General features: G+C 32.0%; 5 protein-coding genes across 6 annotated transcripts; 2 read left to right on the top strand and 3 right to left on the bottom strand.

Annotated features, from left to right (window-relative positions):
* Positions 1-696: 696 nt before the first annotated feature.
* On the top strand, positions 697-2,924 carry LOC131846590 (uncharacterized). The gene is made up of 2 exons (XM_059195929.1): positions 697-1,092; positions 1,652-2,924. The coding sequence occupies exons 1-2, from the start codon at positions 917-919 to the stop codon at positions 2,919-2,921; spliced, it is 1,446 nt and encodes a 481-aa protein (XP_059051912.1). The 5' UTR covers positions 697-916; the 3' UTR covers positions 2,922-2,924.
* A 1,749-nt stretch (positions 2,925-4,673) lies between these two features.
* On the bottom strand, positions 4,674-11,693 carry LOC131844102 (histone deacetylase 3). Its single transcript, XM_059192887.1, has 7 exons — positions 11,340-11,693; positions 10,702-10,890; positions 9,683-9,957; positions 8,735-8,922; positions 7,670-7,810; positions 7,355-7,464; positions 4,674-6,784 (listed from the first exon to the last, which is right to left on the bottom strand). Exons 1-7 carry the CDS (start codon positions 11,578-11,580, stop codon positions 6,624-6,626), a joined length of 1,305 nt encoding a protein of 434 aa, XP_059048870.1. The 5' UTR covers positions 11,581-11,693; the 3' UTR covers positions 4,674-6,623.
* Positions 11,694-13,058: 1,365 nt separating this feature from the next.
* LOC131845574 (X-ray repair cross-complementing protein 5-like) lies at positions 13,059-17,670 on the bottom strand. Of its 2 annotated transcripts, none has more exons than XM_059194658.1 (4): positions 17,359-17,670; positions 16,893-17,196; positions 15,348-15,503; positions 13,059-14,751 (listed from the first exon to the last, which is right to left on the bottom strand). In XM_059194658.1, exons 2-4 carry the CDS (start codon positions 17,184-17,186, stop codon positions 13,090-13,092), a joined length of 2,112 nt encoding a protein of 703 aa, XP_059050641.1. In that variant the 5' UTR covers positions 17,187-17,196; positions 17,359-17,670; the 3' UTR covers positions 13,059-13,089. The 2 variants fall into 2 exon arrangements, with proteins under 2 accessions (XP_059050641.1, XP_059050649.1); XM_059194666.1 differs by lacking the exon at positions 17,359-17,670 and adding an exon at positions 17,268-17,355.
* Positions 17,671-21,463: 3,793 nt separating this feature from the next.
* On the top strand, positions 21,464-29,299 carry LOC131844045 (protein D2-like). The gene is made up of 4 exons (XM_059192832.1): positions 21,464-21,731; positions 26,611-26,734; positions 27,706-27,919; positions 28,739-29,299. The coding sequence occupies exons 1-4, from the start codon at positions 21,561-21,563 to the stop codon at positions 28,875-28,877; spliced, it is 648 nt and encodes a 215-aa protein (XP_059048815.1). The 5' UTR covers positions 21,464-21,560; the 3' UTR covers positions 28,878-29,299.
* A 2,831-nt stretch (positions 29,300-32,130) lies between these two features.
* LOC131845213 (uncharacterized) lies at positions 32,131-96,345 on the bottom strand. The gene is made up of 4 exons (XM_059194260.1): positions 96,327-96,345; positions 68,150-68,194; positions 46,602-47,578; positions 32,131-33,064 (listed from the first exon to the last, which is right to left on the bottom strand). The coding sequence occupies exons 3-4, from the start codon at positions 47,569-47,571 to the stop codon at positions 32,466-32,468; spliced, it is 1,569 nt and encodes a 522-aa protein (XP_059050243.1). The 5' UTR covers positions 47,572-47,578; positions 68,150-68,194; positions 96,327-96,345; the 3' UTR covers positions 32,131-32,465.
* Between the last annotated feature and the right edge of the window lie 25,551 nt (positions 96,346-121,896).

Genomic DNA, 121,896 nt, shown 5'->3' with positions numbered 1-121,896 from the left:
ACTCTAGTGAGATAGTGATCTACTAATCGATCATGACGAATGTAATATTTTTAATTTATCATAATTTAGTTCTAGGTGTAAAATAATACCGAGAAAATAAAATTCATTAAATAAAATGCTTATCATTTTTATTTATCCTTTCCAACCTGTTCTTATGCTTAATATATACTGCATATCAACCTGTGAAATCTTACTAACACATATCCAATTCCCAGTCGATTAGGTATATATATTTTTTATATGGAGGATGACCGTGAACCCATCTACGCTAACAATTTACTCTAACGGGGCATCGTTCATAGGGAATTTCAATTAAATTATCTTTTAAAAAAAAGGAAACTAGACAATATAAGTGACAACAAAACCTACTACTAATCATATCATATACCAACACAAAGTAGATGGTAACAACAATAAGTCTTATACATGGCAATTCATCAGCTAAATGATATATATTCTTTTTTTTTAAGTAATTTGAATAGCAAACAAATTAATGGTGTGATTGTAGTGGACAGTCGTCTATATATGTGAAGTGTGAACAGCACTACGGATATCATGTATAAAAAAATAGTAAAAATATTTTTGTTGTTTAGTATCAGTCAATGTCATTATTATTGTCAAAATTTGTGTCCATTTTGTACTCTTTCTGGTCTGTACTGCGTACTGTGCTCGTTCATAGGTCTGTGCAACAAATGAACAATAACAGATGTCATTTTTCATTAATAATTTCTTTGTTGTCATTCCTTCGAGTATTTAATTACATAGAAAATATTAAACAAACATGTTGATGTAAAAAATAACAAGTATTATAAAATTATCAAACCAAAAACCTTGCCGACCCTTATTTCTTCATTGCAGCATAACTATAACTAGTAATTGAAATTGATTAGGTTTGTCGCTCCGCGAGCGGGGCAAAATGTCGCCTCGAAAACAACCAAATAGTTTATTTAAAATATGCGTTAAAAGTTGCATTACTCTGATAAATTCTGCTTGTTGTGTTATTGAAAAAAGTTATCCCGAAAATATGTTTCATGAGTGTGAGAGGCAGGCGTTTCAATTGAAGTGCCACTTGATGTCAATGCTGCCAGTCAGGTACATGTATGAACAAAATGTTTAATAACCATCATATTATTACAAATTACTTCACAGAATTTAACCTTATTTATTCTGTGAAGTAATTTCTAAAGTAAAGTAAACAAAACATTAAAGTCACCAACACTAAACGAATATATAAATATGACATTATAAATATGACACCCTGGCCAGACCTGAAAAATAATAACATACTATACAATGGTCTTACAAAATTCCACATGTACTCATAAGTAAACCACAATCAATTCATATTGCATGATAATAATGTGATCTAGTCATAAAATATGCTTCAAGTGTAATAATTTGCACAATTTACATTTATTATGTTTGGTAAGTTAGATTGTATAATTTTGTGTCGATTAATAAAGGCTTTGAATTTGAATTTGAATAAATAAATTAAAACTCTATTAAGTGTTTCTTTGTAAAGAAAATAATGTTAGAATATTTATTTATTTTATTTATTTATAATTCTCTATTGCACCAATATTAAAAATAATTACATAAAAAGAAAGTTATTCATTTGGATTGTATTAACAAAATTAAATTACTTTTTCAGGTTATTTGATGTCCTCTGTTCCGAAAGAACATGCTGTCAATACCGCGGTGACCCCCGTGTCCAACTCCATGTGCTCACACACCCCAACATGACAGTCTTCCGCAAATGCGACCTCGATAATGGAATACCCCAAGGATTTTGGATCGATACCCTCTCAAACTTCAACAGATTAGCTGTACTTGATCTGAAATTCATATGCACAGATGAAATTCTTCAGGTCATCGGCATCAGTTGTCCATTATTGGAGGAAATCAATATAGTTTCCAGGGTAGACATTTGTAAATCACTCTTCAATGCTTCTGTATTAATAAGAAATGTGTCAGATACTGGTCTTTGTTCGATTGCAAATTTAAAACATTTGCGAGTATTAGCTATGGATCCGCCTAGGAATGAGAGAGTAATTCGCGTAGGTCGTTGTGTGTCACAAGCAGGTATTATTATGTTAGTCAGTGAGCTTCCATATTTAGAAGAATTACGAATAGAGTCATGCGACATTGGTTCTACGTTGATAGGTACAGCTATGGAGATAGGTCCTTTGAGTCTTAGAAAAATTAATTGTCATTTTGCATCTGCAGATGGTATACGTAAATTAATAAAGATATGTCCCTTCCTTAAAGAGTTATCAGTTACTCATGTCTTTGAACATAATAAGGATGCTATATTAGAACAAATTTCTATGAGTGATTTGAGATTAAATAGATTAGATTTGTCATTCTTCTCTTATACAGATTCAATGCAACAACTTTTAAGGCTAAAAGGCACATATTTGACTCACTTTTCTCTATGGGAAATTGATAATTCGTTAACATTGGATGCTATTCTATCTATAGGTAGATGTTGTCCGAATCTCGACTCCCTGTGTTTAATGACGCAATCAAAGTGTTTAGTTATCCCCAGATATTTTAGAAGACCCAAAAAAATATTCTCCGAACTAAGAAATTTGACGATAGGCAATGAGAATTTTAATATTGATCACATATTGACTTTCTTCCTTGAGTGTACACAGAATTTAGAAAAGTTAGTATTGAAATATCAAACCAATATGAATATTGATGAAACTTTAATACATTTACTGGAGAAAGGTGTTTTTAGAAACGTGCATAGTTTATGGTTGGATTGTACTTTAGAAGTGTCTAAAGATGTCGTGAAACGTGTAATAAGTACATGTGAAAAACTTCAAATGTTTACTGTTGATTTTACAGAAGAGATTAATGATGTACACAAATATATAAGTGAGAATAATTTGGATTTGAAATTGGGTAGTTACTAATAGTATAAATATTAACTTTGTATTTATTGAAATATAATATTTAGAATTAAATATATTATCTATTTTTTAAATCAACTATTATTTATACCCATCCTATCTTTTTAAAACCTTTGTGTCATAGATTAGTTAAGGGCAATTAACTCACGTGCTATTCACGTGCTCTGGACTTGAAAAAACAGATCAATCGCATTATTAAGGACAACTCGAAACTTGTCAGATCTTGATAAAATTTATGTTGAACCAAATGAGAAGCGCCAATTATCATTTTAAAATCATCAAACTCGGTTCACATTTCTATGTGTATACTGTAACTGTATTTTTAAGTCCGCTAGAAATAAGCCGAGTACAACATGGTCTGAGACCATAAATATATTCAATGTAGGTGCCATTAAAATGTTTGTCTTCAGATAGTGCTGCAAAGGCGATTTGCTCACTGGTGAAGTGATATAGTTATTAGTTTTAGGATAGAATAAAACTGGTATGTATTTTTAGTTCGTACGAGTCTACATTTCAAAGAATTACAAATATAATAATTTAGTATATAATCAATCATATACCGTCAGAATATTCTAAACGGGATGCCTGACGCATTTTTAACAGTCGACATTATAGTCAAACATACCGAAAAATGGGTATCAATAGTTGCGTTAACTATTGACACCCATTTTTCGGTATATTTGAATTCAAATTAATCTCCGTTTCGCAGATTAGTGTGATTTGTTATCGGTGTTTCAGGATGTGTCAGAGTCGGTCAGAAATATTATATTGACACGTATTTTTAAGTCAATCAGATTGAAACTCGCTACTTTTTTGTGCAAGTCAGAAGTATTAAGCTACGACGCCGTATATTTTGTATGTACCTATCTTATAGATTTATATGTATTTCAATAAATTAAAATACTTGGAAAGTGACAATAATGAAAAAAGAATATAAAATAACAACTGAACTTATTAAGTATAAAAAAATATTTATTTAACTTTGATACTTATACATATTAATCTAAGTTTGATAAATGACACAATTTTATTCAATATAATGGAATAAAAATTATAAAATAACCTATATAGTAGTAGTAGTAGTAAGAGTTGCCTTTACACGTACCTACGTCCTTTATTGCGCGGGAATTCGTTTTTTTACGCAGGAAATATTGTGTATTTAAATGTAGTCAAAGAGAACGAGACAGACTACTAGTGCCGCCAGTTCGCGTTTTCTCGCATTCAGTGCTTTAGGCACTTTTGCAATAATTAATTATTAACATTGCAAAACGAAGGACATCTGACTATAGAGCAGAATTTATTTATAGACAATTATACATTTATTGATATAATCTATATATAATTAATAATATATTATAAATCTTAAACGTATCGTTGAAAAGTATGTGAAAAAAAAAATACAATTTTAAAAGTGAAATTAAACATCACGCGTAAAATGCAATCCCTCGCCATTGCGCGAGACTGGCGACGCTGGCTGTCCCGCGCTAAATCGGGGGCGCTGTTGACAACGCGTGAAAGAATGTATCGTGTAAAGGCATTTAATAATAAATATAACAATATTCTAAAATATCAGCATTATATATATCGTTAATTATAATTGTTATTTATATTCAATATATTGAGATTATAAGGTTTGTATTGAATACAGGAATTACTTATTTCGTACATCCCTATGGGACCCTGTATACAGTGGCGTAGTTACGTAACCAAGGACCCTGGGGCAAACCTAAATACGAGGCCCCATTGCTTAGCACATATCGCTATCCGTCAAATTAACAACACTGCCAACCCACAAAAATAATTTAGGGGAATTCCGAAGGTATAACTTTCGAATTTCTCTCAACTGAGTTGCCATGATTAAAGTCGGGTTGCAACCTGTTATATTTATTTTGAAAATGGGAGAAATTTTCAAAAGTTCAGCTCGAGATTTTCTGGTAAGGGTTCGAGGGCCCCGGGGCACTGCCCGTCCTAGCTCCTAGTTAGCTACGCCACTGCCTGTATATATAGTTTTTCTTTTTGGTCGCAATTTTCGCTTAAAAATTGTCGAATACAATTTAGAAAGTTCACTTTCTAAATTGTATTCGATACTAATAAATATAAATTAGTGATATATGTAGTTAGAACATTCGGATAAATGAGTTATTATTTCCATTTAGTGAGTGCTCATAAGACAATTTTTAAGATACATACATTTTCTATAAGATCTATTGACATAGAATATATGTAATTTATTTTCAATTGATATGACAGGAATACATTACAATATTCTTTAACCATTATATTTCACATAGCGCTATGAAAGTAATGAATACAAATGTTTGAATCCAACGAGTATCGAACTCACAACCACGGAAAATAATGCGGTGTGCTAAGCCGTCGCGCCGAGACCACGTTATTATTTTAAAAGATATAAATATTTATTATGTATAATCAGATATTTCTTGTTCTAGTTTATATTACTATATTCTATAAATATAAAAAGCTACTTATCTATAACATTATAGAAATATTACTAAAATCGGCCCAGCCGTGGTGCACTTGATTTAACAAATAATCTTTAAAAAAATTCAATTTTACTCTTATTACTATTCAATCTATAAAATGACACTAAAAGCGGCGCAGCCGCTTCCACGTGATCACAGGTAGACGGACGTAAACAGATTCTCCATAGACAATAATGTCAATGTTGTCGACCACAAACTTGACATGTGAAATATGTCATCTTTAATCGATGCATTTCAATTCGGTCCTGATACGAAGTCACTATGCAGATCTAGTAATAATTATGTCAAGCAGCCTGCCTCGTTATAGCAGTCCTTACATTAATGTTATTCTTTTATATGTAACTATATATACAGTTTACAACAACCAATTAACTCTAATTATTTACTATACATTGAATGCAGTAGAAACCTTAGCACTTAATATAGGGTCAATTGCAAAGGGTTTACTAAGCTGAACGCCAGATAGTACTACTCATAGAAATTGATAACTCCCAAAGCGGGAAATTGAGAATAATTATGAAATCTAATATTTTATAACTGTATACCATGGAGTTGTTTCGACATCATCCGAAAGTGTCCTTTGCAGACGCTACAGTGCCTCGCCTCGCACTCAGTTGTCGTGAAAGAGGAAAATAATAATTAAATAGTTAAATAAAGTCTAGTACATAGATATAAAAAATTTAAACACCTATATACAAATTCCAAAGCAAGGGAAACGTTTTATCATTAATCGAATTTCGATTTTTTAATTTCAGTATCATGAGCATTACTCTGGTTGGATTATTATTCTTTAAATTTAATTTCAATACCATGCAAAAAAGGTTCTAATGCATTTCTATAACTAAAAAAATGTATAAGGAAACCACTATCACTAGGGCGGCAGATAGTATTAGTAGTGGGCCAATTACTAGCCATGTAGTTTAATCAAGGTCAACCTCCATGCAATCCTCCCTGAAATCTTCCTGGTTAATTGCTTGTTGAAACGCCAAGATGGCCTACCCAAAATTCTTCACTAGTGTTCCACCATTTCATCATCCCATTATCGATAAGAAAAGAAACACTATCACATCTTATAATTAAAATCAGTCCACATAAAATTCACATGCACAAAAATGTCCACTTATATCACAAACTTTTTTTTATATTTCTTAAATATTGTCTCATGTCATATGGCCAGAGGGTCAGTCAGGCCATTTGTATGCTATGGTTCCTTCATCTCTATAGTTGAATCCTTGTCGTTGTCTTTTTCGTCATCATAGAACTCATTCTTGGGTTCCACCATCATATCAGCTTCCTCTTTGCAAATCCGAATATCTGGATCTAGCTCATCTTTTATTTTATACTCGTCGGGGAAGAAGTCACCTGAAATATCAAAACATATCGTTTTATGTCTACATATACTATGTTATATATTTTTTTATTGATATTATATGAGTACATTACAATATTTCTTTTTAACCTTATATTTCACATAGCGTCATAAGACTCATGATACAAATGTTTATTAATACACTCTTTCACTCGTAATTTGCAATGTTTCAATATCATTTCTCTGTATTTTTAATTTTATTTTTTATACCACAAATTTTATTTTCCAAAGACACATTCACCTTTAGTATTTAAAAATTATCAATAAAGGCGCTAAAGCATGCATGATTTGAAGACGGGAATGCGCGAGCTGGCGTTGCGTGCGTTCTCGTATTTACACTTTATGGAATGTAAACATACATTTTTACATTAAAGCTCATTTCTTGAGTAGTATTTATTTATATTAACGCCATAACGCCAACAAAAAAAAAACGCGGGCTGAAGAATGAATCGGGTGGGTCAGAAGATACGGATCGCCATTTCATTGAAATTTATGCAGCTGTTCTATGATATGGTAGTCGAAGGACGATGTTTTTTTGAACTAAAGTTTGCTGTTGACATTACCTGGCACATGCGTCATCTGAACGGCAGGCGAATGCTGGCACATCTTCAAGTTGTCATATACGTGCTTCGTTATAGCCTCCAAGTACTGTTTACTGTTCGCGTTGTTCGTACTATGAAACAATAGTATAAAGCAAATATATAAACTGATAGCCCGTGATCATGGCGGTTACAACACCACCGAAATATTGGGAATTCTATAATAATAATTAAAATATAATAAGATCCCTCTATGTTTCCTAATTTTAAGTATAAATAATGACCGCGTCAAATTTAAATGATATATAAAATGTATTATATTATTGTTTTATTTCGTACCTGCTAATTTCTGGATGCAATTGGAAATCGGGTGCGAAAAATTCCAAATACTCAGTATAGGGCAGTTCATTTGATATGTTCTCGTCAACAAGTAACGACGTCTCGTACGTCCAACACCGCGCCACGTTTCTTAATGTATAGCTGTAAAATAAATAAAAAAGTTATTACAATTTTAATTGTATATCAATTTAAAAAGTGGCGGTTCTGATTAGAATAACCTCTTTGTATTATCTTTCTTAATTATATAATACGCACAAATATTTCGTTTTTATTTGGAATGAAATTTTATTAGTTAATCCAGTATTGTACTAAACCTGTAAATTAAAATTATAAAATCATAACAAGGCGAAAATTATCTGTTTGCGTGTTAACGTTTCACGCAGAACTAAGGAAATTGATGATGATTTGATTGATTAAATTTTCACAGAATATGTTATTGAATATAGATACATTAACATACATTAAAAAAATGAGAAAAAAAAGCGAGTGTTTTTATTGACAGTGTTTAACACGTTACAAATGAATTCCTTAAACAAATAATAGATGACGCTGTATAAATTCATTTATTATTGTCGTCACATTACCATTAAAAAATGGTGAGCTATAAAAGTAATCCACGCATACTAGATCGCGGTACTACTGCAAGAACACTTACACTAAAAGATACAAGCAATGTATTACATGTTAAAAAATAAAATATATATTATATATATATATTATATAATAATATATATATATATATATACGCGTTGTACCTATGTTAGTAGGTAATAAAACAATATTTTATCATTTCGTATTTCCCATAACAATTAGCACCTGCATCCCAGAAATTCCACTGCCACATCACGCCCAACAAACTGAAACTTACAAAGTGAAACAAAAGTCATCTATGCAGGCAACTTCTTCTTTTTATATTGTGGTGAGATGTATCGGCGTTACTTGTGGCTTGAAAATAGCCATAGATATGTCATGATCATGTGACGAAGTACCACTCATGCGTTGCCATTTCAGAAAACTAAGATCTATGGCCGTATATTATACCCTGTAACTTGTATAAATGCTTACCCTCCTCCGCCGACTACTAAAGTAGGTACGTTTAGATTCTTCACGAACTTGACGCACTCTCCGTGGCCACGGGTGGACAGCGAGAAGCAACCAAGTCGGTCCCCAGCCAACGAATCCGCGCCACACTGCAACACTATCGCGGTCGGACGGTAGAACTCCATTACATTCGATATCACTGGTTTAAATGCCTGGAAAAAAATTTTTTCATTTATTATGGCGCAAAACAGTAAATACAAATTTTATATTTATTCATTACAATTATTTATTGTAATGAATAAATAAGTAGATAAGAGGTATTTTAGATTTTTTAAATCTTATTATTTGATTGAAACACAACAACATAGTAATCTTAAATATATATTCAACCTAGTTTAAAAAGTATTTTTTAAACTAGGTTGAATATATATTTAAGATCTTTCTCTCTATTTCTATTTATTTCAGTATATTTAAGGATATATCAAATAACAATCTAATATTACTGAAATAATAATTTGTTAATTTTGGCATGAAAGAATTTTTTTATTTCTTGTGGCACAAACAATAAAATATATATACAGTAAATATAACAACTGTAAATAAAAAGACCAAACAGTGCCGAAACTAAAATAAATAAAAGGTTATTCAACAAATCATTCACACATGAGAGGCTGATTGCGGAAAACAGAGTACAATTTACATTTACATTTACATCATTCACACTCAAGAGCGTCCTGGCTTAGTTGTTTTAGTACTGTGAGTCGCCCGAAATATAGTTCTTTGGCCGACACAAAAAATTCTCTGGGTGCCATTTTCTAATTATATAGAAATATATAAATAATATTTCATATTCGGTGAAGGAACACTGATATCAAACTAGAAATTATCGAATCCGCAACCATTGTTTTGTTTTGTGTGCTGAGCCACCTAGACCAAGATAGACTGTCTTAAAAAATGATAATAGAAATATACCTGAACATAACTCTGGTCATCTATTCCTTCTTTTAGGGGTACATTCACAGAGTAGTATCTGCCACTTTCAGCACCTATTTCATACATATCTCCCGTACCGGGGAAGAAATAATTCCCATATTTGTGGAAACTGACTGTCATTACTCTATCAGTTAAGTAGAATGCTTCTTGCACACCATCACCATGGTGAACATCTATATCAATATATAAAACACGAGGGTGGTACTTCAGTAGTTCCAATATGGCTATCACTATATCATTCACATAGCAAAAACCTGAAATTAAAATAAAATATTTATTACTAACAATCCTAGCATCTGAAAAAAAAATGAGATTACATCACATCACACCTCAATGGACGGGCATTTTCTGCTAACGCCCATAAGACTACAGAATCTAATTATAGCTAGAAGGGCTGATTACAGATAAAAAAGAAATAAATATAAAAAATAGTACATTTTTACCAAAATTTACTTTATAAGAGGTCATCTTGATAGATGTCATCTATTATTAATATAGCTCTTTATTTACTATAAAATTATTCCCGTAAAATACACTGGAATAATTTTATAGTAAATAAAGATATTAACCTCTGTCTGTCTGTCTATCTGTTTGTTCTGGCTAATCTCTAAAATGGCTGGACCGCTTTTGACAAGACTTTATTTTAGAAAAAAAAATTAAATTCCACATGCACAAAGTCGCAGGTACAGCTAGTATACTTATAAGTTAGGTCCATTAGCCCATGTTGACAAATTAACCAGGAGGAGGTGAATACGGTAAAATGCTAGCAATTGAATCACTATTCACCATTACCTGCCCTAGTGATATCACAGTTTTTAAAATGACGATTTCAGTACTGTTGATGGATACCACATACCATCAAATGGACCATTAAGTTGTTTGGCATTCCAGCTAATTTAAACATGAAACAGCAATCAGATTGCACTATAATTACAGGGAATGTATGTTACAATGGATGTAGGTACTACATTATTTTACATGTTTAAAAAATTCTTTACCAGAGGGCTCAAACTTCTTAGCATGGTGTAATCCTCCTGACCAATTAATGGCTATATCACATGCATTATTATTCAGTTTCATTGCACCCTCTAAAGAGGCTCCCGTATACATAGAACAAAAATCAAAGAGCCCTTCAAAGACAGGGCAATCATCACCAACATTGTAGTGGAGCAAGTCCTTTGAATAACCTGGAAATTTACAAAAAAAAATAATACATACAAGATAATTTGCAGGGAAGATAGTTTATCATGTTAAAGACCGCAAGCCCACTGGTGGGTCACTCCGTAACCAACAAAGGTAAATTTACATGTTGGGACTGGGCAATCACCCATGGGCACTTCAATAGTAATAAATGTAGGGGTTAAAGAATATCTACCTCACATTATTGTACACTAAAAACATATTTAAAAAATAATATACATAAAACAATAAAAAAGATCCCTATGTGAGAAATAAGATTTTTCAATGCGATCTTTAATCCATTATACAAGTAAAATTCAGCACCCAGATCAATAGAAACTCACACTCATGTTTGTAATATGCAAGGAATTTAATATGTAACTGTTGATAGTATAGCAGTGTCATAAACAAACAAAATTTAAGTATCTAAATGTTATTGAAATACAAAAAAACTTACTTTGAATATTCTGTGGGGTGACGTTTTGCAGGAATTCTATATAATCTTCACTGTGAAAGCGGCACATATCGTGAGCGCTAGCCCTGTAGGGTCTGTAGATTTGCATTTTTTTGTGAAGTCCATAGTTTAATACCAAGCTGTGTGTAACAGACAATCTGTGTGGTTTCATCGGATGGCCGGGGCCATAGTGAAAATTACCAACATCGGCGTTATAAAAATACGCTACCCTGTGCTGAGTCATAATGGGTAAACAAACACGTATTCTTTTAAAATATAAATAATGCCAAGAACCAAAGCTATAATAACTAAACGTTTGGTTAATTGAATATCACCTAACATGCTGTGTGATCCATTTGAATTAGGTAGTGGACAAATTTCTAAATAAATACGTCTTAAATGAAATATATAGAAAACTAAACATTTATTGAAGTGACTGAAAACTGAAAAACTTTGTATTGAACGACTTATTATTATTTTTTTGGTTGTTTGTCCAATAAAGGTAAAGGCAGACTTCATAATATTTGACATTTGCAACGACGCTGACATTTCTTTTATTTTTTTAGTTTCGGAAAGGCAAATGGGCTCGCCCCATACAGCCATTTATGACTAATTATTGAATAACTACCTAATGACTACTAATAACAAATAACGCTTACATTGCGAACGCTGGCTGAACCCAACGAGTTAATAAAAATAATGTACTACAGTAGTGTACATCTCAAAAAGGTCAACAAAAAGGTCCGCGAAGGCATATATCTGTCTCTTACGGATAACCCACAATAAACATTTTTCATCCTTTACATTTTACGGGAAAAAATGGCTTAGAATATTACTAATAGCGGCCCAGCCGTTGTGATCACGTGGAAAAAGCTGGGCCGCTATTAAACCGACCGCTAGGCGGTCGTAAATAAATTTTATACCAATTTGACAATTTATAGACAATAAAATCTGTTGTCGATCGCAAACTTAGACGTGCGAAATATGTAATTTTATAATCGATGCATTTCGAGTTGGTCCCGATACCATTGTTAAGTCATTCTGCAGATCTATTGATAATTATGTCGAGTAATCTGCCTCTTTATAGCACTCCTACATTAATGCTATCCTATTGTATAAACTGTATATATACAGTTTACAATAAATAATACTAGTAATTTAATAGTGATTAAAAAATTATTGAATACTGTAGAGTCCTCAGCATTTTATACAAGGTCAGTCGTTTAGGCTACATAAACCCTTGGGTTTATCAAGCCCAAAGCTAGTGATAGTACTATTGTATACCTACTAATAGAAGTGAACAACTTTTCCAAAGGAAAGCGGAAAATATAGAATAATTTTAATAACTAATATTTTATACTATAGTTAACTACACCGTTGACGGCTTCGGTGGTCTAGCGGTTTAGCACACCGCCTTACTACTCGCACGGCACAAACATTTGTATTCATGAGTATGATTGTTTGTATAGGTCTGGGTGTTTTCTATGTATATGTATGTATTTAAGAAAAAAAAGTATCTATGTATTTGTATCAGTTGTCTAGTACCCATAACACAAGCTTCAGCTAGCTTAACTTGACTCTAGATGGCGCTGTGTGAATTGTCCTGAGATTATTATTATTATTATGTGGAAGTCTCCTTAAGGGAGTTTTTTTGGGTGGGTACTTACCTAAGTCACTTTTATTAGTTACGCTATTTAAATAAAATAATATACTTAGAAAATACTTATTTATTGAATCAAATAATTTAAATAATCTACATCTCATCAAACATATCATGAACATCTGATTTTACAGTTACCTCGGTCATATCAGGAACTGTATCATTTTCATACAACTGACTCTCTTCATGACTATCTGGACTTTCATATGTACTTAAAACATTTTCTTCTTTCAAAATAAAACCTAATTTCTTGTCATTAATAACTTTTAGTATATCATCATTACTACATTCAGCTAGTGATATTTTGTACTGCATATACCAATTATTATAACATGATGGATCAGTTTGAACACATTTGTTCCTAAAATATGTTAGTGTGTTCAATGCTTTCCCAAAGTTTCCATCAAAATTACTATAGAATAGACGTTCAATAGCGGTAGACATCTGTGATGAAAGGTCAGGCACTGTTTGATGTTTATCCAACAGAGTTTCAAAATCCATGATTGGATTTTCTGTTCCAATGCCAATTACTTCATTTCCTTTTGCTGCATTCAGATGGACCTTTGGTATATCATTAGATGGATCTTTGAATTCCACTATTGTTTGGTCATCCTTACTATCCAATAGTGGAGCTCTATTATCTTTTTGATTCTTTACTCTATGCTCTATCTTTTTCAAAATAAACAAATCTTTTAAATTATTAAGGGGATCCCTGCTTCTCTTCTCTACCAATGGAGGTACTTTGAATAACATCATGATATCATCTCTAGGCTGTGGGAGAGGTTTCTCAGGATTCATTGCTCGAAATGCTATACAATCTAAGATATATTGTACAGATGGACTGACTGTTTCTGCAATGGGAAATGCTTCTCTATCATCATATGTTTCATCATACGCATTAGATAAATTCATTGCTTTTATAAGATTTTTAAAACCTTCAACTTGCTTGTTTGTACATTCATATTTTTTAAGGTTGGTAACTGGAAATGCCATATATTTTATGTCTTCTTTGTAACAAATTTCAATCATTGATAGACAAATATAATTATTTGTATCTATTACTGGGAATAGAGCATACATTTTGGGTGCATTGCCTTTATTATATACACGTCTAGCAATAGCAGCCAAATTCTGGTCAAGTAGACATTCTACAAGACATCTTACTGCATATTGAGCTTTCTTATCGTCTTTTCGTCCAAATACATATGATATACCATTACCATTTAAGTTTTCCCACTTGATATTATTTACATCAGTAAACCCATAAACTGACAAACATTTTTCACCAGACTCATATGGAGTTTCATAAATATTGCTATTGGGAATAATATATTGACCATAATAGTAACCCTTTGTTATGTCATCATTTTGAATGACGGTTTGGTTTTCTGTTACATATGTTTTGTGTTTTAAAATGGCTTCTGCAGAACTAGCCGTGTTACTCATAGAATCTTTCACAGCTTTTCCCCATTTCTTTACAGCAGGTTCATCTTTGGACTTAATAAATGAAGAAACAGGTATTTTAATATTTGGTCCTATACTTAAATCAACGTTCCATGGCATTGCACCAACAGATTTCTTTTTATGGAACAATAGATATCTCATTGTATTATCAAATGTTGCTGTTGCACCACCAGTGTTTTCGACAAAATGACGAGCTATTTTGTAATCACCTTCAAATTTTTCGAAGTCTTCATAAATATCGGGTCCAATTACATCAACTTCGAATTCCTCTTCTTTAAATCCATTGCATACCTGGACAAAAAAAAGGTACCAACTAGATCTCACATTACCTTTCTCAATATTACAAGTCAGTCAGTTGACCTTGACTGTGTAACTTAGTTGATACAGATGCATTATTTACTACCAAAATTATTTGTAATTACATTAATAATGTTTTCTGGGGGATTTGGATCGTTAGTTATGTGGACTAATGAACTCATTGCCACATACCATGTCAGGTTGACCTTCATGTGGTTCCCTATGGAAACCATTGAGATAAGTTACTGGTGAATATGTCATGATGGTGACCTGCCATGAACTAATGTTATTTGAAACTAAACTAAATAATTCTTTGTTAGTAAGTAACAATAAATAAAAGAAGACAGTGGTTTTATTATCATTGTTAGCAAATTTATTTGCACACTTGCACTTAACATGGACAATACAAGTGCACATGAGTTTCATCACTTAATGAGACATCAATACATTAAATAAATATGGCAGAATGTAACACAATTAATATTTTGTATATAAAATTAGTATCTAATTTAAATTCTATTTTTTACATTTCAGCATAAAGCACTTAATATTATTATTCATTACTTTATGGATTTGGACCAATGTCTTACTTGCTCAATTTCAACAGCATCTGCATAAGTTGGTGCTTTGAAGTTAGTCATTAGTATAATTTTTTTCTCTGCTATTTTGACACCACTTATTCCATTCTTAAAGTGGTCTGCAGCAACAATCAAAGCATCTATCCAGTCACCTTTCTTATTGGAAGGCTGTAACAGGACATTAAGTGGTATTTAGTATAAGTGTATAAAAATTTACATGAAGTGGTCAACACAATCAAACCAAATCAAATCAAACAAACAACAACAATAGGTCCTAAATATGATGCACATTTTATTTGAAGTTTGGAATAAATATCAATTTATAAAGAAAAATAGGTGTTTTTTTAATAACTAAATTTATAAATATCCTTTATTAATGTGAATAATAATTAATACAATATCTTATTAGCTTGTTACTAATCAAAATTGTACAGTTTGCCAATTAGTTCCTAGTTGTATTATGATGAATTGGTATAGCACTAAGAGTTAATATAAATAAATAATCCTGGACAATTGATAGTGCCATCTAGACCCAAGGTAAGTAGAGCTTGTGTTATGGATACTAGACAACTGATATTCAGATATATTTTTTCTTTTGTACATAATATGTATAGAAAACACCCACATTGATTCAGACAGTCATATGAATATAAATGTTTGCTTTGTGCAAGGAATTGAACCCACAACCATCAGAAGTAAAGCAGTGAGCTAAACTGATATACTTTTACACACATCAATATATACTAAATTGCCCATGTCACATGGAAGATATGAGTATGAATGAGTAAGAATACAATTTTATCAAATACTTATATATTTTTTCATTTTTAAGCATCATATAACTTAGTCATACTTTTTAACTCTGACAGTACATTTTTTTATGTTGAATCTGCTGTCATCAAAAACATGACTTTAAAAGAGGAATATTAAGTTTATTTTTTATTTATAATTAAACATTAATTCTCTTTCATTACAAGGACGACTAAAAAAAATAGATATAGCACAGTTGTACCAGGAGGAAAACTTGAATGCAGAGTATCCAATATTGAAGTAGATAGTCTCAAGATGAATTTTAAAGCTTTTGTGGCATTGGACTCATGTATAGAATATTATTCTGTCCTTCATGATAGAATAAAACGGACAGTTGTCAACGGCATCTGTATGTTGTATCTGTCAAGTGTTTGTACATCACTAGAGCAGTGAGTGTCGCTTATCGTGTGTAATATCCATGAATTGCTATATTGTGGGTAATCAATAAGCGATGCTCTTGAATAAAAAATATAGTTGCAGTAAAATAAAGACTGATTCTTGTAATTGTATTATATTGAACTATTATTTATGGGATATGTAATTGACTATATCTACAATATCAAAAAATTGTATTTCATACCTAATACACACATATTATTTAGGTATAAGAATTTGGAAGTCTGTTATTGAAATGGAGACTAATTAAATAAACATAAATGTACTGATAAAATAACTTAAATGAAATATTTACTATTAACAATAATTTGTCATAATGCCCTGAAGCTGGAATAAGTGATATTTACTCACGGTGTTTGGTAAATTACGAATCATCTCCCAACTGGGAGATTGTAACTCGGCTAACATTTCTATGTACTTGAAATTCCCATCAGACGATTTTGCCATATTGTTCTGTGTCTTTTTTGAGCCTAACAGTATCAAGCCGACAAGGCTCTTTCCTTGATTCATAATTTTTCGCTCCAAAACTCGAGCCGCGCACGCCTTCGCCTTGTCAAAAAAACTTCCGACCTTTTCGTCTGGTAAAGCAACATTTTTCCCAATATCCAAAATAATTATTGAAGCTTGATCTATTTTAGGCGGCATTTTCTTTTCTCTACAATTAAATGTAATTAATTAATACCAAACATGTAATCATACTTAAAACAAAATATCCTAATTACTTACATGTATTTTATTTATTAAAATTTAAGTTTGTAAAGTTACTAGACGGTGTTTATAAATATTTCTATATTTGATTCAAACTGAAATTACATACCTAAAATACGTATATAAATCTATGTACTCGTATTTTACACTAGATTTTTATTTAATGAGACAATACAAACAAAATAATTATATGTAACAAATTCGAAACTGGATATCTCAACAGTCCATAATAAAAAAGTAATAAGTATTCACAGATCAGTCATATTACTGAGTCGGATACCATTCACGATACACTTGAGGAAAAATACTCTGTTTATATGCAATGGTATGAAAACTTGTTGGTTCTTGTTCTTAGTAGAATTTAAAACATAAATTACAAAATATTGTGAAATAGACAATCATTAGCAAACATTGCCAGATTCAATTATTAAAAATTACGGTACAGTGTGTAATGAAGACATCAAAAGAAACGTAATATATGGATGGATTAGGTATATATCTTTATTAAATCAAAATGTCAATAATGTTTTCGCTATAACATCTATCTAGCACAGATAACATAATATTACATATTAGTAGTACTACTATATGTAATATTATGTTATCTGTGCTAGAATTGAATAAAAATTATATTCGTTATCGTATCACAAAAGTCAATAGATGAAAATATAGTTGTCGTTAGATATGTATATAATATTTTTTAACAATAAATCGAATGAGCTGAATGCCAAGCCTATTTTATATGTTGTTTATAAGTATTATACTGAAAATATGAATCATACTCGTAACTTAATCTATTTGATATCTTGAGCATTTTTTACTGTTTAGGCAAATTTTGCAAAAGAGACAGATTCCTTTATAATTAAGTTTCATGAGGGCATTTAAATATCACAATAAAAAAAACATCTTTCGTTTGGAATTGTGTTGTGTTGTATGTTGCCAGTATTATTCATCTAAGTACCTATGTTGTCCAATCTTCTGTTTTATGTGATTGGGACAATATGTTTCTTTTTTTTTTTTACTCTTTATCTGTGAGTTTTTACTCTCTGTCTGTTTTATCTGTGGTCTGTGATTTAAACAGTTGGAGCCGGTTAGGTTATAATATATGAATGTATATTGCTCGTAATATATAATAATTGCTTGCTATTTTCAGTATCTGGTCTATTTAATTTAGGTAAGATAATTTAGTTCACTTTAACTATACATAATGACATTACTATTAAAATATAATTTAAAATGATTTGGTGGGTCACGCACTGTTCATTTTTATTTCTAAAAGTTTGTTGTTACGTAATGTTTATTTTTACAAGTGAATATTAACTGTTATCAGTGGCGACAACAGTAATGAGGTACTGTAAAAATGTATTGTAGGTATAATTGCTGACCTTTAATTTCTTCCAAAACAAATGTATTTGTCGATAATAATTTTGTTATGCTTGATCTTTGAAAAAAAAACCTCTTGTTTTGATAAAATATTTATTTAAAAGATTACAGTGGTTAAAGAATAAAGATCTACTTGTTTTGTTTTTTTTATACTACATACGTAGTTGGGAAACAAGCATACGGTACGTCTCCTGATATACGAGTGCCGTAGTCTATGGGCTCCTGAAACACCAGGGTGTCACGTGCGTGTTGACGATCCTATTATATATTTGTTCTGTAACAATTAATTACATAATAATAAATCTCAGGAGAATTTACACTATGCCATCTAGACCTAAGTTAAGCTAGATAAAGCTTGTGTTATGAGTACTACTAGACACAAATACATAACACTAATACAAATACATAATTTTTTTTCGTAAATACATACATATTATACATAGAAAACACCCAGACCACAGCATACTCATGAGTACAAATGTTTGTACCATATGAGAAATCGAGCCCACAACCATCAGAAATAAGGTGTGCATATATGCTAATGTGTTATACCATTAAGGCTGTCTAAGTCCGTTTAATATTTATTCTGTAACAATGCTTGACAAGGTATAAATTACCATATTAAAATGTGACATAAATATGAGTAGTGTTGTGACAATGTCATCAACAAACCCCTCAGAACACTATTATTATAAAGTTCTCAGTCGTGACAGCTGTGGGCCAGATAGTCCTTTAGTAAGAAATTCAGCCTTCATTATTTTTATGTTCTTTTACTTGAGTTGCTCCTTAACACTATCACAAATAAAGTATAGTTTTAAATTCATGTGATTTGATTTCAATGTGATTATAGGATTCTCACTGAACTGTAGCCCCGCTTATTTGTCACTTCAGTTTGTTGCAAAATGCTCAGATCTTCAAATAATATTTTTAGGTAAATTGCCTCTTTTGCAGACATCATCTGTTGAAAGTGCTACACTTGTTTTCTGGAGGACTTATTATCTGCAGCCCAGTCTACATCTACTCTTTTTTTTTTAATTCTTTAATAAATTGTTATAGGGTTCTATTATATCTGTTGCACAGTGTTTTGTGTTCCTGTGGGTTTCCTACCTTACAACTTCTCAGAAGTCCTGAGTTCATAATTGGATGATACAAAAAAGATATGCAGTTACTAGTTCTTACTCACTACTTAGATTTTCATATCCCATATGACAACTGAAAAATGGGATGAAAATTGAAAAATCTGAATAATAATTCAGCAGTTATGTATATTCTATATCAATTTTAATGCGAAAGTGTGTATGTCTGTATATATTGACACTAGGATAGATTTTATCACATTTTGCTACAAAGTGATCTCGGTTTAACAATCCACTTTAGATTCGATGATCACCAGTTTGATTCATCGCAGAATACAAACATTTGTAGTCATGTGTATTATTGTTTGTATAGGTCTAACTGTATGAGTTATATAAAAAATATATTTAAATATTTATATCAGTTGCCCAGTACCCAAAATACAACCTCTGCTTAAGCATAGTTTCGGATTAGATGGCACTGTATGAATTATCCAGGGTTATTATTATTTGTCTACCAAAAGGTTGACATTCGCTGGTATACTCACATCAACACAGTAAGCAATTATAATAATTACTTATGCAGTCTATTTGTAACAAGCATTGCTGTAAGTTCTGGATTTACTATCATTAATATAACTAGTATATATATATATACTTATTAAAAACTTCAAAATATTAGAAAAATATATTTATTACATTACATGTTTTTCCATTAATACATAGTGTATACCATAATGTTAATATCTTAAAGAGGAAAAGGAGAGCAGATTTTGTTATGAGGAAAGTAAATTCTAGAACTTTTTACCGATTTGGGCAATGTTCTAACTCACATACTTATGAAATTCTGACTGAATTCAGAGTAAAATAGTAATATTATAAGGTTTTCACCAATACCCTAGAAATAATGCTAGCTTTTTGTTTGTTTGCTAAATTTAGAACTTTAAGTTATAATTTCCGCCCATTTACTAGTTGATATGATCCATTATGATCAATCTTGTACCGGCATAGAACGATCATATATAAGTTCTGCGCAGACGAGGAACGTTTCTCGGCGTACATTTTCTCCTCCATAGTAGTAGGTACTTACCTGCTACAATTTCTACATCGCGTCTCTCTCATTGTGTGCTCTGACATAAAAGGGGTTATTACATTATCAAATGTATGTACATTAATAGCTATAAATATAAAATACACAGAAAATGACACGAACTTCTGAAATTAGTTCTATAAGCCGTAATAGTAAAGCCTATCCTGGTGAATTCACCACGAATTAACTAGGATGATTTCCATGGCGGACCGCAAGGACTGCATGGTCAATCTGACACAACATTACTAGCTCGAGATAACTATTTCCCATTACAAATAATCCTGAAAAATATAGCTCTATATATTCATAATTTTATGTATACACTAGCGTGACGCCGCGAACTCCGTTTCGCATTTGGATTAAATAATATGTTGAAGGATTTTTGAAGATTATAAAATTCTTAACGGACCCTGTATGACAGGTACGAATAGTTTGTATAGGAAAATAAAATTGTTGTATTTAATATTTTTGACTAAACCAAAATTAACCAAATCGGTCCAATCATTCTCGTGTTTTAGCGAGACTAACAAACGTCATTTTATATATTAGGTTAATAATTTATGTACCCATTTAATAATAATCTATTTGATAATGTAATAACCTCTAAAAAGGATTTGATACTTTGCGTACAAAATGTCCCCCGTCTCTGCAAGACTTTAATATGTAAGCTTGTCTCTACCAAACCACTATATAACTGGTTGTAACTGTTCACGCAATCTCAGTACCACGTCGTTCGACCGCCATTAGCCTTGTGATCGTCCCACAATGATTGGAACTGGCACGATACTGAGATGTGCGATTGTTTTGTTGATAGCCGACAGCACTATGGTCAATTTTAGGGTGCTAGCGAGAGCCATGTCGACGGTGGCGAAGGCGTTCGAGGCCCATCAGGTGGTGCCCGATGTCGTCTCCAAGGCGCCATCTGCTCTCGTAACGGTAAGAGTTATTTGTTTTTAAAACTTTATTTATTATGTCATATTTGGATGGAAAAAATAGAACAAATAATGGTGTTGTACACCACACAGTCCATAAGATTTACTCTGGAGTCTAGTCTCAATATCGATTTAAATGTTCTATTGAAACATAACCACGACTAAACCGAATTATTGATAAGAGGCCATTCATAAAACAGGTCACACCGATATTAGTTATTTTTACCAAATTTCACAGGTGGTGACTTTAACAGTTGTTAACTTTCATGTTGATCTCACAAAATGTAAGACAAGACACCTTCTAGAAAGATGGGATCCTTAATATCGTTTATACACGAATTTTGCGACTCCATATCGAATCTTTTTTTATATACAGTTACATTTACAACAAAATAATTGATTTAATTGACTTCATAATTTATTTTCTTCCCACTTCTTGATGGCAGCTTATGTGACTTATAAAAAAAATAGACGGAATGACGGCGTCATAAGAGAGCTATAAAAACTGATAAAATAAAATTCAAAACTCATAAATTTAATTTTCAAGAAAAATGTATGTTTGGTAATTTCTTTTCCTCTTGAGGAATGAAGAGTATGTTTTTTTACTATGCAATCGTTTCTTTAATATATTTTTTGAGAGAGCGCATTGATTTTATAAGATTAATAATGTAATATTTTTGTAATAGATTTATCTAAATCAGACAGTGAAACCAGTTTTTTAGAGAATTTATATCACATGCTTTAAATATATCTCCCGTAATCTATCTTTGAAAAGATTATCAGCAATACAGTGCTAACTTTACGGTAAATGTTGGAATTTAGATAAAAGGTTATTTTCAAATCATAAACACACGTACATATTATAAACAATTTCGAGCTAATAATAATAATCTCTTTATTTGTTTTAACTAATAAACTATTACATATTCTGCTTATAATGAAATTTTGAAGTAATAATTAAGACAAAACGGTCTGGAGAGGGGAAGTGAGTCCACCCTCTCTGCTATTCTGTTATATCCTTTGTTAGTAAATTAATAAAATAAAAAATCAATGACCACGATAGCGTTTAAGTTAAAAACTGTCTTTAAAACTTTACTAACAAAGTAAACATAAAAAAATTACAATAATTGTAACAAAATTGTAAACTAATAATTAAGTCATGGTCGTAATGAAAGGTTTACTTTCACTAAAATATCTTTATATGTTTATGATATAATTTCTAACAACGTAATTGCTAAAAGAAAGAAAGAAAGAAAGAAAGAAAGAAAAATATTTTATTCAGTGCAATGTAAAAAATACAATAAAAGAAAGTCAGCTATTCGTCAATTAATATTCCCAAATATTGAATGGTTTTCTTGTAATACAGCCGTGTCGTGTCGAATCAAAATTTAAAGAGCATGATGGAAGATCGTGGAATGTGGCAAGAACTTCACCGACAAGAGCGTGGCTCTTAAATTATGATAGATACACTCGCCTGCGCAAACGGTTTTCCTTGGCGGGATACCAGTCGAGGATGATAAAACGAGCATAAGTCAGGTCGGTTAGTCCATCTTGCCTAATGGCAAGTCACCACGGTGGTTTTAAATTTCCAGACAAATTCACCAGGTATTTGTAATGTTTCTAGGTGGAACCGCGTGGGATTCAACCTGATATGATACATTGCTCGCAATGGGGTTATTAGTCCACATTACTAACAATCCCTTGCTGTATATTAATGTATCACTACTTACTGTTTTATAGAAATCTAGAAGTTTCCCTCGTAATATAGTATTCAATTGGACAAAGATACAATACGTAGTAAATATAGTATTTGCCTTGATATATATAATTCCGAATATACGTCATGTTTATCATAGCGCGTCGAAAAAATCACGCTTAGCTTTTTTCCCATTTTTTTTATAACCAAACCCATAAAAACTACAGTCTTTTTCTTTATGACACCATTAATAGTACGTGAAATAGGTACAATGTTACGGTTGAGATTTTTGCTAATGAAGTCATCATATTAGACTAACGTACGTAATTGTATAGTATTTTTTATGGATAATGATACGAATGTTACTCCCACCAGCGCTAATGATCTTTGCTGTCGTTTACCATTAGCGAAATCACTAAAAATATATATACTACTAGCTTTTGCCCGCGGCTTCGCTCGCGTTAATTTATCCTCTTAGGGGTAGAATTTATCAAAATCCATTCTTAGGGGATGCCGACGTCATAGTAGCTTTATGCATGCAAAGTCTCAGCCCGATCGGTTTAAAATGACAAAGTTTCATACAATCTTTCATCCCCTATTTTATCTCCTTGGGGGTAGAATTAATCAAAATCCTTTCTTAGCGGATGCCTACGTCATAACATCTACTTGCATGCCAAATTTCAGCCCGATCCGTCCAGTGGTTTGGGCTGTGCGTTGATAGATCACTATGTCAGTCAGTCACCTTTGAGTTATATATATTTAGATGCTGATTTCTAGTGAGGTCACATGGAAGTAGACCTGACGTGGTACCTATATTGCTAGTAATGCAGCCATTAGTGCCAATTACTAAGATCCACTTCTTTGTATGACATCTGTGTTATACATACATTACACTGATATAAATACATACAGAAATTACCCAGATCAATACAAACAAACATACTCATGAATAGAAATGTCTGTATGCGAGGAATTGAATGCGTGAACATCGGAAATAAGCGAGTATGCTAAACGCTGGATCACCGATGCTATCGATATGCGATATACACAGAAGCCTCGGTAGTGGTAGTCTGGCGGCTTGGTACATAGCCTTACCTCCGATGGTCATGGGTTCGATTCCTCGCACGGTACAAACATTGGTATCGTTACCATGATTGTTTGTATCTGTCTGGGTGTTTTCTATGTATACCATATAGATATTTAGAAAAAACAATTGTATCTATGTATTTTTGTCAGTTATCTACTACATAAACACTGATGGCTGTGTGTGAATTGACCTGATTTATTTTTGTTTTAATTACTTTGAGGACTACTTGCGTACCGACGCGGTTGCAAACAGTCGGACACGACGACTGGTGACACTTCTCACGTAATTCGGTGGGATATTGAATCCTATCCGTTCTACAACTACCAATGAATTCATTGCTAACAATGTACAATGTCAGGTTCACTCTTCGAAATTCCCCCTAAAACCATCGTGATACTTTGAATTGAACTTGGTGATTTTGCCACGATAGGCTCACTTGACCTCATGCTCATCTTATCATCCTCCATTGGTGACCCGCCAGCGTAAACCATGAACGCAGGTGGGTGCACCATTCTATTATCACCATAAGAAAAAATACTTCACATATGGCGGGAAGCAGATTGTCTGTAATGTGCTCGAATGAGTACTTTGCTAACAATGTACAAAGTAAGGTTGACTCCACGCGGTTCCTCTCCTTGAAACGATGATAAATTCCTAGTGAATTTGCCACGATAGACTCGCCTAACCTCATGCTCATACTATAATCCTGCACTGGTGCCTCGTCAGCGTAAACTGTTAGCGTAGGCCTTCCATTCTCGGTAATAAAAATAAAAAAATGCACTAGTGTCCCGCGACGGTAGTTTCGCACAGGCGGTGGTACTATTCCATATTCATAAATTAAAAAATATGTGCTGATCCCGGAAATATTGATTTGACATCGACAAATTAATATCGCTATTAAAAAATGGTTGATGGTAGAAGGGTGAAATTTTTCTGTTATATGTATGTTTAATGCTACATTATACAAAAACTAAAATTTGTCCAAAAAATAAAATAGATAGCAGCCGATTCTCAGACCTACTGAATATGTATATAAAATTTCGGTCAAGCCGTTTCGGAGGAGTATGGTAACTAACATTGTGACTTGATAATTTTATATATAAGATAATATGCGTGTTTGCATGATCTGAGAGGAAGAAGTTATAATAATAATTGTCATACTATATGGTTATATCAGTAGCTTCAGTATATTATTATAAAAGCATTACTTCTAGTTGATTATGTCTCATTACATCGAGTAAATTGTCGACTTAACTTAACAATACAAGTACATTCAATACAATGTTTTACAAACGTGTAACCTTCAGCAAATTATCAACACATTGTGGAAATATCATAGCGAATTCTCTCATAACATTTTTCAATTACAGACAGATTGCGATTCCGCTCGGAAAAAAACAATGTATCACTTAAATTAACCTTATATTGAATTCAAACTTTTTGGAATATATGTAAACGAGATGAATATTGTTTATATGAATTTTATTATAATTTTTAATCTGTTGCTATGATCAAAACGCTGGCCGGTCACCGGCATTGATGCTGCGGTAATTTTCCATATAAATTTAAAATTAGAATTGTAAATTGTTTTTTTATAACGAAAATTGAGACATTTGATCTCGTACCTTCCTATTTGGTTTTATTTATATTTGGTCACCTGATTCCCCAGTTACAGTAGCAATCTGACTTGATTTTTTTTTGTCTGTATCAATCTATTCTGTGAATCTATCACATTATGTAATATTATTCACCGGTGTAGTAAGATCATTTCATCGACCAGATGATCTTTTGATTGCCACAATAATTTCTATGGGATCATATGGAGACTAACTTGATAGTAGAAATTCCTGGTTAATTCACCATGATACTTGGCCGGCGTATCTGACTTAATTTTCATTCTATTGTATTAAATTGTAGTCTGCCAATGATTATTGTTAATACATGCGGATGCACATAATATACCTACATCCTTCAATTCCCGTCCCGCCCCGATACATCCGGCTTAAACACACCTATCTGATTAAGCCGGAGGTTTCCAGGCGGTCCTAAACGGGAAATTTTATATTATTTATACTGAACCAAAGTATTCACTAATTCCAGGTGAAATTCGCGAGCGGTGTGGAAGTTAATGAAGGCAACGAACTAACTCCCACCCAGGTGAAGGATGTACCATCTGTGTCTTGGGACGCTACGCCGAACCAACTCTACACACTTGTCATGACAGGTACCTCCTTTTTTTAATTAGTCAATTCTTTTTTCAAAATTATATTTTGTTTTTGTCGTTGTATCGCTTATTACTGCATACAACGCCATCTAGTGATACGATATGGTATTATTAATGCAAGTCTTTACACAATTGTTAGCAGGATGGTGTTGTATACATAATTTATTATATTTGGAAACAAATTAATAAATAAAATTTGTTCATTTCAAATAATATTGATTGTAATGATAATTTACTGTTTAATATCTAATTTTTATACTAACTTACTGGTTGAAATATTTTTTTATTATTTTCTGCTATATATATTACAGTAACCTAAACAAGGTTACTGTAATATAATGAATCATATATATTTGAAACGCGGATCGTAGTTTAATGTAAGTTTGAGTTTATTTTCAATAACTAGATCTTAATAAATGAAGGTAAGTAGTTTTTAGAATCGACACTAATTTGAGATACTTTCATTTCCTGAGCTTAGTTTTTTTAACAAGACTATCATCTGAGAGCATAATTATAGGTGAGCAATCACCCATACTAGAGATGTGTCTATCGGACAGGAGTTGGCGCTTAGCTGCTTCATAATTCCTTCGGTGGATTTGGAGGGCCAACAACACTTGTTAACATTAACGTAACACTACAATTGTTTCAACAAATTGTGCCTACGCTTGTGATATTTCTGTTAACACTCGGCATCATTCCATTTGTTTACGTCTCCACATAACTTAGATTTAACTCAAGTAATCAAGTGTAAAGGCAGTCCACGTTACGACTCCGCGTTGAGTGTACTTGTTACTAATAAGCCATATAGCACTTTAACAAATAAACTTACTACCTACATATTATAGGAAACATATTAAGTAATGACATCACATCACATTATATACAATGCTACAGTAGTGAGGTGCTTTTTATCACGCTATAAATATTGTCATCGATTTTAAAGATAAGAAACAGCGTTTTTTCTAATTCAGACCCTGACGCGCCGTCTCGCAAGGAACCCAAGTTCCGTGAATGGCACCACTGGTTGGTCGGCAATATCCCCGGCAACAACGTGGCCGCTGGTGAAACCCTCTCAGCCTACGTAGGGTCCGGTCCCCCGCCAGACACGGGGCTACACCGATACGTGTACCTAGTGTACAAACAACCATCCAAGTTGAACTTCGACGAACCACGCTTGACTAATACGTAAGTATCTTAAAGAGTGATGCTAAAGTCCTCGTATAAATTAGGTCGTATTTTGCATAGTGGTTTACAGTGATATTAATAGTATGTGGTATAGTGGTATGGGATATATAAAATTCATGAAGTATTATGTATAATTGATAATGCACCGCCCACATAAATCTGTTTGTCCTATGGTTGACTGGGAGAAAATACCTCAAGGTGTTAAGTGTAAATGAGTGACGCCAAGCTTAGTCCGCATTTTGTATAGTGATCTACAGTAAAATTATTGGTTAAATTATGGGCTAGACTTTATAATCACTAGAATTGTTTGCCCAAGCTCCGGTTCTGTGGGCCAGGATCACAGACCACCAGACCCACCCCTACAACCGGCACTTGTACAAACAGAGATTCGCGTGGGCGATGCATTATCAATCATACATATAATACATAATAAATATTTCATTATGTATTTACAAAAAAAGATGTATTTACATCAGTTATCTAGTACCCATAACATAATTAATCGACAACGCGCACTTGACGCCCGATGGTGTTTCAGCCACCCATTACGCTACGGTCACCATTTACCATCAAATAGGCCGTATGCTAATTTGTTTCGTGGTATAAAAAAAACACTAGCTTGGAACCAAATGGAGAGAGATATACAAAACCTAACACTAGATTGAGCCGAGAATCGAACAAAAGTGTCGGGTGGCCTCGGGCAATTCATGGGTAATTTATGTTATCGCCGGGGACAAATAAAATATATATAAATATAAATAAATGAACAAATAAAATAAATTCTACCTAACAGTATTGTCACCATTCTTTTCATTGCAGATCGGGCGATAACCGCGGCCAGTTCTCGATCGCGAAATTCGCCAGTAAATATAATCTCGGTGATCCCATTGCTGGAAACTTCTATCAGGCGAAATTCGACGACTACGTGCCTATATTGTACAAACAGTTGGGTGCTTAATCTTCCTGATTTCGTGTTTGATGTACCTTAGTATGTATGCCAATATATAGAACGCTTAATAATAAATTTCATTAACAAAGGTCTATGTGTGATATGTACTTTAAAATTTTTGCATTAGTGTCTATTTTCCAAATTTACTAATAAAATCAATAATGTTTTTTTAAGCGTGCAATATATAAGCATACAGCAGGTATCGAATGCATTTAATAGATCTTCCAAGAGCAGTTATCGAAAGCATTTATATATAAGAAAAGTAGTAATCGAAAGCATTTATATATAAGGTACAGACAAACACTAAGATAAAAACGAATGATTTAAAATATAGGTCTCATCTCGTATGACCTTCGGATGTATAACATATTTCTTTATTAGCTTTTTAAGCAACAAGTTGTTAGTATCAAATAAAGTTTTGTAAAGCATTTTGCAGCTTTGTTTTACTCCATACAAATATTTTAAAAAAATAGTCTGTGATCTATCTCTGCAGTTAAGCAGCTTGCTTTTCATATGGATGGTAATGGGATGGTGCACCTGTCTGCGTTAGTTAACCATAGTTCATTTTAAACTTTCGTGTTTAATATACATTATTTAAATTATTAACCGGGTCTTAACATGCTCTTATATTGGCCAAACAAAACGATCAATAGCCGAGTGAGTCAAAGAGATGTGCTCTTTGACTCACAAAGCGGTTAAAAATCGACAACCACACAAATCAGCGATTGCCGATCATCTACTGAACGCTGGAACAAATCACTGGATTGAACTACATGCGCCTGAGGTCCGCTCTACTGATCGCCACTATTACCCACGAATGGTCCGGGAGGCGATTGAAATTAAAAAACATCCCAATTTCAACAGAGAGGATGGCTTAAAATTATCGTCTGCGTGGAATCCAGTCATAAATAAATTCAAGCTAAGGTCAGTAGCATAAATAGTCAATAAGTGTACGGATACCGTGAGTGCTGTGTGTCGCGAACTTTCGTTAAACAATCTAGTGACGGTAGATGAAGAAAAAACTCCTGTCACCTATCTACATTGATATCGCTGTTACTCCAGTCAGCTCGTGACTACGGCTAGTGCAACCTAGTCGAAATAATGTATAAGTTAAGCATGCCATCAGGTCAGTTAATTCATCGTGGTAAGTTCATCATGAATTTTTCACGATGGTTTCCAGGAGAAACCATGTACAGGTCAACCTGATATGGTACATTGTTAGAAATGGGTTCATTAGTCCACATTACTACCGATCCCCTTCCCCCAACAGCTTTGCTTTTCAGTGGAGGAGTGATTTAAGGCTTACTGCCTTAAATCACCCCTCCACTGAAAAGCGATAATTTATTCAGGATAAGATCTCAATGTATCTTAGTCTTTCGGAATGGCAATCAATACATTATAGGTTAACACCGAAAGTTCTTTATAACATCACAAAACAATATTTATAAACCAATACTGTTTAGTGGCAACGCTAAATAGTTACACACGACAGTTATATAGTAATATATCACCATTATTACATAGTATAAAACAAAGACGCTGCCGCTGTCTGTCCGTCCCGATGTATACTTAAATCTTTAAAAGTACGCAGAAGCGGGTTTTTTTTTAGTAGGTAGAGTGATTCAAGAAGAAGCTTTATGTGTATAATACATGTACATTCGTGCGATGCCGGGGCGAGTTAGCTACTCGTCCGCCTTTATTTTCTATTTTAAACTTGAAATCAAAACAACAACTACCCACTTCTCAAATTTTAACGCCATCTAGCGACTACGTTTGCAATTAACAATACGTCAATAAGTTATGAGGTAATGACAAAAAAAAACAAAGTATAGAGAAGTAACAGTTTATTATTTTTCAAACAAATCCTTAGTAGAAACAAGATACAATTAACAACGAAATAAATCATAAAACAAAATTCTAATCCCTACATTAATTAATATCGATTTTATAATATCTAATTATTTACCTATTTCTATGACAAATAATTATGACTTCTTTCGCGTTACTTTTTATCTACATCATTTTATTAAATGTTAATTCAAAATTTATCTAAAAATATAATGGCTCCAGGCCTTCACAATTTTGTTACACAGGACATCATTCATATTAACATTAGGAAATATTAGAATGGAGAAATAAAAATCATGTTTTAAGTTTAATTTACAGAACAAGAAGACTTATGAAATAAACGGTCGACTAGAAATCGTTTTAAATAAATTCATTAATCGACTTAAAAATTTCGTTACAATCTAAAATATCTTAGACATGCCGTATCTACGTATAAGTACACTTTAGACACTTCAAAATATGTTTTTTTTAATAAGTAAAATTGTAGGTCTTTCGTTAGCGTTTCATATGAAACTGACCGACAGCAATCTTCTATGTAAGATTGGTGGCATTTCATTAATACAAACTCAATTCAGGAGAGCGTACTTGGTCGTTGTAGTTTAAAAAAAATGTCAGATCAGTATCAATATAAAGCAAGGAATTAAAACTAATTAGTAGTAGGTAAATATTAAATATATGTAGGTAATAGGATTAATAAGCTGGGAAACTCCATAAAACGATTTTATAATAACAAATCTTCTCTAGATATTCTCCAAATAACATGACATAATTCTCATTCTGTCATCATTTAATGGTTCCCGGCCAGCGTATTTATTATATTACGGGGTGGCAAACAAGCACGCGGCTCATCTGATGGTAATAGTATATCACTAGTACAGGCAACAGCAACGTTCACTAATTGTGGATTAAAAGAACTGCATATCCCTACATTTATGTAAAGATTGTATCTAAATTAGGTAATGCCTGATTGAAACTAAATTACAGTTATTAGTTCTAGATAAAATTTAAATAAAAAAGTTTTAAAAGTTGACAGTATTTAAGGGAGTTTGTTATTAATAAATAACTTTTGTAATATCAAGGTAAATTTTATATTCTTGTTATACATATAGGTTTCATATAAATTAAGGTAGGTATTTCAGTATTTTCTCCTTATGTCTGTGCTGTATTGTTTTTAAACTCTAGATATTTTGCGCACAGTCTACTTCGTTTCTAGCAGCATTGTTTTCAATCATTGGAGAGTTGGTCCGAAATTAAAATCACACAGTTATACTAAGTAGATTTTCAGTAAAATATATTTGCTTATAAATTCAAAATACGGTCAGTTAAGCACTATTGTATTAATATAATTATTATTTTACAAAACATATAAACTATAATATTAATAAAATGCGATGTTAAAAAAGTAAAATTACTGATGAAATTAAAGTTATGAAAATTAAAAGGTAATAAAAAAACACGCGCTATTTCTACGTACTTCAAACGTATTTTTAAATATAGGTAATGAATTATTTACACAAAAATCCCGGCCTGTCCACATCGAAACAATAAACTAACATAATTAATAAAAGAAAACAACAAAAATTAGTGCCTAAATACTAGAAACATTAATTGTAAATGGAGTTCAAAAATTTGAAGCTCCTTTCTGTGCTGAAATACAAATTAGCATGAAACAAATATTTCACCACTGTTAAATAAAACCAATGGCAAATATCTTAAATTAATATACATATTAGTATATTCACAATAGATTTAGACAACTTGCACTGTTGCAAATGCGCTAAATGTCACTTTCTTTGGTGGTTCCACACTGCAAGTCCTTATAACTGATCGCTTTCCTCCATCTTGGCCATTCATCTTCAAAACTGGCTTCAAGTTAGCCACATCCCCATGTGATTGGGCCTTAAATCTACCGATTGTATTACTAGGATTACCAAGGTCCCTCAGTTTGTTTGTCAATCCTGTGATTCTGTGCGAAATGTTTGAATAATTCGTTTTCTTGACCTCATTCTGTTTCTTAGGTTCGCTCAATTTCTTCGGTATTTCTAAGTTTTGAAGAGACGTAAACTTCCTGTGATCTGAAGTGAGTAGGTTCCTGTTCATTTCTGGTACTGGACGTGGTAGTCTCGGTGGCCTTTGGATATAATTGTTTGGTCTAAAAGTGATTGGTGTTAGTTTCGGTTCACTGGATAACCGATAATACTGTGGCACCGGCTCCAATCTTTGGGGTTTTCTAAGTGTAAACGCTACAGTCATTTTACTGGGTCTCACGAGACTGTCGAACGCTGTTGTGGAGAATTGCGAGCGACTGTTCTTCCACTCCTCACGATCGGACTCGTAGCCAGCGGTCACTGAAATAGAAAAAGGTACAATATTTGAATGTGATCATAATAACATTTTGGATTTATAATAATAATATTTTTGAACAATTCACACAGCACCATCTAGTCCCGATTAAGCAGAGTTTGTGTTATGGACACTAGATAACTGATTTATATACTTAGATACATTTTTATGTAAATATATACATAGGAAACACTCACACTGATACAAACAATCATTATCATGAATACAAATGTTTGTACCGTGGGAGGAATCGACCCACAACCATCGGAAGTAAAGCAGTGTGCGAAATTACAGACCACCGAGATCGTCACATCAATATGATTATCTTCAGTACTAAATGGTCTTGATAATTATATCATAACATAAAAAATATATTGAGTTCTCCATGACATTTTTTTAAGCGTTTTTTAATATTTTAAATTCCTAAAAGTGTGAATCTTCCCAAGTCAAAATCGGTACGATTTTGAACATACTAGGCATAAGTTAGACGATTAACGAATAATTAATCATAAAATAATTACATATTTTTTAAAATACTATTAAAATTATAACATAAAGCTAATTATTATAAACTACTTAGTAATTAAATTTAATTTGTCTGGCTGTTTCGTCAATAGATGTAGGTACAAGTTACATCAGATAATTATCTATTCGTGAACGTAGTTATTCTAGGCACGTAATGCTTCCGCGCATCTTTGCATACAAACAGTTTGTTTAAGTTGAAGTAACAATCATTCACGACCCACAAATTGGAAGGTATTATTGTTTTGCATACAGGAAAATGAGATATTCCCTTAATTAAGAAATAGTGATCTTTCTTAATTAAATGATTATCTCATTTGATTGACGGCCTCGGTGATCTAGCGGTTTGGCACACCGCTTTACTTCCGATGGTCGCGGGTTCGATTCCTCGCACGGCACAAACAATTTTATTCATGAGTATGATTATTTGTGTCGGACTGGGTGTTTTCTATATATAATACATACGTATTATATTTACGAAAAAAAAAATATCTATGTATTTATTAGTTATCTAGTACTCATAACACAAGATTTATGTAGCTTAACTTGGGACTAGATGGCGCTGTGTAAATTGTCCTGATATTATTATTTTCTGATTATATTTATTCACCATTAATATTTTTCAAATACACATTTTAATTAATTATTTCCAGAAATATATTTTTTAATAAAAAATAATTTCGAAATTTGGGTAATCCCTGTATCATAACGAAGTAAAAATTAGAATTTGATTTACTATATCCCTACTAATATACAAACGGAATAAATGAAAACATTACCTGAAACCTCATACCTAACCTAGACATCATAAATTATATCTTTGTATATGAATTTCAGCAATGAAGTGTTCATTACAGTATGCATACCAACAAACGACGCCGAAAAGCTATTTGCTTTTAAACATTACATAATTGTAGTCTTTTTTATGAAATTTAATATTTTCTCATAATATACGGTTAAGTTAGTAAATTTGAGATATTCAGAAAGAGTAAAGCGATACTAAGTAATATTAATCTGTATCTGGGGCAATAAATATTATAAACAAAAAAATTAAAAATTGTGTCGATCTCAGCAACAGCAACTGATAATGGCGTCCCTCAGAGCTTCAATCTATGCCCATATCTTTAAATGGCCTCCGTTCGCATTAGAATTTTGTTCTTGCATATTAATTGGATAGTACATTCTTTCACAACACCGGCCTTTGAACTATGACTTATTATGCCAGACCTTGATAACATCATTAGGAACAATGATACTGTCATTAAATTATATGTATGAATGCAATTGTTTTTAACATTTTAATGATCTGGCATCATTATACGTAAATTTGTTTTGTTTTTTAAAACAAAAGTTGCAATGTTTACAAACAAATTGATATCTTATTAATATTATAAATGCTAAAGTTTGTGAGTATGGATGGATGTTTGTTACTCTTTTACGAAAAAAGGATTTTGATGAAACTTTACAGTAATATAGCTTATACATCAGAATAACATATAGGCCATAAATTTCATGCGGGTGAAACCGCAGCACAGCTGATAAGATAAATGTATATTTGAGTTTAAGTTAGTAGACACTAACTTGATTAAGCAAAGTTTATTACTTAACTAGCTATTCCCGCGACTTCGTCCGCGTGGAATTAAACTTTTTCTAAAATAAAAGATTTTTTCTGAAATTAAAGTAGGTAGCTTAAGTTACTCCTTATCAGCTACCTGCCAAAAATGGTCCAGCCATTTCAGAGATTAGCCGGAACAAACAGGCCGACAGACAGACAGTGAATGTTATTTTGGTGTATGTACCGTATTTATATTCATATGCATGTCGTAAAAAACGGTTATTTCAATATTACAAACAGACACTCCAATATTATTTATATGTATAGATTAATGGTAGATAATTTCAACTATATTTTTAGTTCACGTATAATTTCTAGAATGTGTGATTTAAATATGTTATTTAATAATTATTCCATACCAGTCGTAAACCGTCATATAGAAAGAATTTTATGTGTCATTACGGGTTTACTTATCTGCCTGTCTGTCTCTGTGATAGATATAATAAGATTATCTTCATACATAATGTCTTATTAAAACAAGTAAGAATTGCTTATTATTGTATACACAAACACAGCGATGTCATTCATCCATGAAGGGCAGATTCGATTCCCGCGCAGTTTACTTACAGCCTATCACTTCCGTAATACGCTACCATCAACTGGAGCTTGACATTCTATGTCATTGGGTTTATTGCGTTAGTAATTTGATATTCTAATTGCAATGTAAGAACAAGTACATATATTAATATTTACATGTCTCAACGGAACCGTGTCAGGTCTGAGTTATTTCATATAATTGGAATACAAACAAACTCTCAAGTAAAAAGTAGTATCCATTACCTATACTCGTAAAAACATCACGAATATCATGACATCATTTAATGATAATAATCCAGGACAATTCACACAGCGGCCTAGCCTAAAGATAAGCCAACGGCGGATCCAGGGGAGGGGGTCATGAGTCCAGAACTTAGGTGGACCACTAATTGAACATAATGATTTTATTTATATATTTTGTTACCATACAGATTTTATGTAACTACATATCTTCAATATTTAATTAATTATATTTAAATAGTGCTTCTCTGTACAAGTTATTATGTGTTAAGTTTTTCAAGTGTACAACAAAGAATAAATATTTTTAAGCACATTACTTACGTACATTAATAAAATACCTACTTTTCACTTGTATCAAAATTAATTGTTATCAAAATTAAATTATAAGTTCTTGACTTGACCACGACTATGTGACTATGTGACCTGGCGCCGAAGCTGGATCCGCCCTTGAGTTAAGCAGAGCTTGTGTTATGGGTACTATGTAAATATTATCTTATCTATTTGGGTACTAAACAACTGTTAGAATAAACTACATTTTTTTAAAACATACATAATATACATTCAATGTACCCAGACCAATATAACTAATCATACTTTTAAATACAAAGTTTTTACTATGCGAGGAATCGAATTCGTGGTCATCGGAAATAAGCCAGTGTGCTAAACCGCTAGACCACAAAGGCTGACAATTTGCCGTGGTATCTTCCACGCATTGTCATTTTCATGGACTTATGTGCCATATTTCAAAGTGAATCACAGCTTCCAAGGAAGCTGCTTGGCGGCAAAAATATATGTTTAAGATTAATATATAATATGTGTATATTATGTATAATGTGTGTGTAAGTGATAATCACCTGAGTATCCCTTACACACACATTATACATATTATAGATGAGTTTGTATACAAACTCCACAAAAAAAGAAGAGAGTATATAGACAAAATTGTCATAGACAAATCATTATTTCCAAAGCTATTCTTTAAGCTATTATTGTTGAAATGGTCTGTGTAATTTCGACGTTAAACAGTGTTGCCATTTTGACCATAATGTCACAAGAATGGTGAATGCAATCAGATTTTACGACGTGCGCCCATATTGTGGCTGCACTTCCATAAAATAGTTTTTACGTGTCAACTTTAGGGTCATCAGCATAACGAATATTGTCTAATATTTTGCTTGCAATTATTTTAGTAATTTTAGTGTGACGTTATCTATATTTAATATCTAAATAGTATTTTGTTTATTGAGGGTTTTGGGCTACTGCTAGGTGCTTTAGACCTGTAGCAACGCGATCTACATAGATCTATTGAGCTCGCTCCTTTTCTAAACTTGGCTACCTGGACCCGTCAGGGACAAGAATTGAAGGATATTTTAGGAGCGATAGTTCAAAATATAAGGTCATCGTTTTGTGTATCACTCAATCAATTTTCATGTGGACCTCACTCATTTTGATAATTTCTTCCGGAAGGTTTACTGGCTTAATAAATGCATATACAACCTCCGTCTGATACACTGTATGAAACGAGACGGGTGGGCTAATCTACTTTATACAAAGATTAAGTTCTGTTAAATAGAAAATTTCTAAGAACGTTCAGGTAAGAAATAGGTATGAATATATCATATTAAAAATAATTTATTCATATAGGACATTTTAGCCGCATGAGCATCAAGTTTTTTGTATTAATATGTTTCATTCGATACCGTCCAGTACAATGTAGGTACATATTCAATCGAGAACTATCAACAGATTTTTTTATACAATAATCTATGAATAACTACCTATTATCCATTACTAGAGTGAAATAGAGTTTCAGAGTTTCAGGCAGGCCTGAAACTCTATTTCACTCTTCTCAAGATATTTTTTTGTGATAAAATATTGCCCATCTTGTATATCTTCACCCTAAATTTTATTAAGATCCATTCAGAGGTTTAGGCGTGAGAAGGTTACAAACAAAGAGACACAGAGACACAACCTTACAGACAAATACTCAGTCATATTTATAATATTAGTATTGATAGAGCTATTGAATTGGTATGAATATTAATGACTTCTGACTTTAAAATTAAGAACAATATCAATAGAACATTTTACCTAATTTTAAGAAAAATAAAATCTGTATTGCTCATGCGTGTATGTCACAACGCGTTAATGATTTAGTTGAACTTTTTAGTATTTTAGCGCACATAATAGAATTCTATACAATTTAGGAAATATTTTAAACGTTCTTTTTTAATTTTTTTGGTTACTTAATATTTTCCCTTCCAGTTATCTGTATACCCAACCTTGTGGGATTGCAGTTTGCACGTTGACACACCGGATTCTGCGGTTATCCTTCTAGCGAGTGCACACACATTGCAGAAGTAACTTTACGCAACTTTTTCTTTGTATTTCAAAAGCAGTTCTAGCAATTTATTATGCACATTTACATGGAAATGAAAACAATTATGAGTAATTTTTAGCGAATGCACCACAATGGGTTGACTAAACTTATTTCTTGCTCATCATATCAGCCTCCCTAGTGTTGTTATTGTTATGATAGGAATATACCCTACACGTATCTACCTCCACATATTGATAAGGGTGACAAGATTATGTGTGGTGCAATTTGTTATTTTTTCATTCAATTATCAATTAACACGAACTACAGGATTCCCTAAAACTCATAAATACAGTTTGAAAAGGATATAAAAGACCTTATAAAATCGTGCTGATTCGTGTCATTGAAATTGTATCATTAGCTTCATCAAAGTCAATTCATTTTGATTATATAATGATATATTGTAATAATCAATTAATTAGGTTGTATTAATGTTACTTAAAGTCGTGTCTTCTGTATTACGAGTGTATTGTATTAATCAGTTACAAATAGACTTGGACCTAAATACATCTAATTGCCTCTTGGGTCGCGTCGTCTTTTGTGTGCAGAAATTAACTTTCTTTGTTTTAGAAACGTGGGTCGGACAGGCGTATACTTGAAATAGAAAGTATTTGCATAAAGATGCATTTCAAAATAAAGGTGTACTTATATATTTATGCAACCATTTAGAAATGATTTACATTTATTTCAGAAAAATGTTATTCTTTGCAAGATAATATATTAGCTACTAGCTTTGCCTGCAGTTTCACCCGCTTCAAATTTATATATATCTATAGCTTATGTGTTATTCTGATTTATACATTACCGTAAAGTTTCATCAAAATCCGTTTTGTAGTTTTTGCGTGAAAACATCCCATCCATCCATCTATCCATCCATACTCACAAACTTTCGCGTTTATAAGATACTATAAGATACTGCTTCTCGTCCCGGCTTCGCACGGGTGTATATGTATTATATATATATATGAACCTTCCTCTTAAATCACTCTATCTATTTAAAAAAACCGCTTCAAAATACGTTGCGTAGTTTTAAAGATTTAAGCACACATAGAGACAGACCGCGACTTTACTACTACGACTACTATGTAATGATGATTATGTCGTTTTATTGTCTAAACTGTAAATAGTAATAATATATATATTTTTAATGTAATCGGAATAGCATATAGCTGACGGCCTGATCTTGATGTCACGAGTCGCCATTCCGGAGTACTGAGATGGCTTCGCTTTTATTAGGTAACAATGTTGAACGGATATATTAAGCAATACTTGATTGTATTAACGAGACGAAGAACCGAACTGATTTGAATTTAATCGGATGCAATTGGTGTAATATGTATAGGAACCTAATATTCTATATTTATATCTGAACTATATGTAACAACAGACTTTAGTTGAATAATTTGAAGTCTTATGAAACGACTCTACCTTCACTAAAATAAATTATAACGCAAGTGTCTTGTTTAATACATTTCTAATGCTAAATTTAAAAAATATAAGTACTTAATTATAAAATTACGTCAGAAATAGGTACCTAATGAGTTTTATTTTTATTGCAGTTGTATAAGATAGACTACGCATAATGTATGTAATAATAACAAGTACCTACTTATCTTATAGAAAGCCTCTTCAGGACCCTCTGTAACAGATACACATTAAATAAACATATCTCATCCACTCATTGCCACATATAAAGTATGCTAAGTGACTACTATGTAAAAAAATAATAAAGTAATTGCTTAATTTCGCAGTCGAGCAGACGCCGTCATTATTTAAGCTTTACCTATCATATTTGTTAAAAATTTTAGTGTCTCTTTAAAACGAGATTAATTTTTGAATCAAAAGTAATATTATGATGGGCTTGGTGGTCTAGCGGTTTAGCAGACCGTTTTACTTTCGATGGTCGCGGGTTTAATTCCTCGCACGGCACAAACTTTTGTATTCATGAGTATGCTTCTTTCTATCGGTGTTTTTTATAAAATAATATGGAATTGATTGATTGGTTCTGTTCTTTGTATTATTGTCATATCTTGTAATTAAAAGGAAATTTTGCTCTTTCTTCCGAGTTGAATCTGCAATCCTATGAGAGATAGAATAAAAAAAAAATACTAAAAGTTCTTAAAATGAAGTAATCTATAATTAATATAGCTAAACGGGATTAAATACTAATAATTTACTGGTAAATAAATATTTTACCTTTCTCGACTATGGCTAGTGCAACCTAGTCGATGCATCGAAAGAGGTAAATACCTTAATTTACCATAAAATTATTCGTGAATGTATAAAAATAAGTACGGAGTACATCTATTCTATTACTTTTGAAGTGGGTAATTAGAAGTCCCAGGAGCATTTCTTGAAGTTAAATACACAAATTATGCAATGTGTACAAAGTTCTAAACTAATATGTGTGTACATATAGTCAATTGACTCCTTGACCTCATGGCGATGGTCATCTTGTTGAGATGGTTGACATCTACGTGTTAATATTGTTTTCTTCCCAATTTACATTTTTTTAATCGATTTCTAGTTTTTACTTGACTACCATGGTATGTTACACGATTTTTTCTACTTCTACGGACCTTTGTCCACATTGTTTCTATTATATATATATATATAATAATAATTTGTATAAAGTTGTCTACGTGTGTATCTCTGTCTGACCTATTATGTTGCCAAGTAAGTTAGTGATATATTGTTAATAATAGACATAGTGTCATGCCTATTTGGCCAACCTCCACGCGGCCCCCTAGCAACCATCGTGATTAATTACTGGTAAATTAGCATCTATATCCTAATCTGACTTCAACCTCATTCTTCTTTATTTTGTACAAGCTGTGCGCGCGGTTTCATCCGCGTTAATTTTCAATATATAAATTTAAATAAAAAATATAGCTTATGTATTATTCTGATGCATAAAGTTTCATCAAAATCCGTTCAGTAGTTTTTATGTGAAAGAGTAAGAAATATCCATACTTACAAACTTTCGCATTAATAATGTTTATAAGATATCTTTTATTGTCTATGTTTTTTTTATATAATTGCGACAATAAGGTGCTCTTATTTGCTTTTGTATTTGATATTCCTAATTATTCATACACTCCATATACCATAAAAATACCATCAAGCCGAGCCGACGCATGTTGGCCGAGTTCGGCGGCTGTAAATCTCAATTGTCAATAGTGACATCTTCGCTTTACGCAATAAGGTGGGCGGAACGTCACCTTCGATTTATTGCATGTAATTTGACTTAGGTTTGTATGAGTCCGTGATTGTCTGACCTAATTTTGAATTATTTTATAAAATACTAGTTGTACTGTATTTTAGAAAATAATTCAAAAATACTGCCGCTGTCTGCGGGAATATAGTTAAGAGGAAAACTAATACATTACCCTGTAATTGCAATATTATTTATGATTCAAATAAAACAGAGCATAAAGAAAATTTGCCTAGGCAACTGAAATAAGTGAGACATATTTTTTTTAATGAACGATAATGTTATAGTACCCGATGGTTTTCAGGAGAAACCGCGTACAGGTTGACCCAATATGATACATTCATAGCAATGGGTCATTAGTCCACCTTATTAACAATTCCTTTACTCCATGAGACATTGTTACCCATGTATACGAAATTATCAATGCGATCACACCCCTGGTGTTTCAGGCGTCCAAAGACTATGGTAACTATTTACCATCCGATAGTACGTTTGATGAAATCTGTCTTGGTAAAATTCTGATGTAAGCATATTCACAGCTCCAATCCCGAATACTGTGGAACTAATCATAACACTAAGATTCCGTCATCTTATTTTTTGTTGGGGCTTTTGAACTATTGTTAGGTGCTAAGACCTGTAATATTGCGACAGGCATAGATCTTATGTGCTCTCCCTTTTTCAAAGTTCGCTACTGAGACCCGTGAGGGAAAATTGCTTACGTCATCGTTACATCACATGTTTGACATTACACCGGTGACTGATGCAAAAGTGACAACAGTGCAACTGCAAGCATGGTGGTCGGCAGGCTGCGCTGTGCATAACTATGTTTTTGATGACACAGAATTACGTATGGAAATGGCTGCTATTTTCAATATATAACTTAACTAAAGAAATGTCTATAGGTATTATGTAATTGCTAAGAAATCCGAATTATAACAAATTAAGATGTTACAAACCGTATATATATATAAAATACATAAATGTCTATTTTATCCAACTAAATATATCTACTCGAACCATTATTATTCGGACACAAATATTGTCTTTGCCGCCATTTTAATTCAAGATGACTTTATACAAATTATGCTAAAATAGCAGTCGGTATAAATATTTAAATGCCAACAAAGTAAATAAAAGTAATAGCATTTTCATCTTTAAAATTTAACACTCTCAACAAAGCGAAGTGAGAGTTCAACAAACATCCGTCCAGCGGTGTTGTTTCGACATACCTACTCGTATATTGTCCAAAATAATATTTGATCAATAGCACTTTCTTTGTTAAAAATAAAAAAATAATATATTATATTAATATAATTGTACCTAATAATAACCATACCCATATTTTAACTAGGTATATAGGTTAGGTCACAAAGATATTGAGTCTATGTTACAACCTGAAATGGTTGTAAACAAATCTAGAATAGGTGCATATAAAAATTGTTTAACGAAACTTTCTAAATAAATCTATGCAACCAATTACTCGCAAATACTAATTAAATTCGTATAACAGATTAAAAAAAAATAGTTCCTATGACGCAAACCTGGGTTACGTTATCATAACCATAGACTATACTTTTTTAAAGTATAAGGCAAATGTTAGGCGACTGCCCCGCATGAATACTCTTTTACAGAGCAAAACACGTAGTATACTAATGGACACGGCTTATATAATTCTGCCTGATGGAACAGCGCCGGGTACAATTTTGTTTCTAAATCATCCAGGAACCTATTGAAAATGCACACAAAATGATAACCAGCTTGGTCCAGCCATTTAGACGGAATTAGGTGATAAACACAGATATAGAAGATTTAATAGAAACGGAATATTATGCTATAAAATATTAGATACAAAAGTATATCAATAAGCTTGTATCAGCGTTATATGGCTATCACGTCGGGGTCACCAGTGTGGTAAGTATGGCGTGTTGATAACAGAAGGAGTGATATTAATAAAACATTTAATAAATTACGGTATATATAATATTAGAATTAAAATAACAAATAATAATTAATGTAACATCTTTTTAAATCAGTAATTTGCAAGCGAATCTATTTGACATTTTTCACAATACGTTTTTAGTAAATGTATCTGTGTTATATGGCTATTGGAATGCAAGGAGGTTGTTGTCTACAAACTAGATAAATCTAATCGCCTGACTTTTCCTGGCGGAATGGTGGCTGGTGGTGCAATAAACAAGTGAAGTAAACAGCAAAAAGTAATTACGCGCTGACCATTATTATTGTTATTGCTATAGATGAATTTCATGATTATTTCCCATTGTTGTCATTCAATAAGTCTCAGTTGCAGAAGCGGCTCACTCACAATACAGTGATTTGCAAACAAGAAATTCTTGCAATCGGAGATTATGAGAGGTCTTTATGAAAACAACGAGCTGAATGTAAGAAAATTAACAATTGAATTATGTAAGATCACTTCTTGTATAAATCAATCTGTTTCCTATAGTACCTATTGTAAACTAGGCTATAAAATTTTATTTACAGCACGCTTGTTTTATCTAATCAATGAAAGAAATTTATTAAGTATTTATTACATCAGCAGTGTAATAGATGGAACATAATTTTATTAAATTATTTTATTATTATTAATAATAAAATTAATTTAATTATTAAGTGTACAATTTAATGAAAACATGGTACTTTCATGATTCATACCTAATTATTTAGTGGCATATTAAAAATACTCAGAAATTATATTATTGTAGATTTATTTAGGTATAATATTTGTATTTTTAAATAGGTGTGTTCTGTAATTTCACCTACCATTTAATTTAACAAAAATGACAGCTATCCACTCCCCGGGCCCATCGTATCGCAGCGCATTACCCACACGAGTTATTATTTTTGTTTAGCTTTTAAGAAATTATGCGTGTTATATAATGCCTTATAATCTTCTTCAAGTATTAAGGTATTACGTGCATTTTTTTTCAAATCCGATATACAAAGATTAGTTTGTTTAAACAAAATCTTCAGCTTACGTGCTAGTACTCGTATAAATGTTTGACGCAATTGCTCATGTAATTAGCAATTACACTGAGCAAGTAATCACTACGTTTTATGTAATTGCCTAATCGGTAATTAACCAAAGACAATTATTGGTTCGTGTATAATTATAATACTAATTTGAAAAATGATTCCAAATTTAAAAAATCAAAACGTCCCAGCTTGCTTGCAAGTATAGAACAAAATGTTTTTATTAATAATAAAATAATGCATTAATTTTTGTTCTAATGTCCAAACATGTCAATCTACCAGTGATTTACTTTCCACAACACATTTTGTTATGTTTGTTGTCTAAACTTAATGGTTGACGTAGCCCATAGACGTTCATGCAAAACAGCTATTGTTTGCCGGACCAAGTGAATGACCGTTACGTAAAATCCGTCTTGGCCTTGGTACTGATACATTTTAGACGAGCTATTTAGTAAAACCGTTAAATTGATTTGTGACGATAATCCCATACCCGTTTTCAAGGTTGTATCTTTAACTGTACAGACGTGAGGTCGTTTTGTGCGTATTATAGTATTTACGAATCCATCTGTATAAGATCGATTCGTAAATACTAAGATGTGATTTGTTTGGTAAAATAAGTATTTATGAATAATAGTATAGGTTTGATTCTTTTAAAGACTTACAATGAAATGGCGATATATTGGATGCTGATACAAGGTTTTTTAAGGGATGATAATCGAATGGTGCTCTAGCCTGCACTAACAGTATACGCTGGCGGGGCACCAGTGGAGAATGATAAGATGAGTATGAGGTCAAGTCAGTTAGGTTATTTTGAAAAATTCACCAGGAATTTAGCATGACAGTTTTCAGGAGACACCGCGTGAAGGTCAATCTGATATGGGAATATTAATCCATGTTGTCAATGATCTACTTCCCCCCGATAGGATGGGGTTGAAATCAGTTAGCCTATTGTGATGAATTCGACAGAAATTAACAGCGATGTTTTCCAGAGGGACCGTGTGAGGTCGAATGGGGTCACCACTTCCTATTAACAATCCTTTCCGTGATGACGTAGTAAGAATTAAAAACCCCTATTCGTATCACCATGTATTTTATTATCATCCATGTCGTAATATCTTCTATTTATTTTAATGGACTAATAAAAGAATAGTGCATCCGCCTACGCTAACGGTATACGCTGGCGAAGTTACAGTGGAAGATGATAGGATAAGGATGAAGGGAGTCTCGTGGCGATTTACCTGAGTTTCACGTCCTTTCAAAATATTATTTGGAAAACAATTAGTTTTTGCCAGAGCTACAAACATTGAAATTGTTTGTGCATTGACAGGGTATATAAATAACATTAAAAATAGAGGCAATTGCGTTGTAGAAATATACAAACGTAATATTGTAAAAACATTTAGTACTATAGACAATGGGTCATTAATTTTATATGTGGTGATAAATTCGAGGATTTATTAATATTTTCAAATACCACAGAATGAATTGTTTTTATGTCATAAAAGCTAGGTAAAAAATATAACATAAACTGTTATATTTTTTATTATAACCATTTTTATTTATATTTTATTAAACACATTATATTTTTTATTTGCTTTATTAAAAATGTTATGCATTTAATACTTATTTTTGGCAGTTTACGATATAACGGATTTTTAATAAACTCTTCATTATTAGTAAAGAATTTATTGGTATTTACTTACAATATTTTATATTATATAATTTTAATTTTTGATATGTTTTTAGATTTAGTTTTTAGAATACATGCTTTTACTATATTCGATGTTATATTACAGGAAATAAATAACGTGTATGAAATTTTGTATATTTGCATTGTAGTGGAAACAAAATGAATTTACTTGTTGCATTAAATTTCTATGAACTATGTTGCCATTCATATTTGTATTAATAATTTCCATCTATATTTATTATTCTAGTTAATGCTCAATTTCATCAGGGGAACTTAATTTCAAACATATTACAACTGAAAATACATTTTTATATTATATATTATACATTGGCTTTCTAAGGCATTGCCTAACTTACCTTTATTACTCGCTGACCACAAATTGCTTGTTGGACTATTCCATTTCGGTTTGTTTTCTCTAAACATAAGAATATCTGGTATTTTATTCAGTTTATTATCTCTTGGAATCACGTCTGGTGTTCTATCAACATTTACTCTTACAAATTCTCCCTTCAAAACTTTTGGTTGAGTATCTTTCAGTACCAAAGGAGGCGGAGGTGCTTTCGCTTTCTTATGAAACAGTCTCTTCCTATCAGGTTTTGCAGGAATTTCTGTATCTGTATATATTATACTATCTATTTCACCAACATCGTTTAGGTCACTCCTTATTCCAATCAGACTCATGGGTTGATCGAAACGTGAGCTAAGTCCTTTATGCTGTACAGATATATGAGTTACTCCATCATTGTCTGTTGTATGCATCAAATCGAAATCCGTCCGACCTTTGTCATTCAGATTATAATCATCAATACTTTTCTTATTCTTAAACAAATCATATGTTTTCTTCTTAGAAAACAAACTATCGCCACTTGAATAGTTGTTTGTGTTTTTCGTCAAGCGATTCCGCATTTTAAAATATTTGTATGTGAAGTAAATTCTCTTGAAATCCTGTTCGTTTTCAAATTTAAGAGCTATCGCTTCTTTATTAAGATTTTTGGTTACATAAAAGACTAGAGTTTTCTCACAATTTGGATAAGTCTCAATATTCGCACAGTTTGTTATATCATCTATGGAGATATTCTCACATTTGCTGCCTTTCAGTTCTGTGTAGTCTTTATTTACTTTCTGTTTATCATCGTCGTTACCTTCTTCTTTATTAAGGAGTTGTAGCTGGTCTTTTTCATTGAAGCCTACAATTATATTGTAGTTCTGTTGTGGTATAGATTTAGTTATGGTCATGATATCGAGCTGTTGGTTGGCATTGTGGAGCTTCTGTCGCGCCACTAGTGCAGCGAGACCGCCGGAACGGTTTGATTTTTTCACCGTCATTATGAATCTGTAACAAAAAGAAAACTACAATGTAATTTTTTATATTTATACATTGCTTAGTTGGGAATATATGTTATTTCGTTTCAACTTACTTTTTTGTAACTACCATTACATTTACAGATAAAACAAATAGAAAGAAATCGTGTCAAACAAGTCAATTCAGTTAACGCCTTGAAATCAAATATAATTGGTTTCTCACGTCTGCTTGACTCAATCCAATACTGCACATAAGTATACCCATTACTAGGGTTGACAACTTCATAACTTTTCGATTCGTACAACTTACTTCGAAATTTTAAAATCTTGTATAATATATAGATATTATACAAGATTTTAAAATTTCGAAGTATGTTATATACAATATACAAGATATTATATATATATATATAATATCTTGTATATTGTCTATCATTAAATTTTATAACGGCGAATGGGAAGGCCATTATCCCCCAAAAAGTGCGACAGTTACCAATACAGTTAGGATTGTTAATTATTATGTTGTGTCAATCAGCTAAATGTACCTTACACACAACGATATTAATATTATACGACACGATATATAATTATTAATGACATTAAACTAACTACACATTTTCACTTAGTGACTTAAATACTTATTTCATGATACACTATAAAAGTTTGTCAAAATTTTTCCTTCCGTCCTTCAAAATGTCTAATTTTTGTACAATATTGTACGAGTCTCATCTTTGGATGGGTAGCAAGCAAAAATAAAAGATCGTCCATCCGCCGGGAGACGAGGAGGTGTGTGGCATTCTAACCCACTAGAAAACCACACGGTAACACACCTACTAGCGTTTATGAAGGAAGCGTCTCGACGCTACTTCGACTCTGCCCAATCCCACCCTAATCCGCTTATAGTCAGTGCGGTCGACTACGCACCGAGGAGTAATATCCGACATACGCGACAACGTCGCCCGAGGCACGTTCTCATTGACCCCGACGACCCCATAACGGCAGGTAACCTCCCCACGGGCCCACCCGTTCCACCCCGACCACACTTTTACACACACACACGACACCGTCCTCGCCGGCGAAGACGACGACCTCAAACACACAATATCGCGCATTCAACCGGGCGCCTGCGCGCGCCCGGGCGCTCCACACCGGCGCCCCCGGGCGCCCCTCCGATCGATCCCCCGTCCAATTCAAACGGGGATCGAAATTACGACGGCCTGAGCCGAGGTTCGAACCCCTAGTGGTGCCCTCAGACTAAAGTCGTATCCGTCGGGCAGGAGTTGGCCTTCAGCCGCTCCATAAGTCCTTCCGCGGGTTTGGAGTGCCATCTGCACTCGCCCCATAACGTCCGGTGAAGCTGTAAAGGCCAGCTACGGCCAACAGCATTAGAGTAGTCCGAAAAAAAAAAAAAAAAACCTACTAGCGTCATTGCCACGGTAGGCAACCCTATCTATATTAAACGCACACTATTGAACAATTTCCGTAAATTTTCAAAAATTGAATTTGGTGTTATAATTACGTTACTTATCAACTTTCACTTGCTTTCATTCGGAATTAGTGCAAAAGAAAGGTGAAATTGCAACAACTAGACATTTTATGGTTAAAAATAAATTACCTACCTACAATGAATTAACAAAATCTTTAGATGAACAAAAAGGCGATGGTGTAGCAATAAATCATTAAACTATTGTTTGTGAATGCTTTGCCACATTGAAAGTGTAAGAACTGTATGTGAATAGTTACGTAAATTTAATATTACAAATCTTAATTACGTGCATTTCGTATTCAGTGTGTATACTAAATAAAAACGGTCGAAAAGTCAGTAGGTATATTGCGTATTTTTAGCAGGTGAGAATTCAGACTACTGAAACCTAATTAAGTTTACATAATTGGTTTGTCTGTTATACCTCATCACAAGAATTTGGATTTATGATTCGTACAAATTTTTGAAACGAGTAAATGTAGTCGATGGTATTTTAATATAGTATAGGGGTGTAATGGGGTGAAGATTGTTAATAACTACTTTGACCGACCTCCACTCGGTTCCACCTGGGAAGAACTTTTAGTAAATTTCTGTTCAAATAGCTACGATCACACTGACTAACCTGATAACTTGACTTCATTATCTATCTTATCCTATCGTCCTCCACCGGTGCCCCACCAGCGTATACCATTACTGCAGGTGGGTATACCGTTTCATTATTATTATTATTCAAAGTCATCATGTACAAAAATATGTTAAAGAGTACACTATATAACACAATTTTATAAATCTTATGTTGTATTATGTATTTTTATATTCTTATGAACATGTTATGTGTGTGACTAGTAACAAACAAATAAACGATATATCTATCTATCTATCTATCTATCTATGCATGGAGTTGCATGGAACTTAAAAGCATACACGAGATTAGAGGGGTTTTTTGTCAGGTAATAAATAAATAATAAACAGCATATTTAAATAATAATAAGCAGCAACCAAATCCTGCTTGACTACTTAATGCTCGCAAAACCTTAAAAATGTTATGGTTCTGTCAGTATAGAACATTTGTTTCAATTAATACATAATAGTTTCTAGGTGAAACTGGGCAAATTTTTTTTCTTTGATAGTACTAAAATGAAATCAATATTTATTGCAATAAATGTAGTGTTACATGGTTTTTTATGTCATTATTCTTTGTTTCACAGGTTTTGTCATTTCTGACATGCAACAGACAAAACAATGTGATTTTTAGTTCTATAAAATATATACTATATGTATCTTTTATAGTTGTATGGACATTATTTGTGTGGTTAATATCGGGAACCTACATTATATACAAATGAATAGGTCAATAAAAATAAATATTTAGAAGTTTTATATAGATTCGATTTCTGTTCAATTCATATTATTATTATTAAATGCCATAAAGCGTGGTGTTAATTGTGGTGTAACTGTTTGATACATGCTCTCTGCAAATATATATGTTTTCTATTATGAAAAATGTTTATCTATATTATCAGGTAATAACAATAGATTTTGTCGTAAGCAGTATTTGCGTGAGAGTCGCTGTAAAAACCTTGCGTTTCCGTGTACAGATGAGTAATTATCTATATTAGGAATCGTTCAAGTTATGAACTTTAAGACTTTATCATATTAGTATATATTTACATTTCTAATTTCATAAAAAATCTGTTCAATCGTTTAGTATTGAAAATGTAAGAAGTAGGCAGGAAAATAATCTTTTTGTCTTAATTGGATTTAATGGATTCGGATTTGGATTAAATCCAATGGATTGTATCACGAGAGAGAAGTCGTAAATAGGGTTATCGGAATAGTTTCTATCTAAAAAACAGATGAAGTACGAATAACAGGTAGTTCAAATATAACAATAATAATAATAATAATTCATCACAATTCACACAGCACCATCTAGTCAACTAAACAGAATTTATACTATAGTACTAAACAACTAAACTATTCACAGAAAGACAAAAATATTTTTGTAATATATTAGAAATACCCAGACCGATACATACATACACATTAAAACAATATTTACATATTGTAAGGAATTTAACCTGCGACAATGTAAAGAATGGCGATGTGCTAACTAGCTAGACCGAGACTGTTAAATGATATAAACATTGTTGTTTAGCTTTTAAACATTATCTCTGTTTAAAAGCTGAATAGCAATTTTAGTTACTGCAAAATCTAGTGCATTCTGTTTATGGGCAATAGAATGAATAGCCTGATATAAATCAACCAATGGATAGAAAATGGTAAATACTTATTAATGAAGATACAAACAGTAGCAAGGCAAAAGTGACAATTATAAATATATGACAATTCTATAAAAAAATACATTTAAAATTTATAAAAAAATAAACATTTAAAAATGTGTAAAGAGTTTGCAACACTGCAGATTAAATATTATTCATGTAAATCGCTTGTCGCTCATGACATAGGCTCCACTTCCAGGTGTTTCTAAAACAATAGTGGGAGTGTGAGATTGTGATTCACTTTACATAATATCTAGTGCATTTCCGAGCGGCGCACATGAAATGTAGGCGAACACATGAAACCGGATTACGCACATTTGTGCAATAAATCCTTATATCACACTAGCTGACCCGCGCAACTTCGTCTGCATCACACTTACTTAAATAGAAAAGAATTCAAAATAATTTATTCAAATAAACTTAATTTAAGCACTTTGAAATGGTCATAGTTATCATTTTTTTAATCTACCGTTAATATTAATTATAATAGCGTAATGTTATACAGCTTAAAGCCTTCCTCGACAAATGGACTATCCAACACAAAAATAATTTTTTAATTCGAACCAGTAGTTCCTAAGATTAGCATGTTCAAACAAACAAATAAACAGACTCTTCAGCTTTCAAAATATTAGTAACATAAGACTTCATAGTTGTTACTAAATTTCAACCCATTCTCCATTAATTTTACAAATAAGAGATAGCATATGTCCATCCTCATAATCAATACAAGATTCAATCCGACGCTCTGGTATCAAAAAGTAGCAAGCAGTCCATATTTATAATACTAAGTATGGATTAGCAACTCTCCTATCCCAAGGATCACAGGTATGCAATTATCGTATAGTGTTTATTTTGTTTTTAATTTAAATATCCATGTTTACTTGCTGATAATGAAAAATTCGTACAATATAAGTAATATAAGTATTTTTTAAATAGTAACATATATTACTGTATAAAAACATCAGTACATAAGTGTACTCGTTAAGAACACGTGTAATAACTCAATTGTACGCAAGAAACGCGGAAATATTAAGATTGTTTCTTTAAATTTTATCTGCGGAATGATCCCAAGAGTTTCTCAGGGACGACATTGTCCAATGGATTTTCCCTGCGACAACGATTCACATAATTACAACAAAAGCATGCTAATGTTCAGTGCTGCTAGACAATTGTACATAATTACAATACTTTGTTTGTAATAATCATCTGTTTCATTTAGTTATATATTTAGGTATTTAAAGAAACATTTAATTCCACGTTAAATTTTAAATGTATTGAATAAGTTCGAGGTTGATGGGAATAAAAATACTTTATTAAAGTAAAATTTCCGTGTATTTGCCACCATATATGTAAGAATACGTATTTTCTTTTTATAATCATATGGCAACAGAATAATTATATACAGCCTAAACATATACGTTGGGGAAACTGTTAAGAAATAATTAATTCTTCAGAGGAGCTTTCTCCCGCGGACACTTCGATTGTGGAATGAACTACCTACCGATGTTTTCTCAAGAGACTACAGCATGGGGTTTTTCAAGAAGGGTATAGTACGATTTCTTTAGGGACTGTAATGCGTACATGATACCTCTGGTGTCTCAGGCGTCCATAGGCTACGGTAATTGTAAACCATCAGATGGGCCGTATGCTGCTTTTGCCATTAAAGCTCTACTACTATTGGTCGTAAGGTATTTAACCTTATTTATATTGTTAACCGATTTTTTATGTGTAAAAATTACTATGTATATAACCTTCCACAATGTTTTCTAACACTCTATAAAATTGAAATACGAATCAGTAGGTCATGAGATTAGTGCGTTCAAATAAAGCAAAGAAATTCTTCAGCTTTATAATATTAGTATACATTAGTCAATAAAATTTTATTCTAAATAATTGTCAATTAACTTAGGCTGTATGTTATTTTATAAAAAAAAATATTTTCCTGCAATTTGTTAGTATGCAGTAAAACTCAAGCATCCATTTAGATTCTAGATAAATTCTGACAAATGAGACAGTAATAAAATAACCTTATCTATTCAGGAAAAGGTAGTACAAAAGAGGAATGGACAGCATTTAATATAGGACATCGGCTTGTCACCTTGGCCTTGTGACACCGAAGACGGTCGCGGAACTGACAACGTCCACTATTTTTATATATAGACATGGTTCGCAAGGACCAAGGAGAACGAGATGTGAATTATTACTCTATTTAAAAACCAACTCCAATGAAAAGGCGTAGGATCTCAATTGGAATGTACTTTTTATGTGTATAAGAATTATGGTTATCTTTGGAATTTCAGCATTGGATTTTTTTAATTGACTAAGGAGTTTACTTCCCTAACAGTCAAAGTAGTCAGGAAAGCATTTTTTGGGTATTTTTGGAAGGATATTTCTTAAAAGAAATTTTAAATAATTTATTGCCATGAATAAGCAGTTAAAATAATAATCAATATTAGATTTAGAAACAAAAATATAATTTTATTTGAGTGTATATCAAATTCAACTTTTTATTTAAAAAATAGTTTTATTACTATAATTTTATTTCGATTTATTTTAGTTCTGACATAAGAGTAGTAGATAACAGACATAAGAGTACTAACTAACTAAAGATAACTTTATAGAAATAATTATAACTAATCTATATATAAATATATAAATCGACGTATGTCTTTGTTTATTTTATATAAGTTCTTCATATAATAAGAACTATATCTATAATAAGAATAATAATTTACCTTCGGTTCGGTTCGGTTTACATTTCCCGCCCGGTAGAGTTACATTTTTGTAGATTAATGTAAAAAGTAATAAAATACTTTATGAACAAATAATAACATAGCAGTAACTATGCATATGTAGAAAACAAATGTAATGAATACTCTAATATAGTGTGCCACAAAGAAACAATAATATTATGCAATTTACTCTATATTTGAGCAAAAAAAAAGTATAGATTTTCGTAACTGTAATGCAGTAGAACCTTAATTTGTATTGTGGTATCAGATACAATATTAATAACGGTTACATAAAATGTAACATTAACTTGCACAAGAACGCAATAAATAAGTCTGTATCATCAACGAGATTATACCTTTCTTCCATTCTTTCAATTATTACACAATTTGGTCATTATAAGATATATAATCTGTAATTTGTAACACTTTGATGCACTTAGTCATTATATTTATTCATAAAACAAACGTCTAATTAATCTATTTTAGTTGTTCCATATTGTGTCTTTATGATATATCTTTACTAAATATGTCTTTATTTACTTTATCGTTTTCAAAAATAATAAATCGCGTAACATATTACAAACAACGTAACAAAATTTATATGCGGTCAAAGAAGAAGCGACAGGTAGCGAAATCTTTCTACAATCTTCTGAAAGGATGTCTACCACTCTATACTAAAACGTGTATCTTAAGCTACACTAGCAGGCTCCTTCCAGATTTGGCTGGGCAGACAGAGAAAAACGAGCGGCGATGTAAGCGTTGATGTACGCCGGCAAGCAATCACTTAAACATATTCGGGTCACAAGTCCCGGGAACTCCTCGAAGTCTCTCTCTCTCTGCCATACGGTGAATTCATGGAATGTTAAGAAGTGCATCTTTTTTTTACATATGAAAAAGTGTTTCTAAAACACACAACATTACATAAAAAACTAATTAACTACAATTATTTCTGTTTGATTCACTGATATAAGCTAGAGAGGGCATTGTTAGACTTACATTTAGGTTAACCTCGATACGATCCCTAGAACACTGGCTACCATCTATAATTCATTAATCTAATTTCCTTATTTCATATTTCCCTGGTAACCTAGTATACAATTAGCATTGGTTTTAGTGGTAATGGTATGGACTTCTCCATCGCCATCAATAAAAGAAACAAAGATATCTGTTAAGAAACTACTTACACAACCAATTAAAAAGATATAAAACAACTTCTAGCGAATCTATATCTGAAATCTTCTAAGAAAAGTGACTTTCACGACTGTACCAGCGAACGATATCAACCTGGGAAAAACACACAATACATATTGTATTATAAACAATTACTATTGTGCAGTTGTAAAAAGACATTCTAATCTCTATCATTATACAGTTAAAGACGTGTTTAAGTAAAAGTGTATACTTTTATAGCCTTGTTATCCAAGTGTGTTTGTGTCGCATAAAAATTGCGTTTTATTAAAAAAAAAAGAAAATAGTAGCAGGAAAGTTGAACTATTAGTCAAAATTAGACCTTAAATTATAATATTAATAGACTACTATTATTCATTGCATATAATTGAAGAGGATACGATATAATAAGAATTTATCAAGGATCTATCTGTGAGAGACATTATACAAGCTCGAAATTCGATCCGCAACGGTCGACTGGTGGAGAATGCCATCTAGTATTAAGTTAGCCTTTAATACGACTATCGCTTTGTCTAAGATACGAAAGAGTAAATTTTAAAATTTAGAAAATATAAATTTTACAATTTTAATAAAAATTACGCGGTAATTTACAATATTAGCAATATACAAAAGGTAGATATATGTTATTACTAGCTGTGTCCGCGATTTCACCCGCATGAAATTTATAGCCTATGGGTTATTCTGATGTATAAGTTTTTTTTTACAGTAAATCACACAGTTTCATCAATATTTTCTTCTAAACTTTCGCGTTTATAATACATATTATACATAATAATACATATATAGAGATTAAAATGTTTATTTTTTTCATAAGTAATGGGCAGGCACTTAGACGGTGCGTTTTAACAGTAGTTATAAAAATGCACGTTTTTGAAATTAGAACGTATGAAAAATATGTACTGTTTACTTTTTTTCTCTTCTTTTGGCTCCGGCAATCTATTGTTTATAAATTAACACCAAAACAAATAATTACAAATTTAAAAAGTCCGCCTTCTTAATTTGTATGAAATATTAAAACAATTACAATGCTAAATAGTGCATATTTTTTAGAAAATATGTAGAAAGTGGACATTTTCGTCAACTTTGTTTCCTATCATTTGGGCATAATGAGCCAATTTTGTTTTAACATGTCACACACAGTTGCGCGTGTGCATTCTGTCTGATTAATGCTTAATAAGCATGACTGGCATTTACACAGTAGCGTAATACGGCGATCTACAAAAATATTCCGTTTACGTAAAAAGTATGTATGTAACATTCTTAAGTATACATGAACATTATTAAATAGTTCCTCCAATCTATTTCCGTGCTGATTATTATTGATATGTTCATTTGGAACAAAACCTTAGTTAATATTATCTATATTTTGCTTAAATTAAAATTAAAACAAACAAAAATATTTAATCCGTACCAATATTATAATTAAAAAAATATGTTTCTCTATATGTTTATTAACTTTTAAAGTGTTAAGAATGTTATAGTATGGATAATTAGTTATTATTAAGTATACATGTTGACCATTAACCAGAATTGGTTGATAAAATCTATATTAACACGAGCCTCGGGATGGGTTAACTATCATTCCCATACAACCTTCATTAATAATTGCAATATTTTGAGTTTTAATGAAATTTACAAATGAGAATTGCAATGGCGTTACGTTATAAATTGACGGCGCATTCAGGTGAACGAAATAGCGAGTAAAACTTGTTTCAAATAATCATTCATTTGTCGTTAGGTACCAGAGGACCACATAGTAGTCACATAGTAGTCTAAGACGAGAAGTCGTACGTCACAGCCATAACGACATAACATACGAGTATAGTATAGCACTTATGAAGACAGTGCGTCAGGTTCTCTTCAACTTTTACTTTATTATCATGTTGAGAAAGTAGCCGGGATCTGTGGGTGATAAGATAAATGTTCACACATAATTATGTCCATGCAGTTAACGTATTATTACTTCTATGTTTCAATACATAAGGTCTAAAATCACATTTTAATGTTTGCACATGGAAATAATAACAAAAGTTTGGTCAAATTATGCACGAACGCAGTAATTTAATGTCATAAACGTCTGTGTAATTAATGTCATCGACTATTTATTATTGTTGTGTTTTCTTAATTTTACGAGTTAGATTAAACTATTATTATTTATTACATGACATATTATGGATGTCAGAATTAAAGAAATTTTAGATTAATCAAAATTAATTTATATTTATGAATGAATAAAATATTTATAATTGTCCGTATATTGATTTAAAACTATAACTTTTGTTACAAAAGTTAGATACTGCATAATGGCAAAATTGTTTTATTAATTACATAAAGCAATTTTGCCATTAAAGTCATCCTAGGCTTATGTTGCATAAACCTTGATCCATCGTTCAAGAATCCAAAATCATTGCAATCAGTCAGATGGATTATAAAAAACTCATCCTTACTTTTATAAACTTAATTGATGTTACAAAGACTATTACCGTACCGTTAGTTAACTAACCAGTTAAACCTTAATTAACACAGACTGCTGACGCTGAAAATTGATATCCGTAACAATAAATCGTGACGCGAGTACCAGGGTACCAGGAACACAAAGAGCCAAACGGTGGCAATAAGGCTTGCGTGAGATTGCAGCGGACGCCTCTCCCACGGACCAGATGGCCGGAACCGATGCCTCCCCGATAGTTTACGAGTGGCAATGCATGCTCTTTCGTGTCTTCGATTGGAATTTATTTATCATTTCCATTCCCAGTTATACACAGTATTATCTGTGGTACACAGATTAAAGTTGTAATGTATCAAAAGTTGTAATGTTTTTAACGGAAACGAAATATTATAAAAAGGAAATATTTCATGTTTTTATTTATACTAGAACACTTTTGTTATAATAACTTCATAATCGAAATTGGGACAAATACAGAGTTATCGGAACAATATTTTATTGCATTTTGGTGGAAATTTTGGGTATAATTTTACGCATGCATCGTAGTTTGGAATCATAAAAGAACAACCATAGATTACTACTAAAGTCGTCTCAAAGCGTCATGAACCAAGTTTTTAAAGATACAAGAAAACAGAAATTATTTTTCTGAAAAAATTACAGTTCTGAATGAGAATAATGAACTATTTGAAATAAATGCATTGTCCATTATTTTTATTTTCGGTTTATTTTCGATCGCTGTACATAAAACAATTATATTGAATATTAGTCTTCTATATTTATATTAATAGAATCTATAAAGGTGATACCATTTAATGATTTATATAAAGAACCTCCTGACTTTCCGTATAAGTTTTTAGACAAATTTAAATTATATTTGAGAAGGTAAATAATGAGTTTCAATTTATAAATATTCATTAGTAAGCACACAAACTTGACATTGCATCAGAGTTTCTTATTGACAGAATGGGCGGAAAAATTAAACATCATTGCAAGGTAAGACTAACTTGACATCATCTAGTGAGTTATGATGACATATTGCAATCATCGTATTTTAGCGCTTTTGTCATAAGCTGGATTTAATCGAGTAGAGGATTCCAGTTCTATCGTTTCTAAATTTTATTTAGTGTACCCAAACGTTTATCGGATAGAAATACATGTAGTGTGGTCTATAAAAATGAAGCACCGCGGTAATCACGTTATCAAGCGTTCCGGAGGACCAAAAGGTAGAAATAGATGAAATAAACGTCCACCACACAGAGGACATTGAACAAAATGAATAGGTAAACGTGTTAAGAAATTGAAATAAGCATTATAAAAATATTCCTTACGTGCTCAACTGCACTTGTAAACGTAGTACCAACTTCATTGGTTGGCGGGAATGAAGTTGCTACATTAACATTGGTAACTATGTACTTGAAACTGTGAACAAATATTCGGGACACGTGTACCAATACAACAACAAAAAAAATCAAAATATTCTACATGAAGATTTAGGTATCTGGGAAGTTTTGGCAATAAATTTAATTCAATATGGTGCCATCCAACCATTACCATGTTTTAGCACGCAAATTTACAACGTTGGGATGCCTAACGTACATATTATGATATTTGTTGCTTCGTCATTAGGAAGTGTATGTGTTTTGCGTGAGAACTATAAAGAAATGTTCCTCATACATACACGCGTGTATAGAGAAAAAAGTGATAGAAAATGTTTCATGTAATGTAATTTTAATGCTAAATAATTTTACGGCCCACCTGATGGAAAGTGGTTGGTAGCGGACACCTATATATAGGAGTAGTTCTACGGGCATTACACAACACATTACTCCCGTGGTACTTGTAATAAAAATATTATTATTTAGCAAATATTATAGACATTGACAAGTATTATAAATAGATTAAATTAAATTGGCAGCATGTATACACGTACATATATTAACACACAGCCACAACAACACAGACAAAAACTTTCCTAAAAAGAACTCCGCTCAGCATATTGAAACTGAAACTACGGCGCTGATTTTCAGCGGAGGCCTTTGTCTTGCCATTCATGCCATTGACGAATAAACGTCTGTATGCATAGCATACAAAACGTAGACGCAGATTATAGGTCTAATGGTCATAAATCTGAAATTACTTACGGATTTTGATTACATTATAGTCTACCATCCATACAATACACCAGAAGGAAACTGTAAAAGGTTATCTGCGTTGCCTCTGTGTTAAAAAGAAGCTTCTTTGTGAACTGTTTCGGTTGTAAGGTCACATTGGGTAGTGAAATTATTACATAAAAGATCAAGTATAAATAATATAAAGATCAAATATAATAAAGAGTTAACTCTTTATATATTTCATTAAATGAAAATAATAAAAAAAATTCAATGAAATTTTCAGGAATGACGATGCGTGATTGTCATCACGCGTGTCACATGATAACGTGATGTCCGCACTGCAATTCATTTATAAAGTCGTCTGTTGTCTGTTACCATCAAGTGAATTGTCGCCGTTTTTGCCATACAAATTATATTAAAAAAATCCTATTTAGATCCCTATTAGGTGGTCTCTCTAGTATATACTGAAGATGTTGTAAAAACTATTTTATCACTTATCCAGCTGTATTTTCTACCAATAAACATTTCCAATTTATAATTCTATGTTTGTTAAGACACGATAACAGTTTTCTAAAAAACAACCTTACGCTCGTTGATTGAAGACCTAAAACTGTACCGTCATAGTGAGTTGGCAAGAAATTTATTGATGTTCACGATTCATCGACAACAATGGCGAGGCAAAAACTTCCTGATTGTCTAACTATGGGAATAAGATCTTTGATTAGTTACAACGAAATTGCTTGATGTTGGTCAAGGGAGAAATTGATTGATAGTACTACCTATTGGCCGTTAAATGTTTACCTTAACGTTATATAATCTGTGAGATTTCAGTTGCGAATACAGATGTAATTCTTAAAAACATTTAAATGTAATTTGATTATTTCATAACTCCCAATTTAATAAATACTTGACGTAACTAATATTGTGAATACGAAGGTAAATTTGTTTGTTTGTCATGCTTGTTAATCTTATGATTATAAACGCGAAAGTGTATTTTTCTGTTTGACCTTTTCACGACTATACGATTGAACAGGTCTTAATGAAGAAGTTAGATTGTGTATACAATAGCTTATATCCATTACATAGGATATCTATTATGGGAATAAGCAGTCAAATTCGACAAACACACTTTCAATTTATAGTATTAAGTATGTAAGTATGGATTTTTAAAGTATTATGAATTAAATTGTGCTATTTGCTACCATAAAAGTGACATTCATAATTTCTTCGTAATTTGTAAGAAACTCGTAATATAAGCAATTCTAAATTGCCTGAAATAATGTCTGACTTCCATTGTGTTCTCTATTCCCATAATGTATCTATTCTCTATTCGCAGATTATAAGGGGAAGTCATTGTGGAAAACAGATTACAAACTTGAGCGAAAGTTGTGATATGACAGATCAACAATAGTTTTCAATTTAAAATAATTTCGCGCCAAAGAAAAACATTTTATCTGTGGCCTATTACAACAGTCTGTGCTAGATATTATCCATTCTCTGCTCGTAAGAATAATATGATATTTTTTTGCAAACTATAGGCACTTACCCATAGATTGAGATACGTTTTTCTGCCCGCGTCGTATTTTCTAGAGTACAATGAAGTGAAAACGAAAGTTCGATTAGTTTTTGCTGTGCAATTTACTTTCTTGGACATAATATTGATTGTTGAAGCTTAAAACAACTTATACCTACTATTACCCATTTCTTATGTATCAATATATATTTCTAACTTACTACCCGGTGATGAAAATACCAATATCAGATTAAATTAATCAACGGTAGGCGAGATCTCTACTTGTCTCTCGGATTAATTTAGTTCTGTATACATGTTTCTATCATAGCAACAAATCAAAACGATATCATAGAAATAAGTAGAATTCTCATGGATCCGGAGATTTATATTTGAATGGATGATATTTAAGCATGATTTTATATAATATAAGTATTGATGGCCTCGGTGTTTTATCGGTTTAGCATACTGCTTTACATCCGATAGTCGCGGCTTCAATTCCTCACACGGTGCAAACACTTGCATATTCATGAGTATGATTGTTTGTATCAGCCTGGGTGTTTTTCTGTATGTATTTACAAAAAAAATATACTTAAATTGTTTTGTCTGTTGTTTGTTTTTTGTTATATCAATTGTCTAGTACCCATAACGCAAGCTCTGCTTACCGTGAGTCTAGATGGCGCTATGTTAATTATCCAGGAACATTATTATTATATGTACGTATAATCAGATGTCAAAGAAATCATTATCTTTCACGCAATCCTTACATTTTTTCTATAATATGAATATATAAAAGAAGACTAAGCTCAGATATGACGGCTGATAGGGATCAGTGGAAAAGGATGATATACTGCGTCGTACTGGGATAAAGGCAAGGCATGATCACGATGACATATGTAGATTCAGCTTTGTTGTATTTATTATACACAAAGACATTAGAGTAGCCCAACATTGATCAGAAATCAAATATATGACGCATAATACTAGCAATACGGCGTGGCTTCAGATCAAAGGGCAATTGCAATACTGTATCGTCAAGCCTGTGAAGGCTGATTCATATTGCATTGTTATGCAGTTATGGACTTCAAGGATAGTTGACAATGGATGTGCATCTTTTTATAAGTTAAGATATTTGACCTCGGTGGTGTGCTAGTTTGGCATTGCCTTCCTTCCGAGGGTTCGATTCCCGTACAGTATAAGTATTATGTAAGTAGGATACTAAGATGATTTTTCTTTCTTATTCAAGCTTAACCACCAAACCAATTTAGGTGAATTTGTTTATATATTTGTACATTTTTATATGCACAAATACAGATAAGATGGGTTCACAATCCCTGCAGTAAACTGAAGGCTTGTGCCTTAGGAACCAATTATCTTTTAACCAGTAACTTACCACAGACATCTTAACTTAGCATAGAATCAGGACCTTCCCTAACGTATTTATGTCCTTACGTACTAAAGTAGGATATATCTTTACGTACCATACTTTAGTAGGGAAAATAAATCGTCAATTTGTTTAGATAGTGAAATATTATATATTATTAGCTAACCGGACAAATGCCAAAAAATTGAAAAAAAAAATATTTTGTCAATTAAAAAAAAATTGGGGTGCACAACCCTTATCACTTAGGGGTATCAAATATATGTATACGTTATATTCTCAGACCTTTAAATATGGATATGCACATAAAATTTCATAAGAAGCGGTTAATTTATTTTGAACTTTCGAAGAAGTTTTATTACAAACACTGTGCCACGAGAATATATTAGAGATAAAAAAAAAATAGAAAACTCGAAATATTAATTTCATCCAGACGTAATCAACGGCATCAGCTAGTGCCACTGTACTATTTGAACTTGTCATTTCTCGTATTATAACAGGTATTGAGGTTATAAACATTAAACAAGAGAGAAGGTTAATACGGTACTTATGTACTTATAATAATTCCCTACGTATACCTAAAAGATTATTAAAACTAGAACAATGTTAATGTCGACGAGTGCTCACATGAATATAATTAATTTGAAGAAAGTGTGAGACTGTTTTCTAAAACAAAATTATCTAATTGCAGTGCAGCATCGTCAAGATGGCGGCGCGTGAGAATTGTTCCTACAAACAGAATCTAGAGATTTCTGACATAACAATTAAATTAACGACCAATTGAAACATAATTCAATATGTCAATGGTTTTTATGTTATTGAAATGGCAAACAAGTTTAGGACCATTTGATGGTAAGTGGTAAGTGTCTATAAACATGAACAGTATTACGGACTTATGTGATAGTATTTAAGCGTTTAAATTTCGGAGGACTAAGATAGCATGCCTCTTGCCCTGAAATTTCACTGCTTTATCTCACCCTTCCAAAGAAACAGCTTATAAAAAAGTTGATTGGCAGTCAATTAATTCTTAGAATATACGTATAGGGGGAAATGAGATTATTAGTAATGTGATTCCATTGCTAGCAATGTACCATGTCCGGTTGACCTTCACGCGATTCCCCCTGGAAACCATCGTGATAAGTTCCTGGAATTTGTCAAGATGGACTAACTGGTGCCCTGCCAGCGTAAACAATTAGCAGCTGCACCATTCCATAATCAAAGAAAGAAATATTGTATATATCATTGTTAATTTATATTTATGACTAAATCTCAGGTGAAAACACCAAAATTAAATACCGAATCGAAATTTATCTGAGAGACAGCAAGAGGCCTTCTGCTATGTTGGTTACAAATATAACCAGCTAAATGTGGGCAAGACAAGTTGTAGTATTCACCATGATATCGATAATTCTTAATACTTCTGCCTGCACCATTTGGGTCAACAGTCGTGAAGGGGTACTTATATTTATATATATTGACTTTTTAATTCATATCAAAAATTCATTTTCATCATGGTAATCATACACACATTTGCAATATATTGTAAAATAGTCTATGGAATTTGACAGTAATATTTTGCTTCTAATGTATTCAAAGATCCATAAATTATAGATTCTAGAATAAGAGAGCAAACGAACAGAATTGTAGTCACGATTAAAGGCCATATGTACTTAGGTACAGTCTTCCGTTACTTTGTTGCTAGTATTCAATTAAATTTGAACCATGCTAGATGGATCGGAGTCGATTTAATGTGAATTTATGGGCACACTCTAATTGCATGTCTATCAACTTGAACATTCTGAAGATTTTTATTTGAAAGGTTCTGGGCTCCGTTATTAATTTCCTTCTTCTAAGTACGATAACATAATTAAGAAATTATATTCAAATTTAAATTTAGAATTAGCTAACAGAGAACAATGTACGATTAAAATTTTAATTATTTTATATGATTATTCTATTTGAGTAAACCAATGTTTATGTTTGGATGAAATTTAATTATATTAAATTTTATAATTCTATTAACTGATTTTTGACTGGATTGACAGGATAAAAAAGTTCTTTATATACGTTATTATTAGACAAAAAGGATATAAAATTCTGTATAATGTTTTTATGTAGGTATATTTTCAGTAGGTAACGGCGATTTAGGGAATGTGATGTCAAAACCATTAATTTGTAATAGATAATTTTGAGAGAGGAGACATTGCATAAGACAAAATGAATTTTAAATTCGGGTTAATAAAACAATATTATTATTTTTTGTAAATTCTTATAAAAGGAACATAAATTCAGAATGTTAACTCATGATTAGGCAGTATGACTTATGGTCTTTGCCTGACTGAATTATAAAGCCACAATCAAAATGGCAGCGGTTTCAATCTTGAATGTTTTTAGCACTGAGCAAATAATCACTAACAGTCGCCACTGTTCTTATTAAAATAATAATATACGCATTGGTCCTTGTAATCATCTGTGGGTAGTGATGAAACGTATTTCTATAAAATGTTGGATGCACATTGCACAGTTTCATAAAAAATGTTTTGTTCTAAATGACTCGGGCCTATGCTTTGATAGACCAGTAAGTCGGTCAGGACAAGACTTTTATATAAAAATTTCAATAGAACCTCACATTATTGTCTCGAATTACGAAAAATGAAAGTGTGAATATAATTGTATAGATAGAGACATATGCGCTGGTTTCTTAGCAACGTCTTATGTAAAATACAAATTACACTAAGTTACCTATCTGTATCTTACTCAATGTATTGCATATGAATGTACGGTTTAATGTAAAAATGATTACCTGTGTTCCATGAAATTGCATTGATCAATGGTAAATAGATGTCGCAGCAAATTTGTAGAATTAGCCACATTATATAATGAAGCCGTAACAAAAACAGGGCCATTTTATATTACAGCGAAAGAACGCTTATCTGGAATGTATTACGGCTGCATATACTTATATAAACCATATATTTAGCATATTTTGAAATTTTAGGGGGCAGTTCTGTTGATATATAGTATACATACCTACTACGTTAGAAGGTATGGTTTTTCATGTCTATATGTGATAATTACCATTTTACAATAAGTAGGTTTTTCGACTACTGAAATAATTGTTTCTATTAGTAGAGGTAGGTAATAAATTTTATTTACAAAAAAAATAGACGAGTAAACCAGTTCGATTATAAAACAATCGACTAAAAAACTGTTAAAAATATATTATTAGTTTAGTACGTTTGAAAATCGTTATCGAAATAATTATTTATATCGATTGTAAAAGAACGTGCTGATAACGTACGGATGAAAGAATCACGCACACGATTGGGAATAATCGAATCGACAATCGAATAGTTGATTTCGTAATAATCCTGCGTGTAAGCGAATGATAATCGTATGTAATGTACGCATCACTCGTGACTTGAAGTGCTTCGAAATAATGTGTATGGAGAATTGATTTTTTGAACCGTAATTATGGTACAATAACAATAATTGGTTGTGGCTTTTGTCATTAGGAAAATAATAATATGATATTGTAATGTATAAAATAATTGATTCGTGCTACGAATGCTGTATCTGAAAATTTTGGTAGAAATAGTTTATAATTCAATATTTGAGAGAAGACTTCTACCAAAAATTTGGGTAGTAAAATAAATAAATGTCTTCAAGTACTCTTTCGCAGGATTTAAGTTAGAATAAATATAAATATTGCTTGATCTGTATACCTCCAATTTTAAGTAAATTTCTTGATTACTGTTTGAGACTGTTTAGAAATCTACTGTTAAAATAATATATTAACCTATTGTGTCCAGTGTAGGTAATAACATTTTATAGAAAAAAAAACGATCTCAATTAATATTCCAATTTCAAATTAAAATAGATTAGATTAAATTAGATTGAAAATTGTTTTTTTTATATGTAATTTAATTTCCACCACATCTATATTATTAATATTATTTAATCATCTGTGGTCCAAACGAAACCATGATCGATGAATGTAGTCAACGCTACAGAACTTATTATTGTGTAATGTTTTGTTTATTATTTTTATCTATGACACAGGTCATAGATAAAACACAGATTAATACAGATTAATTGCATTTCATTTTTACAAACTCATGACGTTATTTATTAAATAATCTACATACAGTATAATCACTTTAGTATCCACATATCCAATATTTCATCTGTATCCTTACATGCAATTAAGACAATGAATTTGTAAGGCAACTCCGAGCCAGATATCAAGTGATTGGAACGCAATTGCACACTTTACGACATCCATCTAATATAGTATATCGATGACTTGTCTTATATTTATTATATGATCATATGTTTGACACCTAACTCGTTTTAGACGGTTGGATCAATTTCGATGAAATGTGTGGATATTTCAATAGTGTACTCTAGATGGTTAGAAAAGAATAAGACCAATTAGGCGGTACTTTGGGACATCACAACTGAAGTACTTAGCCGAACTGTATAGATAAAACATTTGGTGGTCCGAAACTGTTAGATACTAACTAATTTCGATTTTGACGATTGATACACATTGTCCCCGTTTATGCAACATTTTTCAGTGTAGCTCGGCTCTTATTAGTCATAGTGTTTTGTTTTTAAAGGATGATAATAAATAAGAAGCGATCCATAAATTATATCACAACAACTTCAGTAATATTTACTTCTCACAGCGTGATTACATAACATCTTCAGCGTCTAAATTTGAAAAGTGACGTCACACGATCTAAGACCCAACGGTGGGGCTCCTTATTATATGAAGTGTGTGACACCTCCTCCCTTTTGAAAAGTGACGCCACACAATCTAAGACCTCCCAGCGGTGGGACTCCTTTTTATATAATATAAGTCCTTTACCCCCTTGTTATACGACATCACACTTTGTCGCTCCCCTCCCCGCTAATGGTGTGACGTAATTTATGAATGCTCCTTTACAGCAACTATAAAACTAAGTTTTGTGTAGAATAGTTGTAATTAGCAAAGTTTGTAGCACTAAAACTCTATATATTACAGAAAGAATAGGCACTGATAGGACGTGATTTACGTGTATTTTTGTGATTTACGTGTAGTTTCTTTGAGAGTTTGTAGTGTCCTCTAATATATAAAATTCATGTCACAATGTCAGTTACCATACTCCTCCGAAACGGCTTAACCGATTTTTATGAAATTTTATATGCATATTCACTATTGAGTAGCCGATTCTTAGACCTATGTCTATATATAGAAATTTCATTTATTTTAAGAAAAAGTTAAATTCCATGCGGAAGTAGTCTTGTACTAGGTTATAAATTGAGACCTCGGTGGTCTAGCGGTTTAGCATACCTACTGCCTTACTTTCCGGTGGTTATGGTTTCTATTCCTGCACAATACAAATGTTTATATTCATTCGTTTAGGTCTACATAAGTGTCGGTATATTTAAGGTTATTTATTTATGAGGTAATTAGGTACTTACTTTTAATGGTATAAAAAACAGGCAATATATTCGTCAGTGTCTCACCTGAAACAATATAAATAGAACATCATTAATATTAAAATATAGGTAGGTAATTAATTGTATATCTACTTATAGTATTGTACCAACTACCGACTTATATAAGAAAGATTTAACGGAATCATAGCGAGAATTCCTCATCTATTCTTTTGGCAATAAATATTTTTTATTCATGTATTAAATAATTGACGGCCTTGGTAGTCTAGCGTTTTAGCACACCGTTTTACTCCCGGTAGTCACTGGTTCGATTTCTCCACAATACAAACAATTGATTAATCTGGGTGCTTTCTATGCACATTATTCATTTATTTACAAAAAAAGTGTTTAAAATATTTATCGTTTACTAACCATAGTAAAACCTCAGCTTACTTTGCAACTTGGAACTAGATGGCATGTCCATTTGCATGCATTGTCCTAGGTTGTTATTATTATAATTATGAACTAGGGATTTCCACATTATAATAATCAAACCAAATAATATATTGCAAAAGTCGCCAATCAAAATGAATCATCTAATAAAAACCAATTCTTATACTATCTTTCCCACACAAAATAACCGATAAGTAGATAAACTGGTATATTGAAAACAAATCGTTTATTGTATCGTTACTCTCGTTACATAATGGTATAACAGTATACAAACAACGGAAGTAAGTGATCTGTTATGGCTCGCACTCATCCGTTAGCAGTGAAAGTGAACTCCGAATATACGCAATTAATCGTACTTGGAATATGCATAGTAATTAATAATAATAACCGTTAAAAATCATAGTGACAATGTACCTGTTATTTTTAAGATATTAATTAGCCGATTTAATAGGTTTGTGCAGTTCGTGAAAGATGTACTACGAGATTTCGTTAGCAAATCTTTCGCTCTTCGATTCGTTAAGATAAAACGTAAGAATCCTGCTAAAAACAAAAAGACATATTGGCGTAAAAAATGTTGCCTGTCTAGTAGGCTTTTGTAGTTCCTGGAAGAGCAAACTACGCTATTTCGTTCTCATATCTTTCGCTCTTTACTTCGTATAGATAAAAAGCAAAAATCTCTACGTAAAAAATGTCCAATTCGGCTTGGCCACTTCAGTTAATAAAAACTCAAGTATATTTTTAATGTCATTATTACTATTTGTTTGTATTGACTTTTCGTCTATAAAAAAATAACGTAGCATTCAAATAGTGTCTAACATATTCCAAATATCGAAAATCCCTTGTCTGAAGAATTAATACAAGGTCGACTGCCAAACAGTTACAGACTCTACTCTTCTAAAGAGTAATTTTAGTAGTATAAATTGTATTCATTCAACGGTAAAAAAATTTACCGTTAAATTAATACAATTTATTTAAAAAATATTTATAAAATAATGCATATTACTCTGTAAAAGAATAGAGTCTGTAACTGTTTGGGACTCGACCGTATCCTTGTACCTTGATATCTTTTGGTGTTGTATTATAGAATTTAATGCTCATATCCTGCTGTCTGCAAGTTTATATTTGAGTCTAGTGTTAGGGTTATATACATCACTTTTTAGAGAAATAAATCAATATCTTGCATACATATATACAAAATATTCCCAAGTTTAATCAACGTTTACACTAATCACCGATAATTCTTGCAAAAAAATCCACACATAGCATTAGATAATTTAGAACGACAACGGATTTCCTAGAAATCGTATGCTGATAGGTTTATGATGTTGGTACCTATTCTGAGAATTCATATATTCTTGATTATTATACTTTCATGTTGTATGTATGAGTAACGATGCACTTCAATACATTTCCTGTACTATGTAACCACACTGTAGGATGGGGTCCTATCAATCTCGCAAGCAGTCGTCGTGACCACACGACCTGTCTGATGTATTACGTACGAATATACTTATGTTACTTTATGTAGTTATGGTGATCCCGACCCTCTTCAGTATAAATCTTTCTCTTCCTTTTGAATATTTATTTTAATAACTACAAATATAAAAGTGCTTTATAGGGCAGAAGAAGACCAAAAAGACGATGGATAAACTGTGTGAAAGATGATATGGCAAGAAAGGAAGTAAATAACGAAATGACTGCGCACAGGGATGAATGGAAGAGAAAATCAAATTACGTCAATCCCAAATGAACGACTTAAGAAAGAAGCAGATGATGATTATAGGTATACAGTAAGCTACCCTTATTATAAAAGCTAATTTTGACAACAAGGTTTGTCATAATGTAGGTGTATAAGTAAGTAAAAAATAATTTGAATAATAAGAAATGATCGTTGGAATTCGATCAAAAAAGTTGTCGCTTCTTAAGAGTGTGGCTGAAATTCATCATCATTTGTTGCTGATATTGAAACTCGCTCGTTATTCATCTAGGAATATATATAATAACCGAATCAAATTTAAAACAGTACCTATATAATTATAATTTAATTACTATTGGGGTTTAGAATTGCAGCAGTTTCTACGTAACATACACAATGCGCATCTCTTGCGTCTGTGAATACTGAATACACACGTATGTTACATATGCGATGTAATTGCTAACTCTTAACCACAATAATCACCATGCCAACCACAGACACAGATAGAAATAGATGACGTAAGTACCTCAATTTATATAAATTCTACGCACCGCTAATAACTGAACTACTTGGCTCGACGTAATAATGTTATTTAAAGGTAAACACCCTCTTGCGCTAAAATACTAACGGTACTGTTATTTCAACCCTCTACTATTTTTTCTCAATGGATAATAATGGAATGGTGTACTTGTCTGTGCTAACTGTTTACGCTGGCGGGGCACCAGAGATAATAAGATAACCATGAGGTCAGGTCAGTTAGCCCACCGTGGTAATTTCATGAGGAATTTATCCCATTGATTTCCAGGGGAAACTGTGTGAAGGTCAACCTGACAGGGTACAACTCTTTAGTATTATTCTACATACAGTTTGTATAATAATTACTAATTGTAATAATTTACATTAGGATCTAATTGTTATTTACTATACGTGAGAGACAATTAGATCCTTCTAAAAATTAACCCGCAAAACATTGCACGCATATACTCGTGACGAGTGTATTCTTTTCAAGCAAGTTTTAAAAGGAGGAATAGTAAGTTATAACTATCATTATTATTATCAGCATCATTGCCTTTATCCCATTATTTTATGTAGAAGCAACATCATCTTATTCGAATTTTTAAGTGTTCCAGTCCATACGATTTATTTGAGTTCATAATTTTGTCAAAATGGGGAAGGATTTCATATGAAAATCTTCAGTTGTACGATTACAATGATACTTATAATTCCGGTATTTATGAGTAAGTGGCTACATACGTAATTAATAGCAATTGTCTTTAAAACTTCGTGTTTATAATTGCATTTGCACGGAACTCTTTCGCAATGTTTGGAAAGGCGAGTCGTGATTGTAAAATGGTAGATATTGTGTCTTTTAGTAGTGTTTATACAAGCAGGGGATTTTAATATCCACTATATTTTGAGTTCTTTATAATATTATGTATTTAGATAGATAGACAGTTAATTTATTTGCTTGAATATTTACAGTATAGATCTTACAAGTGTTCAGGTACAAATGTTCACGTCATATTCAGGAGGCATGCGAATTACGATTCTTAATGATTAACAAATACAGAAGATTAAAATTTAAGTCAATTCTCCCAAAGAGTAACAGCATTTTTTACGAGCCATTTTGTGTAGTTCTATTTATAAATAAATTGGTACTTATAATAAAATTAAATAATAAATTATTAAACAATAAGTTAACGTATGAATAAATAAAATAATTGCTAATTGGTTGGGAATCTTTTCTTGAAAGTTACCAGTAGAATTAGGATAAAAATGTTTATTTATTTAAGAGACTTGAAATGTTATAGGTTATTTAACATCACGCTACGATCTTCAGAACCCGAGTGAAAAGCTATATATTACGTAAAAGTTATAGCTCTATATTCTTGTCCATATAGTGTAAAATAACAACAATAACAACGTGATAAATTCCTAGTGAATTTTTCACGATGGGCTGACTGACCTTACCTCATGTTCATTTTATCATTCTCCACTGGTGCTCCACCAGCGTAAACCCCTAGCGTAGGCGGATGCACCGTTCCATTATCATCATTACAAAAATTCATTTTTTTATAAATAGATACATAATATATATTGAAAACACCCAGAGCGATTCAATAACCATACTCATGAATACAAATGTTTGTACCAAGCGTGGACTCGAATCCATGATCATCGGAAGTAAAGCGGTGTGCTAAACCACTAGACCACATTGTAATTGGTCAGTATGTTTTTAAAATTATAATATGGCATGTAACGAATTAATTTATCTCGACAGTCGGCGTTCTCATCGTTTGCTCCAGATATTAGTTAATTAGTGTTCCGCGTTGCACCAGCCGCAGTGATTTCGGACGAAAACGAAAGGCGGTAACATGGTTTTGTTAACGTGTATTTTTCTGAACTTAATGCAATAAAGTTCATTGTAATTGGAGAATTACATACCTACCTCGATGGTCTCGTGGTTTAGCACACTTTATTTTTGATGATCGCGGGTTAAATTCCCCGCACAGTACAAATATTTGTATTCATAAGTATGAAATAATCTATTTGTCCGGTTATTTCTTATGTGTATTATGTAGGTAGTTACAAAATAATGCATTTAAGTATTTATATGAGTTGTCAAGTACTTATAACACCAGTTCTGCTTAACTTGGGACTAGATAGAGCTATGTGAATCGTTCTGCATATTGTTATTATTACTTACAGTAGTAGGTATTTATTGTATGGGTATTCAATAGTACTTATATTAAGTTTATTTAAATAAAGAATAACTATATTTCTATTATTATAACATGGTTTCCCCTGGAAATCATCCTGATAAGTTTCTGGTAAATTTGTTACGATGGTGACCTGATTTCATGCTCATCTTATCATCCTCCACTGGTGCCCCGTCAACATAAACCGTTAGCGCAGGCGGACGCACCCTTCCATTATCAACCATTAAAAAAAAGTGTGACAGAAGTACCCACGCAGCTGAATCTATAAGTCTAAATAATAATTAGTAAGAACGCAGAGTTTAGTTTATTGTACAGATTATGTATGAAAAGAGACAATTGACTTATAAAATAAATGGGTACAATGACGGACATCTCCCAAAAGAGGGATTTCTCCCAGTCAACCTGCTAATACAACGGATTTAATACTTAATTCAGATCCTTTCTGTATGTATTTATATTCATGTAAGCAGGTAGACAGTTACTAACTGTATGCAATGAGTGCAGGTATGCGGTTGCAATTAGCCTAAAACTTACTTGACTTACATCTTACTGATTACAAATTAGGCAGTTCCCTCTTTCACTACATCATTTCGTATTCCTTTTCGAAAATGGAGAGTCGAATACCCAATAATGGTAATTTATTTATTTATGTTTTTTTCGGGATAGTAATGAAATGGTGCACCCGCCTGCGCTAACGGTTTACGCTGGAGGGGCACCAGTGGAGGATAATAAAGTGAGCATGACGTCAGGTCAGTTAGCCCATCGTGACAACTTCACTAGGAATTTATCACGATGGTTTCCAGGAGGAACCGCGTGGAGGTCGACCTAACGTGGTATATTGCTAGTTCCCATTACTAACAATCCCTTTCTATATGTATATTATTTATTGGACCGTACAGAAAATAATTAAAATAGAATATAAACAAAGAAAGTAAAAATAAATAAAGATAGGTGCCTCATGTAATAAATATAAATATATATGTCTATAAATATACATATTAATAAATCTTTACATAGTATAAAATGAAGTCGCTTCCGCTTGGATCTTTTAAACTACTGGACCGATTGAAGATTCTTCTTCTTCGTTTTTAGGTATAATACATGTACACCCGTGGGAAGCCATAGGATTTGATAGACTTGACATGGTAGGGTTTTGTAAATTGGCAATATTATTATATACTACTAATATATTATTATCAACATCTATGTTTTGTAACGTCCAAAATAAACTAAATATAATAATAACCCTGGACAATTCACATCGAGTCATCTAGTTCTAATCTACGCAGAGCTTGTGTTATGGGTAACACAAGCTCTGCTTACATTAGGACAATTGATATAAATACTTAGATAATTTTTATTGTAAATACATATAATCACACATACTCTAACCGATACAAATAATCATTACTCATTAATACAAATATTTGCACCGTGCAAGGAATCGAACCTGCGACTATCGGAAAGCAGTATGCTAAACCGCTAGACCACCGAGGCCGTCAATATGGTGACAAACTCTACATCTTACTATTAAAAATTAATTGAAACAAAAAGCGTGCTAAAATAAAACATCTCAACAATCATTATGTAATATTACACTATGCTGTTGTCTATGTTATAATCATGTTACAGTAATTATGCGTGGCGAATTGCTTCAAATGTTATTTTTGAAGCGACTACCAAAAGGAGAATATTTAATTTGCGTTAGCGAACATTATTACCGAAGTACACATCTTTCATTACGGATTTTTGTGTTTCTCATCTATTTTACTTATATAGTATTTCGAATTAAAGGTATGAAAATATATGTAGCAGTGAAATAACAGGGTATTAGTTCTCTGGAATGGCAACGCATAAGTAATCACGGGGATTATGTGACTGTCTGTAATACTGTTCAAGTACATATGTACATAAAATCTCTTTCGTATTTTGAATTTGGAACGTTTGCGTAACTTTCATTTGTTTTACAAATAAAAGTATTATTATAGAGGCGTGAAAATACTATCATGGAGTTTTTATTTATGCCTACAATTAAAAATTTTGAATTATACTTTTTATTTAGTTTTTGGTCCTTCGAGCCGGAGATGAGCCAGCTACCTATTGAAAGTATGGTTTATAAATAGGTTTTGGTCCTACGAGTCGAATATGAACCAGTGTTCTATGGAGTAAGAAACACCTGATGTGTGTGCTAACTTGTTTGTTATTGCAATTACATAAAACAATCAAAACAGTATAGTTACAGTTACCACATTCCAGCCCGATGAAAAAAAAATAAACAGGGTGTATACATAACCTGTAAAACTTACTAACATAATTAACGCTGTCGTTAAAAAAACAGTTCACTAAACCAGTTCCTACAAAAAAAGTTGTAGTGACTTGTGTCCAAACCAGTCGCAATGTATCCTTACTAAATTGTATAAGACGTTTTACATAACATCACAATTATCGATTACTTTCACATTGAAAGTTCACTTGAGGAACTTAATGAGAGGCTGTTAAAAAAATCGCCAAGCCATTACCGTTCATACTTACAAGGTTGTCAGAAATAGTTATCGCTACTTTGTAACTAATTAATAATTTTAATTTTTTGACATTGATTTCAGGAAGGGGGATTGTTAGTAATGGACTAATGGCTTATTGCTACTAATGTACCGAGATGTGTAGTGCCAGGTCGACCTCCACGCGGCAACTCCTAGAAACCATCGTAATTTATTTCTGGTGAACTCACCATGATGATATAATTAGCCTGATTTCGTGTTCACCTTATAATAATCCACTGGTGTTCAACCAGGGTATACCGTATCGTATCATATATGATGATGATTATGAATCTACGGGGTTCAAACCATCTTGGAAGTCATTGAAACAAAGCCACAAAATTCATCCAAATGGGTGTAGTCGTTTAGCAGGACTTAGGAACTTCAATTAGTTTTTTCTTAATCTATTCTCAAATTGGCAACCCTGTCTTCATTAGAGAATTTGATTTGATAGTACCTAACCGATTGTAACCTTTATGCCTCTATAACTTTTGTAATAGATTTCCATAGTCATTTGCCATCTATTTACGACCATTGGCCATTCGATGACTGTAATAAACTAACGAGTGTAGGTAATAACTGAAGAAACTTAAGTGTTTGGTCAGAACCGGGTTATTCTAGTAGCAAGAGTAGCAAATGTAATGGGCCCCAAGCAATAAGGGGCCCCGCGCGATAAGAGGCCCCGCGCGATAAGTAGCCCCGCGCTCTTGCCTATCTATTATACATACAAAACAAAGAAGAAACAGAACTAGTTAATAAAAACCTTAAATTCACAAATATACAAATCAAAGTGTACATGTATATCATACAGACTTAACTCCTTGAGGCATTTTCTCTCAGTCCACCTATAGGGCAACAGAGATTCATGTGAACAGTGCATCATCACAATTATCTACAAAAAAAAAGATACATTTAATCTAATTAAAAATATATATACATGTAGACTTATATACATATATTATTTAATAAATAAACGCAATGTTTATAAATATAACTTGACGGCCTCGGTGATCTAGCGGTTTAGCACACCGCCTTACTTCCGATAGTCGCGGGTTCGATTCCTCGCACGCACATTGTATCCATGAGCATGATTGTTTGAATCGGTCTGATTGTTTTCTATGTATAATATGTATGTATTTACGAAAACATATATTCTATGTATTTGTATCAGTTGTCTAGTACCCATAACACAAGTTTTAGCTAGCTTGGGTCTAGATGGTGCTGTGTGAATTGTGCGGAGATTATTGTTATTATTATAACTACATACATATACGTGTCATCTTTCACTGATTGCTGGGTCATAACAAAAACTAACTTGCCCTGTTACAGCCTGTCAGAAATTAGACTACAATCGAAATAGCCCTCTATTGCTATCCTTAAAATAATCTGCTACAGGCCCTGAGTTAGTTTAAACCGGCACTGCTTTTAGCCCCTTTCTGCATATTCGTAGAAGTTTATAGCTTTATAAACTGAGTCAGTAATAACTAATTGGTTTTCTAAACATTTTATATTGTAACGTTTGCAATTATGTTCCACTATAACTTATTGTGGCTGACACTCTGGCATACATACTGACTGATGTAAATTTTAAAATAAAATTTTATAATAATACTAGCTACTCGCCTCGGCTTCGCACGTATGTACATATATTATATATACAAACGTTCCTCTTGAATCACTCTATCTATAAAAAAACCGCATATAAATCCGTGGTGTGCTTTTAAAGATTTAAGCATACATAGGAACAGACAGCGACAGTGAGTTGATTATTATACTAAAATTTACCGTTTTAAAGTGTAATCAAAAATATTTTAAGGACTCATCGAGGAATATAAAAATAATAATAATATCTTAGGACATCATACATTATCTATTTTTTATGCATATTTTTATATCGATTTTTTTTTATGATTGGGCAATCAATACATACAACCTTAAATTTTCTTCCTTCTACGCTCAATCCCTATTTTTTAATAGCGATAATAATTTATATGCCAAAACAACGTTTGTCGGGACAGCTAGTAACTATATAACAACTTACAAACTGTTAAGTACTTAGAAGTGAGGAAATATATGTTTATTAGAAACTTGTAAAACATAAAACTTTGATATTTATATAGAAGAAAGCTAGATGCCGATGGCGGGCTTGCCGTGTCGGAGTATTGGTACTTTCATACTAGACGGCGGGGTCAATGGACTATCTATATATCAGGTATTTGGTATGTTGTTATCTAGTGGTTTAACGAGTATAGCGGCTTTTCCAAAAATAACATTACCTATGCTATTAATATTTAGTGATTAAAAATTATGCGTGTCATTTTGAAGTTTTTTTTATAGATTACTAGCGAGCCATTCCGGCTTCCCACGAATGCATTACAAATCTTAGTATCTCTCGGCTAGTTCTGCACTATAACATGTATTATACATATAAACTTTTCTCTTGAATCACTCTATCTATTGCTGAAAACTACATTAAATTCCGTTGCGTAATTTAAAAGATATAAGCGAACAAACAGCGGCAGAGACTTTGCTTATAGGTAATATGTAAAAATAATGGAATGGTGCACGCGTTTTATTTTGATCTATTCTAATGCTGTTGGCCGCAGCTGGCCTTTACCGCTTCACCGTATTATATGGGGCAACTGCAGATGTCACTCCAAACCGGCAGAAGGACTTATGGTGCGGCAGCAGGCCAACTCCTACCTGACAAATATTTTAGGTTAAGGGCACGGCTAGGGCTTCGAACCTTGGTTCAGGTCGTCGTAATTCGGTACCCGTTTAAAATGGATGGGGGATCCAGTGGAGTTAACGGTTTATACTGGCGGGATCAATGGAGGATGATAGGTTTAGTTTAGAGAATTAATAGCAGTTCAGTTTTACATACATAAAAAAAATTTCGACGTGATTTTCACATGTAGATAGCTAATATTTATAAGGAGTAACTTAGACTATTTTTAATTTAGTATTTCTAAATTAAAAATAGTATTTATATTATTTTAAATAGTTATTTATTTTATTAAAAAAAGAGTTAAATTCTACGTGGCTGAAGGTGCGGGTTAACGGCTAGTTAAAAATAATTTAATTGATAGCATTCTGTAGAACCTTGGCCTTTGTAATCTCAACATAATCTTAATTCTTCTAACATCTTAAAGGTTCAATATTAAGAAATATCACTAATATATAAAATGTAAAGATGTTTACTTGTTGCTCAATCTCGTTTAAACGGCTGGACGGAGTGGAATACAAATAGATCATAGATTAACACGTATTATATATATTTAATTAACCGACTTATAAAAACTAGAATGTTTATTAATTCTTTTTTTTTTTGTTATATTTATTAACACACAACTCAGATTTATAAATCTTTTTGAAATTTATTTCACTCGAAAAGACATCCTTTCAAATTCCCATATAAATATTATCAAAACCGATTAAAACTTATTATCTCTTATTTCTGTACAGTGCGACGATTAATTGGTGAAGACTGCAAAATCTGTTCAAAATCATTTCTATATCACCATATTTATCTATGCTAAAAAAATTCAGTCGAACTAAAAAGCCTTCGTATTTGAAGTCGGTGAAATATAGGCTGAATATCATAGCAGACAAGTCGAGCGGAAGCGTCCAAGCTGGATGCAACAGGTTGGCGCATCAGCTTTCATTTCTACGAAGAGCCCGCGGCAAAAACTGCCTGCGCGGGAGTCGCTGTAGGCCGCGCCGCGCCTCCTCTCGAAGATGTCTTCTACGCGTGTCCATTTACCTTTAATGGTATTTCCTGACATGTACAGTATTTCTATATGTGTATGTATATGTGTATGCACAGTATACATGTATACAGCATAGCTATTATTATTCTAGATGGGGTTGAACAGAGGCGTCGATTTAATCACGACATTTTTCTACAATCCTTTTGACAAAATTGCAACAGCATACACTGGTAACCACACTATTCTTCCTAAATTGAATTTAAAAATTAATCTTTATTTTTATAAATATGTGCAACGTTATTTGAATATTTTTTTAATATTTTTTTTTAATTTTATTAAGATCACCAACAATTGTTACAATTATAGAATTAATTTAATTACATGTGATGGTTTATGTGGTCTACTTGTACAATCATTTAAAGGCGAACACGGCATGCAAAATAATATACAAAAGTTATATAAAAAAAAAGAAATCTTAATTTAACTGTTTCTTTTATATTATATCTGATTTTCTTGTCATTTCTTCTTAGCTTAAAACCACTCCGAACTGTCGGTAAATTTGACATGTCATGATTTAAGAGCCGCACTCTTGTCGGTGGAGCTCTTGCCATTTACCAAAATTTTCTACCAATCTCTTTAGTTGTTAATACGACACAACTCGAACTATTTCCTTGATCTGCTTGATGTAGCTGTGCCTTGGTCTTCCTATTTCCCTCTTTTCTTCTATAATATCATACATAAGTTCATCTTGTCGTACGCATCAAGTGCCCTAACTGTTTTCCCCGTCTATTTTCAATAATATTTATAGTACACATGTGGATGTATACATATGATAATATATAAACATGATCGAATCAAGTGGCCTATGATTGATATTTATTCACATCTTAGTAATATAATAAAAGCGAAAGTTTAAGTATGGGTGTTTGTTACTCTTTCACGTAAAAACTACTGAACGAATTTTGATGAAACTTTACAATAGCTTATGCATCAGAATAACACATAGCCTATATTTTATATTGACATTTAACGCGGGTAATACCGCGGGCTCAGCTAGTAGTAAATAATTCATTACGTGTTAACAAAAGAAAATCAATAATACCATATTATGTAAAAAACCATTAGGGACAGTGGCAACACAATTATAGTATCGAACAGGTATCAATTTTGATAATTCGTGTCGTGCCACAATGGAATCACGTACAGGGAAAGTGAAAGGGTGAAGATTCACCGAAGTTATAGCGGCGCGGGCGGCGGGCCTTTGATCGCGGATGCGGCGCGTGCTCATCTCATCTCGTCTCGTCTCGTGTGAACATGGATGTGACTTTTTGCGCAATTTGCACAGGCCACTGCCTGTTCATATTGCGCAAGAGTTCTTCCGTCACTTACATTGTTAAATAATTACAAGTGATGGACAGGATATTTTTTTACAGTAATAATAAACCAAATGGGGCTATGAGAATTGTCCAGGCAATTCTAACAGATAGGACACATTTTTTACTTAATTAGTAATGATAATAATAAACCAGATATGGCCGTGAGAATTGTTCAAAGAATACTCCTAGCGCAGTCTACTCCCAAGCTAAACAAAGATGGGTACTAGACTACTAATAGAAATACATAGAAAATACCCAGACCAATACAAACAAAAATAGTAACAATCATACAGACCTGATAGAAATGCGAATGGACTTCTAATAAATTAAACTTAATTTTGTAAATTTTCACGGGGACTTTTTTAAATACTATATTCATATTAAAAAAAAATAGTTTTCAGGTGAGAAATCGATTACCTAAAATGTATCGTCAAAATTGTAAAAGAATCATAAAATATGGAGATAAATATTTATGGTTAACGTTATAACTATAATTGTTGACTCAAATAAATAAAAAAAGAATTAGCAATTCTACCAAGAAATATGAAATAAGTCCGTTGAAGGAAAACCTTCTTCATTTAGTAGTGGGTTGAATATCTGTTCCCGAACAACAAGACATCGAATATAATTTATGCGCTGTTGACTTTTCATGAATTATTTTCAGTTATTGTTAGTACTGCGGCAAAAGTTCACGGTCGATGGCTTTAAATATAAGTTGTAGGTCATACTTAGTGCGCATTAAGTATTTCATATAAATTCATTAATGTACACTACAAACAAACAGCACTACTGACATCATTTTATGATATGACACCCGCGATACCACTCATACCGTCATTCCAAAGGAATTAGGTGTCCTGTAATTTCACTGCAATCTGAGCCTACACAACAATTTTTTTTTATTTTATTGGGGTTTTGGGCTATTGTCATGTGCTAATTGTGACATTGCGACGTGCATAGATCTATTGGCAATAAACATTATTACCAAGTAAGCTAGTTATCGGGTGCAATAAGCAGGTTATTAGACAATTATTTTTCTCTTTCTTTTTTTTTGGATTTTTGTACCTCAAATTTGACGATGACAATCTTATCGTGTCTATACTAAATAACAAAAAAAGAAACAACTTAAACTAATGGGATGAATGAGCCTGATGATGATGATGGATAGCCTATGTCTGACTTTGTCTAAAGAAGAAAAGAAAATATTACTAATATTATAAACTCGGAAGGTTGTGAGTGCGGATGGATGGATGTTTGTTTCTATTTCACGCAAATACTACCGAATGGATTTTAATTAAACTTTACAATAATATAGCTTATACAAATATATGAATACAATATACAAATATATTAGGCACAGTATATAAATATATTCGTATATCTATTAATGACACAGAATATAAACAAACGTTATGCAGCAAAATATATTTAGCATAATTTCTACACATTGCATCGCGTGTACATACTAAAGTGGAAAGTTGGTTATGGGAGAGTTGCCAATACTAAGTAATTTAGGTATAAACTTAGAATGGCTCGTTATGCCTGACCTTTGGTTGGTTTTAATTTTTATATATTGTATGTTTTCCAAAATTATTTTAAGTTAGCTTAGACTTATAATAAACAACGAAGACAAAAAATGATGTTACAAGTCAATACATGCAACAGATGCTAATCATTACATCCCTAGTATCCCTATCCCTATTAGTTCCTATGTATGTATGCTTAAATCTTTAAAACTACTCAACGGATTTTGTAACGGTTTTTTATAGATAGAGTGATTCAAGAGGAAGGAATAATACATGTACACCCGTGCGAAGCCGGGGCGAGTAGCTAGTGTCCTAAAGAAGTAGAAATAAACTTAATATGTGCAATCTTGAACAGTCATGTTTTTTTATTCTATCACTCATTCAGAATGCAGATTCATCATAAGAAGAACGAGCAAGAAACTTGCGTGTTGCTCTTTTAAACAAATGTTATTCAGAATTTCATTTTACATTACTTATTTTCCAGTGCCACGTTTTTGTTTCTTATAGCATATGATGTATAACACCTTATAGGCTACCACTATGAATCAGATGGTTTAACATATTTATTTTATTCGGAAAACATAAATCAGAAATAAAAATGTGACACATATGCCTCTTTCGTGCTAGTACTGTCAATTTCTTCTATATTTGTACCTGTAAGTGGTCTTTCCTATTTAATTTTATTTATTACTGTTTATAAATAGGCATAGTTTTCCGAATAAAATAAAATAAACTGTATATCCAATCAATTTAGGTATGTAGACAAAACATCGCGTGATCTATCACCGTTACATTAAGTGTTATCCAACTAAACTGTTGGGTTATATTGAGGTGCGAACGATCGCCATGTTTGGTCGTAACTATTGGGAATATACAACTCTTTAGGGTGGTATTTCGAGGTGAAAACCATTAAGTCTATTCTTTTTTTAGACTAGTAACAATGACAAATACGTTGGGCGCCCAAAGTATTATTATTATGTAAATGCAAACATTTTTGAAATAAATTAATTTACAAACAGTAAATTTCTATGAAGTTTTTTGTAAGGAGTTTCAATCGTCAAGAAGATAGATAGATAATTAATTTATTGCCAACATAACACAACAATTGTTATATATATAAATGAAATTAATAATAGAAATAAATAATAAATTTATACATATAAATAAAATTGGAGTGTCTGTTTGTTATATTGAAATAACAGTTTTTTACTACATGCATATGAACGTAAATATGGTACAAACACCAAAATAACATTTTTTGTCTGTCTGTCTGTTTGTTCCGGCTAATCTCTGAAATGGCTGGACCGATTTTGACGGGACTTTTTTTGGTAGGTAGCTGATGTAACAAGGAGTAACTTAGGCTACTTTTATTTTAGAAAAATAAAGTTAATTTCCATTCCATGCGGACGAAGTCGCGGGTGCAGCTAGTTAATAATATAAATATTATTATTCTATATAAACCATAACTGCGAAACTTCATACCCCTCCAATCGCGTATTTCTGTTAAAAATAGTTACAAAGTATTAGTCTCACGTATAACAATATATAGAAATGATGGTTTTATGACTAATATTGTAAGAACAAAATGTGAGTCACGTCTTTAACTTAAGGATATTAACATGTGTACATCAACCTTCATACAGGCCGCGCACACAATCTACAAATACAGATTCAACTTGCCTTCTAAAACTGAATTATGCTAAGTTCACTATCATATACGGCTATAAGGTTACGTTTAATGGTCCATAATGGTGCTATCAAGGCGAATGAATGCTAAAGCCCTTATCAACATGTATAGACGAATACAAACTTGTCACAGAGATAAATAAAATAGAGCAACACATTGTGATTTCCTTTTAAAGGATGAAAATAGAATGGTGCACCCGCCTGCGCTAACAATTCACGTTGGCGGAGCACCAGATAAGATAATAATAATAACAATTCACACAGCGCCATCTAGTCCCAAGTTAAGCTATCTAAAGCTTGTGTTACGGGTACTAGATAACTGATACAAGTACATAGATATTTTTTTTTTGTAAATACATACATATTATACATAGAAAACACCCAGACCGATACAAACAATCATACTCATGAATACAAATGTTTGTGCCGTGCGAGATATCGAACCCGCGACCATCGGACGTAAAGCGGTGTGCTAGACCGCTAGACCACCGAGGTCGTTGTCGATGAATATGAGGTCATGTCAGTTAGCCTATAGTGACAATCACGGGTGTCACATCATAGTTTAATGGAATGAATATAGTCTAATGCATGCATACACTTTGAATTATGGGTATCACATGATAACGTGATGTCAGTAGTGATGTTTATGTATGCGACGGCTAACGATTACCATCAGGCGGGCCGTCAGCTTCTTTAGCATTTCAAATATATAAAAACAAGCGTAAGTGTGTACAGTACTTTTAAGAAGATATATTATATTAATGTAATTCAATTCAATAAATAACATTTAATTATATTTAATGACAGATGTAGTTAGTCATATCTTTGCAAGAATTATGTCTTGGGTCATTGACAAAGGGTCTTTTTATATGTAGATTAAATACATATATTTACACAATATTAATGACATAGTATACGTAAAAGCAACATTGGAATATAATTAAACGAAAAGTTACAAAAAAACACACTGTTACTAATCAAAAATATCATATGGCCAGAAACAATCTTAATGTAGATTATGAACAAACAGAATTATTGATACGGTAATACCCTTCTACAGACGTTCTAGACTGCAATTTCACACAAAACACAAAAGATCTTTTACACACCCTCCAATATACGCACATTCATCACACGTATAAACACACACACAGATATATGCATACACACACAAACACACACACACCCACGAATTGGTTCACTCATAAGTACACTATAATATGGAAGAGGACTCTGAAAATACCTGTGTTTTACAGTTATTTTCTATACCTATCTCAGAAATCTAGGACTTCATAAATTATTTGTACAAAATATGAGAAATAAATAAATTATAAATATTATTCTCAAATGCCACATGGTTTACTAACTATAAAAAATTCGTTCAGGAGGTGTGATGGAACAGATGAACATACACAGCTAACAACAAGCTAAAGCTGTTCTATTCCATTAATCTACATCGTTTGATGGTATCGGGCGCGAGGCAGTTGTAAATTAGTTCGCGGCAGGTTGCGTCAGGCAACACTTTGTTGCCAGGCGATAGCGTTACAAGATTAAGGAACGGAAACTGTTTGTTTGTATGATCGATAGTTCTTATAGATGACTAGCTGTTCCCGCGACTTCGTCCGCGTGGAATTAAACTTTATTTTTCTAAAAAAGTAACATAAGTTACTCCTTATTACATCAGCTACCTGCCAAAAAAAGTCCCGTCAAAATCGGTCAATCCTTTTCAGAGATTAGCAGGAACAAACAGACAGACAGACAAAAAATGTTATTTTGGTGTATGTACCGTATTTAAATTCATATGCATATAGTAAAAAACGGTTATTTCAATATTACAAACAGTCACTGCAATTTTATTTATATGTATATATAGGCATATTATTATCGTATGTTTAAATACTTTACTAGTTAAAGTACCGTACGTAAAGGATGTTAGACTACGTACTTAAATTTCATTCAGCCATAGAGAAGTAAAGACTGTACAGTGCGCGCAAACAATTAACTTAACCATAGACAAGAAGCGGGCGATAGCGCTTTTGTACTTACAGTCGTTGTTACGGAGATCGCTAACAATGTTTTCAAGTATCTGTAGTTAAATTTACTACTACCATAGACAATATAATAAAGGCATAGTTCCTTAGACTGCGATATATTAGTACGTATTGTTGAGAAACTCTTTCAACGTTAATATATTGACAGTTCATTTTTGTATTCTGTAATCAAAAACTATAAAACAAATTCTATGATGTATATAGAATCTATATTATTTTATTATATATGTATATACTTCAGTATCTCTACCATTACTATTAAAATACCCCTTTATAAATAGTTTTACTGCATACATATTTCTACGACATGTAGGTACGAAAAAATTTACAAATAGAAACATTTATGTCTTATATAAATGTATATTTAGAAACTAGCCTTTCTACGCGAATTTTTTTTGTAAATAATAATAGTCTTTCTGGTAATACAATCTAACTTTTTATTAAATTTCATTAAGATCCTTTCAGCATTAAATTGTGTAAAGGCAGGAAATGGTCATATACACTCTGGCACTAGTATAGTATTGATTTAATCTTGTTTAATAACTATATATACTTATTGTTACTTTTAGATTCTTAAATATAAATATTCTTTTTATATTTGCTAAACTTATTATTTACAATACCTTCATCTACACAAATAAATACCATAAAATTAAAGTGTCTGTTCATAATTTCAAATTAGCAACTTTTTACTGCATAAGTACCAAGTAAATACGGTACAGATAAGAATTAATAACAATAGTTTTTGTCTGTCTTCCTATCTGTTTGTTCTTGTTAATCTCTGAAACGGCTGAATCGATTTTGACAGAGCTTTCACTTGCAGATAGCTAATGTCTTAAAGAGTAACTTAGGCTATTTTAACTGACTTTGACTTGACTTGCTTTAATAAAACATAATTTAATTCCTCGCTGACAATATATAATATATGTATATAAAAAAAGTAACAGTTATTATGTATTGTGTTGGATAATATATTAATAAAATAATAAATTATAAAATCATATATTTTCTTATGTCATTAAATTTTAACTTTTTTTTTATTTATTTGTGGCCAGCAATAATTATCATAGTCCACAACATACTCGCCGCCTTTGCAATTGCTTATGTATATTGCAAAACACAAACACACAAAATTGAATATAAACTTAAAGATCTAATTTTTGTGGTATTTTAATAGAACGACCACATCGAGTCTGCTGTGTTTCTAATTGAGGTGAAACAGGATCAGTCTGTATAGGGTTAGGCATTGCAGAATTTAAGGGTACCTCCAATGGAAATAAACGTTGTAGTGGTCGAATCTTTTCTCCCATTGCAGTTTTAACTCGTGCTACTCGAATAATGCCGTCTGCTCCTGGAAATACAGCCGTAACTACAGCAAGTGGCCAATCTACACGTTTAGATTCTAGCTCTACTAATACTATATCGCCTACTTTAATAATTCGTGATTTATTGGACGCAAGTTGCTTTAACAATGAAAGATATTCGCTGCGGAATCTAGATTTAAAATCTTTGCGTAATTTTTGTAAATATGTAACTTTCGTATTTAATGTATGAGCGTCAGCTTGATCTAAATCCACAGTATCATACTGTTTTAAATCCTGTAGAAACATTGCGGGCGTAAGTGGTTTCAGATTTTCAGTATCATCTGCAATGTACGTCAATGGTCTGTTATTGATGATACATTCTACCTCGCACAAAATGGTTAAGAGAGATGTGAAGTCTAGACAAGCTTTACCTAATATTCTTCGTAACATTTCTTTTATTGTCTTAATCATGCGCTCCCAAAACCCTCCCCACCACGGAGCTTGAGGGGGATTGAACCGCCATTCTATTTTATGAGATGTCGTCTGTAGTGAAACCCTTTCCCAATCAATACTATTCAGAAGGTTACTTGTACCACGAAAGTTCGTACCATTATCGGAGTAGACAGTCTTAGGCTTGCCTCTACGTGCAATAAATCTACGAAAAGCCAGCATAAAATCTTCCGTAGATAATGACTTACATAATTCCAAATGAATGGCGCGATAAGATGCACAAGTAAAGACTACGATCCAGTGTTTCTCATTATCTCGGAGATATAATGGACCAGCAAAATCTACCCCAGTAACATCAAAGGCAGCACCGCAATTTGTACGACCAATTGGTAACGGAGCTGGTGGTACAGAACATCGACGAGCATTATAACGCTTACAAACAACACATTCACGCACAATCCTTTTACATATTTGTCTGATTCCCATGACCCAATAAAATTCTCTAATATTACTAATTAATAATTGTGAACCAGCGTGACACAACTCAATATGTTTATGACGAATCAGATTTTGAACTAATTTATTTGATCCAGGAAGTAAAATTGGAAATATAAAAGTATCTGTGTCGTCTCGTAGTGTAAGTCTTGTTTTGACACGTAAGATTCCATCTTCGTTCGATTTAACTAATTCCATATTCAAACATTTCATAGTCGATTGTATGTCATTGAAATGTTAATTTTGAATTAAAGCAAATAACCTTTTTTCAGCCTTTTCAAATTCACAACTCGATAAGTTTCCTTTCGTTCTTGTACTAGACTGTTTTAAACAATTTTCCTTAAAACGTATACACCAACCTATCATACGAACCGTTTTTATATACTTAGAAAAATAGGTAAGTCTATCCGAAAACATTACCACTTCTTCTGTAACTAAACAATTAACATTTATTTCTTTAATATATTCTTCTTCGTTTAGTTCTGGTACAGAGCATGGCCATTCATCTATATTATTTCGTAACCAAGAAGGTCCTTCCCACCATCTACTATTAAGTAGGACTTGAGCATTACAACCACGAGAGGGCAAGTCTGCTGGATTAAGGTGACCTGGAATATGACGCCAGTCTTCAACATTCGTCTTATCTAAAATTTCTTTAACTCGGTTATGTACAAAAATATTTAGTCCAGATTTCCTTTTAATCCATGCTAAAACAATACTGGAATCTGTCCAATAATATTCCTTCAAACGTTCCAAATTAATCGATTTTTTTGCTTCAACTGCCAATCTAGTAGCCAAAACAGCAGCTATTAACTCAGATCGAGGCACAGTCACTGCCTTAGAAGGTGTAACTCTGCTTTTTGCTATGACTAGTTGTACATACACGCTGCGATCAAATTCTGTTCGTAAAAAGACACAACCTGAATAAGCTGATAGACTGGAATCTGAAAATATATGTAAAGATACTGAACAAAATTCAATACTAGTCGGAAACAAATGACGAGGAATCCGACATTCTGTTAAAAGATTTAAATATTTTATCCAATTTTTCAAATCATGTTGAATTTCCATAGGAAGCGGTTTATCCCATTCCAAACCTATTTTCCAACATTTTTGTATGAGTATTTTGGGAACTATAGTGCATGGACTAATAAAGCCTATAGGGTCGAAAATGCTCTGAGCGATAGATAATAAAGTTCTTTTCGTCATAATATTATTCTCATTCATAGAAGGAACCTTGCAAAATAGTTCATCGCTCCGTGGGTCCCAGTTGAGTCCTAAAACAGACGTCACTGAAATAGTATCATCTGTTATTACTGGTCCCGTTACCCAGCATCTTAGTTCAAATTTACCCTTATGCATAATTTCCTTTGCCTCATTTATAAATTTATTCATACTTTCTTCATCTTCCACACTTACTATACAATTATCACAATAAAAGTTAGATTTAAGTTTATTAGCAGTATCTGACTCATATTTTTCTAAATGATGATTAATTGTAGCCATTAATAAAAAAGGACTTGTAGTTACGCCGAATACAACCCTTCTATGGCGATAAGTGACTACAGTCTTCTTTTCCTGATGTATATCACGCCACCATAAAAACTTCAAAAAATTGCGATCTTCTTTATTAATTGATATTTGGAGAAAGGCCTTTTTAATATCAGCTACTATTCCTATAGAACCATGCCTAAATTTGATAAGCAACGATGGAATTAATTCAATATAATTAGAACCTTTTTCTAAACACTCATTCAATGACAAACTTTCTTTATTAATACATGCAGAAGCATCGAACACGGGCCGAATTTTTGTAGTGAGACTAGACTCGCGAACTACTGCATGGTGAGCAAGATAGTGTCCTGAGTTATGATCTGGTTCATCAACGACTTCTATAATAGATGAATCTAACCACTCCTTAAACTGTTCATTATACTCTTTCATAATACCTAAACGAGACAAACGTATAGTGGTAGATTTTAATCGTTTTAGAGCTAGGTCGTAATTTGTGGGTAAATTTATAGATATATCCTTCCAGGGCAACTTTACCTCATACCTATCTTCCTCATTAATGGATATCGTATCTTTAAAGAATTGTAATACTTCTTTTTCTCTCTCTGTCTGTTTTCTAACTTCCGGTTCATCTTTAATACCTATAGTTTCTAAACTCCATAGATCCTCTAAGTTAAATGTACAAGATAAACTAACAAGACTTTCTTCAGCAACATGAAACATATTAGATATTGGGCCTTGTATTGTCCAACCTAGCTTAGTTTCCATAGCAACAAGATTACCATCTACATTTATCATACGCCCAGTAAACAAACTACCTAAAATATCGGCTCCTATCAAAATGCTCACTTCATTTATATCATCAACTATATCATTTAATACAACACCCTGTCTTTTTAATTTAGACAACAAAATAGGTTGTTTTAATTTAGGTAAATCATTGCAAATATTCATTTTCTCTATTGCTTTAATGTTACATTCGTATGTATTAGTAGGATCTTTAATAATAAATTGAAATACATTATGTGGTTCCCGTTTCGTAACTACACCGCCGAATAAACTGTGTGAAATATGTACCTGACCACATGGTTTCATTTTCAAATTATTTACCACACTACTTTTTATATAAGAGTGTTGAGCACCCGAATCTAACAGAGCTCGTACTATCATGGTTTTATTATTGTACCACAAATTAATTTTCAAAGTTTGTAATAAAACAGTTGTATTAGTAGGGATCAAAGAAGACTGATTAGATAGAACTTGTGTTTCAGAGCTATTACTGCATTGAATTTGCGAATTAACTATTTTATTATTATCGCACATTAAAGTATAATGCCTCTTTGTACAAATAATACATCTCGGGAATTTCCTACAAGTTTTAGTTGTATGTCCCGATTTTAAACAAATAAAACAAGCACGCTTACCTTTTAAAAACTCCTTGCGTTGATCTAAATTCATTTTCATAGCATTCGTACACTCGGAGCTCACATGCGATGGCTTGTCACAGAAAATACAAGGCTTCACAATGCTAGGCTTAGAAATATCATAAGTATTATTGTTACTACTACTAGAACTATCTACACGTGTCGTTAAGCAAGAGGCGGTAAATTTTGAAGAACTACTCTGACTATAAGCTAAATGAGATATTTTAATACGTTCCTCGCTCTCTACTTCTTGCTTAATGAAATTAAGAAGGTCATTTAAAGTGTCAGACTGATCCTTTTTACTAGATTGAGTTCGTTCCCAAATACGAAGCAGTTCTATGGGCATAGCGGACTCGACTAAAGGACGTAACATAGACGCGTATTTATCTGTAGTGACATTCAAACTATCTAAAGCATGCAATTGAGTTTTAAGTTTATCATATAATACTCCAATTGGCGTAGCACTCCCTCTTGATTGATCCAGAACTAGGGACAACAGCTCACGAACATATATTTCAATTAAAAGATCGTCACGACCATATCTTTCTTTTAGTTGTTTTATAGCTTTCTGATAATTAGCACTTGAAGGCGGAAAGCTTTCTACTAGTATTGCGGCAGGAGATCCTGGTTCCATCGATTGCAGTAGGTACTGGAACTTCATATTATTATCTATGCTGGAATCTTCATGGATCTTTTGGAACATCCCCCAGAAGCCTATCCACTTCTTCACATCACCATCATAACGAGGAAGCTGAAGCTTAGGAAGCCGCAAGATATTTTTTACAACGGCATCCTGGGCGCAACTCTCTTGAATTTCACTTCCAATATTACTTTTGCAACTGTTCGTAATATCAAATGCATTTTTATATTTCTTTTGCATCAAAAACCATTTATCATTATACTTCTCAATTGATATAATATCCTCTTCATATTCGCTTTCGTCTCTGTCTACCAAATCTATCCATATATCTAATACTTTATTGTTAATAGCAGACAACTTTTCATATTTGGCGGTAAGATTAGCGAAATTGATTTCGGAGGCATCTTTATCCTTTTTGACTAAAGATTCTTCTAATTTACTTACTGCGCTACTAAAGAATCTTCGGGCCAATTTTCTCTCCTCTATAGCTCTCTGCATATTGTATTATACTGCACGGTCGCCAGTTTATGTGTTGGATAATATATTAATAAAATAATAAATTATAACAATCATATATTTTCTTATGTCATTAAATTTTAACTTTTTTTTTTTTTTTATTTATTTGTGGCCAGCAATAATTATCATAGTCCACAACATGTATAATATATGTAAAATACCATACATACAAAAAAAACTACTCATAACTAGTACATTAAAGAAATATAATAATATTGTAATACTGTGATAACATTATATTATTTCCGAGTGTACCAATCATGCGGATGTCTCTCAACAAAATAAATAAAAAGTCGATGCCAACGATATCGCTTTCTCTCTGCTCGTCTGGTTAAGACAAAGAGTAAATATTAGAATAGACGTGACAGTATTTGAAGTATTCTATTTTTCTTTACACTGATCCATTATGAACATCGTTTATTAAACACTAGCTGTGAACGCGGTTTCACCCGCGTGAAATTTATAGCTTATATAATTATATATTCTGATGTATAAGCTTATATTATTGTAAAGTTTCATTTATATCCATTCAGCAGTTTTGCGTGAAAGACTAACAAATATCCATCCAACCATTCACATATTAGTAAAATATAATATGTTAATAATAAGTACGGTCGCTTGCATTTATTTGTCACTAAAAGAAATAATAAATAATTGTTACACAAAAAAAAATAGTAATTAAACGATTTTGAATACAACATAATTGTAAAAAAATTGTTCAATAATTATTATTTTTTAAATGTTTCTGTCACGAATAAGACAAAAAAGTTTTCAGTATAAAATAAAATATTATATAAAAATACATATATTTCTATTAAACTATTATTTATTTATCGAAGACGATCACTGGACCATATTATATCGATTATGGAAATTTAATAAAAATCAGGTCAGTTTCATGTATCACTTACGTAATATATAACGAAAAAGACTGACGGAAAGACAAACAGATAAACTTTCACTATAATAGTACTAATTTAGGATAGCACATATATATGGATGGTATGTATGAAGTGTCCCTTCTAAGTTAGTATTCATTGGCAAGTAATCAGAACCAGTTTGTTGTGGATGGTCTAGTGGCCATAGGATTCTGTGCTGTAACGAGGAGTCACACGTTATGGTAGGTTATGTAGGTCACCAGGAGGTTCCTATGAGTTCTTTAAACAATTCATCATTCGACCGCACAATTTCGTTCATTCAATTCGTTCCTATCGGACGTCAACCCTATGCATGGATGGTAATAATTGATAGGAATGAAGTCTAAAATCGAATGGTGTTGTTAAACTAATCGTGTATCAATTCATCATTTGCTCAATTTCATTCATACAATTCATTCCTACCTGATGTCAATCCTCCTTAGGCATGCATGGATGGTAATAATTTCTAGGAATGAAGTCTAAAATAGAACGGTGTTCTTAAACTAATCGTATTGCCACTAAACAGAGTTGGTTTTTAAACATTGTTTTGTAATAAACACTTTGGATATTAAGCTACAATATAATTATGTTTTCTTTTATGTAATTCAAATGGCTAACAAGCTGATGGCCCAGCTGTATGTGGTACGAAGAAGAGGAATATTAGTTTTAATGTGGATTGATGATCTCATTGCTACCAATGTACCATGTCAGGTTGACCACCACGCGTTTCCCATCATGATAATTTCCTGATTAATTTGACACGGTGGGCTAACTGACCTGACTTCATGTCCATCTTATCCTCCACAGGTGCCTCGCTAGGCGCAGGCGGGTGCGTTATTCCATTATCATCCAGAATCCGATCAATAAGGGGAGTAGGATTCCTTTTATTATACATATGATATGTGTAAGCTTATATATTTATGCTAATATTATGTATGTTTGCTTATTCGTTTTGTAAATATAATGCCTTGTGTCTGCCACCTATGGTTTCAATGTATACAACTGCTCTATTCCACATTGTCTGTATCAAATTGCATATACTAATAAGACCGCCTTTTGTTATTTCTTTCTTATATAGGTTTTCTCTATTGTATTTTTTTTCTCAGTGCACAATAAAGATATTAATATTATATGAATTTCGAAATGAATTTATGTTTATAAGAGTGAGGGGGAGAGACCATACTATATTTATGGGATTGAGACATTGACCCGATGTATACCTAGGTGTTTTTATTATAGCAAAAGTCACTAAAGAAAAATCACCCCCCACATTAACCATTATGATAACAAAAAATTCGGTTTCTAATTCATGGTGTTAAAATTTCGTCAATATTTAAGGTGAATAAAAACGCCTACAATATTTTGTATAAAAATGTTGAGAATCATCACAAGTAAAGTATATATTTTAAGCGACTAGATTACCTAAGCTTTCATGTGTGTAATTGAAGGAAATAAAATATATATTTTTTTAAATGAAGCAAAGACCCAAGAGCAAACATATTTAAGAGAGTAGGGCGTTATCGTGAAAATGGATGCGTCTCTAGCTTAGTGAAATGGGAACAACTTGAGAGATTTTCTAACACTACATATGACGTGTAAAGCTGTGATCACACGTCTATTAATATTATAATTTACAGGTGTGAGCGAAGGGACTGTTTTCATATTATTATGAAGGCTTCAGTGGTCACACCGCCTTACTTTCGATGGTCGCAGGTTCGATTCCTCTCACGGCACAAACATTTGTATTCATAAGTATAATTTCTTTTTACAAAAAGAAATACATCTATGTATTTATAGCAGTTGTTTAGTACCCATAACACAAGCTTTAGCTTAACTTGCCACAGCGTGCTGTGACAATTGATACAGCGCCATCTGGCCTAAATAGCGCTGTGTCAATTGTCCTGAAATTATTATTATGCTGGTAAAAGAAATGAAAAACGGGTTTTATTTATGTAAAGTAGATAATAGAAGAATAATTACAATATACAATAATTTTCTATATCAAATAATAGACAATAAAAGACATAATAATAACAATCATACTCATGAAAACAAATTATTGCACCACGCGAAATATCAAACCCGCGACCATCGGAAGTAAATAGTTGTTTGTATCGGGTGTTTTCTATGTACATTATGTATGTATTTACAAATAAAATATCTAAGTATTTATATTTGTTGTCTAGTACCCATAACACAATCTCTGCTTACCGTGGGACAAGATGGCACTGTGTTAATTGTCCTTGGTTGTTATTTAATTTATTTATTTAATTAAATATTATCTGGCAGGAGGCTAGACTACCGCAGTCTCTCGAATTATTTTTACTTTAATATCGCTGTTTTCATATATACATATATTCCAAATAGAAGAGTATTATTAAAATTATTGCAACATGCTGTTCAGTATCTCTTTTAATTACCCTATTACAACATACGACATTTCTTGATCCAATTTATATGAAAATTAGTAGGAATATAAAATTTATTTTGTAGTTTATGTTTATATTATCAGCCTCGGTGGTCTAGCTGTTAACACACCGCTTTAGCTCCGATGCTCGCGGGTTCGATTCCACGTACAGTGCAAACATTTGTATTCATGAGTAAGATTGTTTGTATCAGTATGGGTGTTTTCTATGTATAACATGTATGTATTTACAAAAAATGCATCTATGTATTTGTATCAGTTATCTAGTATCCAAAACACATGCTTTAGCTAGCTTAACTTGGGACTAGATGGCACTGTGTGAATTGTCCTGAGAAAAACAAAATACAAAATAATATATATACAGGATGTCTTGTATCCATACAACAAGCTCTGCTTAGCACGGCACTAAATAGCGTTGTGTGAATTGAATAGGGTTATTATTGTTATATAAACATTGTACTTACATACAAAGTATCTCTATGTATCACTACACAGTAATAGTTATAATAATAAAATACATATTAGTACTACTTAAATACGTGATAATTCACAAAAATATTAATGTAAACACGATTAAAAATATTAATACATAATTAATTGACAACCTTTATTAATGTGTCTTATTATAAAATACTGAAGGTTGTTTTTTTTTATAACTCACAACTTAATCACATAACTGCTTGTTACAGAAATATAATAATTGCGTAAACAACTCAATACAAGGAAGATTATCGAGAACCCAAACACGTATCTACTTGTGGATTTGAGAAATACTTTATCTGACCTTTGTGTGTTGTGCCAACGTTTTTATGTACATACATACGCAATCTTGTAAATGGAGAAGAATTGATAGGGTGACTGTTTGAATATTTACATACACTTTCATCATCATTACGTTTCACAAATTGATTTAGTTGTTATTATCACGATTTTTTATGTCACTTCAATGACAAATATTCTGGGCCTACCTGATGGGAAGTTAGAAACGTCGCCTATATAATAATAATAATAATATTTCTTTACCATAACTCAAAAGTAATATATAAAATATTACTATTAAAATAATGTAGAGTAGTAAAAATGACATTAGCCATCTGCGATTGTAAGTCCCAGCCATTTCAGAGATTTCTCTGAAATAACTGGATCGATTTAGGCTGGACTTACACTCGTAAGAAAAACAGACAGACAGATAAAGAAAAAAAATATACAACTGAAAGTTATTTAATTAATTATGACTTTGGCTGTTGCGCCATCTAAAAAGTTAGAGTCGTACTTATTTTATAAATGTTGATTGAATGAATGAATGAATGAATGTTGATTGAAAGATGAAGAATGTGTGTTTCTATGCAATCCATATAGGATTGCATAGAGTCACACAACGGCCCAAATGAGAGGCTAAATGCGGAAATGCCGTCCAACATACGACACGATACCATGTATCGTATAGACTAAATAACACATATTAATCAATAAAACAAAATACTATTTTATTAAAAAATTTTAACCACCGTAAAACTTATACAATTATAAATCTCTCGAAATATAATGAATTTCACAATCCAGAGACAATCAAGAGTCCTAGACACATAACAAAAGCTAGAACAAATACCGGTGTACTAAATTTAACTAATATTTTCCAAGATATGTACAGATGTGGGTTCAGTTAGTATGCAAATATAATCAATATCTTACTTAAATGAAGTAGGTCTGCATTTGCAAAGCTGGCTTCTAACAAATGTAGAATTAGAATCTGGATTAACAATAAATAAACCTTACCTACATCTGTCACGTTGCTAATAAGGTCTCAAATATCCTCATGTAAATATGGTATTGTTCTAATATCGTTTAAGTTTCCGCATGGAATTTTCATTCTTGTTTATTTAACACAGTGGTGGTAATAGGCATACGGCCCATTTGACGGTAAACGGTTACTTATGGATGCCCACACACCAGAGGTGAGCATTGCCGATTCTTAAGAATCCTTAAAGATTTTAGTTGACCATACAATATACAAAAACAAGTCAGGCAATTGGGTGAGTCTAATTTATCAGATATCCAAATTTGTTTAATGGAATTTATCCTGAACGCAATCTAAGTGCTTTAGGTATTTCTCTTTATTGTTTTTGGGATTTTTGTACACAAAAACTAACGATGACAATCCCACGTACCAACGTACAAAAAAGCAGCTTAAACTAATGTGATACCAGCTAGAACAATATTTGACATGTACACAATACCTCTAAAATCTTATAGTATAGTCTACTTCGAATTTTAGTAATTTAAAACTTGATATTTTAGAGAAATCTGATCAAAATCTACATTATAGAACTAAAATCTAGTTACCTATCATATTTATAATGAGTAGAAATCAACGTTAACAATGTGAACACATCCCAAGATACAATATATTTTCTGCGAACATGTGCTTTCTCCCGTGTGAACTGAACACAATAAGGTAGAAACGGGCACCGCGACAGGCGACAAGCGACGCGCGACACCGCGACAGTTCCTCGCCTGTCTGACGTGTAATTAATTTTAATTTATCCGCATCTTATGTATCACGAAATGCTCGTTTTAACAGAGTTTCACCAGGATGTTGCCGTATCTACTAACTCGATTTATTCTCAATTAGCTACATTACAACCACGTGACCGGAACTTATTGAAAATTTTAGTTTTAATTAATTAATTAACAGTAAAATTATTGTCATTAACATTAAGTAGTAATAGTTCCGGTCAATAATTACATGTTTAATCTTTAAATTTAAAACATATTACATTAATCTAGTATGTTTACATAATATTAATTGTTAATTTGGGTAATATAGATAAAGAAATTTTGGTCGAATTTTGACTAACCACGAATCAGATATTATTTCGAGTTTCCCGGAAAACTAGCATATGTGGCTATAATTTTTAAAGCTAAATATATATGTATGCCTTTTTCATGAGTTCCTGATTGAGCCGTGAAGGCGCCAAGAGGTAACAAACTGTCGCTTTCACATTTACATTATTAATAGGAATTTATTATTGACGACCTTCGTAGAGCAGTGGCAGGCAGGTTCCTTTGCATAATATTATGGTTTGATTCTCGATCGATACTATACAAAACGTTTTTATATTAACTTTGTAGTCTAGATATTGAAAATTGTGAATTGAACCTTTGTTGGAAGGTACATAGGTAGGAAATCTACTTCTTCATTTCTTTGTCAGACTATATACTCTTTAGAGAACATATTGTTACACTTATATTTTTATTGATTATTTTTCAATTTATTATAACGGGAATCAATCTGCAGAAAGCGCTATTTGAGATCGGATCCATCGAATCGATCTGTCGAGTTAGGATCGGGCGATCTGTGCAAGCATATACTTTACATTCTACCGTTCTTTTAACTCCAGTTCAGATTAAAATTATAGACAACAATTAATAAGTAATAATAATATCCCTATACAGTTTACACATCGCCATCTGGTCTCAAACTAAGCAAATCTTGCGTTGTGGGTACTCGACAACTGATAGAAACACAAATACAAAATAAAAACATAAATACATGTTTTAAAATAACTAATATACATAGAAAACATCTATATTCAAGAATACAATTGTTTGTACCATGCGAGAAATCAAACTCGCGACCACCAGAACTAAAGTGCTGTGCTAAACAGTTAGAGCACCAAGGCTATGACCTAAAGTATGATGTACTTAATAAGTAAGTACTACTATCTATAAATTATATTTCTCTAAGTCCAGTATCATTTTACCTTTTACCTTTTGCCCCATTATCATTGAAATAGAGCGTTGTGTTAACTCCGTCGACATTTCAAAGGAATGCGGTTAAGCAAATACGTTCGACGAATTACAGCGGACCACTACGTTGGAATTTGATGCTGGTAGAAATATACTTATTCACTCACTACTATACTATATAGTATAAAAGTGTAAATAAGTGGTAATATACCATGATTTTTAATAATTGTAAAAATCACAGGATCCTACCACGTCTTATTTTTATTGAGTCCCCAAGTTTCGTTTCCAGTACGGGAATTCAATAAAAAAAAAAGTGATAAGATCCCGTGATTTTACTAACTATATGTATAAAAAATGTCCGCGTTAAAATTAAAACTTTGAGTTATTTGTCGGTGACGTATTTTTTCTTATTTATGTTATCCCTATTAGTTGCCACAGAAACTAACTTGGTGATCGCAAACTATTTAGTTTGTGTTGCAAATGGATTTTTGCAATAGAGTCCCAGAATTAGTGTAGTTTAGAATAATTAAGCCTCTAATAACAGTTTGTGCACTTACCTTTTACCATTAACACGAATATGATTTCATAAACCGGCGTCCATCTGTAAACAAAATAAAATTAATGAAATTGTGGTAATAATACAAGTATATTAAATTAAAACAATATAAAATATCTTTATTCACATAGGTATATTTATTTATTTAATTTGGCTCATAAACTTCTTTACAATTAGAGTACTTATAACTGTTTTAAATTAACTATGTACTATTATTGTAAACCCAACATGCATGATCCCTGATTATATTTAAGTATTGAAATATGTACTAAAGTACTTTAATTAATCGCATATAAACTAATATATTATGCACTTATAATTATGATTGGTGTATATGTGTTAGGTTGAATGAGGAAAATAGTGTATGAGATTAGAAGTGTCCATTATAAGTCTTATTATAGACACGAGGAGAAATGTATTATAGACACTTAGGGTTAGTCCAATCTAACATCAGTTTGAGATGTAGGTAGAGCCGAGAAGAACTAACAAGAAACTCTATCCTCACTCTTTTTCAATGTATACATACACTTAGATTGTGGAATGAACTACCTGCCGAGGTTCTCTCACGAGACTACAACATGAGGCTTTTCAAGAAATGTATATTAAGGTTTCTTAAGGGTCGGCAACGCACACGTGACTTCCCTGGTGTTTCAGGCGTCCATAGACTACGGTAACCGTTTACAATCATGGACCGTGTTTGTTTGCCAACTGCGTAGTAAAAAAAATTGTGATGGACGAGCCGGCCTACTACTCGTATTAATTTTTAATCTATTCTCATTTATATTTTCAGAATCACTATTCCATCATCACAAATAACTAGTCATAAACTATGCATATAAAAACACGCCCTAAATGATATATTTTCTCAAGCATTGTAAAGAATAATTAACATATTAAATTAGCTTTACGAGAAGTAATATTACAACAAATTATTATGAAAAACGATCTTCACGTTTAACAAAGGTACATAAATAACTTTAGGGAAACAATCCGTGTAACACTTAATTGTAATTCAAAATGCTTCAATGGCCAAATATAATGCGATTACACAGCTGTTCGCACGTTACACAAGTTTCCTAGGCGGACTGTAATAAGATTTTCTCACAGCTATCTTTCTTTTATATTCGAATTCAAATTCAAATTCAAAATATCTTTATTCATGTAGATCTATTACAGACTCTTATGATATGTCAAATCTACCGTCAGTTCGGAATGATATCGAGATGAGAAGAACTGACAAGAAACTCAGCTCGTATATATAGGCTATTATTAATATAGTTAAACGAACTGTACTAAAAATTGCAATTATTATTCATTCATAATTTAGCGACGATCTTGTCGGTGGAGCTCTAAATAAAATTCTAAATAATATAATTATTATCTAAATAAAATTAATAAAAATATATAAATAAATTCTTATTTGAATTAGACATGTACAATATATGTATATTCTACCCTGTAAATATTGTTATTTGCTTTTGCAATAGCTTAAAATGATATATTCATAGTTTATATAGACTGCGTAGTTACGTGATTATGTAAAATCTGAAAGGCTTTTCTGAATAATATCTAATTTTTAAGTAGGTAGACATATAGATGCCACCGTTTACATGCTAAAAGGTTAAAAGCTTGTAATAAATGTATGATAATAGAATGGGAATATATATTTATGTAGATTTCCAATAGTTGATACCAGGAGCACATGTATTTGAAGAGAACAAGCAGTGTAACATAGTGATTCCAATAAAATATTTGTTGTAAAACATATTGGTTGCAAATATGGAATTTAAAGAATCACTTATCACATTAACAGTAAATTTTATTAATTATTTTTATTTATTTAACATCAATACACGCAATACAAAATATAGTACAGCACATTTGGTAGACTGAACACCATGCCGCATTTTCTACCAGAGAACCATAGGTAGTGCAGAGAATAATCATTGGCGGTGCAAATAAATAAAATGCAAGAAAATATAAACGGAAATAATTATACAATATATACCAAAGAGATATAACAATATATTACATAATTATATACAAATGCTAGCTGACCCCGCCAACTCCGTTCCGCCTCAAAATTAAATATGTCAAAGGTTTTTTGAAGTTTAGTTACGCAATAAATTTCTGAACGCACCCTGTTTGATAGGTATCAGCCGTTTGTATGGGAAAATATAATTGTTGTTTTTACTACTATACATGCAATTTGTTCATATTTTATCACCGTTTAAACCATCCCTGGACTTTTACGAATACTTCAAGATTAATATTAGCCAAATCGGTTCAGGCGTTTTCGAGTTTTAGCGAGACTAACGAACAGCAATTGATTTTTATATATATAACTTATACATATATACAAATAAAACAATATGCATATATATAAAATAAACTTAAATATATACCAAATAGTCTGACAGTCACAGAACTAGTGAGAGTAAATATTACCATAACGAAAATTCACATTACATTAAGAAGAATGCAAATGTACTATAGAAGTAAATGCTCCTTGTAATAGTTGCCTAGCCAGAATATGTTCTGAGCGTAGAACTGCAGGGCCTTGCTTACAAACATTTGTGTTCATGAGTACGATTGTTTATTTACATATATTATGTATGTATTTATAAAAAAAATGTACTTAAGTATTTATATCAGTTATCTAGTATCTAAAACACAAACTCTGCTTAACTTGGGACTATGTTCATTGTTTAGAGTTATTATTATTATTATTTATCATTTTGAATAAATATACGATGAATAGGTATGTAAAACTTACAGAAACAAATGATAATTATGGTTTCTATGAAAAATTAAACAATACGATGATCTAAAGTTCCACATTGCATTAATAACAATTGACGTATTGCTTTGTCTTTTAATTTTTGTTATATTTAAACAGCTGCAAAAATATATTACGCACTTGTTGATATTTTTCTTGTAGAGTGTTGTTCTTAATGTAACTGGAATGATAACATCGAACATCCAACAACCGACCTATATGTTTTATTTTATTTTCGAAATTTACATATACAACAAAGTAGATTATATATATATTGGACACCACACTAGGAGAACCTGTATCGCGGAAGTCCACAAAAGAATTGTCAGATATCTTTAACCATTACGGATCAGTGATTTAGAGTAGATTTTACATATCTTAAAGTCTGCAAAAGACCTACATAATTAAGATTTAAATTAAATTTGATATACCCTAGAGTCCGCAATAAACCTACATGAATAAAGATATTTTAATTTTATTTGAAATACATTCGGATTAAATTATATATTGAACAGCACCTTCAGGTCATCATCTGACACCAGTGGAACCCCTCCTGCGTTGCTATTCAAGAGGTATGGTACTTTCACTGTCATATCTTCAACCGAAATATAGCTGTGTTATAAAGTAATCCATTACTGGCTGAAATAAGTGAGAGACAGAAGCGGAACATGTGGAGGTCGACTTTACAAGGTATCTTTTTAACAATCAGTAACAGTCAGTAATCCCTATTAGTTACTAACAATTCTCTCCCATTTATTTATTTTATTTATTTAACTTCAATGCACAAAAACGATGTGTACATATGGCGGGGTTAACACATTGCGGCGTTAATATATATATATATATTACATTTAGGAGTACTTTCACTGCCATATCTCACCTTTCAACCGAAATATATTTGTATTATAAAGTAATCCGATTAGCGGCTGAAATAGGTATAGAGAGACAGAGGCGGAACACGATGAGGACCTTACAAGGTACGTTTCTAGCAATAACTTCACCAGTTACTAACTAATCCCCTCCCGCACTTTTCCCCTAATAATGATATAATCTGACATTAATGAGAGAAATTACTACCTCGGTGGTCTACCTGTTTATCAGCCAGCTAACTCAGCAACTATCGCGGGTTCGATGTTATTTTATTAATTAGCCTGACAGTGAGTCAATTAGGCCGTATATGGACATTTGTGGACTTTTACTATGGAACTAAATACCTTGTGAATCTATCTACTATTCTTACAAATTCTAAAGTGTGCCTTGTCTGTCTGTTTGTTACATTTTTACTAATAAATCACTAATTGAAATGTATGTTAGTGTGTAATGTAAACTATATACATACATTTTTGTAATACAAAGAAAATATGCTTATAAAACATCTATATCGATACGAACAATCGTAATCAAGTATACAAATGTTTGTACAGTGCAAGGAATCAAACCTGCGATTGAAAGCAAAGAGGAGACAACTAGGCCGTCAAGTAAAATAAAAATAAGCTAGACTCTCAATAAAACTAAAGATTTTTTACATTAAGTATGATAAAGTAGATATGAATTGATGTGTAACTTATATTAAAAAATCCATCAATAAGTCAAAGTTGCGCAACTTGATCGACTACCGTCACAAAAGCTATTGCGTCACACCCCATCTTTTGTTGCCTTCGTTCCGCCTTTCTTTGATCAACATAATACAAACATGTATCAACTGCCGCCACTCCATTGTCAACTGCCTTTGGACCACCCAAATGTAATTATGTTAAGTAATTGGCAATACCAATAGCAATAATAATCTTTATTTTTCTGCTCACATGGAGTCTTACAATGTTAATAAATTATATTTAAACTTACAAGTTATTCCTTGTGAGAGTCTGCAGTCTGAACTAAGTTGAATCCTGTACTATATCTCCAGGCTGTCTGGGACCTTACTGTACTATTTTAAGCAGAAAATTGATAAGCAGAACACTGTCAACTATATACGGACTAGGAATAGTCTGCATTGAAGGTGACACGGCTGGAGTTTGAAAACGCGAGTTTCAAGGCGTTTGTGCCCCGGGTCACCACTAAAATGCTGCCCACCTTCATAAAGGAGGACTACTGAATAGAACTGTAGTCTGAAGGCACCGCTAAGGAATTTGACCTCGGTTCAGGCCGTCGTATTTCGATCCCCGTTTGAATTGGACGGGGGATTGATCGGAGGGGAAACAATTGCCAAGGATTATGATTAAGTAACTGTATATCTACCAACTAGTACGTTATTCGAATCTTCACTGTTGAATAAATATACTTATATCATGAATTAAGAAACATATTTCTTTTAATTGTTAATAAACATTTCGCAAATCTAAATGAATAAACCTCAGCTTTACAAAATATGGCAAATAACGAAGGATGATGCAATTTAAACGACTTAAAAATGAGTAAAAAATTAAGGTATACCCACTACATTAGAGCACGTATGCAGCTATTTAGATTTCGCATATTTGTAACATGCATTTTGAAATATGTCGTTGTTATAAAATTAAACATGTCATATTCTTATTAAATTTATCCAACAAATGCATCGTAATGTGATAACGTCTACTTGGAATTTTATTGCTTTAGGTACCTATATCTATATTAGATAGGTAGTTAAATAGAATATAGATAAGGAAATTAACAAAGCAAGATAAACGAAATATATAGACAAGAAAATAAATCTACTCATATATACAGATAGATCAAGAAAGTTGTACTATTTCAATATGCATATCAGTGTACTTAATTATAGATTTTTTATTCAATAGATCTAATATACTATATCTAAGTTTATTAAAAAAAAAGAATCAAGATATAACTTCTTACTTATCTTCCTACACTTAAATATAAAATTATTCAGAACTGTCTTAAATGTTCTCTAAAATTGCTGACTCAAAAAATGTTTATACTATTTTAAATCCTTTTAATTACTCTCTAATATTCTAAAATTGCAATCGTCAACCATATTATCCATACGATTGCACTATTACAACGTTATTTATTTTTTTACGTTTACATTTTGGTATAAAATACATGTTTTTTATCGCGGATAGTGCATAATACCTACGGTATGCCTTCATACTTTTTTGCTAACTTACCGGCTAGCTACTTATTAGACTTGTTACATCATGTGCATATTGCGCAAACAATTTTCTTACTCTCTCATGTGTGTCGAATAAAAGTAGAAAAAACGCAAGAAACGCAGCTTTTATAATTCGAAGACTATTTTTACTTCTTTGAAGTATTTTCTGTATTTTTCTGTATAATGATTTTCACTAGGCTTCATAATACACTATGTATTATGAAGCCTAGTGAAAATCATTATACTGTATTGCTATATACGTTATATATTCGGCAGTGTGCCGATATATCGGGAACTCAATAAAAATAAATAAAACGTGGTAAAAGCCCATGATTTATCTTATAAGATTAATCTTATGTTATTTCTTTAATATATTATGCGCAATGTAAGTTTTTATTCTATTAAAATTCTAAAGCATAGCTAATTATTAGATATATCTATTTACAAAATGTATTTTAGCAATTGATGTATTTCGTCGTTTTGTTTTAAGTTAACACTTAATTTTTGATATCGACCAGAATTGAATTCACTACCTATCAGTCACAGTTAGTGTAGTAAACATCTAAATCACGATGCTCTGAATGAGATAATGTTACTTAAATAAATAGAGACTTGTATAAACGGTACAAGTAGGTATACTTAAATTCATTGGCATCGCAATTACAATGTGATTAGAATAACCAATGAAACACTAAAAATATCTAGCCTTCTTTGTACCAAGGTCAGACGGTTGATGGTTTTGATGTATTCAAAGTCTAGACTACTAAGACTGGTAATGATTACCTGCCTAGATTTAACCATTTAGACCAGTGTTTTCCATCCTTTTTGTACCTTATCCTTTCTAAGATATATTATTACTAATTAAAAAAAAATGTTCGTTTAAGAAAATTATACGTTTTAAAAAGAAATCACTAGTAAATTGTTAAAGAAACACAGTAAGTAAATTTTCAAAAGATAATGAAATATTTTTCAAAATGTAATGCTTTGCTTATGCTTTTATCATTAAATTAAGCACCGAAATCTAGAATTGCACTTCATGGTCCGGAGCATTAAGGGTTAAACTCGTGTAAAGTTCATTTTCGAATTGCTCTCCAACAACTATGAATACTTAGTCGTACCTATATAATATTTACATAGTTTATATTTACACTAGGCAAATAAATACAAAAAATTTGACTTACATAAATGACTAAAATGTCCTACAATACGTAATTTTAAGTAGTTTATATTTTAGAATTTAAACATATGATATTGTATGCTTAAATATTATGAGTATCTGTTTTTCACTTATTTAGAACTAAGATCTGCATATATGTGCCTATATCGTATATATATATGAACAGAGAAAAAATAACTAAATTATAATTCTACTAATTGAAGTAAACATTTTATCAAACTCGCAAGCACATTACAAGAAAATAGTTAATTATCATTACTGCTTTATAATTCTGTATCAACAATAGCGTATAAAGAGCTCTCAAGTGTTGCCAACTATGTTTGTGCGAGTACACAAGGCAATATACAAAAACCACCAAGTTTTTAAACGAGTTTTCTATTGGTTTCATTAACATAATGAAACCACTAGAAAACTATTTTATATTTATAATAATTATGCCTAAAAAGGCATGTCTCCATTTTAAAAAGTTTTGCTATAAATTTGAAAAATTATGCCATAAATTTTTAGCTTCATGAAATAGGAATACAAATACAAAAAAAAAACATTCTAAACTCCATTTTTAATTCTTAAAGTTGAATGATTTGGAAGGACTTTACTATAAAATTAGTACTAATTATATCCCATACTTATCACTTTTGAAAATATATGTAGGTACTAGTGTTTAGTCACATAAGCCCCCAATATAATTTTATATGGAGTTCCAAAAATTCTATATTTCTATGCTTCGTAGATATGGAAAGATGTATTTAAAAACGAGTTACATTAAATTTACGTACTCTATATATAAAAAAATCACTAGAAACAAATTTTGCCCACCAAAGGAGGGTCAAAATTCTCCAGATTTTGTGAAATTACTGAGATGGCAACACTGCAGCTCTCAGTTTCAGCTGCGAGGCGAGAGCCACCAAATCATTTCAACCCACTTTCTCTAATGTGTGATAAATTAGTTTCTTTACGTTATTATCAAGCGCTGTGGCGCATGCGTGAATTTCAATCCAGTTGTGGAAATCCGCTCGACTTGCCTACACATTGTTCTAGAATTAAAGAAAAGAGCGAAAGAGAGGCAATTAAATAGTAGTCTATCTCTACTTTGTTCAGGTTGGCACAATAATTACATAATTATGATTTATTAACTAATTGGGATGGCAAACAAGCGATACATCTGATGGTAGATGGCAACAGCAGCCTATTACATAAACAGCACCACGGATATCATTGGTATGTTAAATATGGGTCAACATAATATAAGCTAAAAGTTAATAATTTGTTTATATGTATTCAAAAATTTTATTAACTGATCTCGTTGTAATGAACAATGTTCAACACGCTAGTCTGTAGTCTTTCAGCTAATTTGTTATAAATTGTAGCATGTCCGATAGGCCGTAACTGTTGATATGTATGTATATGTATTGTAATATGGACTACAAATTAATTATTTAATTATTATCAATAAAGTTTTATTCTATTGATGCTAAAGTATATCCTCAAATACCAGCAATAATAAATTTTGTAAAAACTTTCAATACGCCACCCACAATTTTATTAATGAGTTCGTTAATTTAATAATAGATGGCGTTGTTTAGCTTATTTATCCATTGTAAAGCTTTCTTTATTGATGTCATTTGATCATCATACACAAATATACAAGTAGTATTACGTATACTGAAGAAGTGACAGGAGCCAATGATCATTTATATCTAAACAAAAATGTTAATTTTTATTTAATTAACATAATGCAATGCCTTTGAAAACTTCAGTAATAAACGCTTACATTAGTAAAATAACTGTATAAAAAAGTCTAGTTGCAGCACCAATAAAGTTGCAACTGCAAGTGAATCTAGAATTTCGTTATCAATTTGCCTATCAAACGATTGCATGCGGCCAGACGAAATGGAAATAAATCGAGTGTTTGCAAACAATTAATCGAACAGTGATTGCTTGTTTAGGTAATTAGGAATGAATAAACATGATGGTGAATGTAAATTTTTAATTGGATGTCTTATTGGTTACATGCATGACAGTATCACCTAGCGTAGTCTATAGTTGAAAATCGAGACCAAAACCGTATAATAAAATCATTATAATCTGGCCATTACACTTTTATAAAATTATGCGTATATTGTGCTACATACGCACAAAAAAGTATACATAATAGACTATTAATTGTCTATTACCCATAGAATAAACTCTGATTAGTCTGGGACTAGATCTGGGTATAGATGGCCCTGTGAGAGTTGTCCAAATTTGGATGTGTTTAAAAATTAGTATTACAGAAAAAATACAGATAATAAATAGTAAGAAACCAGTATTGTTTGAATATTAATTAGAAAATTACTTAGTAATTATTTAACAGAATTTAAATTTTAAAAAAGTTGAGATCTATTAAAAATGCTCTATAAGAATGCAAATATTTAAATTTCGAACAGTGACATAGATAAAGCGAGAACAATTCGTTTCTATTATTTAATTCGATACATTCGATAATCGATTCGAGATTCAAATTCAAGGGCGTGTCATCTGTTTCCCATGAAGTTTTCGTCATTCGGTTTCCGGTTGAACGGACTTCCGCTTGTAATAATATGTTTAGTCAAAGCAATAGTCTAATTTATTTGAAGTTCTATTGTGAAGTTGATCTTTTTGTGCCCATTTGTATACGTGGGTTTGTTTTTATTACGTATACATATCTAATTTAAATCGTATTCTATTGACCAAATTCAGGTTTACCCGCCTACATTCTGACAAAATTTATTTGCTTTGTATCAAATGCACTACTATAAATTATGAAGGTATGTGTATAAAAACTAATTTAAGAAAGCATAGATAATTATAAAAATAGGTATTAATTTGTGATATTCTCTTTGCCTTAATTAGTGTATATATTTTAAATTACGATCCACTTGATGGTAAAGTTATGTAGAATATTGTGAATGAATGAATGACTGAAACACTAGAAATGTCACCTGTGTGTCGCTGACCTCTTACTCTTTCCTTGTTCTGAAGTCTTTATAAGCCCTTTTTTAAAAATTATAGATTTCTCTTCTGAATACAAATAAGTGAGTACAAGTAATAATATGTTTTAAGTTATTCACAAAATAGTTTATGTAACTGAATTTCCTCTGAGAGAATTAAAAATTTTCATTTCGTATTCAAGTGTAATACGTAAGTATTACATTCTACAGTCAATGTAACATAAGATATTAAACCCAGTTAAGTTTAACCTCATTTTCATTTAATATTTGAGTCTTATTATGTAATTAGGTCATCATCAAAATGTATAAATGTGGATATATGATTTATATTAATTTTATAGTTCGATTTTTAACTGCATGTATCATTAATAAGGATTATCTAACACACTACTTTAAAATGGTTATTTATTGATATTATGTCATCAACATTGGTCTGGCCGTGAATATATTTTTTTAATGTATGATACTATAAGTGCATAGGTCAATAAGATTTTTCTAAAAAGTGCATTAGTTTTAGAGATTACCGTCAATATATGCAGACAAACTTACAAAATTAATTATCTCGTTATACCATTATCTTAATACTTACATAAAAATTCCGTGTCACGTTGTTTGCCCACAATGGAATCCTAAATTACTGAACCCATTTCAATGAAATTTTATATGTATACTCGGTAGGTCTAAGAATAGGTTGTTATGTAATTTTTATACCCCTTTATTAAAAGTGTGGCCAACCCCAAAAAACATGTTTTTTTGACATATTTTTGAATTGGCATTAAAAATACATACAGCTCTAAATCTTCTCCCTTCTATCACGAACCTCTACTTTTAATAGCGATATTAATTTATATGGGAAAATATGTTGTCGGGTCAGCTAGTACGAGTATCATCACCATCATCATCTCTGCCTGAAAGACGTCCCCTGCTGGACATAGGCCTCCCCCAAAGATCTCCACGACGATCAGTCCTGCGATGTTCGCACCCATCGCCTTCCAGCGAACTTGACGAGTGTACGAGTATATTATAAGAAACATAGTTCTTAGAAATTCTGTTTATAGTAATTTGTTATAACTTATACACTTAAGCCCATATCTTAATGAGACAGACTCTTGTCATTTCTGAGATGTGATAATAATAATAATAATCATTTATTCAGCATCATAGTATTGCGAAGGCCTTTGATCGGGTTTGGCACAAGGCTCTTCTTTCAAAGCTACCATCCTTTGGGTTACCTGCGAAGTTATGCAAATGGGTCGCCAGCTTTCTCGCTGATCGGAGCATCAAGATCGTTGTCGATGGTGCTTGCTCCGACCCACACTCTGTGAATGCTGGTGTTCCACAAGGCTGTGTGCTATCTCCGACTCTGTTCCTTCTGCATATCAATGACATGTTACAAATCAACAACATTCATTGCTATGCGGATGACAGTACCGGAGATGCCTTGTACAGCGGCCATGCTAATATGTCGCAGGCAAAAGTTATAGAGTACCGGAACAAACTTGTGTCCGAAATCGAAACTTCACTCCATCAAGTTTCGGTCTGGGGTCAGGAAAATTGTGTTCAATTCAACCCCAAGAAGACACAAGTTTGCGCGTTTACCGCTAAAAAGAATCCATTTATCGTATCTCCTCAGTTTCAAGACACTCTCCTTGATGTGAAGCCAAATCTCGAGGTCCTTGGCGTTGATATATCCAGTGACGTTCAGTTTTGCGGTCATTTGGAGGACAAGGCTAAAATAGCCTCAAAGAAGCTTGGTGTGCTCAGTAGAGTGAGACGGTATTTCACGGCGGCCCATCGCTTGCAATTATACAAGGCGCAGATCCGGCCGCATATGGAATACTGTTCTCATCTCTGGGCCGGAGCACCACAATACCAGCTTCTTCCATTTGACCGCATTCAGAACCGAGCAGCCAGAATCATTGGTAATCAACGTCTATGTGACAGACTCGACCCATTGGCTTTGCGGCGAGATATTGCATCTCTGTGCATTTTCTACCGCATATATCACGGGGAGTGTTCTGAGGAATTGTTCGGATTAATACCAGCTGCTGAGTTTCACCACCGTACCACCCGCCAGAAACTGAAATACCATCCTGATCATCTGGATGAATGACGGTCTTCCACAGTACGGTTTTCTAGAAACTTTTTGCCTCGCACAACCACATTGTGGAATCACCTTCCAGCAATGGTATTTCCGAACCGATACGATATTGAAACCTTCAAGAAAAGAGCTTATTCCTTTTTAAAAGGCCGACAACGTACTTGCAATTCCCCTGGTGTTGCGGGTGCTCATGGGCGGCGGCAATCACTTACCATCAGGTGAGCCCCATGCTCGTTTGTCCCCTGTGTTATAAAAAAAAAAAGTTCAGACTAAAAAAAAACTTAAAAACTAAAATTTCGCTATGAGCTGAAAGGGCCTCCACTCAGCTTTGAAATACCAAATCTTTTTCTAGTACATATGAGTACCAGGACGGCACCATAAGTTTATTTGTCTTTGCTGACTGTCCAATATTTATTTAAGTGTGTTATTTAATATCTTTTGTTCACGCATTTGAACACGGTAGCCATTCGTAAAATGTCAAACTGAGGTCGGTCGACGAATAAATTAATATAGGCACAGACATAAACTAGTTCTAGACGTAAGGTATATATTGGCACATACGAGAAGTATTTTCAATCTAACATGCCGGGTTTAAAGATATTTTCAATAGTTGTGGCTGTCTTTATATATGCTTGATAGGATACTATGTACTACGTAATGGAAACTTTTTAGTCTGTAGAAAATATTATTGACTACCTGTGCTCGCGGTTTCACCTGCATGTTTATAGCCTATGTGATATTCTGATTATGTATGTATTCACAAAAATAACGTATATAAGTATTTATTACACTTAGGATTTAAGACTAGATGTCACTACGTGAATGTTATTATAATAAATTTTTATATTTTTTATTACGTGCAGGTACACTTTCTACATTGAGACTTACTTTGTAATATGAAGATAAGTTTTTTTATATAGACCTAGCTTTTGCTCGCGTTAATTTATGGGTGGTTATTATTAAGGGTGGAATTTATCAAAATCCTTTCTTAGGGGATGCCTACGTCAAAACATCTACCTGCATGCCAAATTTCAGCCCGATGCGTCCAGTGGTTTGGGCTGTGCGTTGATAGATCACTACGTCAGTTACCTTTGAGTTATATATATTTACATAATTGAGTATATATACCTTGAAACATACACTCAAAATGTAAGCATGAACATTAACAGTTTCCGAGCTATTTATAAAAATATACTACGTGAAGTATTTTTGAGTTAATTTATTATTACTAATATTTTACTAATATTTCATTAATCTGTATTACTTGAAATCATTACCAGGAAATAATAGTAGGTATTTAGTATTATCGGTATCTCATTTGCAAATCAGTAGATACCTACTTATTATATACCTACTTATTATACGATATATTAAGCTAACATTCTCGAAGCGATCAGCATTCATTTACCTATTATAAAAACTGAATATTAATATCATACATAATCTTAATGTGAAACTAATACAGTAGTAACTTAAATACTGATTTTTAAATCAAATTCTTCGACTGCTATTTTGTTTTTAATTAGTCAAGAGTCAAACTATTCGTAGTAAAACGTGTTTACTTTACATATATGGATTTTCCGTGTCGCAACACTTCATAGATGGAAATGGTTTGAATACAGAACATACTCGACACTGGCAATATGTCACCTAAATATAGAGTAGACGAGTGGCCATTAAAATTAAGAAGATGGATAGAGAAAATTATTATTCTATATATTTGAATTTGTATTAATTTGATGTAGATTAAGAAATCAATAGAAATAGTAACTATTCAAATAAACTTAATATAAGCGCTTTTGAATAGTCGTATAATATTTTTTTGTTCTACCACTCATTCAGAAAGCAGAATCATTACAAGAAAAACGAGCGAGAAACTTGCGTGTTGCTCTTTTAAATAAATGTTGTTCATTAATACATATTTATGATTTTGTGTGAATACGAAGTACTGAGAAAATAAAGAAAAAATTCACAAAGAATTCTTTGATAATTATAACTATTATTTATTGTACAAATAAGTATGCATCGAATATCCATCCGAATCCATACACACTTAAATCATTAAACACTTAGTATTATAAGTTCTTAGTAATGCTTGTCGACAAGAACAAATTATGTTCAAAAAATTTACTCTTAAAATTCTACTATACCTCTTTCCCATAAATAAAATTCTATATAACTCTATAGCAAGCCGCGAAAAATCTATTTGAAGATGTTTATCAGTTCTCTAATGTCCACAGTAGACTCTCTACTTAGTTTGGAACTACATAATTGAGTGGTTTTTCCAGGGTTCTTTATAAATTATAGAGTCGTGCCCAACAGAGAGATATTAATAAGTTTGTATGACGTTGAGTTATCTTTATATAGTATAAAATGAAGTCGTTTCCGCTGTCTATTCGCTTAGATTTTTTAAACTACGCAACGGATTTTAATATACTTTTTAGCAATAGAGTGATCCAAGAGGAAGGTTTCTATGTATAATATAAGTACACCCGTGTGAAGACTACTTTACAGCTGGTAGCTAGTAAAGTATAAAATGAATCAATCATGACACCCAATCGTTACGTTGTTTGACATGTGACTGTCTAATTGTATAATCAAATACACATGTGTGATGTGATGTATTCTACGCGGTGATATAACTCGTACTCCGTAACGTGTCATCAGCTTATGTGAAGTGAGGTAATCTGCACAAATAAAAATTTAGCAAGGTGCTCAAAATTATATGCCGCATTATATATAATGATAATACAATGCGTATATGACACATAAATTTATCTAGCGAAAATTTGTTGTAAAACTAACTATTAAGAGTAACTTCGTCTACACAAACTTTCATCCGCTATTTCACCCCCAAATTACATTAGTGACATCATAGACATGCACTTCGACGCAATCACTGCATATCATATAAAAATATACGACCATTTAATAGGTCCATTGGAGCTGTGATAGATTACATTTTAATACTGAACACACACACGAGCACAAATACACAATCACGCAGTAGTAGATAATAAGCATAATCATAATAAAAACCAGTTAATTTAAGATTTTTATTATATAACTTTTGTATATTATTTTCCATGTCGAGTTCGCCTATAAATAATTATGCATTTAGATCATAACCTATTACGTACCTAATTAAAATATATAAATTGTACCAATTGTTGGTAATCCTAAATAAATAAAAAAAATAGATTATTTTGTCTATTCCTCTGGTATTGTGGGTGCTCATGAACGGTTGTAATCACTTACCAACAGGTGCCACGTAAGCTCGTTTGACCCCTTAAAAACCATAACCTACTACATCACATCTATGTGTATAGAAATATAGTACATAACGGTTTCCCACATACATGACACGCTGATACTTTTAAATCTAGATTTTTGCTCCGAATTTCACGGTTACGATTATATGGTATGATGGATGAGAACACGAACCACCGTAATGGAATTTGACTTGTAACGTTCCTAAGAAACGTCTATTAGATAAACAGTAATGGGAAAACAATAAAAGTTAATTAAAATCCCATATTTATAACTAGCAAAAAATACTTTACATGGTTGCAATTGTCGTAGGAATCTCTAGTTTTCAAGGTCAAAAATCATTAATTAACACATCTTAGCCGCTTATGAAGGTCAATTTTTTTATATTATATTTTTTCCCTACAGTCCAGTTCAGTTTTATTCAAACTGCTCCAAATTACTTTTTTGTGAGAGAATTTCATTCATTTTCGACCATAATTAACACATGAAAATCACGGCATCACATGATAGCGTGATAATCAAGTATTAATATACATGATCATCACCACTTATTCCATCAGCATGTATGCCATTCCAAAAAATATTGAAATAAAATGCAAGTTGCTTGTCGACAGTTGCCTCTATCAATGGCTCTACCTACCCTATATATGATAACAACCCTGAAGGTTAATCTTTACATAATATAAAACAAAGTCCATGCCGCTGTCTGTTTGCTTATATCTTTTAAATAACGCAACGGATTTTAATGCAGTTTACAGCAATAGATAGAGTGATTCAAGAGAAAGGTTCATGTATAATACGAGTATATGCGTGTAATAGTATAGAAGAAGCCGAGTAATTCGAAGATTTGTAATGCATTCGTGCGAAGCCGGGTTATGTTGTAAACAAAACACGAATATTTCCCGTCTATCGATCTTATTACTACAATTATTCATTATTAATATAATGGCCCACAAATGATTCAAACAGTTTTTATTAATTATGAAAGCTATTTACTTTGCAATATTAAATAACTTCTTACCGCAGTCTCATTAGTGATTCTCTTATACTGTACAGTTATATAGGTAATGTATGTAGGTACTGAAAATACTTTATCTTAATTATACAAGTATTTACAGACCCATACAAACAATTGTACTCATGGAGAAAAACGTTTGTACCATGCAAGAAATCTAACCCACTACCATCGGTAGTAAGGCAGTGTGCTAAACCGCTAGACCACCGTGGCCATCTTAAATAGGTGAGATAGAAGTACTCACGCAGACGACTTTGTACAAAGTGATATAGACTTTAAAAATAAACCCTTAATTAACTTTCATTCAATTTTTGTATTTTATCTGTATACGTATCTGTATTGTATTGTATTTTGTTGACTGACCAATGTAATTGTGTATAGATCTACTTTTTTATTTTTGTTGTTAATATTGCAGTGCATTGAATAAAAAAATTATCTATCTATCTATCTTCATTGCTAGCTAGAACACTAAAACACGTCTTCTCATGTGAGCGAGACGCTTTCAATATTTGATCAGATCGTCACTTTCACCGGACTTTATATTAATATAACATCCGATTTCCACTTTTGCTATTACGTTCATTAGTAACGACATAAATTACGTTAAATTATCGATTAATTACTACAGGTAAGTAGCAGATTTATTTGTTTATGAAGAAATAAAACCGTAGAGAAACACTTTAATAGGTCTTTCACGTACTCATCTTTTCTGTAAAGGTATTTCTCATTTCTAATAGTATGTATATTATATTAAAACTAAAATCTTGTATCTAAACTATAGGGTTTAATTAGTTATAAAGATATATGAGAATCCAGTAAAAATATTCATAAATTTTTTGCTTGCCTAGTACCTACTTTATGAGTATGATGTGTTCTTTATATGCGACTACCCAAAAAAATATTCGGTCAACTTAATCATACTCTGATTTACTTGTTTTTGTTAAAAAACGAATGAGCCAACATTAGTTTTTTAACTAAAACAATTAAATACTGTCTGTACAGAACGCATCATTAACCCATAAAGTACTAAGCGAGGAAAACCATTTAGGAGTTAATTTCTGAACAGAAATTATAGTATTCTTCAATAAAAAGTGGGCTAGTCGGTTAAATATTTAATAACCCATAGAGTACTAAGCGAGTAAAACCATCCAGGAGTTAATTTCTATAGGTAGGTTAATTTCCCTAGGTAATTAGTTCACAGTATTACAATGATTTCCAAGAGATATCTTTAAAAATATGAACACGTGTTCTGCCGCTATGCGTTACACACGTAGAGATGAAAGTGAAATGAGAATAATTATGTTTTTATTATTTTTATTCAGTACCAGTAAACGGTATTTTAGCGGTATAATGACGCTCATGGCCCACATGCTGGCCTAATTTAAAAAAGCTGCTTAAAAAAGAGTAGGTTAGCGTTATCTATGCCAACTCCGTAATTCTTTTTTTAAATCTATAAAATTTATTTCGTATCGTTTTGATACTAATTTTATTACAAACTAGTTGTATGTCCGTGACGTTGGTCGCGTACAATACTCATGTTATTCACTAATGTAACTTTCTATAGGTGATAAGATGTTTTTGTTTTGTGTTATAAATAAGAAATTAATTTTTCCTCTTTGATGATGATTAACATAGGTAATTGATTAAAATCATTAGCTATTTTTCTGAGACGAGTAGCGCGCTTTTATAGGTGTGTTTCAGAAGAAGGGTAAGACATGGCAGTGAAATCACAGGGTATAAGAGACATGATACCTTAATTCTACATTTTTAATAATAGCTGCGCGTGAGTGGTCTTACGGGCGCCGTAGGATAAGGACACATACGCAATACAACACTGAATAAACCCAAGAATAGGTAATCTTTAGAATTAGGTATTAATGTCAGGAATTTAGAGTGAATTTTTCAATTTTTTAGTTAATACACTATTATACTAGGTATACGATATGAACCGTGGATCTTTAAAATAAATTTGTTTTGTTGATATAATTTAGTAATTGAAAATTATAACCCGCTAAAACTAGTCTAATAATTTGTGATTTTAATAATTAATGAGCCGGGCATTTTCTATAATACCTATTATATCGTTGTGTTATAAATATACGTGATTTTTCCATTAAATAATAAATTATTAATGTATATTTGAAGTGTTTTTCATTTAATTAATTTTAAATTTATTACCATTGGTATTGGTGGCGTGAACGTAAAATATTACTATAATGTACCTTGATAGTTAAATAAACTTATCTAATACCTACATAATAATAATATGTATATAATGAGGAAATGGATATTTATTTGTATATTATTCTATTATTAACGAGAGAAAGTAAATTTAGGAATTAGTTTTTCTTTTAAATGTGCATAATTTATGATAACTCACGCAGACCCAGATGCCTTGTCTCATTTACAGATATTAGCTTCATAAATAGTTTAAGGTATGCTCTATAAATATTATACATATTCTATATTACATATAATATAGTTATACATATATAATATATCCTTTAATTGTCAAACAAAATTGGATGGATGATTGGATGCTCCACAGGTGAGGCTATAGTGTCCGAGATCAATAATTGTCTCCTTCTCTTATCTAACATCCTCTATATTAGATAATAATATTTTAGGTATGTTTTTCTCTTCATATTAAAAAGCAAACAATGAAATTAGATAATTACACTGGGCAAATAACATGCTCCACAGGTTGCCCCACTGACCCTTTGCATAAAGTAGTAATTTATTTTGTTTTTAATGCGTAACAACTTTATAGACAAATTAATCGTAATCAAATACAATAATTATTTTATTTAACAGATTGATTAAAAACAAATCTGAATTATTACTTAATGAAATAAAATTTAAAAAGGTCCATAGGTATAGGATAACTTATATCCCTTTTGCTCAATTCTCCCAAGCTCTTGGATCTACAGATAACTCAATATAATGAAAATGTAAATTATAAAGATTACAAGTATTTTCAGAAATAACAAAAAGGCTGCTTTCTTTTGTTTAAAGAGCTGCTCGTAGATCACAAAAACACAATTAGATATAAAACGCACTATCAGTACTTACAAATTTTTATACTTGAAAGGAATATATATGTAGGTACATATGTGATGGTATCATATACTTCCAACTCACTTTAATTAATTCATATGACTATCAGACGGCAAATACACTCTATTTCCACATCACTGTACAAATATTTTACTAGAACTCTAAAACGTATTTAGGATCGATATTGCTCAAGCAATTTACTTATTCGCTCGGCAAACGTACTAAATCTAGTTGCAACGCTTAGGCAATAAAGATTCAACAAAAGTTGATGCTTTACAAATTGATTTTAATATAGATTTCATAGAATTACGCTGGTTAGTCTAACGGTTTTTTTTGCAATCAATACATTGAACATCCAGGCGACAATATTTGTGTGTATAAGCGTGTATAATAATAATAATAATAAATAAATAATAATAATAGTATTTTCACCTAAAATAGAACATTGTTATGTACTTGGCTTAGGCCCGTACATACCAAGATTACCGGCGAAAGTCGAGAGAAACAAAAAATAAAAATAAAAATGCACCTTAATAAAACATTCTTCATTGAACTCCAGAAATCTACAGTATTAGATACATGCTCTATAGTCAGAAAAAATTTAAATAGTCCAATTCCAAACATTCCTACTAATTAAATAAAAATATGAGAACAAGTGACTTGGTAAAAAACCCGTCCTTGTCTCTACAAAACCAGCTATAGCTGAGAAATAATATATATACATAATAATCATTTGTACAACCACAAGATTACAAAATTAAAAAGAAGAGTACATAATAGTTAAAGTTCATTAGCTAGGTAATCAAATGGCAGAAAGTTGTGTAATACAAAATGAAGACCCTGATATCCCAAACTAGGTATTACACATGTGCTATAGGTATCAGTGCTCTCTTGTCACATGTACTATACATATATTACAATAATTAGACGCAGATATTTAATTATATATGTGGTGAATGTATCTTCATTATTAAGTAGATTATGGATCAGTAAATCTAATTGAGTAAATTTGTGTATTGTTTTAACTGATAAGTGGTAGAAGTATGACTAAGGGTTGTAAGCAGTGTTAAGGGTGTGTGTATAGTAATGTGGGATACTTTGTGTTAGTGCAGTGGATGTATGACAGTGTATGCATGTACAGCACTTCATGTGACTCCTCATATGTTGACTTTCTGAAGAACTAAGATATCAAAATAAAAAATAATGTTAACTGCTAATGAACGTCAAGTTTTTTTGTATTATATATATATTCCCTATTGTCCACTTCAGTATAGAGATTTAGTTGAGAAGAACTGGTAAGAATAGTCAACTTAATTACTTTTTTTTAAACAAAGCTAGATATTATTTTGTATAGGTGATGAAAATCCCATGTATGAACTATTGCCATGACGTCATTTAAATAATCGTTTAGTGAGGTTATATAAATATGTGGTTATATTATTTTGCAGTTTCCTACACTTATATTACTCCTGCGATGTCAGATGGTGAAGTGATCACATTATACAATCTATATATACCGACATATAAAAATATATATGAACTTACCTATCAAAGGTCTAAATAAACTTTAAGGAAGATGTTTCTTCAAAACACATTTGAATTCATTTTTTGAAAGGTTAATCGATTTAATTTATAGCTTAGGTATCGAATTAAAATTCGATTATTAGAACGCTGTTCTCGACTGGAGTATCAAAGTTTGAAGGCTCCGACTAACACTTGGCGGAGCTTCGTTGGCAGCAAAATTGTTTGTATCACGGAAGGCTTATATTCTAACATCACACGATATTATCAATCGCAATGAAAGACAGATGTTGACGTGTATACACATATGGATCCAAGTAAATTTTAATTTAAACTCAAATAATATGACGAACTAATTGTTACCCACATTTTCGTCTGAATAAGCTATTTTCACCATAAACATAAGATTATGTTTCCGTTCTGCTGTTTAGTCAAAGTCAAAGTCAAATGTTTCCGTTCTGCTGTTTAGAAAAGTCAATAGACAGACAGATTTTCGCATTTATACTAATTAAAAGTTATTTATACCAAACTGAAGTTGAAGAGTTACAATTATCAATTAAATAGATATTTTTGTTATTGTTAGATATTAACTAGAAATAACGATAACAAAAATATCTATTTAATTGATAATTGTAACTCTTCAACTAAATTATTGAGTTTAAATAACAAGCAAAAATGGTTTGTAGTCGCTGTTGAAATTGTAGGTTTAGTTCGATCATAGATATACCGATTTATCGTATCGTGTGCGGTCGCCATTATGAAAGTGTAGTACAAAGTATGGCTATGTATATACATCGGTTATTTCTTTTTATTGCTCTATTTGTGATGCAATGCAATGCAACTATTGTTGCTACCTTGAACTTTGACGTTGTTTGCACAAAACAAACTATTCTCAAACAATGATTATGACGAAACTTCATGCTGTCTTCGCCGATAGTATTGTTCTATTGACAATATTGTATGTACACGTTACATAGTATCATTTGAAGTTACATTAAGTGCATATCCACAAATAGTTAGTTCATTAAGCATTTATGTAAAGCGAATTCATTAATTAAACCATAA

Source organism: Achroia grisella, unplaced genomic scaffold, assembly GCF_030625045.1.
Source record: "Achroia grisella isolate CSIRO2021 unplaced genomic scaffold, CSIRO_AGI_Agris_v1 utg109, whole genome shotgun sequence".
NCBI lineage: Eukaryota > Metazoa > Arthropoda > Insecta > Lepidoptera > Pyralidae > Achroia > Achroia grisella.
The sequence above is the reverse complement of the archived record's forward strand: the minus strand, read 5'-3'. Positions and strand labels throughout refer to the sequence as shown.

Coding starts and splice junctions, on each gene's coding strand:
- LOC131846590 (XM_059195929.1), top strand. CDS start 917: ATGTCGCCTCGAAAACAACCAAATAGTTTATTTAAAATATGCGTTAAA. Junction 1,093..1,651: donor ATGTCAATGCTGCCAGTCAG/GTACATGTATGA, acceptor TTACTTTTTCAG/GTTATTTGATGTCCTCTGTT.
- LOC131844102 (XM_059192887.1), bottom strand. CDS start 11,580: ATGACTCAGCACAGGGTAGCGTATTTTTATAACGCCGATGTTGGTAAT. Junction 7,811..8,734: donor TTAGTAGTCGGCGGAGGAGG/GTAAGCATTTAT, acceptor TTTATTTTACAG/CTATACATTAAGAAACGTGG. Junction 7,465..7,669: donor TTGCATCCAGAAATTAGCAG/GTACGAAATAAA, acceptor ATTGTTTCATAG/TACGAACAACGCGAACAGTA.
- LOC131845574 (XM_059194658.1), bottom strand. CDS start 17,186: ATGCCGCCTAAAATAGATCAAGCTTCAATAATTATTTTGGATATTGGG. Junction 15,504..16,892: donor TTCGTAATTTACCAAACACC/GTGAGTAAATAT, acceptor GTCCTGTTACAG/CCTTCCAATAAGAAAGGTGA. Junction 14,752..15,347: donor ATGCTGTTGAAATTGAGCAA/GTAAGACATTGG, acceptor TTTTTTGTCCAG/GTATGCAATGGATTTAAAGA.
- LOC131844045 (XM_059192832.1), top strand. CDS start 21,561: ATGATTGGAACTGGCACGATACTGAGATGTGCGATTGTTTTGTTGATA. Junction 26,735..27,705: donor CTACACACTTGTCATGACAG/GTACCTCCTTTT, acceptor TTTCTAATTCAG/ACCCTGACGCGCCGTCTCGC. Junction 27,920..28,738: donor GAACCACGCTTGACTAATAC/GTAAGTATCTTA, acceptor TTTTCATTGCAG/ATCGGGCGATAACCGCGGCC.
- LOC131845213 (XM_059194260.1), bottom strand. CDS start 47,571: ATGACGGTGAAAAAATCAAACCGTTCCGGCGGTCTCGCTGCACTAGTG. Junction 33,065..46,601: donor GTGGTCAGCGAGTAATAAAG/GTAAGTTAGGCA, acceptor TTTCTATTTCAG/TGACCGCTGGCTACGAGTCC.